Source organism: Podarcis filfolensis, assembly GCF_964270895.1.
Source record: "Podarcis filfolensis genome assembly, chromosome: 6".
Classification (NCBI taxonomy): Eukaryota; Metazoa; Chordata; class Lepidosauria; order Squamata; family Lacertidae; genus Podarcis; species Podarcis filfolensis.
Window position 1 is genome coordinate 24996866 of NC_139609.1, and position 143645 is coordinate 25140510.

The 143645-nt window shown below is 42.3% G+C and overlaps 4 protein-coding genes and 1 long non-coding RNA gene across 19 annotated transcripts; 3 read left to right on the top strand and 2 right to left on the bottom strand.

Annotated features, from left to right (window-relative positions):
• Nucleotides 1-5494: 5494 nt before the first annotated feature.
• ALG14 (ALG14 UDP-N-acetylglucosaminyltransferase subunit) lies at nt 5495-61182 on the bottom strand. 6 transcript variants are annotated; one of them, XR_014549638.1, is made up of 5 exons: nt 54589-54829; nt 48145-48296; nt 41639-41761; nt 19216-19732; nt 5495-7986 (listed from the first exon to the last, which is right to left on the bottom strand). XR_014549638.1 is itself a non-coding variant. In XM_083620765.1 (5 exons), the coding sequence occupies exons 2-5, from the start codon at nt 60820-60822 to the stop codon at nt 19502-19504; spliced, it is 561 nt and encodes a 186-aa protein (XP_083476891.1). In that variant the 5' UTR covers nt 60823-60843; nt 61063-61182; the 3' UTR covers nt 5495-19501. The 6 variants fall into 6 exon arrangements, 3 of the variants coding, with proteins under 3 accessions (XP_083476891.1, XP_083476890.1, XP_083476892.1); XR_014549639.1 differs by having other exon boundaries at nt 5495-9820; XR_014549640.1 differs by having other exon boundaries at nt 5495-17303.
• A 386-nt stretch (nt 61183-61568) lies between these two features.
• LOC310765575 (TLC domain-containing protein 4-B-like) lies at nt 61569-100437 on the top strand. 6 transcript variants are annotated; one of them, XM_083620758.1, is made up of 8 exons: nt 68019-68424; nt 68900-69104; nt 78149-78314; nt 80507-80596; nt 84267-84325; nt 86098-86192; nt 87400-87473; nt 91458-100437. In XM_083620758.1, exons 3-8 carry the CDS (start codon nt 78157-78159, stop codon nt 91771-91773), a joined length of 792 nt encoding a protein of 263 aa, XP_083476884.1. In that variant the 5' UTR covers nt 68019-68424; nt 68900-69104; nt 78149-78156; the 3' UTR covers nt 91774-100437. The 6 variants fall into 6 exon arrangements, with proteins under 6 accessions (XP_083476885.1, XP_083476881.1, XP_083476884.1 ...); XM_083620759.1 differs by lacking the exons at nt 68019-68424; nt 68900-69104 and adding an exon at nt 61569-61681; XM_083620755.1 differs by lacking the exon at nt 68900-69104 and having other exon boundaries at nt 68016-68424.
• On the bottom strand, nt 78304-102259 carry LOC310765592. Its single transcript, XR_014549651.1, has 6 exons — nt 101612-102259; nt 101090-101162; nt 91881-100386; nt 90909-91087; nt 87493-87683; nt 78304-79728 (listed from the first exon to the last, which is right to left on the bottom strand). It is a non-coding gene; the product is annotated as an uncharacterized lncRNA (long non-coding RNA).
• A 169-nt stretch (nt 102260-102428) lies between these two features.
• Nucleotides 102429-114332, top strand: HCCS (holocytochrome c synthase). Of its 2 annotated transcripts, none has more exons than XM_083620749.1 (7): nt 102429-102537; nt 104956-105100; nt 106950-107092; nt 108469-108617; nt 109762-109885; nt 112030-112112; nt 112326-114332. In XM_083620749.1, exons 2-7 carry the CDS (start codon nt 104995-104997, stop codon nt 112522-112524), a joined length of 804 nt encoding a protein of 267 aa, XP_083476875.1. In that variant the 5' UTR covers nt 102429-102537; nt 104956-104994; the 3' UTR covers nt 112525-114332. The 2 variants fall into 2 exon arrangements, with proteins under 2 accessions (XP_083476875.1, XP_083476876.1); XM_083620750.1 differs by lacking the exon at nt 102429-102537 and adding an exon at nt 102583-102962 and having other exon boundaries at nt 104958-105100.
• A 6317-nt stretch (nt 114333-120649) lies between these two features.
• On the top strand, nt 120650-137827 carry RWDD3 (RWD domain containing 3). Of its 4 annotated transcripts, none has more exons than XM_083620752.1 (4): nt 120650-120912; nt 134657-135144; nt 137172-137269; nt 137373-137827. In XM_083620752.1, exons 1-4 carry the CDS (start codon nt 120828-120830, stop codon nt 137485-137487), a joined length of 786 nt encoding a protein of 261 aa, XP_083476878.1. In that variant the 5' UTR covers nt 120650-120827; the 3' UTR covers nt 137488-137827. The 4 variants fall into 4 exon arrangements, with proteins under 4 accessions (XP_083476878.1, XP_083476877.1, XP_083476880.1 ...); XM_083620751.1 differs by having other exon boundaries at nt 120663-120912; nt 137154-137269; XM_083620754.1 differs by lacking the exon at nt 120650-120912 and adding an exon at nt 120931-121157.
• The last annotated feature ends 5818 nt before the right edge of the window (nt 137828-143645 follow it).

Consider the following 143645-nt stretch of genomic DNA (forward strand, 5'->3'; position numbering starts at 1 on the left):
AGAGGAAATGGGCAATATTTGGGGTAGAATTCAACAGAAAAAGCAAGAGAAGCTCCAAACACAGCAGGGCTGAATTAACACATTAATACTGTTAGCATCTAAAGAAGGAGCCCCATAAAACCATCACTCCAAAGTCTAAAGCAACTGCAGGAAACCTGTGACTCTCCAGATGTTGCTGGCCTACATCTCACATCATCCCTGGCCATTGCCCATGCTGGCTGAGGCTGATGGGTACTGCAGTCCAACAACATCTGGAGGGCATCATGTTCCCCACCATGGCCTAAAATTACCTAACTACATCATAGTCTCAACTTCACGATAAAATGGGATGGGGGTGGAGTCATGTACACCACCTTGAACCCCCTGGAAGAAGGGAAGACGAGATGCCAAAGTGATCGATAACAGCGACAAAATAAAAGGTGCTATGTGAAGGCTGCTCAGCTGATGAAGGCTCAGATGTGCATATCCATCAGCATCATTTTAGATCACAGGCAGCCCCCTAAGAGCCACTCAATAACAGAGACCAGTTATCAACACTGGATTGCCATTGTAACCCCTCTGGCATGCACAAAGCTTTGTACCTGCAGAAGAGGAGCTGCAGATTTATACTTTCAATCTGAACTGGATTTCCTTCATTTTTTATTAACACTGATGGATTTTATGCATGCAGAAAGCAGAGCAATGGGTGTTTCTCGCTGCCCACCCACCCCCACCTGAAATATGGAAGAGTTAAAAATCTGGTGAGGAGTTACCACGTCTCTACCACACATGGAGGGCTGTTGTACTGAGGTGTCAATTATTATTAATCTCACTGGAAAGACTCATATTCCCAGAATTGAGAGAACAGCCACGTCATTGTATGGCTAAGACTTTCTTTTCTTTTTAAAACAGAGAACCACAGCCCTGTCTTTCATATACTTAATGGCAGCATGCTGGTACAAACCCTTGGAGATAAATGTTTCTATACTCATGTAATTTCACTTTAAGTACTGTAGTGGACACAGTGTCTAGCAATAGCTACTCTCTTCTTTCTTTCCTTTTTGGTTTTTGTTACATTTGTTCTACTAGGTACAGACTTTCCCAGCTCTCATTCTGCAAACTATGTTGACAGATTTCTCTTTTCATCATTTTGTCCCAAAAGGGTTTCATCTGCTTTTTGAATGACTGTGGATGCTGCGAGGCACCTGTGTTTCTCTCATGCTTGCTTTGTAGCAAATAATAGATGATGACAGATTTTCTTGGCAGTCATCATTGGATCCTAAATTACGCTTATGGATATTTCAAAATCGATGTCTGGACAGACTTCTTCTTCTTCTTCTTCTTCTTCTTCTTCTTCTTCTTCTTCTTCTTAAAAAAGCTATGCTCACAAACCCCAGAATATAAATGTGAAGTTGGAAAGAAGCAAAACAAAAAATATAGGTTTTAATATAGATAAGAATTATAGTGGCTGATAATGGCTAAAATGAAATTTCATATTAAGGATCAGTTGCTTTCTGTATTGATAGCATCTGATCACAAATTCCCAATGTTTAAAATGAATTTGGGCTGTGGGTGACTTACAGAAAAGAACTAGAAATTAGCACAGTCTAGTAGTGGTTCTCTATAATTATGAACACTAGTCTTCATTTAAAACAAAACGTTCCAGCACTAAAGGATGTCTCCTCCCTGTGTGCCTTCTGCACACAGATGAGTACCATCTTTTAATTTGGTAAAATACTGGACTCTTTTTACAATTACAGTGTTCCATTAGAGTGGTAAGGTCACCATGCGTGCAATGGACGGCACAAAATTCAAATGTATATGCTTTGCATTTTTGTATCTTCTTTAACACTGAAATGCTTTGTAAAATATCAAGCACCAATCATATAATTGCCAAACATATGTTTCCTATTCCGCTTTATTCTATTACAGCCAGGTAGGTTTTGGATATTATTGCTGCTTCAAGAGCAGTATTCTTTTGAACATGCAAGCTGCTAAAAGGTCATTTACCCTTCACTTTCTCCCCCTACTTCCAGAATACTCCTCTTCTCTCCCTTCTTCTTTGCTCTTGTCATTCTCATTTCACTTTCAGGAAGCTCTCTTCAACATTATACTGAAAAACTTAATCGAACATCGCCCCACCCAAATACTGTATCTGTACTGAGATCCAGCAACTGAAAACTTCCAAATCTAGTATGCTTAAGTGTTGTACTCATTTTGTGCCACAAAGTATGGGTTTTGTGATACAATCCGTAAGTGTTTATTTACAGCTCATCGGGGTTTGCAGTTAATGCCCCCCCTCCGCAAAATAACATTGTCTGATCTCCTCCAGACCTGTACCAAAGTTTCATGTGGCTTTGTGCCTTGCTGGGAAGCTGAACAAACACTTATGACTAATGCCAGTCTCAGGAGGCTTGCCAAATTTTAAAGGTGAGAAATTCAAGTTCCACTTGCCAAGGCACAGTCAGAAGCGGACTTTTAGAGTCCCAACTGTGGCCTCAGACTTAAGTGTTCCACACCTGGGCAGGTTGGCATGCCTCGGAGAAAATGACCTGAAAAGGAAAGTACGGTACCTTTTTTCATATGTGGTGGACTTGTAAGATAGCAAAAGCTTTCTGGGAAATGATTTATAATGAATTGAAAAAAACACTGGAAACAACTTTTGTTAAAAAGCCAGCAGCTTTTCTTTTAACCTGGAGCTATGGTGGAATGCCCATGATACCTTGCCTTTCCCCTCTTCTTCCCAAGCTTAAATTTATTTATTTTACTTTGCTTTTAGGATGACTGGGCACACTGAAAAACACAAGTGCTGATGAGGTCCCAGCCACCCACCATTTTAATTTAAAACTGAGGCATACACAAATTGTCTGCAAATCTGTGTCATGGGTCTGTATCCTGAGTTCTTTAATCAGCTAGCAATGCTCCTGTCTGCCACCGACTACTGAAGTGCTGCCATCACTGAAAAATCCATTTTAGTGGCACATACTTCATGGCAACACATACATAGTTGATGCTCATCCCACTTCTCTGAGCGATGAGAAGTTCAAGGACACAACACTCACTTGGGGTTGGCTGCCTTTGAAAGGAGGTGACGTTGTAGTTGGGGGGGGTTGGGTTTTTTTTTGTAATACCTGGTTTTAAATTCTACCTCCCTCCCTAGGCTTGAACATAGAGGGAGACGCAGCTTAAACATTAAAACTGACACCAAAGCCCACTGCTCCCATATCATATCTCCAGGGTGATAGCCAGAGCCCCATGATGCATATGGAGCCCAAATTCAGCTTTCTGTGTGTGTCCCCGCCCCGCCTGTCTATGACTTAAAACTACATTCTGTCCTTTACACACAAAGATTTGGATCACCTCATCCTTAGCTGGGGGGGGGGGGAGGTTTGTCCCCTTCTATAATCAGTTTTCCATACTCAGAACATTCCCAGAATCGTCCTGCATCAAAAAGCAAACGTGTAACTATTTAGTTCCCATAGCTCTGTGTATCACCTTCAGTTTGCATCCACCAAAAGGATGTGCCTGGCCAGAGTGTTCCAAAAAATTTCATTGTTCTGCATGGGACAATGACAATAAAGATATCGTATATCGTAAAAAACGTTAAGCAGTTCTATTTCCCCATTAACCTTCCCATATCTAACCCCCAATATTACAATATCTCCTCCTTTCTAATCCAGTGGTTTTTCTTACTATACTCTGTAACAGGATATGTGGAGAAAAATGCATTTTTTAAAAAAAGCTTTGTATGTTTAAGGTTCAAGTCATATTTCAATGCTTTCCCCCATTAACCATGAGACCAAGACATTTCCTTTTATAGGCAATGAAATCTGAGATTAGTATATTTTCTGTGCTGAGGCCCTGACCAAAAAGAAAAAAAGTACTGAATGTTACAAAGCTAGTGATAATATCAAGAGAATTGGCACCAGTAGGAAAAGCAGGCATCCCACTGGTGATGTTTTGTCACTGGTAATAAATGCGAACGGAACACATTTTCTTCATTAGATCTAATCTGCTCCTGCTGGCTTTTACTAATGAATGAAACAATACGTTAAGAGAATGAAGGTCAAATGTGAGCTGTATAACATTGCTTACAACCTAGACAGAAGAGATAGTTTCCTATCTAAAAGCCACAAGGCAGGGGAGCCGTTTGCAGAAATTATTTGTGGCCGGGAACAGCGATGCAGCCAGGTGATTTTGGACACAGAACTTAATGGCCTTATGGGGGACCCCCTAAGAAAATCCACGTGTATTGCTTTAGTTACGAAGCACACGGTTGACATTATGCACCCACCCACCCAGAGCTGTGATTCCGTGCTCTACAACTGTGTGTCTGCATTCCTGAAACATGGGGGTGCGGTGAGGTGGATAAAGTTAAAAACCCGATTACAGTATAACCAAAATCAATACTTTGAGAATGTGCACTTTCAGATTTTAAACTCACTTAAATCTTAGTGCCATCATGACTTTGAGAATAAAACAGACTTTGGTTTATTGGGGGGTTAGGGGAGCACCATTTTCTGGTACAGAAGGTTGTTCTAAGTTTGTGAGGTGCCTGGACTCCCCTTCTAATTCTGAACCCCCCTCTTCTAATTCTGGGGAGCAGGACATTGAAGTTAGCATGTAAAAATATAAGCCAGGCTGGCTTCCTGATGAAGTAATGGCCAGGAGAGATGGATTAATAGAGCACAAAGAAATGGGTGATGTCCCATTTTGTTGTTGTTTAGTCGTTTAGTCGTGTCCGACTCTTCGTGACCCCATGGACCAGAGCATGTCCCATTAAAAAGGCCATTAACAGAGACTTTCTGGGTTGGACAGCAAATGGCAAAAGCCCTTCTCTAAGGAGATACGTTAGCAGAGACAAAAGGTCAGAGTTTTAGGAGGGAGGGACAGAACTGCAGTGGGCAATAAGGTAAATAAAAAGGAAAGAAGTGTCAGTTTTGCAAGGTGGAAGGGGGCAGAGCACAAAGTGCGCTGTCTGTTTTATGCTGCGGAGAGGGCCAGATACAATGTTTGGGGTCTCTTGGAATCTGAGGCTGCAGCAATGGAAGGAACAGGACCCTCTTGGGATGTGAATTGTCTGCACTCTCTCCATCTAGATTCTGGTTGTATATATGTGTAAATAAACCATATATCCTAAAGACACCACAGTCTCCGCTCTGCCCCATTGTCCGAAAGAAACCACAGACTCTGGGAAATGCATCTGGCACCCCTGGAATCGCTCACCGCTCAGAGATTGGGATGGAATGTAATAATATATTTAAAATAAAAACAATATGATAAGCCTCTGTAACAACATACATGCCTGTCTGGCCACCCCAAGTCTATAATGTTTTTAAGAAGGAGGAAGCATGCTTCCTTCAGGGGCCCTGGCTTGCCCATACTGGCCCAGGTGGTGATGCGGGGACTGTTTTCCATAGCTGCCACTCTTTGGATGGTCATGGGGGTGGGGGCTGGGTTGCAGGGTCCCGGACTATAGCCTTAAGGCCCATTCCTGGCTGCACCACTGACCAGGAACCAAAAAAATCCTCCAGAATGGAAGGGTATGATTTACCTTGGCATAACGACACTAGCTTACTGTATTTTGGATTGCTCTGCGAGTCACACTTTGAAATCAATGGAACTTAAGTAAACTATAACTAGATTCCTGCATTGCAGAGGGTTGGACTAGATGACTCAGGGTCCCTTCCAACTCTACAATTCTATGATTCCAACTGAAATCTCATGGATCGAGCTCAGTGGGTCTACTCTAAACATGATGACGTCTGGATCCAACCCTTAAATCAGTTTTGTTGCTTTCTGAGCTCTGCAAATTTTGGATTCTAAACTGTAAATAGCTCTGTTTCCTGTTATTCTATGTAATCTAGAGTCCTGTGTAATCAAATTAACCATTTTAAATATATAATGGTATGTGGTTTTTTTCTTTGTGAACTTGTGATAGTCAGGTTCTTGGGGAATCTTTCAACTGTGTAGGGATCCATAAAGAAATTTCAAGCCCTGGGGGATTGTGTTTCTCCAGAGTATTAGTCAACATTTGATATTCAGCTTGTACAAAGACCTAAGAAATCCATCCCTCATGACACAACAACATTGATACCAGCTGAATTTATTTACTTACGGTTGATTGGGGGGGGGACATCTATTGTGAACCTTGTATCCCTGATATTAAATTACCTGGTAATGGAACAGATTTGGGGCATTTCATTTTAGGGAGGATTTATAACAAAATATAATGGATGCTCACCTCTCATTTGTCAATTCACATTTAGACCAGGCAGCTGGAAACCACGTCACCCAAATCTCCAAGCAGTGCGAGACTCTGGGGTTACCATGCTCTACCAGTGTGGTGTAGTGGTTAAGAGCGGTGGACTCGTAATCTGGTGAACTGGGTTCGCTTCCCCGCTCCTCCATATGCAGCTGCTGGGCGACCTTGGGCTAGTCACATTTCTCTGAAGTCTCTCAACCCCACTCACCTCACAGAGTGTTTGTTGTGGGGGAGGAATGGAAAGGAGATTGTTAGCCGCTTTGAGACTCCTTAGGGTAGTGAGAAAGCGGGGTATCAAATCCAAACTCTTCTCTTCTTCTCTCTCTTATCCAGGGTTTGGTTTACTCGGAATGAGGAACGGCAGAGACTGTGGTGTCTTTATGATGTATGGTTTATTTATACCTATATACAACCTGAGCCTAGAGGCTCACAGCATTAACACCCCAATAGGGTCTTGCTTCTCCCATAGCCACAGCCTTGGGTTCAAGCAGAAATCAGGCATGGCTCTGTCTCTCAACTGCTCAGTCTGCAGGCAGCTTCCAGCTACTGGCTCACGCACCTCAACTCTCGCCTTTGTCTTTCTATCTAACAGACAGTTGAGGGAGGGGGTCCACCCATTTGTCCTCTGGCACAGAGTCACTTCCTTTTTTACCTTAATGACAGTAAGGTAACAAAAGGGCGGTACGGTTTCAACTGGGCCTCTCTCTTAGCTTCCCCCCATTTGCAATAATTCTGACGTACCTTGCAGGGTTGTAATGAGATAATGCATATATGAAGTGCTCTGAAAACTCTAAAAGGCACTATATAAACCCCAAGTATATTAAACGTGAAAAATAGCCACTTTTTATTATATGGCTTGTTCTAACCTCTGTGTCCTCACCGTGTGTCACAGTGAAGTTCTGATCATCAACCACTATCACTAACACATTCCAAAAGGAGAGAATGATTTGTCTTCAAATGAGATTCTGTTGAAGTCAGGGGCTTCAACAGCTAGTGATGAATGTGATCCAGAACACCTGAACAGCTGCCACACACCCTCTTTTACACTCCAGCTGTAGTGAATCATTTCCTTTTCCCATATCCCAACAGATAATTTAATTCTGCAGCACAGAATGCAGGCAAGATTAGGACATTTGCCCAGTTTAATTGCCAGTTCGGTTTGCAAGCAAGGTCACAATTCACAGTGCCAGACTTTAGTTGGACAGTGTTATGACAGAGCAGGAAACATTAATCACCAGAGCCAGCAGAAAATTACAGTTTAAAGCAATACTCATTAATCCTGTTTGCAGGGATTGCCCCTTTCCTTGTTTTTTTGTTTAAAGAAAAGGTATATTCAGCTGTACTGTCAGGTGAGGCATAGCTAGGAGGTGGCTGCAGACAGCAGACATTAGTGACTGACACGGAAGGATTACATCTTTAATTAAATTATTTTGTTTTCATCCGCTTTCCTTCAGCATGCAACTGGTTTGCTACAAGAGGAAATGTGAAACTCTTTGTGGTACACCACAGAAACCTCACTATGCTGATGCCCTCCACCACCACCCCCTACAGTGAAAATCACCCATGTCCTCTGTTCCCCTTGTCGCAGCAACTGATTGGTTGTGAAAACCAAAACGGTGTGGTGGCTTTTCTTAACATTTAACATACCTTCTTTGTGCATTGCTAAGGGAAGAAGAAAGTCAGAGACAGATCTCTTAGGACAACAGAACTGCAACCCTGTTTCAGTTCTTTCCCCTGCACCTCTGGAAGAGAATGTGGAGTCGGGGAATATCTGCACAAAATTTTGGTTGCAATCTAATGGGCCACGAGAAGCAGTAGCTTCCTATTCTGAATCCCACTATCAGGTTTGAGCCCATTGTGCATCTTGTTTGAGGTGGTGGCCCAAGGATTGTCATGACACCAGGAATCATCAGAGATTGAGTCCTCTGATGACAGCAGCCATGGGTGGTGGTGGTGAGATGCATTCATTCCCTCACCCATCCCATGTGGAGATGCTGTCACTGGAACCAGCATCTTCTCTCCTAAGTTCCAAGGAGACACTGTAGATCTGTGGAGGAGCTATCCCTGCAGTTTCAAATGCTAAGGTCTAGAACATCAGCTGCAGATGAAGGTGCTGCCCCTGGCTACATTCAGAGTTCAGGGGGTGGAGCCTCTAGTCAATGAGCAGCTAAGTCCAGGCTAGAAAGATCTGACAGCTGAGCCAGGACGCTGCTGAGACAACTTGCATCTCGTACCCCAGCTGCTGGATCACTGACCGTGGTCCTGAAACCCATACCTAGGTCCCTTCCTGCCTCACTTTCTTCTCTGCCTAGAATCCTGGGACTACTGACCTTTCCCTTGCTTGGGCCATTAACCAACTGTCAAGGTGGTCACTTCCATGGCTCAGGACAAGGGAGTCCTGCATGGAGTCAGCCTTTGTGGCAGCACACAATCCGGGCCAATGGAGGAAACTGCCAGGAGACCTGCTCTTGCTGTTTGCAGATCACTTTTGCTTCTTCCCCTTTGCCTTGGCATCTATCCTCAGTTCCCCGGGAAAAAGGAAGCAACTCCTCTGGTCACCATTGCGACTATCGGCGACTGCAGTCTAATTATGTAATCAGCACAGTACTAAGCATGCCTATTCTGAACGAAGTCCTACTGAATTCAGTGGTGTTTGCCCCCAAGTAAATGGGCAAATGATCAGAACTGCAATCACTTATCCCTACACTAATCTTTTATCTTCCTGGCTTAATCTTAATCTAAACCTACAACACATTTGGTGTTCATGGGTAAAACCCAGAATAAGGTAAAATATTACCGTGTTCCATGCAGCAAAGCATCACAATTTTTAATTCAATTTTTAACTCACACTTCTTCCAAGGAGCTCATAGTGTCAGTACAGTACCCAATTCCTATTTTAACTTCCACAACAACCCGGTGAGGGGTCAGTTAGGCTGCGAGAGAAAGGTTGGTCCAATGACACCCAGTGAGCTTTATGGCTTCGGAGCGTATGATATTGTTTTGACAGCTATAATATTTTTTCCTTTTATGTTTCTTAAAATTTAATAAAGGTTAATTTAAAACAGTTTTTGAAAAAGAAATAAAACAACTCAAGGATCCAGAATTATAGAGTACCTGTGATTGGGGAGTATTGTGTCAATTCAAAAACAGAAGGTAGGAGCCAAGAAAGGAGGACCTCAGGATTCTTCTTACTCAAGCCTTATTCAATACAAAAATTGCCCATAACATTTAAGAAAATTACTGGGCTAATGCTAATTCAGCTAAAGGCCATCATTATTATACACACATTGCAGGGGTGGGGCTGTGGCTGAGACAACTTGGGTTACATCAACTCTGCAAAGGAAGCCAGAGTTGTTATCCCCATTTTGCATGGGGTACCGAGGAGTTAAGAGTAGCATATTACAACCATGAAATACAGTCCACTGTTATTAGGTTGTTATGCTGGGCTGGGCATATTGTGAAGTTGACTGTAGCAACTGTGCAATTAGTTAAAGGTGGGAAGGGACGAAGGAAGCTAGGGAAAGGATTTGGGTTCCAGCGGCGAGTGGGAAGACAATGTCTGGGTTCCAGGTCTGCCTTTAGATAAGAGAGCAGATCTACGAACTGTGAAACAACTGAAGGGTAGACCAGGAAGACAAGTTTCTCAGAGGCCTTGGCAGTGCTTAGTTATAAAATCTACCAGAGATGATGGTCATGTTTGTAGTATTTACTTTGCTTCCCCTAGAAAAACACCTGAGGACACCTATGATGCTTCACACCCTCTGGGAAGCCCACCGGGCACCAACATTGCCATCTTTTTGATGCTAGGCCAAAACTTTCTGTCATTTGCAGGCATTTGATAGTTAACCTTTTCTTCTTCTGTTTGGCTTTTGTAAGTTCACTGTTTTAATGGTGATCAGATTAATACAGTTGGAGAAAAAGGAGTTTCAATTGTGGGAAATTAGTAGAGGACCACTTTTGGCTTTATCTTGCATGCACTTCTAAATTTGCTTTGAGACCTTTGTGGTATAAGGCAACAAACGAACAAAAATAATAATGGCAAAGCTGGATTCCATTGGAATTCCCCCCCCCCCACCATATACCCCTTTAGCTAAAATTTCAAGTGTTATGTATGAAGCTTCCACTCTCAGTCCTTGGTCTATTTCCCCCATCATAATGTTTATGAACTTTAATTTAGAATGAGAAATATCTATTTATATATACACACCACCAGAACAATACACAAAGCATATTTGCTGAAATTCCTGTCCTTCAGTTTACTTGACAGTTTAATTAGAGACTGACGGTGTTTCACAAGTTGGTAGAATGCATGTTGCTATAGTTCAGCTATCGTGTTTGTTTCTGTTGTTTTCATTTTAAAGGTTGGTCCTTGCCAAAACCGGATAATCCAGTGATTAACTTTGATTTATCTCACATACCAGCGTCAGCCACTAAGTGTATATCATCATTCCCTCTTAATTTATAGCAGAATGCAAATTCTGCTGTGTCGGCTTCTCTAAAAAAAATCCATTAACTAAAATAGAATCCGGCAATTTATCGTTACCAGTTCTCTAGGATGAAAGTGAAGATGGTTGACAAGGACGACTCCTGAACAGCATGTTTGTGGGTAGGCGACAAGAAAAGATGCACTACAGAAGGGACTTTGGTTTCCCCTTAAAAACCCCAAAAGGAGCACAATCTCTTCTCAGACTTGCCATACCTGCTTATGATGAACAGCTGCTTTAGACTCGACAAAATACGGAAAGCATCTGTCTCAAATGGTAACAGCTAAGATTATTTTTTTCACACCACTGGCAACTTATATGGAACAACATTGGTTTTGGAACAACTTTAGGCTATTGCTCCGGCCTACGGGCTTTTAACCACACATCTTTGCTTATTCTTTAATGCATATGGAAACAAAATATGGTTATGTACAAAGTAGAATGTGAACACTATTCCAATTAAAGAACTGTCAAAGCAGAGTCTTTTTTCCCCACTATCCCCCATGGGAGATAAATTAAATTAGGTTGCAGCTTATGGGTATAGAGAAATGGCTCTGCTGGGGAAAGGAATAAGCGCCTGAAATTGATTAAATGGGTTAATGATTGAACTAAATCAAGCTGCTGAAATGTTTCTTTAAAAATGCCCCTTCCAGCCGTCATTTAATCAATTGATTCTCTTAAGTGTCAGAAGCACAAAGCTAGCAATGGGTGCCTATGATACTGCCACAGGAATGCATCTATCACCTAAAAGGCATGCACTCCCTTCACAATTTTATTAGGACATTTAGAGTAGAGCAGGGAGGGGTGGGAGTTCACTCAGAATGTGTCAAAGGCAGTTTGAGAGGCAAGTGGGTCCAATATGCTACAATTCTCAAGCTTTTCCTGCCCTAGCTCAACCTAGTTTTGCTTCATTAGCAGTCCTGCTGTCTGTACACAAAGACTCCAGGCGCTTGTATATCACACACCCATCATTTAAGACTCCATTTTATGTCATGTAGATGCAGCAGCTAGCATGCAGAGGTTAGATAAAGAGACCTGGGTTCAAATTCTTACTTTAAGATCACTGGGTTATCTTGGGGCAGTCACTATTTCTCAGCCTAACCTACCCCATGGGGTTATTGGAGAGTAAAATGCGAAAATTCTATATTCACTGCCTTAAACTTGTCAGGCCAGTTTCTTCTGTGCTGTCCAAGATGGTCTGCATTTAAGAATGGTAGATCTTTCTAATGGTTACGATCAATGAACCAGTCTAACCTATAGGTTTTTATAGGGGTCAGGCAGCATCTTCGATTCTGCTTTCACCTGTTGATGAAAATAGTTTTGCTTGACTCACTTTCTGTAATTCTTTGCTTTGGTCAAATTTGATGGGGAATAAGCTATTTCTCCACCTAATAGCCTTCAGATTACCATTTCAATACTTTTGAAAGAGACCTTCTGAAATCAGGTTTCAGCCAGCATAAATCGTTAGTTTTAACAGAAATTTCCAGCACTGTCAGATCTGTAAACTCATAATTGTGTACATTGTTTTCATAATGTGAAGAGTCTTGGCGTGTCACATAGACAGATACTTGCAATTCAGGTAGGTAGCCATGTTGGTCTGATGCAGTCGAAATAAAAAAAATAAAAAATTGTCCAATAGCACCTTAGAGACCAACTAAGTTTATTCTGAATATAAGCTTTTGTGTGTATGCACACTTCTTCAGATACTTGCAAGTAAGAGTCATATTTGTGAAGAACTAAATTCAGTCCTTGGATGCAAATATTCTTAGCATTTATATTCCTCATTGACATGTTTTCAGTTTTTTATTTCATTAAATCCAGCAGAAAATTTATTTCATCATATTTTTGGAAGCTTCAAATGGGGGATATGGAAGAATTAATCTTGCATAAAGGAGAAATGTAAAAGAAAGAATGATTGTGCAAAGACTCGTGGCTAGTCCTGAATGAACAGACTAAAACAAAATACCCAAAATTTCTGGCATTTGTTGCATTAAGATGCCTTTACCAAACCATACTCTCTGAAACAACTTTTCAAGTTAGCAGAGGATTGGGTTGGGGGAATCCAATCTTGTTGGCACTTTTTGCTGGAACCTGCTCTATTACTTAGCTACGAACACAACAGGAATATCCTGAAGACAGAAGAATTGGTTTGAGATGACGTTTCATGATCCATTACTTTGAAGCATCTTTTCTCTATGGGGCTCTGAAGGAGCTATTATGTAAGACGAGAGATCTTTGCACATGTGAAGTTTCCATTAAGGAAAAGAAGAAGAGGCCCAGAATAAGCAACTTGTGTCTGCTGCATCATCAAAGTTTCTTTCAGTGCCTGCAAGTGAGGTCTCCTGGCGGTATCACTTCCTGAGTGCCGCTGCAAACAAGACCAGAACTGAGCAGCAGGTTCACGGGAGTGAGCATCCTGCTGGGAATGCTTTTTTCTTTTGCAAGTTGTTGCTGACGCTACATATCCTCTTTGATGAGCATGGCAGAGAAGAAAACTCCACAGTCAGGCCAGGTGGCATTTCCTGACTTGATCTGTACTCCCAAGGTGTGTTGCCTGTCGTGGGAGGTAAAGTGGGAGCCATACAGAGAACTAGGTGGGAGAAGGCCGCACATTTACTGTGTAAAATCATTCCAAACGTCCTGGCAGAAGGACAAAGCACTATAACACCCAGCTGGTCTGTTGGTAGACCTATGGTTCCCAATTTTTTGTAGCAATTGTATTGCGCTGTGACAGACACTGTATGATTTTTAAAAATTGCATTTTCATTGCTCCCCCTGCACTTACTTTGCATTTTATTGTATTACAATTTGCATTCCATTTGCACTCATTGTAATACAATGAAATGCAATGCAAGAGATGAAAGAAACAATAAATGAAATTTAAAATCAATATATTTCTTCTAATGTGCCAAGGCCTGAAGCCGACCTGTGCTTTGTTATGCAGGCAGTAACTGGGCTGTCTCGTCCATTGTTAACAATTTAGTGTTAGGTTAAGATCTTTCCTCTCTCAAGGTTATGGTCGATCGAGGCATTTGCACCAGATTTGACTTCAAAATGTGCTTTGGCCTTGGCTTTTGGTTGCTGTACGAAACAGCCTGTTCCACTAATGGATCTTCCTTGTTCCACTGGCGATGAGATGTTTTCCCAACTTTAGGCGAGATCCATCTGTTCCAGAGTCTGTTAATGTGTTGACACCAGATAACTTTTGAAAACAAGCTAAACAAGTCTAAACAAGCCAGGAGTGGCTTCCAAAAAACCCTGCAAAAAGGTTGCAGGCAGGGCAGCAGGGTTGACACCTGCCTATGAAACTGCAGTACAGATCAAAGTAAAGACTTTGACTTTGCAAATTAAAAAACTCAACAGAAACATGCATCTTGCCATGGGCAACCCTACTAGGGTTGCCTTTTAATATACCCAGACTGTCAGAACACCATTAAAGAAATTGCAAAACATATGCTGCAGCATTCTTTGTTGCTGCCCTACCCTAACTAAGGCATCTGGCACCTATATCAGCTTTATCTCTCTACCACCCTGCCTCAAAGTTGCTAAGGATGGCCTACGTGAGTTTTTAATGTCATGTCCCTCCCCACTTTGGAAAAACAACAACAACTATGTTATGCATTGAAAACTGATAGGGATTCCCAACTGATTGTTTGCTGACAACGAGGCACCAATGTGCAAAGCAAGGTGGGAAGCAGGGGAGTGGCATTTGCAGGGGGAAAGCTTTCATCGGTCCCAGCGTCTCCTCTGCAACCTCTCCACCTGGCTGCCTCCCTTTCCTGCCCTGCAAATGGAGAGAAAATAGAGGGCTGGAGAAGGGTGGAGTTGAAGAGGAAAAGCAGCAGGCAAGGAAAGGGTTAACTACCCAGCTCCTATTTTCTTGCCCACAAATGCTTCTGTACCACAGCCATTTCTTGCATTTTTAAGAGAAGACCCCGCTGGCCATACTATAGCCCCATGAATTGTCCTCTGGAAACATTGTGGAAATGGGCTTTTTTAGTTTTTGCACCCACCCTCTGGAAACCCTCAAGAGATTCAGGAAACTTCATTGCTTGGATGTTTTAGATGCTTGTTAAAAACCTAGGCTTGCTTATTTAGGCCTTTACTGATGTTTAAAAGGCTTATCCTGTTTAGCAGCTGTGGTTGTTCTTAACCAATGGATTTTTAAAAATCAAGTTAGTTAGTTAGTTAGGATACTTGAAAACCAATTAACTGATTTTTCCCCTTAAAAGGTGAGGATATATGATGATGATGATGATGATCTGCTTTAGTTGTATCTAGCATTAATGGACCAAATGGTCTGGTTTAGTAGATAGGTCTTTACTGTTAGAGCAAGTTTGTCTCGCCACTGTCTTGCTGAAATCCTTCAACTCAGGGATGGAGAATCTTTGGCCCTCCAGATCTTGTCAGCTTACAACTCTCATCATCAGCTGGTTGGGGCTGATGGGAATTAAGAGTCCAACAACATCTGGAGGACCACAGCTTCCCCATCCCTGCTTCAACTGGAAATGTGGGGGACCGATCCAGAGTCCCCCAACCACCTATGTTTTCTATTAACACTGAGCTATGGGAGTTGTTCCACAAATGCAGTGCAAATGCAGTGCAGCAGCATCTTTTAGACTACAGAACAAATTGAGTGTCACAAAAATCTATAAGGACCGTGCAATAAATATTCCCAGGGAACGAAAAGAGTTTTAGCCATAACAGGCAGTAAGTACATCTTCCTTTATTTACTGAAACAATTTGCAAGGCTGCAGGAAGTCCTGATAATATAACCCCCATTTGAGTTACTAGGCCAAAAGCTAGCACACATAAGTCGAAGCCAGGGTCAGGTCATTCCCAAGGATATTAAGTGCTGAGCCATACATTTTGCACAGAATTCTTCCCAAGAAAGCGTTTTATCCCTTTAGGTTCCATGTAGAAGCCATTAAACACATTAATGGCTCTGCAGCAGCTAAACCGGTACACAAGGTTACTTTTGGGTATTTGATTTATTTCACACCCAAGCCAAAGGATAAAAATGCACTAGAAGCCAAACACTGTTTTCCACAGTAAGGAAAGCTGAGGTCTATGTATTCACACTGGATGGGAATATTTGTTAATTTCTTTTAAAAATATATATTTCACATTTTTATATCCTGCCCTTCATCCTACAATGGAGCACAGAGTGGCTAACAGCATAAAACAATGCATTCTTCACAAAACCATTAAATGAACTAACAGGTTCTCATCAATAAAAACAGCAGCAGCCAAGAGCTCCATAACACCAGTTAAACCTCCAAGGCCTAGACAAATAGGTGAGCTTCCAAATTCTGCCTAGAGTGGAGGACAACCTGATCTCACCCAGGATGAGGTTCATAGAATCATAGAATTGTAGAGTTGGGAGGGATCCCAAGGGTCATCTAGTCCAACCCCCTGCAATGCAGGAATCTCTGCTTAAAAACCTCCAAGGAAGGAGAGTCCACAACCTTCCAAGGGAGACTGCTCCACTGTCAAATGGCTCTTACTGTCAGAAAGTTATTGATGTTTACTGAGAATCTCCTTTCTTGTAACTTGAAGCCATTGGTTCAAGTCCTACCTTCCAGAGCAGGAGCTTGTTCCATAGGCAGGTTGCTGCCCCTGAGAATGCCGTCTTGTGTGACCATCTTCCTTGCTGCCAACACTGATGGAACCATGAGCGGGGCCTTTCCCATTGATCATAACGTCCAGATTAGAAAGTACAGCGGTACCGTGGGTTAAGAACTTAATTCGTTCTGGAGGTCCGTTCTTAACCTGAGGTACCACTTTAGCTAATGGGGCCTCCCGCTGCCGCTGCGCCGTCATCGTGCGATTTCTGTTCTCATCCTGAAGCAAAGTTCTTAACCCAAGTTACTATTTCTGGGTTAGCGGAGTCTGTAACCTGAAGCGTCTGTAACCTGAGGTACCACTGTACTGAGGAAGGTGCTCCTTTGATTACTTGGGTGACAAATTGTTCATGGTTTCGTACACTAGCACTTTGAACTGTGTGTGGTAGTTCATTGGCAGCCAATGCAGTGAAGATCAGGCGATAACATTCCTTCTCACTGCTCTTTCAGTGGGATTTTGCATCAGCTGCAGCTTCTGGACTATTTTCAAGGATACCTGTAGTAGCCTGTACAGGTTATTAGAATATAGATATTCAAGGTTAGACTATCTTGGTCCAGGAACAGTGGTATCTGGTGAAACATCCAGAGCTGGGCATCAGCACTCCTTATCACCGTAGTCACTTTGGGCCCCAGTGACAGCTTGGAATTGATGAGAATTGCCAAGTTACATAGCTACTCTTTCAGTGGGAGTTTTACCCAACCCAGGGCAGGCCATCTTCCTAACTCCTGAACTTGGGAATGGCTGACCCATAACATCTCACTCTTCTCAGAATTCAGCATCAGTTTACTGGTCCTCATCTAGTCCATCAGACTCCAGACACAGGTCCAGCACCTGCACAGCCTTTCCAATGGAATGGAGATACGGAGCTGGGTGGACCTGCATGTTGGTGGCACCATGCTCCAAATCACCAGATGATGTCTTCCAGTAGCTTCATGTAGATGCCAGTTCCTCTGCCGAAATGAAAACAGAGTGTTCCCAAAATGTGAACCAGGCTTCATGGGATATTACTTGAAGCATACCTTTTGGCCAAACTGAAGAGCACCTTCTGATAAAGGTTATTTCCCGTATCAACATGGCAGCATCAAGATGAATACTTATAGAGAAGCAGGCTTTTAATTTTTTTTAAAAAAACCCTACACATCTCAACAGTTTGCAAACCACAGGCACCTTTGCTTCTTCGTATCAAAGCTATCCCTCTCCATATTTTAACATCCCTCTAGAAAAAATGATCAAAAGTCACAGTTACTATAGAAAGTAAAAACTATCACTCTTGCAGTAATGTATAGGATTATTGTTTGGCTTCCTCGTGTTTCGTTTGTGCACCATGTGGACCTTTCCCACTTTTCTGTTACTCTCTTCAATGTATATGTTTCTCCAGCCAAAATTTGTTCATCGATGTGACTCAGTATATGCAGATGACAGATGTGTTTACATTGCCTTATATACAGAACAACATATATAGTTATGATTTGCCAGATGGGTGAAAAAGGCTGCAACAGAAAGCAAAATCTAGTCTCCCACAATATCTATTTTCCAACAGTGTTTGATATCAAATGCCATTTCCCATTTAAGGGAGGGAATGGCTTCATGTGCTAACTAAACATGTCTTGAACTTTTAAACATACAAAACCTACATATACTTAAGTTCACTGAGAAAGTGACATTTTACCTTTTTTTGGCATCATTAACGCTCATTATCCACACATGGGGCTGCAAAGTGGGCTAAAGAGTCTCACTGCTTCCTAATGACAGTTTCCTCCCTGTAATTCAACACTGTTAAAAGATTTAACGCTCGGCTTGGAAAAAATCTGTCTCCCTCGTGCACATGCGGTTCATCTGCTTGTGACATCCGCTACCTCTTTATTTATCTTAACAATCAAACACAATGCTTTAGAAAGCTTACTTTAGAACACAGGGCCAACTTTTGAGAGGCCAAAAGGAAAAATGATACTGGATTTAATGCTGTGGGGTTTCTTTTTTGGAAAGGCTGCAGAACGAAAACTGTCCTCAGGCCAAGTTAATACGACCGCTTCCTTTATGCTCAAAATATTCACTAGGGATTTTGCTGCTTGCATACAGGAAACAAGCGCTGTGGTACCAGAACAAGATTCTGTTTCTTATAATTTAAGGGGCATGTTTAAGCAACCGTTCAGTGCAGCTATGGCTCTAAAGCCACTGCCCCCGAATGGCCTTTGAGGAGAGACCGCAGGATCCCAACACACCACATAGTCTTACACCAGAAGGCGGGTAACGGGTAGAGTGAACAGGTCAGGGAGAAACTGCATGCAAATAAATACAGCCCATTCCAGTTCTGACTTGTTCCACATGGAAAAGAGGGCAGAAGGAAATGTGGAATGTCAACATCTGACCAAGGCCAGTATCTTATCAGTTGGAATTCTCCATATAAAATCTCAACAGGATCTCATTGCAATAGACTAGAGCACCAGCCAACATCCTCGCCTTTAGTGACTGGGGAAAAACTTGTCACAGTAGGTGAATAAAACATTATTTTGTGATCGGGAATGAGATGATTGCGGGGAACCAGCCCTACTTCCATGATTCCTAGGTGGTACCTTAGGGATAAGCCAACATCAAACGTCAGTTTCATGTTTTATACGTATACGAAGCGTGTGTGTGTATGTGTGTGCATACAAAACATGAAGTAAAAAAGGAAAACCAAAACAAAGAAAATTGAAATAAATACTTATATCCAATGTAAACTGGGGAGGGGGGAGACTTTTCCCCCCTACTGTTTTTTACAGTGCCATGCACCTTGATGGAAACTGCATAAATAATCTGCTCCGCTGTGCAATTTCATCACAAACTAATATTCTTTCCCCCCTGCTATATTACTCCATTTACCTTATTCCCTGACTCGTCAGAAAGGGGATTTTTTAAGGGATGAGGATGGAGGACGGCAGTCCTGGAAACCAAAATGATGCAATAGAGGTAGAGTTGAGTTCCTGACGGCAACTGGAAAGAGAAGCATAATCTTGTGGCGTCCAGCTGGGTGGTACGCACATACGGTCCACTTTGGTTTTTAGAAATACACTAATGAGTCTTGCTTGACTTGTGTAAACTTATGAAGGACCGGATGGAAAAAAAAATCAGCGTTGGTACTAAAACACATTGAGCTTGTCCTTTCTTGTCACACAATTCGCCCAAGATAGAGAGACTTGGGATACTTTTCTTTCAGCCCAGGCCACTGGACGATGAAATAATCTGAAAAGTGGTAAAGGATCTTCCCGGACAATGACAGGTTTTCCACGCGGCAGATGCTCTCGACGTATACAATGGTTACGCTTTTTATCCCCAGCATCCTGAGCAGGAGGGCAGATGCGCATATGGGAATGCAAGTTCCTGGGCCATTGCACAAAACCTAAGAAGAAGAAGAAGAAGAAATGTCAGACAGAAAGTTAAATTTCAAAACCCCACCATTAATGGAGAGTGCAAGGATAAATCCCATCAGTCATACAGGACAATAAAAACAAAACTGAAAGGCTAATGCAATTTCAGTTCAAGACAAAATAAAAAATGATTATTGGGAAAAACAAAATCATTGCCTTCTCCATTGTCAAAATTTGCGGTTTTAAGGTGCAGAGAATCTATTATTATTCTGTAAACTGCAATCTATGGTGACGAATAAATGAAGATGGCTTCCATTGAGTCAAAACAGGGCTTAGATATCAATTCGCAGCAGTTCTCTAGGAAAAGGCCTTTCTGATCCCAGCCATCTGACATCCATTTTTATATAACAACAAAATGCCTTGTGGCACCTTAAAGGCCAACACATTTATTATGGCTTAGTTTTCACGAACCAGAGTCCTGCTTCATCAGATGCAGCTGATGTTGTTTTTGCTGCAACAGGCTAACACAGCTACCCTTCTGGAAACGGTTATGTTTTGCTATTTGTCCAGGCTTTCGCCAGCGGATAGGTGCATTTAGGAGTTTTAGGGCATTTTAATTATTGCAAACTGGATGTTGTTTTATTTCGGCTTTTTGTGCTGCTGACTGCCCTGGGTACCCTTCAGAGAGAAAGGGACAGGATACAAATGGAACAAATGAACACAAAACTTTTCTACAGATACTGAGGACCGAATCTTGACCCAAAAGTGTAACTCCCCACTTATGGCCTTTGAGAGTGAGTCCACATCTGCACCATACAATTAAAGCACTACTAAACCGCTTCTAACTGTTGTGGTCCGCCCCCCCCCCAAAAAAAATCCTGGGAAACTCTAGTTTGTTAAGGGGGCCAAGAGTTGTTGGGAGACCCCGATTCTCACAATTTCCAGAGTAGTTTAACAATCCATCTCTCCTCCCACGGAACTTGGGAATTGTAGTTATGTGAGGGGAATAGGGGTCTCCTAAAAACTCTCCACACCCTTAACTAACTATAGAATTCCCAGGATTCTTTTTTTTGGGGGGGGGGGAGTCATGATTGCTAAAGGGATTCAACAGCGCTGTAAAAATATGGTGTAGATGCAGCCTGAGAGAATGCATATTGCACACAGGTATGTAGAAATTCTCAAATAAATTCCCAGGGCAGGAGTGTCACTGGACCATTCCTTCCTTTGTTACTACCCTGCTCTTACTTCACTCAGGCAACAATCCCAATTCCACTCCTATCCTTGCGATGATCCTTTCAGTAACAAAGGGGCAAACCAATATGGTGCTGAAATGCTCGGGGGGGGGGCACCCATTCTTGTTGTCCTACTGTCCTTTCTAGGGCTAGGTGATTGGAATCCAACTGTGGAAATTAATTTGATTTTTTCCCCTTCATGGCTGCTGGGCTGACTTTGGGGGGGCTCTTCCAGCTGAGGTTCTGTTATACATATACCCTGCCTTGTTCACTGATTTTTTTTCAGAGGGCCCGGTTCTTAAATTGCTCCTGTTTTTAAAACAAGCTGTCATGCTTTGGATCAGGGTTTTTCCAAACTTGGGCCTCCAGCTGTTTCAGGACTACAATTCCCATCATCCCTGACCACTGGTCTTTCTAGCTAGAGATGATGGGAGTTGTAGTCCCAAAACAGCTGGAGAACCCAAACTTGGGAAACACTGCTTTAGATGGAGGCTGTCATTGTCTGTCATGTCACAAATTAAAAAGACAATTCCCCCCCCCCAAAAAAATGGGGTGGAGGAGACAGCAGAGGTAAAGCACAGCTCACAGGTGGCTGGGTACCCATTTGCCCCAGCCTGGCTACAGATCTGGGTGGGAAAGTGACGAAAAATTCCCCTAGAATGGAAAAGTAGCTTAGGGGGAGGGAATTGTTGGAGGGGACAGGAATGATGTGAGCATGTCTGTGTGAAAGATGGGAAGGTACATGAGAACCAACAACTTCAAAAGTGCTAAGAGCAACTGGGGCCCCCTGCCTTGAGGCCTACAATCTGTTAACAGCACCATGGCATAATTACAAATGGCAAGTGTGCTACCACATACTAGATTGAGGAGAAAGAGCTAAACATGGGAATGCTGTTTCTGCTAGTACCCTATCTCCCCTCACATGTAGTCCTGTTCGGCGTGTTGGATATTTGATGGGTTTTGGTTTTTTCGTCCTGCTTTTACTGCTAGCTGCCTAAAACTTCTAAATCAGATGGGGTTCTACAGAAATATTAAATCAAAATGTGTGCCTTAACGTGCGCCAAGGAAGCTTGCAGTTCTGAGAAAATTATCAGGGAAAATAATAATGTGCTGTGGGACTATCCAAGATTTCTGTGGGGAGAAGAGGAATTGCGAATGTGGTCAGCATGAGTCATCCACGAATTTATTATAATTAGGCTTCGGAGAACTCTTTTCGTAGGCTATTGTGGAGATGAACAGCTAATAAGAGAAAAAATAAACTGCAGGAGTCTGCTTTAAGAATTTCCTCCCCTCCCCCTTGGCTTATTCTCCCATTGAAATAAATAGTAACTGGTTCCCCCATTAGGGTAGAAAGGCATCTTAAAATCTGCAATAGCAATTTGGGCATAGTTGTTCTACAGTTCTTATTAACTGTTCAACAGTTTTAATTCAAGAGAGAATCACCTCACAAATTCTGTGTTGGCGGAACTGTAATGTGTCCCTTACCATGTTCCATTTTCACCCAGATACAACTTTCCATGAGATTAGTTCACAGCATTTTGACCACCTCTGTTTGAGGTATTCTTGAGGTGTCAACAATTGTCCACATCCAGCCCCCCCCCCGAGTACTAATTATCCACACACTTCCAACTGCCAGTCCACAAGGGAAAGAAAATATGGAAGAAGGAGAGGCCGTAGCCAATTGTTTTGCCAGAAATCCACTATGGTGTGTGGGACCAGTCTGCTCCCCTTTTTCGCCTCCAATAAGAGAATGTGTTGACCAGAGCTCTGTTCTTTTAATCAGGACTGTAACCTTTAATTAATTAATCAGCTGGTTCAAAAAAACTTTTGACTCATTGCGGAGAACACATGGCCTTCTAGATATTGTTGGTATCTAACTCCCATGAGACTGAGCTAGCATGGTGAACAGACAGGGATGCTAGAAATTATAGGTCAGCAACATCTGGGGGGCTACAAGTTCCCTGCCCCAGTTTTAAATCAACTGAAAAGACCTCCCCAACACATTTTAATATACAGTGGTACCTCGGGTTACATACGCTTCAGGTTACATACACTTCAGGTTACACACTCCACTAACCCAGAAATAGTGCTTCAGGTTAAGAACGTTGCTTCAGGATAAGAACAGAAATCGGGCTCCGGCGGCGCGGCGGCAGCAGGAGGCTCCATTGGCTAAAGTGGTGCTTCAGGTTAAGAACAGTTTCAGGTTAAGAACGGACCTCCGGAACGAATTAAGTACTTAACCCGAGGTACCACTGTACACACAGGCCCCACTATCCAAATGTTCATTCTATGAAAATTCACTTATCCAAACAAGAACAGTTAGTACCCAAACCTCGCTATACACACTGCAGATTCAGATATCCAAATAGCCAGACCTGCCTGTAGTACTGTAAACAAATAAGCAACCTTAAACAAGTCTCACTTTTTTGTGTTTTGCTGGTGTGTGCAGCTGTTTCACCAGAAATCATTGGGGAGAGAGGGAGTGAGACACTGGACATTCCTTGTTTCCCTTCTGCAAGGTTTCAGAGGGTTTTATTGAGTTTCTTCATCACTTTGGGGTCAAAATTCCATGGCCGGGAACACAGTAGAATTTTTACCATAGAAATTAATGGAAATTGTTGACTCATTCTGCGAACGCTTACCTAACAAACGATTTCCTGATAACGCATTGTGTTCAGATAGCAAAACCTGAGTCTACTTCCCTAAAATTGGCTAGGTCCACCTTAAAAGAGGTACTCTCCCTTCACTTTCACAAAGAAGGGAACATATAGCCTAAGATGGTGCCTCCAAAACCAAGCATGTATCCCCCCATAAAACAAGGTGATAAAAAGGTTTAAATCTTTAAAACAAATTGCCTGAGCAAATTTATACATTATTCAATTTGTTGAATCAATTGATTAAGTTTTCTTTAATTGGGTAGTAATTGTACTTTCATAGAACCGTTACGATCCAGTGTTCGCGTAGCAGAAGGTTTCCCTGTGCTGAAGAGATTTCCTCTGGGCTTCGTCTATATTATTTTCTTTCTCTGTTCCATTGCAGGGATTTCACTTGCCTTCCCCTTCACATTACAAAGAGTAACAGGCTGTTGTAACAAAATCTGCAGGTCTGCATTGAGCTTTTCTACCCTCCCTCACTCCCACAACTAGCTTAACCTACCCTGAGCCCTTCCATCATTTCAATGTGCTTTTAATTGGCTGCTGCTGGTGAAATGATTGAAATAGCATCAGGGTACAGAGCAAGTTGAACTAGACCCTACCAATGGAAAGAGCCTGACACAGGACTCCTGTTTTTTGCGGTATTTATGTTCTTTGCAATCTGCAGTGCTAACCACAGAACGTAACACTGAAAGTCCTAAATACTTGAGAGCATGCGCCATGGAACAGAGTGGGATTTCCTTTGGAATTAATATGCATAGGGACTGCACTGTATAAACACTCCCAGATTAACTGCAAGTAGCAACCCACAAACAGGACCGAAGTGCACAACTGTATATAGCAACACATAAACACACGCACCCCTTTCCTGTGAGCAAAGGAAAAAACAGATCCAGTTGATGTAGGCAAAATGTATGAAGACAGCAGAAACCATTCCTCGTCCCCCTCCCCCCAGACTTGGCATCCATTGAACTTTGACACTTTGCAGATGAAAGCTGCCTCAGTCTACTGAATGTGTAAATCTGTGCGAATGACATTTACTAGTTTCCAATGCAGAAACCAAGCTCCCAGCCTTGCATAGATTAAATGTCAGCCAAACTGGCCATAGAAGGGAGAAAGCCACTTTTGGGCCACTTGTTGAAACAAATGAACTCCTCTGTGTATTTTAATTCCACTTTGGAGATCTCAGGATGTTCCCAAGCTAAAAGAAACAAAATAGGACAATGATTCCAGACTCTTGGTGCAAACCCACACATTTTGAGCATGCAGCCGTTCTGCTGAAGAAAGGCTTAAGGACCTTATCAGAGCGGAAAGCTGCCGCAGACACTGGCCTTTGTAAGTCCAGCAGTGGTAGTGTAACACACTGTATTTCCATGTTCCTTGCCAAATCCTGCTTTGTGGCCAAATAACCGCCTGAACTTTGGCAGTGATTTGCGAAGGCACCTAACAGCATCTTTGTCCTCCCTCATTTGCCAGTGCCTTACAAAACAAAGAGCAATTATAAGGGCCTTTCCCACATGGAACAGTTGGCATGGCAGAACAGCTATGATGTTAAATTTGTATGTGTTTGAAATCCCTGCTTGGACACTTAAGGTGTAATCCTGCCATGTTATTCACACACAGTTTTAATGGGGCTTATACATGAGTGGCCCCTTTACAGAGTTCCAGCCAAGTGTTTCTAGGAAGCCTTAGGCAACCCACTATACATGTGTGTGTGCCTGTTTAATTAATTAACCCGCAGGAGAAGAGTGCTCTGGCGCTCAAATCCTGCAACTTGGTTATACTGAACTTTTGATGTGCCTAAGTAGCAAGAGGGTTAGCTCCAGCTAGCCAGACCTCTGCCTAAACTGCCTCTGCTGCAGCCACTGAGAAGCTTTGGAGAGCCCTGGCAGCTTTGTAGAGCAGGGTGAGAGAGAAGATAAGTTGCTTCCATTGTCTAGTTGGAATGCAAGCAGCACAGAGGTGGTTGCAACTGATTTATAATGACAAGGGGTGACTGTAGAGATAAGGAAGCCTCACCTCATTCACCACTCCTACTCTCCATACACCCTTTGCTAGGTGGGGCATGGAGGTGGAGTAGGTTTAGACTGCAGAATTAACTGGTTTTTCCATATGTGTCATGCAAGGATGCCTTGGAATCACAAAAATAGAGGGACACCCCCCCCCACACTTTTAAGATTCATGAAGGCAAAATGATTGACTGCCCAGACTGATAAAAAGGCTTATACTGTGGCATCCTCACATTGGAGACAAATAAAGAAGTGAAGGCAAGTTTTTATTGTTTGATGTTTTACTGTGGTTTTAGAATTGCTGGAAGCCACACAGAGTGGCTGGGGCAACCCAGTCAGATGGGCAGCATATAAATAATAGAAGTGTTGTTTTATTACTATTACTACTACTACTACTATTAACCTGGGCTATATAAAGTGATTGCATGAGCAATTACTTCTTGATACACAACATTCTACCTTTACACTTACAAGGAAATGGCGCAGGCAGGCAGGCAGAGCCTTACTTACTGGTTTTGCCAGAATCACAGGAGAGCTGCCCTATGTTACACAGCCACCCATTTTGTGCTCTTCTGTGGGGTACTTTATAGCCTCGCAGATATCCAATGGGCCCATATTACTCCGAAGTTTTGGGGCAGGTGTTGTGTTGTGGGGATAGATGTGGCAAAACTGAGGAAGCGGTCCACTGCTACATGAAATCCTAACGCTTCGAAAGAGTTTTTGCACGCTGGAGACCAGGAGACCACCACAGGACCTCTTTACTGCTCAGTGCTACATGGAGTCTTTCATGCTTTTTGACAGTCCACGATTCCGTGTGCCTGCTTCCCAACTTTTGTTCTCCTCTTAAGCTACTTGACGGGCCATGCAAACACCAGTGCAGCGTCTCCCTGAGCCGGTTACAATTAAGGAATGGACCATTAGTAGATGTATTCCCCTAACCAAGGTGGAGCACAAGAACTTAAGAAGCTGCCTTACACTGAGTTAGATCACTGGTCTATTTAGCTCAGGACCAACTACACTAGGAATGGGCAGCTGGATTCTTATCTCCCTCACCCACTGCAGACCAACTGATGGGTGGGAGGAGCCAACCACTTGTTGGTCACAGGGTGTCATGACATCAGGTGACTGACAAGAGGCAAAGTTCAAAGGAGGTTGCTGCAGATGCTGATTTGTCTGCTAGAGCAACCACATTGAAAGATAAGGATTTAGTGTGCCTTCAAAGAGGCTCCCTTTTAATGGACCATCAGCTGAAGATGTTTCTAAAACTGGAGCATTTGTCCCTCTGCAGAGAAAGCAGCTTGTATTCAAAGTGCTTGGGGAAGCACTCTGAATACAACCTGCTTCCTTCTGAGAGAGGAGTGCGCCACATAAAACACAGAACTTTTTTTTCTTTCCGAATGAAGCTTGCAGAGCCCCTTGTGCTGTGCTTCCCAAGTTCCTGACAATCAGCTGATTGTTGGGTGCTTGGGAAGCACTGCCCCAGAGGTTTTGGGTTTGCTGAGCACAGCACTTCAGCCAGCCGACTGTGCCTGCAAAGCCCCTTTCAACCAAGCCCCACCTTTACCTGCCCCTCATCTGACATCAGGTGTAGGTCACGTGGGCATGCATGGACAAAACAGCCTGGCAGGATAAATGGAGCTGCCTGATTTAGTTACTGAACAAGCAAGAAAGGATTTAAAGAAGAAATGTTCTGCCTTGGAACTGTGGTTTCACCACCGGATGACTCTGAACTGTTATTTTACTTTTCTTCTTAGGCAGGGAACTTTGAGGACAGAAGAGAGCATTGGGAAGCTGTCAGACGGATCAGACTCCTTTTGTTTGAGCTGCCACTTTTCCTCCTCAGAGGCATTTACAAGGGGTGCCGAAATTATCCTATCAGGACTGAAGCACATTCCCTTACTAGCTTTATGGCCCATGTTATGGGTCCCTAAGTCTCTAGGGAGTTAGGGACCCTTCTGATCATAGGTGCTTCCCATTCTGTGAACCAAACTTTCCTGTCCTTGACTCACCATACGACAGTGACCCCCCTTTCTTCCCTCTACTCTGCTCAGTGTTTTCTTAATTTCCTCAACTTGCACTGTTCTGTTTTCTTTTGCTTACTCTTTTGTTTCAGCTTTCCACTTATACCTGAAACGCACGGAGACAATTTGACCTCCTGGAGCATTTCCTCTGCTGTGCCTTCACTGTCAAAACAGTCACAAGGTTTTGGGGTCTAGCCACAATAATGCATTCTATGCATTTGCAAGTTACTTTTCAGCTAAGGCAGCTCCCAATGTGACTTAGGTCACATGTACACCATACCATTAAAGTGTTGCTACACCATTTTAACATTCACGGAGAATCCTAAGAAATATAGCTTGTAAAGGGTGCTGGGAACTGTAACTCTGTGACGTAAGCACTCTTAACAAGCTACAGATCCCAGGATCAGCTGCGTTTTCTTCCGCAGCCTCAGGTGGAACGGCTGGCTGTTACATCCATCTGGCTTCCCAAGAAGATTGCACAGCAATTATTTCTGGTCCAGCCTTGCAAGCAAGCCCGCGACAATTACCAACCCACAATTTCAAACAGCCTGTCTGCCTGCTCATATAGGTTTTTAAAATTAAATACAGCCCCTTACAAATTAAAACAAATCCTTTAATTTCATACCCTTACAAGTTGCTGGCAAAAGAACAGTTGCTCTGGGACTGGTGAGGAAAGAGATGTCTAGCACCTCTGCTTTGAGGTAACTTCAAATAAGAAATTCTCCCCCTACTTTCCTTTACAGCCTGAATGTAAAGCACACACCCCTTTTTACCCAAACTGACATAGGCAGCTCAATCCTAAATATGCTGACTTGAAAGACAGGTCCAGCTGTGCTCAACGAGGCTTGTCCCAGGCCTTTGGTTTACAGTGGAATAAGCCCTGTTCAACACAGCGGGGCTTATTTCAGAATAAACATGCATAGAGATAACACTGCAATTCTAATCACGTTTACTCAGAAATGAGCTCCACTGAACTCAGTAAGACTTACTTCCATGCAAACATGCTTAGGTTTGGGCGGCAATTCCCATTTTACTCCAAAGGACTGTTCGTAGCTGGGCTTTGCGGTGGAAGGTGGTCTTCTCTGTTCTCCATGCCTTCTTAATTTCGCAATGCTTGCTAAGCTCAGATCCGGAAGCCACTTTCAATTAATGGGGCCAAACCAGAGTAACCACAACACGTCTTGGAATAGGGAGCCTGGGAATAAACTTCTCCCTCCAGCATTTTTCAGTCTGCTTCCTCCCATAGCTCCTTCAACCTTCCAAATTCCAAGAAGAGGAGTTAAAACCAGAAAGCTGCTTTTCGTGATTATGGGGGAAGTATCTCAGCTGTGGAAAATAATTCAATGGCAGCTTCTGCAAGTATGAAGGTAAAAGTATGAACAGATTGATTCATGGTGAAATACTAAATGATCATAAGAGAACAGGATTGAATATGTGAAATGGATTTCTTGTATTTTTAAAAGGTTCATGCTGTAGAAAAGCTGCATGGATGTTTTAAAGAAAAAACTCTGGATTAACATTTGGTTGCCTAAGGAGAAATCCATACTTGGCACAGGTAAATGCCTATTTGCAGGTCTGTTTTAAGCACTTCCTGAGGCTTGTGGTTTCCCATTTTAGGCTTGGTGCCTCCTGTTTGCTAGAAACCTCCTCAGGTGGGTGAGAGTTGTCAGAATCACAGAAATTACCGTATTTTTCACTCCATAAGATGCACCTGACCATAAGATGCACCTAGTTTTTAGAGGAGGAAAACAAGGGGCGGGGGGAATTCTGAATCATACAGTGGATGTATGATTTTTGTGGTTCATGCTGTGGCTACAGACATGATATGTGATTTGACGGTGAGTTTGGGGTAGCCCAATGCAAAAATCCTGAGAATCCATGTGGATCCGTGCTTTGTAACCACGTTTTTGCGCCATTGCGGCCCACAAAACAGTAGATGCGTGATTTTTTGATGCAGGCCATAGCCATGGACATGCTATGTGATCTGATGGTGAATTTGGGGTGACCCAGTGCAAAAATCCTGAGGATCCATGTTCTGTTACCTCCCCCCTCCCAGGCAGCCTCCTTTATATCTAGAGTCCCTTATCCCTCCCGATTGCTTGCCGTTCAGCTGCTCAGAGGTTTTGTTTCAACACCCCCTTCCCTCTTTCTAAAAAAAAGGCATGATCTGCTTTTTGCCCCTGGGCAATTCAGCTCTAGGAACCACGCATTCACTCCATAAGACGCACAGACAGTTCCCCTTACTTTTTAGGAGGAAAAAAGTGCGTCTTACGGAGCAAAAAATACGGTATGTGCAAGTAGGCTGTTCAGATGAACAGTTGATTCAAGTGCTTGGTACTGACCCTCTTTGACTGTGCTGTTTTGGTAAGGTGGTTGCCCCAAATATTTGCACCAGCATGGTGGGAGGCTGTGCCACAAGACCCTATATTTTCTTTATGTTAAGATGCAAGAAAAGCCAAGTAGACTGCCTTTGGGAAAGAACAGCATGTCTTAATGATAAGGACAAAAGAGCTCTGTAAAAAGTTAACTTTAAAATATGATAATTTGCCAACAGAAAGGGGAGGTTCTGTTTGAAAAATGCACATAACCAAACATGTATTAGAAGCAACTCCAGAACTGGCCCTATTATATATTTTCCAAGCATATATATGAATGCAAGCAGCAGGTTTACAGTGAGTAAGACCACTGGTCCGTCAAACCCAACATGGGCTTTTCTGACTGGTGATTGATTGAACCTAGGGCCTTATCAGCTGCACCACTGAGTTATAGCCCTGCAAAACAAAGTTTGTTTGTTTTTTTTAAAAAAAAGATGGTGTGGAAAATAAATAAGTGGAGGATGCCAGATCCAAAAATCAAAACACAATGATGGAAAGACTGAAGGAGCTCAATTAAACACACACTTTCCCAGGAACAGTCTTCAGGTTCCTCAAGCACATATCTGAAATTGCAATCTGGAATCCTTCAGTCTTCAAAGAAGGCTTATCTAGGTACCAAATTCTGGAACAATGTTTTAAAGGGCAGGAGAGGAGGCAAATAATATTGTGTGTGTGTGATAACTGTCAACTTTTCCCTTTTCTTGCGAGGAATCCTATTCGGAATAAGGGAATTTCCCTTAAAAAAGGGGAAAGTTGACAGCTATGGTGTGTGTGTGTGTGTGTGTGTGTGTGTGTGTGTGTGTTGCCTTTCCTAAGTGGATTGTATTGCTTGTTTTCACTATTGCTCAAAAAAACGATGCCCTAACCCTATGCCACTAGGAACTATACATGAATGCTTACACACATAAAAGAAGGGGCAGGGCGGGCACATCCATTGCTAAAGCTACAATATGCAGTGCTAACAGAAACCAGTGTTAATTTTTCTTCCGGAGTGTTCATGCTCCAACTGTGAACTTTTTAGCAGAAGAAGGTTGCAAATAAATGGAATTCCCCATTGCATAAATACAGATATTGAATACAGGCCAAAGAACATTGGTCTGGCACCAGCAAGACCACACTCGGAATGCTACGTTTATCCATTCGTGTCATCCCCATTGTCAGGAGAACCAAGGAACAAGGGCATGGGTAGTAGAGAGGAACCAGAGAGATACAGGAATTCATGGGGTTTAAGGACTTTAAAATGGGGGCATTGCTGATCCGAATGCCCATTTGCAATCCAGACAAATATGCAGCAAGGGTCACTTAACTCTGAGGTCAGAATTCACATTACACATATGGAAAGAAGGATCCAGAGTGTCTCCTCAGAGGATTTTTGCCTCTGAGAACTCCTAGCAAATAAGCTGCAGAGGGAGGGTCATGTCTGTGGTTGCTCCTCCAATGCTTTTTTTTCCAGCACGAGGTGAAGAACATTTCATTTCCCCAGACTTTTCCATCGTAAAAAACAACAACCTTTCAGTGTTTTTCAATTGCTTTGTACTCATGTCATTCTCTGTTGGGGTTTTTTTAATTCTGTGGCTGGTTTAATTCTGTTTTAGATATCATGTTTACATGTTAATTTTTTTGTATCTTATGGTTTTAATTATTATTATTTTTTACTTCTCAACCACCTAGAGAACCTTTGCTACTGGGTGGTATAGAAATACTGCAAGTGAGTAGCCAGACTGTTCCTTCTTGGTCATGCACGTGGCAATGCAGTTCTTTGAAGCCAAGGTCCCCCTGCGCATCACATCATGGAGTCCCACACATACTTTGGCTTGGTGATGACTGGTGCCCATTAGAACTGACAGGGTGGAAGGCAGAGACGACAATGGCAGGTGGAGCCAGAACCAATGACACGCAATAGTCAGCCCCCCATCTCCCTCCCTGCCGAATTCTGCAAAGGCTCCTCCTTCAACTAAGGTGGAGGAAACTGACAGACAGAGCCACCTCCTAGACTGGATGCAAGTTAAGAGGGCAGGGAGTTACGGACTGGCTGAGAGGGTCCCCATCCTATTATCTACAGCTGCTCTGCATCCTGCCCTCTATGTGCATTGCGGGTGGGGAGGCAGATTGCAGGACTGTGACTAATGTGTGCACTTAAAGCCATGCTTAGGCAGTTTAAACTCAACTCTCTCTCTCCCCGCCCCCACCTCCAATTTCTCTAGCCAAAGAAGAGGCCTGACAGCTTGGATATTTCCAAAGCAGCTATCCAAAGGAATGCAACCTCCGTTATTGATGAAACAAAGAACACTCAGACCTCTCTCATGCTATCAGATATTATTGCTTAGGTAATTATCAGCCACACTGTGTTCTTTCTAAATACTGGAGATCGTATCGCAGCTTCCTCTCCTGTCCCCCTCCGGTACTCAGGAGGGCACTGAATAGAACCAGTTGAAACTGCATGTTCAACGCTATTAGAAGGTAATGGTCTGAAACCATACACAGAACTGCTGTACGCTGCATTTATTTCTGATGTCCTTAGTGCTGGAGGTGCGTTAACTGGTTTCAGGAGAGCTTCCCCGTTAACAGTAACAAAAGCAACCCTGGCTGCAGGCCTCCTTCCTAAAATACTAAAGCTGCACAAAAAATAATAGGGAATGGTGGTCCCAATCCAGAGTGAGTTAGTCCAAGTCCCATTTAAATCAGCGGGACAACTAAAGTTGTGCTGAACTTTTAAGTTCCCTTGAAATGGATGGGATTTAAGCATGACCGCCTCTGAATTGGGGTTTCATTTTTCTGCCTCTAATGTAGGAGCTTTGCCTTGTAGGTATGGAAGACTTCTGCTTATATTTTCCTACATTGGCCATTGTTGTTGTTGTTGTTTAGTCGTGTCTGACTCTTCGTGACCCCATGGACCAGAGCACGCCAGGCACTCCTGTCTTCCACTGCCTCCCGCAGTTTGGTCAAACATGCTGCTGGCTTCGAGAACACTGTCCAGCCATCTCGTCTTCTGTTGTCCCCTTCTCCTTGTGCCCTCCATCTTTCCCAACATCAGGGTCTTTTCCAGGGAGTCTTCTCTTCTCATGAGGTGGCCAAAGTATTGGAACCTCAGCTTCACGATCTGTCCTTCCAGTGAGCACTCAGGGCTGATTTCCTTCAGAATGGAGAGGTTTGATCTTCTTGCACTCCATGGGACTCTCAAGAGTCTCCTCCAGCACCATAATTCAAAAGCATCAATTCTTTGGCGATCAGCCTTCTTTATGGTCCAGCTCTCACTTCCATACATCACTACTGGGAAAACCATAGCTTTAACTATACGGACCTTTGTCGGCAAGATGATGTCTCTGCTTTTTAAGATGCTGTCTAGGTTTGTCATTGCTTTTCTCCCAAGAAGCAGGCGTTGTTTAATTTCGTGACTGCTGTCACCATCTGCAGTGATCATGGAGCCCAAGAAAGTAAAATCTCTCACTGCCTCCATTTCTTCCCCTTCTATTTGCCAGGAGGTGATGGGACCAGTGGCCATGATCTTACTTGGCCATTATATTTTCCAGGCCAGGGGTTGCTAACCTGTGGCCTTCCGGATGTTCTTGAATGGCACTTTCCACCAACTCCAACTATGGCCAGTGGTCAGGGAGGATGAGGACTATAGTTCAGAAACATCTGGAGGGTCACATCTTAACCAGCCCTGATATTGACTGAAATTAATATGGGCTGTATAAAGAATTCAAATTGTTGCTTTTTGGTTGTTGTTCAGAACAATTGTTATGATCCTGCCAACTTTAGATATGTTTAAGTGTAATTGATTTCAGCAGACAAATTGAACATGTTCTTAACTCTCTCATACCGAAACCAATGGGATTAAAAGTGCGCTCAGCTTAAGTTCTGTCATGCTCAATATTAACAAAATGAACATTACACAGATGCATCCACTGCAGCTTATAGGAATGTCTCATGTTAGCAATTTGCAATTCTTATTATTGGCACAAATATATTTCTAGTCGCCTTGAAGGCATTTCTCCCCCTTGAAATTATACGTGAAGGGCAAGAGACCAAACTTTTCACACTGGGTGTTCTGCTCTGGCCTTGCAAAGGAGCCCTGGGGTGATGTGGCAAGGGAAGGTCAGTTGTTGCAGGACCAAGGAGAGCTCCTAGTCATTAACAGATCTGGGGCAAACTGATGGATGACCAGCTCTATTTCTCTGTAATATCCGAACTGGAGAGGCTATGCTAGCCCTGGAGCAGTGCCTGAACTTGCTAGTGGGCTGGATGAGGACCAACAAACTGACTCTGAATCTGGTAAGCCGGAGGCACTCTGGGTGAGTGGTTCCCAAGTCTGGATAATTGATCAATTGCCTGTTTTGGACGGGGTTGCACTCTCCCTGAAAAAGCTGGGTCATAGTCTGGGGGGGTGCTCCGCCTTTGGCTGATATGAGAGCTGCAGCTGTTTCTTAACCGAGACAGCCCAACTGCTGTTGCCCATGTGCTGTAACTTCCAGATTGGATTGCTGCATTGTTCTCTATGTGGGGCTGCCCTTGAGAATGGCAGGTATGGTCTTCTCAGGAGGTCTAATCCATCCAATGTCAGAATCAGGTCTTTAGTGTGGCAGCACCTATCTTTACAAATCGGACAAAGTGTCATTGCTATTGTCTTTCTGGCAGGCCTGTCTGGGGTAGCTCAGTCAGTACAGAATGAGGCTCTTTGTGATGGCCTGGGATTCGGACTCGGAGGCTGACCCTGAGGAATCCCAGCCTGCACAGGAGTCCCCGCCTCCAGAACCAGCTGAGCCGGGGCTGGGGCTTGAGCCTGAAGGGTCCTCACCTGTGCTGGATCTTCAGGTGCAGGCACCAGCTGAGTCTGCTCTGGCTCCTGAGGTGATGGAGGACCCATTGCCTGCAGGTGCTCCACTCTCAGCCCTGGTAGGGGAAGCTGAGGTTGCCTCTGGGTCCAGTAACCCTCCAGCCTCTCCTGAGCTGCAGAGGCTCAGGGCAGAGAGGCGGAGGGAACTAAGTTCCCGCAGGAGGAGTGCTCGCCTCCAAGCCAGGAGAGGTGAGTCACCTGTGGATCGGGGCCGCCCTATGCCTCGGGGCAGATAAAAGCCAGCCAGCCCCAGTCCCAGGTTGCGGGAGCAACATTGTTGGTAGCCTGTTCCTGCCTGCACCCTGTCTTGCTCTTCGGCCAGAGTTCCTGACCTCACCTGACTCCCTGCCTTGGACCCAGCTTCAGCTTTGACGGACAGTCTCCATACCGCACTATCGACCTCAGACTGGACTCGGACCTTGCCACACGGTTAACCCTCGGGACCAGCACACTCTTAATTTCAGGGTCATGGATACGAGCCCCAAGTTGGCCTTCTTGCCTGCCGTGGACACCGTATCCAGCTATACCCATCTTTAGGTAGGTCTTCAAGGAACAGTGGTTGAGAACACAAGAGGAGCAAGACATCTAGCCCAGCATTCTGTTCCCACAGTGGCCAACTCTGAGAAATACTGACCTGCCCACAGTAGGACTTTACACATCAAGGGTGGTATCCAATGCCCTTGTTGTGTTAGCACAAGGATTTATGGTATCCTTCCCCCCCTGCACACCCCACATCTGTTCCAGAGGGTTGGGGAAAACCCTACAGATTTAGGAGGTGCATGGAGGGGACAGCAGGGAAAGAACATTCTGTTGTGCAAGGAGAAATCCTTTTGCAACATTCACCTAGCACTACTTTAGATACAACCCCAATATGTTTGTTCTCCGATTTAAAAAAGCACATGAGACAATACACACCCACACACCCGCACACCCACACATAGCAGTATTTTGTCAGACAAGTTATGGACGGAAAACCCCCACAAGGCAACTTAGCAAATTCTCTCTAACAGAAGAAATCTACTTTTTAGTAATAATAATAATAATAATAATAATAATAATAATAATAATCCATTTTTCTATGTGCTCTGTAAACTCCAGAGATCAGGATAGAAGAAACCAATAACATACTGGAAAGTAATCTAGGTTTGTACTCTCTCCTTTAATAAAAAGTAGGGGGAAAGCCCTAATGCAAATCATGCTACAAAGGAACAATACCTTATTATCCATTCTAGCATGCTACAGAAGCACTATGAACTTAAGACATTTTGAGAGCTGCGGAGAGAATGGAAAGTCTTAGCTAAGTGAAATAAAGATCGCCTTTCATCACTGTGTGAGCGTTTCTATAACAATTGTATCTGTTTGCTATGGTGGAACTTAGCAAGACGGTGAATCCGGCACCTTACACTGCTTGCTCATTTCCATAATGCTATATGTATGGACTGAGGGTACTCCCTACCCAATCCCACCTTAGGGTGTCTAGCTTGGCACCTTCGGGAGATACGGTAACCAAATGGTGTTGTAGTCAGCCTTAAGCGAGACAGCTGCCTCCAGCCTATCCAGCTGTAAAGAAACATGAAATCCATTAAGGAAGCCAGATGGAATCCTTGCCTTGTCACTCTCACACACAGAGCAGGAAGGAAAACACTGGAGTGCCTTAGGTCAGTTGGTAGAATCAAGAGGCAAAGCTTTTTCCTGGGCTTCGTCACTTCAGGCAATAGGATGCAGGGTTTGTGCATGTACAAGAATGCTGTCTTGGTGGAGAAAGCACTCTGTGCATATAGAAAAACAGCCTGTCATAGAGAAGGCTTTATCTAAATGGATAGATTCTTGCAGTGCTATTTTTTTATAGAAAAATTGGTGCCGGAACTCACTATGAACGCCTCCCTTGTTCTCTTATAATGGCAATGGCACCCACCTGAGAGGTGCGGAAGTGAGTTCCGGCTAAAAATAAAAAAAGCCCTGGAATATTGCTTTATTTGAATTTATAAACATTTAAGCATAGGAAGAGTGTCCCCCCCCCCGCTCCAGTTCAGATCTCAACTATGCCAAGCAGCCTTAAGAAAGGTATCTTATCTCAGGCATTAACACTGCCTTTACATCTCCCTACTGCAATTTAGGGATTACAACCCTAGGTAGGTTTCAGGGCTCTCATCCAGGTAATTTAGTCAATATATATGAAACTCAAATGGTGCTAAATGCCGGATATCAATATCACCATTGTGCAGTTTTCCCATGAGAGGTTACCATGGGATTGCTGCAGAACAAAACTTTTAAGCACATAACCTTTCTAGGGCAAAGGGATGGAGATGGAGGACTCCAGACCCAGGAGCACAATACAGTATGATGCTCCAGACATTTCTACCTGACCCCTTGGGACTCGGCCTAAGCCACACCTCCTCCCCAGGCCCCGCCCCTTCACTCTGGCCCAACTCCACCCCCTCCTTGTCTACCCCGAATGTTGTATTGAATGTGTGCTGAGTGGGGATAAATTCACTTTCCCAAAACGCCACCTGACGCCTAGGTTAGAAAATGTGACGAAAACCCTTTAAAAGAGAGGGGAGGATAAAACCTGAGGAAAATACCTTGCTCTGAAAAGGGATTGCAAGTTTGTCACTGGGAGAATACACAAGAGCAGTGATCGGATGGAGGGGCCCATTAAAAAGGAAATGAACGAAGCACTGAGGTAGCAGGTCCTCTCTCTCTTACACCCTCATGGCTAAATGCGGTTATACTGGGAGAGCGCAAGTTGGTAAAAATCTTCCTGTGGACTAGCAACTTGCGTAGACTTATTTGGCCAGTTGCTTTGCCGGCCCAACAACAAACTGCTACGCACAGGCAAACGACAGAATGGTAGAGTGGCGAGGATGTCAGACCCTGAAGCTCACTGGATAACCTTGGGCCAGTTACTATCTCTGCGCCTAACCTACCTCACAGGGTTGTTGTGAAGGGAAAAAAATGCAAGAGGCATGTATGCTACTTTGACCTCCTTGGAGGAAAAAACAAGCTTTAAATGTAATAAACAAACCTCTGCGTGTGATCTACTCGGAATGCTGTCTTCCAGAGCCTGCTGTGCTGTGCTGTGCTGTGCCTACAACCTTGTGCCATAGCCAATTGCTCTCGCCGCTTCTTACCACCAAAGCCCTACTTGCGGGCAAGGCTGCTTGACTGCCACTTATTCCCACAAAGTGATGTTGAGGGCAGCGCTTGCTGTATTTGCTTAATCTCGCATTCCTTGAGCTCCTCGGATTTCTTCTTGCAGTCGAGAGGAGTTTGGGAGGGCACAAGAATCTGCACAATCAGGTCTTGCTAGGCGCAAGTGACTTTTTGAAAGCATTCCGAAATCCCACTGCTTCCCCATTAGAAGTACAGTAGAAACAGGAGAACAGCAGCAACAACAACCTGCCTACGCTGATTAACGCCTAGTGTGTCTGCAGATTCCAGCCCGGCAACCGTGTCATTTGGGCCTCATTTGGTGCTTTTCTTGGTGTTTCCTATTTTTAACACTTTTGAAGTTGAGCTCCGTGGCAGATGCCTTTGACAGATGCTGTCAACTCGGAACGCCAACTTTTTGTTCCACCCCCTCTGAAGACTTTTTTAACCTTTGGGACCTGGTAGTCTGCCAAGGATGTGGTGCTCTGCGGCTCAGTAAACGCAGTCTCACCCAAGCAGAGTTAAATATATGTTGTTGTTGAGGCGGCTTTCAAGCTCAAAGCTAGATACTCTGCCTGATAAATGTCCGTGTAATAATATATTAAGCCACGCTGTACGATAAAGGGATTGTGCGCTGTTGCTCTTAAAAAAAGATGCAATACCTCAAAGTGTTCAGGGAGAACCTTATCAAACAATACACAGCTCTCCCTTTCAATTGTTATCAGATCCTCTTTCCCAAGACACTTTAAAAGAGGCGGCAGTTAACATCTCTAACGTCGGTTTTACGACAGAAAGCCGTTGGCACCGCCTCCCTGACGAATGGATTAATTTTTCTCCAGCTATTTACATTAGCTGGTTTTCACCTTCAAAGCCTTGGGTGATCAGAGTCAGAGTTATCTGAAGGACAACTTACACCTGTATTCACCTGCCCACACATAATGATAAAGAATGGAGGTCCTCTTGGTTTGCCTACCACTGCAGTTGGTGAAATACGACACAGGGCCTTCTCTGTGGTAGCCCCACGACTCTGAAATTTGTTGCCAGCTGACCTCTGGAAAGCTACCATACTCCAGGCCTTCAGAAGCACTTTGAATATGTATTTGTTTTGGGTGGACGATGCATCCTTTGGTGCTTTTCTATGGGTACCCCTTCTAGCTGAATTACAGTGGTGAACCCGTGACCCTCGGAGTGTTGTTGAACATCAGTTCCCATCACTCAGTAGGACCAATGGTCAGGGATAATGGGGTTTGTAGTTCAGCAGCTACAACTGCAGGTTCCCCACCACTAAACGAGATGATTTGACTCTGCATAAGGCAGCTGCATGTGTTCAGATGAGCGCTCAAAAGCATCTCGTATACATTATTTCAGCAATCCTAACCAAAACAGTCTTGCAAGCCCTATACCACAGGCATTAAGACAGGAGTGGGAGGAGAGAAAGAGCTGATTGCTTACAGCCACCTATAGAAAATCACAGATGAGGAGAGATTTGAACTGGGGACTTGTGGCCACACCCTTAGCCACAATGCACAGCACTTCACAAGCCAGTCTACAAGTCGCTCTAAATCAAAGCACCTGAGTGATGCTGCTGTGGCTGAGCACAGAGTGTATTCAGTTTCACTATGCACTGGCAAAACTCCATTCTCTTGCAACGAGAGTCCCTCTTTTTAAAACACACACCCACACCCTCAGAGGAGATTTCAGTGCAAAGTCCAGGAGGCCCTCTGGCACCAGCTCTGTATTTTTTGGCACTGCTATTTCAAGCGAAAAAGCTATACAGAAGTTAAACTATCGCTAAGTTACCCGCCGATACCCTTACTCCTTTGACTTTTTCCACATCGTCTCCTCCAGCAATGTAATGGTCTGTTTGATTTTCCAGACAATTTCCCTTATGATGGAAACTCAATACAATTGATGCTAATTAAACGGAGCCATCGCTGTAACAAGGCAATGTCCTAATGTACTCGTCGCATAAAGACGGTCTGTTTCATTTGAATTAAGGCATTTTGCTTCCTCTTTAATGAAAAGCAAAAATCAATGTATGGGGAAGAAACAGGGAACAGGGCTGGGTTCACTAAGGTCTCTCCTTTGTTTTCTTTCATACTCTGGTCAGCAACTAGCTTTACGGGAGAATCACTTTGAAGTCAGGAGAGTGTTCCACCCCCTATGACTTTGCAATGGACAGTCAACAAGCGCCACTCTGTTCCCGCATTGCTCTTCTGGGGGTGGGGGTGGCGCCAGATAGAAAGAAAAGTTAGACAGAAAGAAAAGTTACCTTGAAACTAACTTTTTAGAACCTTGTTATTACAACATGGCACAAGCTTCTCCTAGCAGACTATCGAACCTCATCTGAGGTCCAATTTAGCACTGTCTATAAGGAAGCGTGGGACACGTGTGGCGCTGTGGGTTAAACCACAGAGCCTAGGACTTGCCGATCAGAAGGTCGGCGGTTCGAATCCCCAACGCGGGGTGAGCTCCCGTTGCTCGGTCCCTGCTCCTGCCAACCTAGCAGTTCGAAAGCACATCAAAGTGCAAGTAGATAAATAGGTACCGCTCTGGCGGGAAGGTAAATGGCGTTTCCGTGCGCTGCTCTGGTTCGCCAGAAGCGGCTTAGTCATGCTGGCCACATGACCCGGAAGATGTACGCCGGCTCCCTCGGCCAATAAAGCGAGATGAGCGCCGCAACCCCAGAGTCGGTCACGACTGGACCTAATGGTCAGGGGTCCTTTTATGGAAGCTTTGCCATGTGCCAAAAAAAAAAAAAAGCTTCTAAAGATTTAGGGCAACAATCCCAACACCAAGGAAGCAGACTTCTGCTTGTGTGAGAGGAGTTTCCCTTCATCTTCTTTCCCCTACATGTCCTGTGGCCCTCCAAATCTGCGCTGCCTGGTCCCCAGCTGCCCAGAGCAGATTTGTTGGGTACCTTGAAGAGAGATAATCCATTATAAATAGGGTGCCTGCTCTGCTGGCAGGTGGGCGTTGTTGGATTTCACTTTTAGTCTCAAGGTACCATCAGAAACACTTCTTTCTCTTTATTACAGATGAATAGAAGACAATAAGAGTTTTCATACTGTATAAACAGGAATGTTGAGTCTACTTTGTTGTTCACTAGAACCCCGTGACCCTACCAAGCAAGGCACAAGGGACACCTATTTAGAATGAAAGAACAGGGTGCCTCTGAGCACATGGGATGAAGGAATTTGTTTTTAGTAGAAAAACTGAGGTGAGTTCACAGTCCTTTCAAAAACTTCACTCCTGGTTAGCCTTCTTATTGCAGCAGCCTAATAAAAAGTCACTTTGTTGTTGCTATTGTTAAAACAATTTGGAACCGGAAATCCTTGTTATCTGGCCGCAAATCACTGCAGTGTCTTCCACTAGATCCTGATCTAACTTCTGCCACCTTTGATATAAATCAGCTAGACAGACTGATAACACCCTGTTTTATGAGTACCCACTGCCACATTCAAACTAGCCTGAAAATGCTGCATTGCACAAGAGAGCTGCTTAAAGGTTGGAGGACTCAATCGAGGGAAGTAAACCCTGCAGGAACCAGTCCTAAATTTGTATGCATATTTAGAGGTTTGTTATCTCCAGATAGTTATTTCCTTTTGGGACAGACAAGGCATTTCTTCATTATTTGTCTGCAACAGTTGTTTTACATACCAAATCCGGCTTGAGTCTGAAGGTCAAAGGGAGAGAGTAAAACATGGAACGCAGAGTCGTCAGCACAGAGGAGCTCCACAACTGACGGACCTCCCGGCTTCTGGGAATGCGGTGGAGGGTGAACTTGGAAAACAAGGGAATAAATGGACAGATTTACACCAGATGACTCGTGACCGTTTGCACATAGTTCCATAAGGCGGCTGCTATCTTTGCTTGCTGCACACCTCCCATTCACAAAAAAAGGAACAGATACCAGAGATGGGGCTCTTGGGTTGGCCTCGTGGCTGTGGACTCCAGATTGCAACTTATTTCCCTGTTCCAAAGGAGCAAGTTCTCCATTTGCAAAAGAGAGCACACAGATGCCCTGACCTTTCACAGGATTTTCACCCCTCCCCTGCAAGCAGCATCCGGCACATGCTTTTAAACACATGATGAATATGAGTGCAAGACCCGGACATGGCAGCACAGATGCATAAAATCACTTGGAAAATGAAAGCAAATGTCTCTCTCCTTACTTTTCAAACAGTGCTCAAACTGTGCGGCTTAGGCAGCACAACAACAATTGGCTTATTGCTCCACCTAGTGGACAGTAAGATGAATTGCTAGCAACAGATGCTGTTGAACTGAAATCTTCTGAGCTTCCTATTAAAAGTGTTCTGCTCTAATCTTACCTTGCAAAGCATCCTCCCAATTTCCACAGCACTTTGTGTCATAAGTTAGGACACTGGTTCATACACCTTTTTGGCAAAGTTAGTACAAAACTAATCCCCAAGCTATGCTTGACTTCACAATGATTACTAAGGTGAAACAGCAACGGAAGTTGCAGCTCAGACGTAATGCTAACCATAATTTAGTGTTGCAGAAATGAGCCTCAGGAACCCTCATGCTTGCACACTCCTCCTTACACCCAACAAGGAAGACTTTAGAAGCTTTTGCTTTTGCTTAGTGTGTCTATCAAACTCTAACCTATAGTTACTCTTTTCTACGGTTGGTTGAAAAAAGCCAGCCTAAACTATGGTCTGAGCTAGCTTGCTTCAGCTAACCACAGCTAAGATTAACCAGTTTGTCCAGGCTTAAAAATTTCTATACCAAATGAAGAAAAACATAGGGCACAGAAAAAAGTAATAACAAAACTGCATCCATAAAAAAAATACATCGCAAATGGATAGATTAAATTAATACAGGAATGTAGCTGTGTGACCCCGTCAAGGAAGGCTTGGACAAACAGGTGAGATTTCAGCTGCCTCTTAAATGCCAATACTGTAGGTGCTGGCCTGATGTTCACCGGAGGAAGCCTGCAAAGGGCAGGTCCTGCCACACTAAAGGCTGTGGTCTTAGCGGACGTAAGACCAACCCTGGAAGCATATGGCACTACTTAGGGGTAGCTCTCTTGAGCTTCAAAGTGACCAAGCAGGACTGTAACAAGCAGGCGTTCCCAAAGGTCCCAAGTCATTCAGGGCTTGACATGCGAATAGCAAAACTTTAGAATTAAGTCTTGTAGCATACTGGCACCCAGGGCAACTATTTCAGCACAGGATTTATGTGCTGTTGATAGGGCGCCTCCTCCAACAGCCAGGCTGTAGCATTCTTCACTACCTGTAGCTTCCCGGACCAACCTTAAGGGGAGTCCTACATAGAGCGCACTGCCGTAATCCAATCAGGGGGTTACTAATGCCTAGACTACTATAGCTAAGGTATTTTGATCCAGGAATGGCTGCAGCTGTCACACCAGTTGATCTGGCAGAAGGTAGTGTGGCACACTGGTTAGGGTGCTGGACTAGGACCTGGGAGGCCAGGGTTCAAATCCCCACTTGGCCATGAAGCTCTCAGGGTGACCTTGGGCCGGTCACTGCCTCGTGGCCTAAGCTACCTCACAGGTAGGTTCCATCTTCAAAGAAACTGCCTTTTTTTTTAAGTCATCAAAAAATGGAAGATGCCTTGGCTGCTAGTGCTCATTCGCACCCGAAGCTGTTTTGTTCATCTTGCATGTGCTAAGAATGTTGAATCCTTCATCTTTGGAATGTCTTGTCCAAACAGAAAACACGAGCAGGAATTTTTAGTGACGTTGGTGAGAAAAATGCTGTGAAGCCCACAGCCATAAGGAGGCCATCCCAACCTGTTTTATGTGGGTGAGATGTGGTGGTGCGATTTACCCCAGTGGGTTTATTTTAGCTCATTTTTACATTTTTTTAAATATACTTTTTTTAATCCGTTGCCCACAACAGTTCCTTAAGAGAAGCAGCAGACCACATGCAAGGATCCACTCCCTGCCCTGAACAAATTACCAGCTTTATGGTTTTGTGTCAGCAATGGCTGGATTTGTGTGTGGCTCCCCCTCGTTGTGAACCTCTCCAGGAGGCAGCTTCTCAGCCTTGGGGATCCTGCCATTCCTCATCCATGCCTTGGGGATCCTGCCACTCCTGCTGACTACACGATTCCCCTGGAAAGGGTATAGGTAGGCATCTTGCTCCACTTAAGCCTTGTTCAAGCAACAAGGCTTGCCTATGCTCCAATGCCATCCTGTATTCTTGGATTCCTCAGAGAACCTCTCCTGGTGCCGACTTAAATAAATAACTTTATTTGAACTGAATTTTTATGCAGCTTAATCTTAAAAACTTCTAAGTAGACTTAGTCAGCTTTTCAGCACCAGGCTGAATGTTTCTATTCTCCCAGGCTATGGACAGAACTAATGGTCTGGCTGTTTGTTTGTTTGTTTGTTTGTTTGTTTTATGGTGCTCATTCTCATGTTAGGCTAAGTGGTTATGGACGCTTCTATTTTGTATGTTCTTGTTTTTGCAAATCGCTTTGGAACTTCTTTTTGGTTGTGTGAAGCAATGTGTAAATCAAACTGAAGAAACTAAACTGAGGAAGTCTCACTGTATTCCGTGGGGTTCATTCTTAATAATAATAATAAGATGAAGAAGAAGAAGAAGAAGAAGAGTTTGGATTTGATATCCTACTTTATCACTACCCTAAGGAATTTCAAAGCGGCTAACAACCTCCTTTCCCTTCCTCCCCCACAACAAACACTCTGTGAGGTGAGTGAGGCTAAGAGACTTCAGAGAAGTGTGACTAGCCCAAGGTCACCCAGCAGCTGTATGTGGAGGAGCAGAGAGGCGAATCCGGTTCACCACTGCTCTTAACCACTACACCACACGTGTGTAGGGTTGCAGTCTTACAGGGCAAGCCTATATATGTCTACTCAGATGAAAGTCCTATTGAGTTCAATGAGACTTACTCCCACATGAGTGTAATAGGATTGCATCCTTAACTGGTTGGTGGTGCAGTCCTGTACCTGCTTCCCTGGGAACAAAACCCACTGAACTCAATGGGACTTAACTTCAGTGTAGATGTGCACAGAAGTACACCATAAACCTCACAGAAGGGACCACAAGGGTCATCTAGCCCAACCCCCTGCAATGCAAGAATCTTTTGCCCAATGTGGAACTTAATCCCACGGCCCTGAGATCAAGAGTCTTCTGCTCTACCCACTGAGCTACTGGGTAGATATGTATAACCAATATGATTTCTTTAATCAAGTGGCAGACCTTATATAAATTCAGATGAACAACATTTTGAAATCTACTTTTTATTCCATTTCATCTTTTCCCCTGATAATATTGCTTGTTCTACAGAGATGGGGGCTAAATTCCTTCTTCCAGTTTCACGGAGGAGAGTACAAGCACTCAAATGAAAAAGAAAGAAAGAAAGAAAGAAAGAAAGAAAGAAAGAAAGAAATGTATGCCCTCCGAGTAGGAACAAAAATTCCGCCTCAGAGATCTGAGACAGAACAGTGATGTGGTTCAACGACTTGAGTTCTCAGCGGAGTCGTAACCCTTAGAACTTGATAGGTACTAGATCAGACGACAACACCCCCCCTGCAAAAAAAGCAATCTCATACTGTAATAAATGTTACAAAGTAAAAGACACTTTAGTGGAGATAAGCCCAACCCTGAAACCTCAACCCAAAACAAAACAAAACACGGCATAGAAGCATGTTAACAATAACAAAATTTAAAAGCTTCAGAAGCAGGTCCAACTGAAACAAAGTTTTCGTTTTCCTGAGTTTGGGTTACACAGAACTTGTTAAGATACTTAAAAGGAAACAGATGTATGTTGACATGCATTTATAAAAGATCCTATCAGATGCCACCTTTCTTTCTGGTACTTTTGTTAATAATTGCATGTAGCAAGAGATTAAAGAGAAATATTTCTTTGTGTTGTTTTCCCTGCCCCTCCCCCGCCCGCAGTTTGTCTTCATTGTGCAAGATGTGCTGGGAATTGGCTATTTCCCATGCTGAACTGATTATAACAGAGTTGCTGGCTAAGCTGTAGTGAGGAAAAGCTTGACCATGTTTCATACATGTGCTGAAGTCACATACAGAGCTAGGAAAGAGTGGTGCAGAACTAACAACTTGCTCATAAATACAAGGAAGACAAAGGAGCTTGTGGTGGACTTCAGGAGACAGAAGAGCAATGTCCAGCCACTTTTGATTGATGGGGTCTGTGTGGAGAGGGTAACAACGTTCAGATTTTTGGGCATTGAATTACAAGAGGATCTGTCCTGGAGTGTCAACACAAGGGGGCTTGTGAAGAAGGCGCAACAGAGACTGTACTTTTTGAGAATTTTAAGCAGAAACTGCTGCTTGCCTTCTATCACTGTGCCATTGAGAGCGTGCTCACTTATGGCTTATGTGTGTGGTACGGAAGCTGTACTACCCAGGACAGGATGGGGTTGTGCAGAGTTGTTAAGGCAGCAGAGAGCATTGTTGGCTGCCCACTTTCCACCTTAGAGCAGATCTATGCTACAAGGTGCCATAGGAAGGCACTGGACATAGTAAAAGATCCATCGCATCCTGGTCACTGTCTCTTCGAGCTCCTGCCGTCGGGACGGAGATACAGGACGATGAAGACAAGAATGAGCCGTCTTAAGAACAGCTTCTTCTCCAGAGCGATCTCGGCCCTGAATGGGAAGCCTGGACTTTGAAAGTCATCTAATCTTCCTTGCTGTACTATACTGTATTGTTTAATTAGTGTTTTTATGGAGCAGCCAAGTAATTTCGTTGTCCCCGAGAGGGGGCAATGACAATAAAGATATTATTATTATCATTATTATGTAACATCCCGAGCATCTTAAAAAGCAGAGACATCGCCTTGCCAACAAAGGTCCGTATAGTTAAAGCTATGGTTTTCCCAGTAGTGATGTATGGAAGTGAGAGCTGGACCATAAAGAAGGCTGATCGCCAAAGAATTGATGCTTTTGAATTATAGTGCTGGAGGAGACTCTTGAGAGTCCCATGGACTGCAAGAAGATCAAACCTCTCCATTCTTAAGGAAATCAGCCCTGAGTGCTCACTGGAAGGACAGATCCTGAAGCTGAGGCTCCAATACTTTGGCCACCTCATGAGAAGAGATGACTCCCTGGAAAAGACCCTGATGCTGGGAAAGATGGAGGGCACAAGGAGAAGGGGACAACAGAGGACGAGATGGTTGGACAGTGTTCTCGAAGCTACCAGCATGAGTTTGACCATGCTGCAGGAGGCAGTGGAAGACAGTAGTGACTGGCGTGCTCTGGTCCATGGGTCACGAAGAGTCGGACACGACTAAACGACTAAACAACAACAAACATCCCGAGCCTACTAGGGCTTGTTAGGCAAGCACACCAAGGGTTTAGGATGCGGCTACCAGCAGCTATGCCAGCACAAAGCATGACCTTGTCTGGTGCTGCAGCTGCATTGTAGTGGAACTGCAGGCAGATGTGCTTGTGCAAATGGCATTGGCAGATGTGCCACATTTTTCACTCTACTCAATGGACAGAAGACCCTTATTGATATAAAATCCTTCTCAGGTACAGGGAAACAGAGCTCATACGTTTAGATCACTTTTACCACTGGTTCTTAAACCTGCAGTCCACTGATGACCAATGACTCCTCATGCATTTTCAGGTGGCTCCTAAACTGTCAATGGAAAGAGAAGGAAAGGCTGGAGGTCTCTTTGAACTTTCTGCCACATCCTGAAGATAGGCAAGCCCTTTTTTCTGGGAAACGTACAAACTGAAAAATGAAAAGCAACTTGTCTTTTCAAGCAGACATTTTAAAAAGAAACCTCTGACTGTGCGCACATTTCTCCCTTGTGTACAGAATTATTATTATTATTAATGAGAACAAACAGTAATTGATTATAATCCCCAATTCTATACATGCTTATTTGGAAATGCCTTGCTGGTTTCAGCGAGGGCTTATCTTAAAAGCAGGGGTGGCTAATCTTTTTTGGCCTGAGTGAAAGCCACATTCACCCTTGGCTAACTTTTGGGTTTGTGAGTAAAAGGTAAGATTCAATAAAGATAAAAGCATAAAGAGGCAATTCAGCAGGATAAATTGAGAAGCAAAGTGCTCGGAGCTACAGATATGGAGCCCAATGAAAATCATGCTGATAAGCGATTTAAGTCACCATTTCGGCACGTGAAATATAAACAAACAGTTATCAATAAAGATGCCACAACTTACCAAGGAATTGGAGGCGGTTTCAGCTCTTTGCTGTTCAAAAGAACGGATTTTTTCTTCACTCATTTTGTCTGAATCAGCCAAAACATAATGTCTAGGAGAGTATGTCTGGGACAGGCTACTAAGTAACCTCAAGATTTCTGTAGTGTGCCCACCTGAAAAACACAAAAGCAAAGGTGGCTTGTGAGAGATCAGCGAACTGCAAGACTCTGATGACTGCAGCATCAACTGGAGACTGATGTGTGTTGATGACTGAGCCGGTATAGATCAAACCCCATAGAGATAACTTTCATGTCATATCAAAGCACAATACTTTTCATTTCAGACATTTCACATTTCCCCCTCTCAGTCAACTAATGTCTGAACTGCCAAATGTTTTCCATATGTATGTACTCCAACTCTAGTTCATTTCTGTTTCGTTAAAAGTTACGCTTACATGGCCAGTGGGCTTGGGCCTTCCTAAAAGAAAAATCATATACCGTATTTTTTGCCCCATAGGACGCACTTTTCCCCCTCCAAAAATGAAGGGGAAATGTGTGTGTGTCCTATGGGGCGAATGCAGGCTTTCGCTGAAGCCTGGAGAGCGAGGGGGGTCGGTGCGCACCGACCCCTCTCACTCTCCAGGCTTCAGGAAGCTATCCGCTAGCCGTGGGAGAGCTGCGTGAAGTCGCACACCCCAAGCTTTGGGCTTCACGCAGCCCTCCGCTAGCCGTGGGAGAGCTGCGCGAAGTCGCGCAGCTCTCCCACGGCTAGCGGAGAGCTTGCCGGCACCCAGAAGCTTGGGGTGCGCTGAGCTCAGCATGCCCCAGGCTTCGGGCTTTGCGCAGCTCTACGCTAGCCGTGGGAGAGCTGCGCGACTTCGTGCAGCTCTCCCACAGCTTGCGGATAGCAGCCTGTTCTGGGGGCTGGGGTCGGGGGAAGCTCGGGCTTCCCCCGCTCCAGCCCCGCACCTGGGGGGGAAATAATTTTTTTTTCTTTATTCCCCCCCCAAAAAACTAGGTGCGTCCTATGGGCCGGTGCATCCTATGGGGCGAAAAATACGGTATACAACATACTAGAAAATTGTTTTGAGGTTTGCAAACTTCGTTTTCCTACTACTACTACTAATAATAATTTTATTATTTGTACCCCACCCAACTGACTGGGTTTCCTGTGGCAAATTTACATTCTTTGTCTATATTTGCAAGAAGCATTCTACTAATGTGATGCTGCTGTTTGTTTTAGAAGGGAACCAATTATTGGGAATATATTAGGAACCTAAGAAGCTCCTTCATACCAAGTCAGAGAAACTTGGACGCCTTTAAAGGGGGTTGGACAAATTAATGAAGGAAGAGGCTGTCCATGCCTACTAGTTATGATGGCTGTGTACTTTCTCCAGTATCAGAGGTGTTTTGCCTCTGAACATTAGTTCAGAGTGGGGAGAGTCCTCTTGCACTCATGTCCAACATCTGGGCTTTCATAGCCATGTGGTTATGGCCACTGTGAGTACAGGATTCGGTACTAAATGAGCCTTTCATGTGATCCAGCAGGGCTTTCCTTATGCTCTTATGATCGATCCCACTCAGTATTCTCTATGCTGATTGACAGCTGCTCTTGGAGGGTTTCAGAAAGGTCTCTCCCGGTTGTGTCTGGAGGACACTGAGGATTAAATGTGGGACCTTCTGCGTGTAGAACATTGAGAAATACCCTTTACCCAGAGGCTGCTGCATTTAATAGTATAGTCATACTGTGCAACACTATTGAGACTAACCAATAGCTTACCCTGCTGCTACGCTGACTCCCTCCACAGAGCTAGTGCTGGGTGGTGGTGGTTAGGTGTCAGACTAGGACCTGGGAGACCAGGGTTCAAATCCTCACTCAGCCTGGGTGACCTAGGGCCAGTCAATGCCTCTCGGCCTAACCTACCTCACAGGGTTGTTGTGGGGATTAACTGAGGAGGACCCTTGTATGCTGTCTTGAGCTCTTTATGAGGAAAAAGGTGGGTGTAAAAGCAATAAATAAATAAATATTCCGTGAATAGATAAATGAAGCAGGATTCTCATGCTATTCGTAGTTATCTTGAAGGGAGAACTTCAGCAAGGTGCAGCTTTCTCCTCAAAGCCCTACGACAGCAGGAGACGCAAGTGGAAAAATATTCACCTATATAGCAATTAGATGAACCGCTGTGCATGGGTCTGGCTGCCCAATTTACATCCTTTAAACTCAAGACTCTGTAGTCACACGGTCCCTTCATCCTCTGGCACAGAGTAAGCCATGCCATGAGTTCACCCACCTTGGTGTAGGCTTGGCCCATGAGATTTTGCTGCCTGAGATGATGGACAAGGTGACACCTCCCCACCCCCACAGAAGCCATTCAGTTGGCTGTTCCACAGTATCCTCCACACCAGGCTAATTTGGGGAGCACAGGGCAAACTCTATGGTATACACAAATAAGAAGCTGCCTCATACACTTACTGGCAGCCAGACTCCAGGATTTTAGACTGGGTCTCTACCAGCCCTACCTGGAGATTCCAGGGATAGAACCTAGGACATGGGTAGGCAAACTAAGGCCCGGGGGTCGGATCCAGCCCAATCGCCTTCTAAATCCGGCCTGCGGACGGTCCAGGAATCAGCATGTTTTTACATGAGTAGAATGTGTCCTTTTATTTAAAATGCATCTCTGGGTTATTTGTGGGGCCTGCCTAGTGTTTTTACATGAGTAGAATGTGTGCTTTTATTTAAAATGCATCTCTGGGTTATTTGTGGGGCATAGGAATTTGCTCATTTATTTTTTTCAAAATATAGTCCGGCCCCCCACAAGGTCTGAGGAACAGTGGACTGCTGAAAAAGTTTGCTGACCCCTGATCTAGGACCTTCTTCATGTAAAGCAGATGCTGTACCATCAAGCTGTGGCCCTTCCCAAAAGCTCACACCTTGCTGCTGCACACTCACAATTCATTCATTTATTCCATAAAATATATACACTGCTTGTTTTTTGTTTTCAAAACCCACAAACAAACCTGAAAGTGATTTTTTAAAATAAAAAGCTGCTTCCTGATGTGGTCATCTCACGTGACATTTTGATTTGTAAATTAATTAGCATTTTAATTTTCTGTCATGGGCAACTATGTGCTTTGGACCATCTCTGTAGCACCTACTCTTTATATATGGAACAGGACACACTTTAAAAGCATATTATGACAGCTCCACGGGACATAAATAAACATCCCTATTTCAGAGCAGATATTATCGTATTGACTGAGATGAGCTTGCGCTTCCCCCGCAAGTGTTCACCTGTGCATCAAATGCAGCTGGGTGTCGACTTCCGGGGTGGCGCCATCAGCAATGGCGGACTCCCTCTGAACTGGAGGGACCAGCTCCGCACGAAACGGGTCGTTTCCGCTACGGCGAAGCGGGGACCCTTTAAAAAATCACAGGCGGATGAAGCCTGTGACCATGGGACTCGGCGGGCACCCTTAGCGCCCCCCCCAACCCGCAAAGGAACCCATTAACGGGCTCCGAAGCAAAGAGGGGGAAGTGGCGCGGTGCTGTGAGTCAATTGCTCTTTCCGTGGAGCGAAGCCGCATAGCCGTTGCCGGAGAGCGCTGCCTTTTTCCTGGGACAATTTGGCATTTAAAGAATCACCCGTGAGTACTTAAATCTTGAACAACTGGATTTTAAATAAGGACTGGCGAGTAGAGAGGAATTGGACTCAAAAATTTATTTCAATTTGGTACTGAAACGGGAAGGTCTAAACAGGAAGTCAGCCTTCTGTTTCTTTGTAGTCAGAATAAAGCAAAGACAACGTAAACTAGAGCTTAGAAAATCACTTTTAAAGGATTGGCTTTCATCATTTAAAATTGTTGAACCCCCCTTCGGTAGCAGGAGAAGAAGGGGGATCTCTTTTTTTTTTTTTGGACTGTTTAAACCTGCAGAAGTGAGTTTAAAGTAAAGTAACTTTCCACCGTCCTGATCCTGGAGCGGAGTGTCAGGACTGACGTTTGAAGCTCATTGACCAGAGACAAATGTTTTTGACAGACAGCTAAAGGAAAAGTAACATAGTGATTCCAATGTTTCCTTTCGCATTTTAAAGGAACAAATATTGACAGAATATCTCAAAAAAGAAACTTTGTTGCTATTGTCCTTAAAAGAAAAAATAAACAGAAGTTTTCCCCCTAGAGGGAGACTGTGAAACTGTAACTAATTCCAGGGAGCTTGCAGCTGTTACAGATTACAATCGTGGGAAAGGACTTGTGACCTTGTAGGACAATGTTTTCAGAAGCTCTGTTGGGTGCTCTTGGTAAAATAAATGCCCTATTGGATCAGTTAAGCCAGAAGGCGGATTTGATGACTAATGCGGCCAGAACTTTTGAACAGGTAGCAGGAAACTATATGGAGCCCACCCAGGAACTAAAACAGGAGTGTGCTATGATAGTACAGATGAGAGAAGAGGATGCTGATGAATTTTGGGTGCCAGAAATGGAGGGAGCTGCAGCCCTGCAGGAATATGAGCCTTTGGATTTGATAAATGAATTTGGAAAAAACCAGACTTGGAAAGATAAAGTTTGGACTGGCTTGGAAATGGGGGGTTGGATTGACCCTCCCATGCAGGGATGTTTGGACTTTCTGAGTCTGGCAACGGGCCGTCAGATGTTTGGAGCTGTGGGGGCTCTTAATTTTGGAGGGAATCTGAAACATGTGTTTAAATATCACATGGAGTTTAGTCTGGACTATGGAAATGGGGCTGATCTGCTGAAAAGGGTCAAAAACATTACCAAGCTGGAGTTCCCACGAGTGAAAGGAAAATATGAAGAAGAGCTGCGGAAGGGGCATGGAAGAGACTTGAGGGCCTTGGACATAAGGACACCAGGTTAATGCGCCAGATTAATGGGATAAAAAGGACTGACAAAATCCGGGACCAGGAGGAAGGGACGCTGGATGAAGATTGGATCGTTTTATTTTATTTTTCTTTTATCATTAGGACTGTTTTAAAATAATTGATGAATGTTAGAAAAATGTTGAAATGAAATTACTTTGTTCTAGTAAAAATGTTTAAAGAATTAGGTTAATGATATGGTTATGAGAAGTTGGTAAAAATAAGATTTAAGTTTTAAGCTTTAAGGTTTGCTATAAGATAAGATGAAAATAGTTTAAGGTAATGTAAGGACAGAATATTATGAACTATGGAAAGGATTTGCTGCGATAATTATTAACCAGGATACAAGAAAGGGGAGGGGGAGGAGGTCAAAGAAAGAAGGTAACGAAAGTTGAAAATTTGAGAATGATGGATTTATTTTTTCTTTTTCTTTTTCTGTTTTGTCTTTTTTTCCTTTTTATATATATTTTTAAAAAATCTTCAATAAATATTATTTAAAAAAACAAAACAAATGCAGCTGGGTGTCAGCCATCCACCACAAGGCTTATGCTACAGGGCAAAGGACTTCAAGGTGGTGGGACATCTGCATTCATAAACATGCAGCTGTCACAAATGCTGCACATTACAAATGCAGCATACAACTCCCGTGTTACAACAGCTAAGCTGGCTATTGGTCTGTTTCTGCGCACCCTTTAAAGTTCTGCTTATGACTTACAAAATCCTATATGGCTTAGGTCCAACTTAACTGAGACTGCACTCCCGCCTACAAACCTGCCCGAGTTCTGAGATATTCCGGGGAGGCCTTTCTCTCAGTCCCGCCACTCTCACAGGCGTGCTTGGTAGAGGTGCGGTATAAGGCCTTCTCTGTGCCTGCTCCAGGACAACTTTGGAACTCCCTGCCTAGAGAAGCTAGACTGGCTCCCTCCTTGTTATCCTTCTTCCAGCAGCTGAAGACCTTCTTATCCAAACAGGTTTTTGGGGACAGAGTGTTTTGAATTAAAGGGCTGGGGCTGTGCTGTTTTCACGGTAATTATCTGTATGTACTTAGTAAATTATATTTTATCATAACATAACATAACATAACATAACATAACAATATAATTAATATAATATAATATAATATAATAATAATGTTTGGTTGTTGTTTTTAATGTTTATTTCCGCTGTTCTTATTTTATCTGTAAGCTGCCTTGAGTCTCTGTCTGGGGAAAAGGCGGAATAAATAAATTAATAATAATATAGCCGCAATGCACGTGGCGCCAGCATTTGCTCTCAACAGCAGCGAGAAGGGTTCTGTAAGATGCTTTCCGGCTTAGCATCTCCCTCAGTTTATACTACAGTCATTTTAGCTAGGCGACTTATAAATTGATTCGAGGCTCCTCACGGTGGTTCCCCGAAACCAAATGAACCTCAGATCCATGCAAACCTCTGCCCGCTGTATGAACTACAGATCCCAGGATGCCTCGCGCCAAAGAACGCTGTGGGGGGGAAAGCTTGCTGCTGTGCTTGCTGGGTATTGTAGTTCGGGTGGACTAGGCCACACTTAGCTATGCAAAGCGCGGAGCGGGCAAACTCCGCCGTCTCTTTCTTACCAGAACCGGCCACCACCAGGAGGCTGACGGCGGCGTTACGCGGGACGTGCGGTCGCCTCGTTCGGAAGAACCGCGCGGCGAAGAGAAACGGCAAGAGGAAAAGGAAAGCTGCGATGCCCAGAGTCGCCCAGGAGGACTCCATGGGGAAGACAGTAACTAGGGCGGCGGACTACGGGAGCCGAAGCAGCTCAAAAATATTTAATCGTAGCCTTGCCACCCATCGCTTGCGAGTCGTCTACACCGCCGCCTGTTTTCTTTTGGTTTTTTTTCCAGGCAGCGCCTGTAGGTAGATGGAGATAGTGTTTATTTCAAAAGAGGAACGTTTCCTGGAACTAGCAAGCTTTTCCATTTTCGAAACAGGAATGTTTAGGAATGTGTAGGGTGAGAATTGTACTGTCCATAGTTATGTTGATAGTATGTGTTTTAATCACTGCTTTTTTTCCTAGGGGGAAACATACACCTAAACTTTTTGTGAATCTTTGTTCTTTTGTCCCGATTTGAACTATAAAATGGTGGAAACAAAATAAAATAAATAAAATTAAATTTAAAAATTCCTTCCAGTAGCACCTTAGAGACCATCTTAGTTATTGGTATGAGCTTTCGTGTGCATGCACACTTCATGCACACGAAAGCTCATATCAATAACTAACTTAGTTGGTCTCTAAGGTGCTACTGGAAGGAATTTTTAAGAATTTATTTTATTTTATTTCGTTTCGACTACGGCAGACCAACACGGCTACCTAACTGTAACTATAAAATGGTGGTTTTCTTGAGTCAAAATGAGAGTACCCCTAAACATTTTTTAAGGAAAAAAGCACTGGTTTTAAAACTTGTTCCTAAGTCCTTAAATCTGGAGAGGAAGTTCTGAGTTCAGCAAAAGATATTCTTACCTTTTTGGAAGGAAATTCAGTAAGGAGGACTAGAGAACCTGTGGCCCTCCAGCTGTTTATTTATTTTATTTTCTGTCTCACCTCTTTCTCACTTTTTGTCCTACTTTTTTCCCTCCAAGGCTCTCAAGATGCTGTGCATGGTTCTCTTCCTCCTCATTTAATCCTCACAAAAAATCCTGTGAGGCTGAGAGGCAATGACTGGCCCAAGGCCACCCAGTGAGCTTCATGGCCAAGTGGGGCTTTGAACTGTGGTCCTCCCGGTCCTAGTCTGACACTCTAACCACTGTTGGACTCCAACTCCCATCAGCCCCAGCCAACATGGCAAATTATTGGGAATGATGGGAGTGTGGTTCATCATAGGTTCCCCACAATTGACAAACACTGCTGCCTATCAATACACGTCTTTAATGTCTCACAGACCTGGTTAAAGTTTAACCTGTGCCCCTTTGCTGTCCTATATCCCCAATGTGTTTCTTTGCTATAGCCTTGTTCACCTTGAATAACAATAATTTCTCACCCTGCTTGTGTCCAAAGACAGCAGCCTTATTGCACCATGATCTTCTGCCTTAGGAGTTTACTTTCCTAGAGCCAGTTTCATGCCTCTGGTGAATTAACCTCTTGTCTCCCAAATTTCATGCCACAATAAAGCTTCAGTCCTAAACATACTATCTAGGAAGGGAGTAAAGGGAACAAAGTCCTACAGTACAGTAGAGCTTACTCCATTACAGTAGTTCTTACTCCATACTAAAAGTAAACAGCTTTGGAATTGAGCTGCATAGTCTCTTAAGATGCCACAAAATTCACTGTTTCTGTGATATCAGGTGATCACAGCTGTTTTCAGGAATTTATGTTTCCATATTGCTCACCTTTCCAAGTAGTGAGTCTAGGCCTTCAGATTGTGGGAGAAGAAGCTCTATTGCCTGCCAGGAATGCAAGTCTGAAAACCGGCCAGGTGACATGTGATGTGATTTTCACAGTCATGGTATTACAAAAGCCAGGAGGTATCACGTTGCAGAAAGCAAGCTGTACTTATTAATAATTATGTCAGTGTGCTGTACCTTGATGAAACCAAAGCATATAGTTAGTCTGGTCATGGCTCCAGAAATTACCTTTTCACCTTAATGTGGACTCTCAAGACTATTTTTTGTATATTAATTTGTTTTGGGCAAGGGCCCTAAAAATTTGGTTTGAACCTGAAACTTTCCCTTGTCACCATCTGACAAAAATCATACACTGCCAAAGCAGCAGCAGGAAGTTGCCTTTGAAGTACTTTTTCATGGCAAAAGAAACCACATTTTTGCATTATGGAACTTTTCAAAAGAAAGCAAAACTTTATATATTAAGTTCATTTTAGCTGTAGCATCCAGATTGGAGGAAAAGCTCTCCTAGAGTCAGTGCTGGATTTACGTATAAGCTAAACAAGCTATAGCTTAGGGCCCCACTCTCTTGGGGCCCCCCAAAAAATGTAAAGGAAAAAACCTGGATGTACATTTCTAAAATATAAGATAAAAAACAAATAAAATAAAACCTACATACAGCAACAGCGGCAACTGACTTTAGATATCTATTAGGTCCACAAATTACCATATAGGATATATTCAATTCAAGTGACAATTTGTTGTTGACAAAGGACAGCTGGACATATAAAGGGCCCCATTACCTTAAGTAGCTTAGGGCCTCATCAAACCTAAGTCCAGCCCTGCCTAGAGTGCATTAAATCAGGTGGAGAACCTTTTTCCTATGAAGGACCACTGAAGAGGAAACAGGGATTAGTGAGCTGGGAGAGTCGGTGGCAGAGAGAAGTTCAGAATCAGAGGCAGAGGCTGGAGCAGGAGAGTAGGAGGAGGGGGGCCAAGAGGCAGAGATGAGTCAGGCTGGTGAAGAGTCGTGGGTGTCTCCCCCTCCAGCTGCGACAAGCTCCCCTGCCCGCTGGTCTCCCAGAACCACAAGAGGCATGGAGAGTGCGGAGGATAAGTTAGCTTTACATAGGCACAGTCTCAGAGTGCTTGGGGGAAACCCTGGAGAAGAGGGGACTTAGGTAGCTGTGGGGAAACAAGGACCTTCAGTCTCAGCAACCACTTCATGGGGACAAGACCTTTTGGAGATAAGTTGCAGATCCTGTTTTTTCTAATAAAGAATCCAACTTGCTCAGTGTGATTTATAGCTGGCTCACTACTGTTGGGTAAAGTGGTTATATTGCACACTAGGATAGGGAAAAAGATTCCCTACCCCTCAACTAAGACTTTGGAATCCAGAATTCAAATCCTGATTCAGCCATGAAGCTTGCTGAATGACCTTGGGCCTGTCATTATTTCACTCTAACCTATGTCGCAGGATAAAAAGATGTTGAGCTATGTATGCCACCTTGCAGTACTTAGAGGAAAGGTAAAGGTAAAGGGACCCCTGAGCATTAGGTCCAGTCGCTGATGACTCTGGGGTTCGGCACTCATCTTGCTTTACTGGCCAAGGGAGCCGGTGTACAGCTTTCAGGTCATGTGGCCAGCATGACTAAGCCGCTTCTGGCGAACCAGAGCAGCGCACAGAAACGCCGTTTACCTTCCCACCGGAGCAGTACCTATTTATCTACTTGCACTTTGACATGCTTTTGAACTGCTAGGTTGGCAGGAGCAGGGACCGAGCAATGGGAGCTCACCCCATCATGGGGATTCAAACCGCCAACCTTCTGATCGGCAAGCCCTAGGCTCTGTGGTTTAGACCACAGTGCCACCCACATGGAGGTGCCCATTGGGGTGGTCCAAAGACCAGGGATGGAATCATAGCATCCAGAGGATCTTATGAAACAAGGTAGAAGGCCGCATGTTTCCCAACTCAGGATTAAATTAATACCCTTTGGAGGCCATGGTTTTGGAGTGGGGGAAATGGAAGAAACTCCTTGGGATAATGATTCTAGTACGCACTTACTAATAGCCTTTTGGAAGCTGGCATCAAGTGAGATCAGTTCAGCTGTTTCATTGCCAAATGCCTATGGATCTGACTGAGAAAAACTAGAAATAGAATGTGCTGAAAGAGCTTTCCATAACAGACAAGCTGAGTGGCACTGTCTATAGAAGAAAATGCTGCATATGTAGTAATTGAGAGGATTTGCTCATGAAAAAATTCTTTTGTTAGCAATCTGTAGAGTTTGCAAAATTCCATGGAAAAACAATTCTCAATTGCTTTTTAAAGCAGCCAAGAGAAGGGGAGAATCTTGTAGTACCTTAATTTTTTTAAATGAAAGTTCTTTTCTAAGGACTTCCCTCACAAATTTTACAAATGCCATTTCTTAACAACAACAGCAACAAAAAGCCCCCAGTTTTTTTAAAAAAGCACCTTTTCATAAATAAAATACGGTAAGTTTCTGTCTTAACTCACAATTTTGAAAGCTTGCAATATAATAGATAATAATCTTTATGGGGCGGCGGGGGGGAGAAAGCTTGCAATAAATGGGAACCAACTTAGTGCCCTCCATATGTTGTTAGATTCCGATTACCATCCACCCCAGCCATTATGGCCAGTGGTCAGATATTACGGGAGTTGTTGAAAACATGAAAAGCACCACATCGGAGAAGGTGGGGGTACTGATTTACTTCAATAGAGCTAAACCTATAATCCATGCTACCTAGCTCAAAATATTTGCATTTGTTTTAATCTTGCCTGAAGTGATGGGAGGGGTCCTGTTCTTTTCCCCACTGGATATTCCTGAAAAACAGGGTCTAGAAAACTACCGCTGAGTGTCTGACTTGGCTCGGAGTTCATTATGTTGCTACCTGTGCAGCATGCATTGGGTAGTGACCTGAGAAGGGAATACTTTTGCTTCCCTAAGTGGTCCTTACCTCACCTACTAGAAAGCAAAGGCCAATTGATTTAATATACAAAATTAATTGCAGATAACAGTTAATTATTTGAAAATGTAATGGTATTTTAATTTAGTAAACAGTTTGTGGAGACATGATGGAGTGTGTGTATTCTGTGGTCCCCAGGTGACATTGATCCTTGCTGACCATCAGCCATTCAGGCTGGGGTTGCAGGGGGTTGGGAGTTCAACAGCATTTGGTGGGCCACATGTTTCTCACTCCTGATTTAATAGGATGAGGATGATCCTAGATAAGCCTTGGGCTTGTGCCTCGCTCCTCCTCTGGTTCAGCCATTAGGAGGTTGGAAGCTTTTGCTTTTGTCATTAACCACAGCTTGCTGTGTCATCTGTATCTGAACAAACTCTGGCAGAAAGACACTTACTTCAAGGTATAGTTTAAGAAGCTGGCTTGTTTCAACATACTGTAGTTAAGATTAATCATAGTTTAGGGTTAATGTAATGTTAAACTGTGGTTAATGCAGAAACTCTCCCAGGAGGAGAGGCACAGCTTGTCCTCATTACATTAAATCATTTTTTTAACTTTATGTGCAAACTGGGCCAATGGATAGAGACAATATTTTTCTCTATCTTATAATACTATTTGGTAACACTGCTTTAAGTTAGTTAGTAGTAGGTTCAGGGTAGAGAAAAGGAAGTGCATCTTCTCAAGGTGGGAATTCTGTAGCACAATATGTGGGGGACTACTAGCTTAAATGACTTTTGATGGAAAATTTGATAAACTGATGAAGGATAGCTAATTAACATCTTTTAGCCATGGTAGTTAAGTGAAGACTCCATGTGCAGGCCAGACAGGATAGCTTATCACAAGAAAGTCCCTGACCTCTTACCCTGCTGCTAATATTGAGCACTATACAGCCTCAGAATTAAGAAGTCAAAGTTACATCAACGCTAGGCCATTTCTAGTGAATCTTCATTATAACCATGTGAAGTACAACAATTTAGGGCTTGATCACACTTCTGCTTGTCCAGTGTCTAGAAAGCATGGGTCAAAGCAATTTTCCACTGGTCCAGTGTATTCTAGGCACAAGTCTGAGCAGTTTTGCCTTTACCCCACTACTTTCCCCTTGAAAATCTGCTCTTTAGTGCTAAATCAGAACAAATGGCAATCCGCAGAAAGCCCAATTGCTGTTTGATCCAATTCAGCTCTACAGATTGGGTTTCCCAGAGGGAAAGCAGCAGGGAAAATGGAGGTGTGAATAAGCCCTTAGGTAAAATAGGTAAAGGTAAAGGAACCCTGGGCAGTTAAATCCAGTCAAGGGTAACTATGGGGTGTGGCACTCATCTCGCTTCCAGGCCGAGGGAGCCGGTGTTTGTCCACAGACAGCTTTCTAGGTCATGTGGTTGGCATGACTAAACTGCTTCTGTCACAACAGGACACCGCGACGAGTGCCAGAGTGCACGGAAATGCCATTTACCTTCACGGGTCCCAGCCCCCAAAACAGGAGAAAACAAGCTTGATCCATCTTGCATGTGGCGGCCCTTTGAAGATGGCTGTCATAAAGAACAAAGAAATGGAGGAACAATTACTACAAAACTCCAACATGGGGGAAAAAGGAAAACGTGTCAGTTGCCAATCTAATCTCTATGTTTACGCCAACTTTTTTTTTTTAAACCAACTTTTCGTAACATACTTGTGAAAACAAGTTAATGAATGAATCAATTTATTTCGGTCATTGACGAGAATGGAAAACAGTTAAAGAACTCACTCACCTGTTCCTAAACCAAAAAAGAAATTGCACTGGGCCCTGCAATATCAGGTCAATGCATGTCGTGGGTGGACCAAGCCTCATATCCAACTCCTGGTTCCAAAATTGGATTCACACTGTGTCCTTACATAGAGAACATACTGTATTACATATTCAACTGATAAGAACAGATACTTTGATATTAGCCAGAAGGCTGAGAAGCAATTATAAATTGCTATTTGATGTGGCATGAATTTTAATATCTGTTTGCTTGCGGAGTTTAAAAAGTGGTATGGATTTCTTGCACCATGTCTGGGACGGTGAGAGTAAAGCACAGGATGTTATGATAGCCTGGAAGCAGGTTGGGTGTGGCAGTTGAACAAAATACAAACAAAACATGTAAGGGTTTGTTAAATCCTCAGATTATGGCTATGTGATTATATATTACAGTGTGATGTAATTGCTAGGTTTCTGGGCCTGGCATGTTCTCTCTTGAGAAAAGCAACCTGACCTTATTTTTATTGGGAAGCAAGCAGAAGTGGCAGTGTTGCATTCTGAGAAGTACAGAATAACCACATATTCACAGCAAGGCTTCTGGGAGATTTTGGATACTCTTCAGACTGGAAAATCAGCCCATTATTGAGGTGAGTAGTCATAACTTGGGCTCTTGATGTTCAATTACATGGTTTTAAGCTGAAGTCTGCAAAAACCTGTGTACTTGGGAAGCACAATGTAAAGCTAGACCATAAAATGCTTGGGCAGAGATCGCTACAGTATCTGTAGGATTTTCTGACTTCTCTGAGCCTTTATGGAGAAACATAATGCAAAAGAAAAACAATGCAAATGTGTCAGGATGAGATGGTTAAATCAGCTATGATTAAATGGGCACAAGACATTGGTCATGACATTATGTTTGCTGACTGGGAACAGTTATGGACTACCGGTATAAAATTTACGGCATGTAATGCCCTAAGAGAGAACATTATGAAAATGATTTATAGGTGGTACATGACCCCAGTCAAGCTTGCAAAAATCTATCATACGCCCAATAATAAATGCTGGAAATGTAAGGAAACTGAAGGTACTTTCTACCACCTTTGGTGGACGTGCCCAAGGATCAAGGCCTTCTGGGAAATGATCTATAATGAAATCAAGAAGGTACTTAAGTGTACCTTTCATAAGAAACCAGAGGCCTTTCTCCTGGGCATGGTAGGCCAATTGGTGTCAAGGAAAGATAGGACGTTCTTTATGTATGCTAGAACAGCAGCAAGAGTTCTTTTAGCAAAGTATTGGAAGACACAAGAACTACCCACGCTGGAAGAGTGGCAGACGAAGGTGATAGACTATATGGGACTGGCTGAGATGACTGGCAGAATCCGTGACCAAGGAAAAGAGACGGTGGAAGAAGATTGGAAGAAATTCAAAACTTATCTTAAGAACTGTTGCAAAATTAATGAGTGCTAAAATGTTATGGGTAATGTAAAACAGAATTGCAGTGACAAATAATTGGGTAAGAGAAAAAGGATTAAAGAAAGTGATTTATAAGTAATTGAAATTAGGGGTTGCTGGAAAAGTTTAAAATAGGGATGCAGAAAAGGGAGGTATGGGGAAGTCGTTGAAATAAGGTTTAAGAAAAAGAGGTTATGAAATTATACGTGTTTGTATGTTTTGTTTGTTTGTGTACTGTTGTGTTGTGTTTTGATATATGTTGGAAAATTAATAAAAAATTTATTTAAAAAAAAGACAATGCAAATGTGTCATCAATTACCTGTCCCTATTATTTGCAGACTGAAAACAACACAGTGAATACCAGTTGAATTCACTGGATTGATTTTCTTTCCAGACATAAGATGAATATGTGGGCATTGGCAATTTCCACTGCCATTTCTGCTGGAATTCTTTGACATCTCTTTATATCATTGGCTGCCTTGATATTTATCCACTTCTCTATCTGCTGGGGTGTGTGTCTGAGCACCTGCCCATTATTGCATGCTCTTGTACAAAGCTGTTTATAAATGTATCGGTTGTGGAATTACCCAGGAGCGAGGGAATGAGGGAAATGAGGAAAACGTTGAGATTTCTTTTCAGTTTAGTGCCTTATTGTTTTTCTTCCCTGCTTTTTTTGTTTGTTTTAAACCATTGCAAATATATCTCAATTTCCCTTTTATCTAACCTATTTGTATCTGATGCCACTTGAATATGCAGAGGGTGCTGAGGCTTATAAAAAATGCACAAAGGCTTCACTCATCAATCCCCTTCCTGACCATAGCCTTCAAGAATAATTTATTTATCTAGGCTAGTCTATACCAAAAATGGTTTACAAAAGAACAAGCAGAAAACCAGCCACCCTGCTTCCAGTAAAAATGCAAACAATTCTAGCATATTATCAGCATTAATATACATATAATACTATATGTGTATGATACACCCCAGGTTCCCCAAAGTAACCAGCAAATATAAAGATACAACAGTGCTTATAAATGTACAAAAATACTTATTTATACTTTTGTATGTTTTAAGTTTTTAATTTTTCTTGACTTTATTCTCCATCTTTTTGTAAATCGTGGTGTACATCATGGTGTATAAATTTTATTTTATACACACACACACAGTGGAACCTCGGTTTTTGAGCATCTTGGAAACTCAACAATTCGGAAGCCAAATGCCGAAAACCCGGAATTGCTTCCGTTTTCAAACGCGCCTCTGAAGTCGAACAGCTTTCGAGGCGTGTTTCTCAATTTTTCCCATAAAACTTGCTGACAGCCCATTGCGCCTTGGTTGTCGGAAGTTAAACAGTCTTTCGGAATGGATTGCATTCGACAACCGAGGTTCCACTGTAAATATAATATATATAGGTACAGACGATGAGCTGTGTTATTGATAAGAATTACAGTATATGATGATGTAAGCAGGTTAACTTGATAAAATGTTTTCTTTATTGGTATGTTGGGTGTTTTTTGTGTTTACCAACACATGTATTTTCTAATTGATGTAATTCCAAACCTCATGAATGTGTAGAGTGCCAGAATACAGATGATTGGTGTATTGAGTCCAGATCAATAAATTTTTGGTTTGCATTGTCTTCCTTCTACCATTTTTTTATTCAGACAAACTCTTCAAGGTAGATGATAAGATATATTAAACATAAAATCATATAAAAGTTACATTTAAAAAACCCAAAATACCTCCTAAGAACTAATCAGTAGAAACATTGCTACATTAATCAGAAACATAAAAATTAGATACTAAGGGCAACTCAAAAGCTCTCCAGAAGATGGCCATCTTAGCATGGTGTCCAGAAACCTGGGAGGGAGTTGAACTCTCCTTAAGGCTATGGGATGTAGGCTTGAATAAAGATAGTTTCAGTGAAGTTTTGCCAAAGTTTCTTGTGCAAGGTTACCCTTTCCATTTAATAATTTTATACAATTTTCATTACCGAAAAAGTAATGCTGGCAGTATAGGTTATCTGTTTCTTTAAAAATTAATTTGATTTGTGATGTGTGTCTGTGTGTGTGCATGTGTATGCACCTAGAAACAAATTAAAATTCATTCACTATAGTGACACATTTCGAGTCTGAGAATATTCAAGGCAGGCAGATGCCCCTGTCTGAATCAAAAGGCAAACATCTTGTATGCTGCATTATTTCTAAAAGAGAATGGGGAGACAGCAGTTGTGCATGGAATGAAAAGTCACTCCAGTTCAACAAAGGTAACTCATAGTTAACAGTACAGTATTCAGCTATGATTGTGCAAAGTAGTGTATCTGCCGGGGGCAGGGCAGGGCAGGAAGCAGCAAATCTAGATCAGGCCATGTTTTCATTTGGAATTAAGTTATTTGAGTGTATAAACATTTAAAACTTGCCCTGCTAATTCCAATACAGTTCATTTTCCATATGTTACAGGAATGGACATACACCTATATATGTAGATAGATAGGAATGGACATACACCTATATATGTAGATAGATAGACAGACAGAGATGTATAAACAGGTATTATGCTCCATTTATTTTCATGCAGACATGTTGCATTTATTTTGAATTAAAATTACTTTAAAAAAACAAAAAAAAAAAGACCTAAACTGCAAGATCTCAGATCTTCATTACTATTGTTTGTATTTGGGCAATAATATAGACAAATAAAAGGTAAAGGGATGCCTGACTGTTAGGTCCAGTCGTGGACGACTCTGGGGTTGCGGCGCTCATCTCGCTTTACTGGCCGAGGGAGCCAGCATACAGTTTCTGGGTCATGGCCAGCATGAGTGAGCTGCTTCTGGCGAACCAGAGTAGTGCACGGAAATGCCGTTTACCTTCCTGCCGGAGCGGTACCACCTATTTATCTACTTGCACTTTGACGTGCACTGTGGTCTAAACCACAGAGCCTAGGGCTTGCCAATCAGAAGGTCGGCGGTTCAAATCCCAGCTACGGGGTGAACTCCCGTTGCTTGGTCCCTGCTCCTGCCAATATAGACAAATACACCCTCCAAATTACAGTTCTGCTAAAATCTTGGTTTCTCCGCTGTTTGCTACACGCAGCACACACTTCAGCCCCTAAACCAGAAGTTGCAGTTAAGCTCTGTGTGTGAATCTAGCCATTAAGGCTGTAATCCTGTACACACATCCAGATAAATGAACTTAATGGAAATTTATTCCAAGCAAGGGATGCCTAGGGTTGTGATACAAATCAATGTTAATAAAAGAGATAGATCTTCCCCTCTCAGCAAACTTACAAAATAGCAGATAGTGAGCTTTAAAATTGCCAAAATAGTTGCCCTAAGCAACATTCTTTACATATTTCACAGATCTGGAGTTCCCAACATGGTGCCCACAGGCACAGTGGCGTTCCAGACACCCTACTTGGTTCCCGTTGAAGTTCCTTCTTCTCCCAATGTTTAATTCGTTTTGGAATTTTACAAGTTTTTCTTCTTGGTGGTGCTGCTGCATTGGCTGGAAAACTAAGTACGGGCTTCCAGCCACCTCACCCACTTCCCTTCTTCAGAATGCCTTTTCTCAGCAAAGGCAAAGAGAGCAGGGTAGGTGGATGCTAATGCCTAACTATCCACCTGCTTGCCAATTTATTTATTTAAAAGGAAAGGAGACTCTATTGCTGCTTGGTAAGCAACGGAAGGAGTGTTTTGTCTCTTTGGTGGGAGGTGTCTGCTTGCTTTTTGATATGTGCATGCACACACATACTTGTTTGTGTAATGCCTGTTTTGCCTCTTGGGGGTGTTTTGCTTCTTTCTTTCTGTGTGGCTAGCATTTTGGGGTGGATTTTGCCTGTTATTTGTAATTTTCTGTGGTGGAATTTGCCTCTCTTTTGCAAGGGGGGCATTGTTGGTGGCTGGATTTTGTGTTTCTGGTGTGGTTTTGAGGGAGTGTGTGGTTGAGTTATTCCTGTACATTTCTTTTGTGATGGAGTTTGTATGGTTTTTGGACTGGATCTCGTTCTCTGAGCATCATCACTTTTCCTTTTGTTTTGTTGTCTTTTGCATAGCAAATATGTGGCTTGGGATTGGGATTCAATTCATAATTTTGTCTTGCACTTAGTTTCTTGGGAAGTTATTTGTGACAAGGCAGGTCTCCTTGGCAGCCGTTTTGTTACTAGGCAACCCCCCCCAACAGCCATTTATTGGTGGTGCCTATGACAGTTTCTCAGATTTCTAAATGTGCCCCTGATTCCGGAGCCAATTAATTTTGACCATATATTTGTATGAGATGTACTGCAGGTAAGGCTTCCAACCTACCAGTTGGCAACCAGTTCTTTTGGCCAAATCCACACCATACATTAAAACCACTCTTATTCATGGCTCCCCTCCTCACTAAAGCATCCTGGGAAATGTAGCTTCAGGGTCTCCGAACAACTTAGTTCCCTTAACAATCTATAATTCCCAAGATTCTTGGTGATGGTAGGGAAGCCATGACTCTTAAAAATGGAATAAGTGTGCTTTAAATGTGTGGTGTGGAAGTGACTTTAGTTTAGGTATGGGAACTTGTGGCCTTCCAGATGTTGTTTGACTACAACTATCACCATCCCCGTCCATTTTACCGAATGTATTGTTTCAGCAGCGATATCATAAAAGCCAATTTTTGTAAAGATGCGAATTTAAGCCACACTTTAACTTTTCACGGTTGGAATTTGGAAAAAAAGTGAGGCTTATATTCTGGCCAATACGGTATATAACCTTTAGATGACATCTGAAGGCAGCTCTGTATGGGGAAGCCTTTTAATGTGTAATGTTTTATTATATGTTGGAAGCCGCCCAGAGTGGCTGAGTCAAACCAGTTAGATGGGCAGGGTACAAACATTAATTTTTAATTATTATTATTATTAATAATAATAATAATAATAATAATTTATTATTATTATTATTATTATTATTATTATTATTATTTCTATCAGACTAGGACTAGTGAGGCTGAGAGTTCTCAGCCTAAGCTACCTCACCAGATTGTTGTGAAGATAAAATGGCAGGTGGTTGAAGGGAATACCATATACTTCAGGGGTGGGTGATGTGATGCCCTTCCGCCAGTGCTGGAATACAACTCCCATCAGCTCCAGATGGTCGGGATGATGGGAGTTGTAGTCCAGCAAAATCTGAAGGGTACCACATTAGCCACCCCTGATGCACACAGCCTTGTGGAGGAAATATGGGAATCTAAAATGTGGTGACAAATTGGCTTTGCCAAATGGGCATAAAACCCCGCCTATGAATCCCAGCTGGCTCTCAAACAACAGGGGCGATAAGGTTTTTTGTAAGGGTGGGAAACAAGCAGTGAAATTTGGGGTTGGGGCGCACGCATCCTCGACAGTATGGGGAGAGGGAAGCAAAAGGGTCGCCTTCTTTATAATACCTGTGAGAAATCTCCAGGCCCTCCCGGTCAATCCATAAGATGAAATATTTGGGCGGCGGCGGGGTGTGTGTGTGTGGATTTTTCTGAGTCCGTCTCCAACTCCCGCCTCCTGCCCCGTCTCCAAAGGGGGGGGGGTGCTTCCCACATCAACAACCCGCAAGCAAGTGCCTTTTGGAGCCGGCCGGCCGGCCGGCGAGGCGGGCTTGCTTCTTGCTTCTCGCCGCGGGCGGCCAGGGGGCGGCGGTGAGAGCGGCTGGCTGGCCGGCTTCCCCCTTCCCGCCCTGCGGCAACTGGGAACGTCGAGGCGGCGGCGGTTCGGCGGCCCCTTTAAGGCTGAGGCCGGCGTAACGCGATCCCGCAGTGGGCGCCTGTCGCGGCTGCCGCAGTAGCAGCAGCAGCAGCAGCAGCAGCGGAGGAGGAGGCCGTTTCCGCCGGAGAAGCCGCGCCGCGTGGGCGTGTGAGGGGCTTTTCCCCCGCCGCAGGGACCCGCCAGGAGGGATGGCAGGGCCGCCCGGCCGGCCGCGGTGAGACTTCAGGTGAGCAGCGGGGGAGGGGGAATGCTTCTCCCATCTACAAACGGGAGAAGAGGGGTCTGGGCACCGGGTCGTGTGTCGGGCGCGTAGGCCCCTTGCGCGGCGTGTCCGGGGATGCCGCCTTTCTCTCGGCGCGGCTGCAGACACTGGTGCGCGGCGCGCGCTTCTGGGCGAGTGCTGTAGGGCTTATTAAAGGCAGAGGGGAGCTTTCGGGGCGCAGGTGAGGATGCGCGCCAGTCGCGCAGCGCCGCCGGAGAGGGAGGTGAAATGCCGTAGCAACCTTTCCTTTCCGCGCACGACACACATACACACCGCCCCGCTCCCCAGTGCGTTGCGTGGCTAAGGGAAGGAGGAGAACCTGCAATTGCTGGATCGGGGGCGCGCGGGTGAAAAGGTGAGGGAGTCTTGGGGTGGGTGGGGGAGCGGGGAGTCTGCAAGGAGATCCGGCTTCTTCAGGCCCCCCTTTTCCTATTCCCAGCACCATGCCTGACTTTAGTTTCCCCCCTCTTCTGGGAACTGAAAATGGGGCGCTGCTGGAGAAGAAATGAGAAAAGGGCAGGACCAGGAATCTGGCTGAATTAATAAGCACAAAGATAACTGACGCATAGGAGCCAGCGCTTAGGGGACAAGGTCCCTTCTGCAGCCCCAATAAAATATTTGAGGGGGCTGCCCCCTCAAAAAAGGTGATGGGCATTGCCATTCAAATGGTGTGTATGTGTGCCGTGTCATGCCATCAGTTGTGTGTGGTGGGGCCTACTTGCCACTCCCCCATATTTTATTAAAGTTGGCACCCCTGTAAACAGAGAGGGCCCAGGTACCAGCCACAAATTGAGTGTTAACTGTAGCTTAGGCTGTGCTGCTGTTTCCCTGCTGTGAAAGTGGCCTGTCCGCTTTGAAACAATGCAGCAAAGATTCGGCCCAGACTTCTTACACTTTTAGACTTCAATGCTTTTAAGTACCGCACAGATTTATTTACATCAGGGGGACACCGCTTCCTGGGCACTCCAAGTAGTAGCGGATAATGTTGATTACTTGGATCCATTCCAGACACATTTCTGACCTGATACGGGGACAGAAACAGCCTCGTCACACTGGTGGATGATGCTAGGAACGGACCAGGTTTTCACGCAATGCTGTTAGTTCTCCTGGATCGCTCAATAGCCTTGGATTCCATTGGCAATGGTTTCCTTCTGGAATTGGGAGCCATTTCTAGAAGGGGAAGCCCAGAAAGTAGGGCTGAGAGACACCTGCTCCACCCTGTTGCCTTTTGGCTGCTTCAGGATTCCATCTTATTTCCTGTGCTTTTCAGCGTCCAATGAAGCCGTTGACAGAACTGATCCAGAGATTTGAACTTGTTTATATCATGCCTTTCCTCTGAAGAGCTCCTGGTTCTCCTCACTCACATTTTGTACTTGCAGTGTAAAGTAGCTTAGGGTTGAGAGTTGATGGGTGGCCTGAGGTCATTCAGCCTGCTCCTCACTTAATGGGGATTTGAACCTCAGCCCTCACTGCTCTTCATCCAGCACTAAGACTACTACACTACACGCTAAAAATGAGAGAAGGCACATTCTCCCACTTCCTGCTGGTGTTGCTCAAACTACTGTTTACTGCTTCCCAAGTTTGTGCCAAAGGCTGCTGTGTCATCACCTGCTTGTCCCAGAGAAGCTGCGGAAGTCTTGAACAGTGTCTGGAGGTAGCATGAGATGGCTGAGGGCAAACAAGCTGGCATTTAGATCAGATAAGACAGGTGTAACGTGGGTGGAGAAATGTGATCTGGGTGAAGGTGTGTGTCACTGGTGTTGTATTGGGTTGCACTTCTTTTGAAGAGCCAGGTGCATACCTTGAGAGTGTGACAAGAGGTGTGAAGGCCATGTGATAAGAGCCTGCAACACCAATCCTGCACCAGCTGCACTGGCTCCTAATGCACTTCCAAGCTCAATTTCAAATGCTAGATGTTACCTTTTTAAAAGCCTAAACAGCTTGGGGTCAGGTTATTTAAGGGACTATCTGCAGCAGCCTTTAAGATTGGCTGTGGAGGCCCTGCTCTTGGATTTTCCCGTAAGATTTGTCAGGTTGTCAAGCCTTGTGGCTCCACAGGAACTGTTTCTGTTTCCCTCATTACCTGCTTTTAAGTACAGTGGTACCTCGGGTTACTGACGCTTCAGGTTACAGACTCCGCTAACCCAGAAATAGTACCCCGGGTTAAGAACTTTGCTTCAGGATGAGAACAGAAATCACAAGGCAGCGGCAGCGGGAGGCCCCGCTAAAGTGGTACCTCAGGTTAAGAACAGTTTCAGGTTAAGAACAGACCTCCAGAACGAATTAAGTTCTTAACCCGAGGTACCACTGTACCCTTTAATAATCTGGTTGTTTACACCAATTTGTTACTGATTCATAATGCCCTTGTAATTTTAATCTTTGCTGTCATTTTATTTCTGGTGTTTATGTGGTTATTACTATGCATTTTATTTTTGAATCTTTATTATGAGTGTTATTTTGAACTGCCTCGAGAGAATGCCATAGTTCTCAAAGGTAGTATTTAAATCCTTATCTATTATGTGGTATAATTTAGTGGAGCTGTAGAATACTTAGTGTCTGGTCAGTCAAGCCACACTAGTATTATTGTAGCCTATTTACGTTTCTGTGTCAAGCCTGTTACTGAAGTGCTGCCTTCAAGTTTCAGTTTTCCAAGTGAGAAAATATTTTCTATCACTGCTGCCATGATTGAGTATTGCCTTGCTGCTTTCTATATACTAATTCCACATGGGTCTTTTGATGCTAATCTCTTACTAGTTTTATATTTGTTTGAATCAATTCGAGGGGGGGGACCCTTCTATTTCTGTTTCTTTGTTAATATCATTCTCCTTTGCTCTTCTTATGTAAAAGTCCAGTACAGCTATCTATGTCTATATATGGTTACTTAGGAATAATTCCTACTGGGGCTTACTCTCAGGGAAGTGTGCGCATAGGCTGCTTTAAGGTTTAAAATATATGTGAATTTCTTCAGGAATTATATTGCTTCTAATCCGCAGTACATATGGAGTTCCCCATAATTAAGGCATCTTTGGGAACCTGAAATGCTGACGATAAGCAGGTGCTAGGAGATAATGTAAACAAAAATGAATGCAGTGATTATAAGGCAAAATGTCTTTTGAATATGGACAGTTTTGGATTGGAGCTGTTGGGATGAATGCCTTTATTTAATTCCTTTGCATGAGGCATAATTATGTTTGGAGAGGAGGTGATGGTGCAAAGAAATGATATTTGGGTAGTTTCCTATTTTCTTTGAAACCTGTTTGGTAGGGTACTTCCATTTGACTGGGCAGCGTGTCATGGAATTTTTTCTTGTCCTTTGAACTTTTCGCTCTTGTAATTTTATCCACAGGATATTGCTTCTCTTGATGCCGTTATCAGTTTGCATTGATGTCTTTGGTTTGGTCATAGCTTATTTGGTTGCCTTTTTCTTAAAAGCTGTGGTATCTCGGAGGGCCTTAGCAGTTTTGGACCAACCAGTTGCGTTCTAAGGGAGATTTGGAATTCAAGTTCTAACGTCCATGAGTAAGACTTGTTATTTTTTTTTATTTCAACAAATTTCTATATTGCAGTGGCTAGGCAGTATTTCAGGGCGATTTACACAAAAAATAGTAGAAAGCAGTCCTCCCCTCCCCTTATTAAAGGGCAACACTGATTGACCACACCAGAAACTTTGGTGAAGAGATACAGCTTCAATTGCCATTAAAAAGTGTATAGTAGCATTTTGGATGGGAAGGGAGTTCCATCACTGGGGTGCCACCACAGAGAAGGAGTCATGATATATCAACTATGATGGGCCCCCGGAAGTATCGTTCCTACAGATCTCTGGGCCCAGGCAGGTTGATACTGGGACAGGTGTTCCTTCAAGTATTTTGTTCAGGGTTTTGATATGTCAACAGCAACACCTTGAGTTGGGCATAGCAGCAGTAGCAACCAGTACTACTCTCATAAAACTACTGTTGTATGGTTACAATAAGCCACCCCACTTGGCTCTTGGGCTGCCACATTCTGTACTAGTTGTAGCTTCTGAACAGTCTTCAAGAGTAGCCCCATGTAGATCACAGGATAATAAACGAAACTGGAGATGATCAGAGGGTAGGTTACTTTGGTGAAGTTGTGTCAGTTGAGAAATGGCCACAGCTGGTGAACCAGGAGTAGCTGGGCAGGAAATAACTTAATGCCACTCATGCTTTCTGGGCATCAAGTGGCAATCCTGTTTCTAGGAGTATCCCCAGACTATGAACCTGCTCTTTCACAGGTAGTGCAGTCCTGTCTAAAACAGGTTGTTTACCACCTACTCATAGCATAGTTCTGCCTTACCAGGATTCATTCTCAGTTTATGTATACACTTAACAGTTTATGTATATATAATCTATGCAAGGACCTTGGGATGGAAACACCTGATTACTGATTATCATTGAATTAGGGTCGGTATAGAAGATGTGTGTATGAGAGATGTTGTATCTATTACTACGAAAAGCAGTGGCAAAACTTGAAACGGTATTTTGAAATGGCTGAGTTTGACAATTTCCTATTATCTTTTGTGTTTTGTTGCCCCAGAGGAAGTGCATGTTGAGAGGTCCAGAAGTCATTTATAGGAGAATGGCCATGGACTATTTCAGTACATAAGTCAGGAGTGACAACCTTTACCCACCTAATACTGAATGACAATTATGAGGCCTTGCCAGTTGGTGAAAATGTACTGTCCAGAATCAGATTTATATCTCTGTATTGAGCTGTTTCAGTCTTAGAAGATACGTGTTGTGGTTCCTTGTTGCCAAGACCTGTTTCTTGAGTTACATTATGGTGATGAAATGCATGCTCAAATGTTCAGCTAGATGGCTGTTTTGTAAAAACTTATTAGCAAGGCTTGGCCAATTGTTAGCTGTTCGGGTTGCATGAAAGTAGCTCAAAATAATTGTACGATGATAGGGAGTTGAAATATTAGGTATAGGTTTAACATTGCCTTTGATTTTTGTGTAACTTTTACAGCCTAATCCTACTCATATTTATTTGGAAGTAAATTTGTCCACCACTACTAGACTCTTTTTGAAACTTAAGTGCAATCCTATACATATCTACTCAGAAGTAAGCCTCAGTAAATTCAATAGGACATGCACTCAGGTAAGTATATATACGACTGCATCCTAATTATGCATAGGGTTACAGTGTAACAGTTCATTCATAAGCACTCTGGAACAAAAATATGGCTGCTTTTGGTAGATACCCTATTTTTCACCCCATAGGACGCACCGCCCCATAGGACGCACCTAGTTTTTTTGGGGGGAAATAAAGAAAAAAAAATTATTTCCCCCCCAGGCACGGGGCTGGTGCGGGGGAAACCTGAGCTTCCCCCGACCCCAGCCCCCAGAACAGCCTGCTATCCGCAAGCCTAGGGAGCCGCGCCGGTCTCCCCAGGCTTGCGTAGAGCTGCGCGAAGCCCAGGCGCGCTCTTCAGTGCGCCCCAGGCTTCGGAATGCAGGCAGCTCTGCGCAACCTTCGGGAGCCCGGCGCGGCTTCGCACCGGGCTCCGGAGGGTTGCGCAGAGCTGCGCCAAGCCCGGGAGTGCAGGCAGCCCTGCGCAACCTTCGGGAACCTGGCGCGGCTTCGTGCCGGGCTTCCTAGGGTTGCGCAGAGCTTCCTGAAGGCTGGAGAGCGAGAGGGGTCGGTGCGCACCGACCCCTCTCGCTCTCCAGGCTTCAGTGAAAGCCTGTATTCACCCCATAGGACGCACACACATTTCCCCTTCATTTTTGGAGGGGAAAAAGTGCGTCCTATAGGGCGAAAAATATGGTACTTAAAAATCTGTGCTTACTAGAGGTTCTAAGTGTTAATAATATTTAAAGGTATTACTGTAGTCTATAGTTTAAAAATGGTACATGTCTAATGTTATTGGTGTAGTGTTGCTCAATAGGATTGGAAATAAGCATTTGTTCAAAGAAACAGAACTGGTTCACAGTAAAGGTGCACAGGGCACTAACAAAATAAACTGCCTGTATAACATCATTTTGCATTTGGGAGAAACAATTCAGAAGTGAAAAAATGTACAGAAGGCTGCTTCTGTACATATATTTCAGCTTCTGGTTTTATGGATCAACAGGAAGCCATTAGCTTAGGGAGAATATTGGTGACATTAAGAATTTTGCTACTGATTATAGTTGGATAGACCATGACTTTATAATTACTAAATCAGCCCTTAGTTTTAAAAAGCAGTCTGGATCCACTCAGTGACAATTCATGCTAGATCTATTAATTATTTTCAGTTCAGTCTTGCCATCAGGTTTGCATGGGGAATTGGCAAAATGGTAAAAACAGAGATAGCTAAAAAGTGGTGCTCTTAGCACAGAATTGATAAGCATACGTCCCATATAAGGATATGTGCTCCAAACTTTGTTTTATGGTTTTGAATCATATACTTTGAACACAAGCTAAACACAATCATGTGTGTTCCAGATTTTGTTTGCTTTGCCTAGCAGATTAAATCAATGCACCTTGAAAAAACATTATCTCATTTGTCAACACTCTTTGGAAATTGTTTCTTAATAAGGTCTGTAAATTGCCCCCCCAAAGAACCTCATTTGATTTCCTGCTGAAATTAGAAATTGTCTACAGGGTTGTGATCTAGTCTCTTGGGGTTATGGCTAATTAATACAACACTGTTTTGCTAGGCTGCACAAACCATGTCTGTTAAACATATTTAATGTAAAGCATAGATACTCTTCCAAGTTATAGACTCTGTTTTTTATAGGTCTAAGGCTGGTTCTTATGAAGGGCTTTTAATCTGCACCAGGGATTTTCAAAGTGTTATAGGGAACCTTGGGCTTTTCTGGAGGTTTATTAAGCTTCACCAATAAGATCAGTACTGGAGGTTCCTTCACATCACTATTGATCTTACCCTGTAATTTACAACCACTTGAGAGTGTTGGGTGTATCCTAGGATGCACTTTCGGTTCATGCAGGACAACATTTAGCTGTATGAAATGTAGTTAACACTCTGTACCTCTAGAACAAATAAGCTTAGAAACTCGGATATATAAGTTAGACACCAAATGGCACCTTAAACCTAGGTTACGGTCGCCACAACGGAATGTCTACTCACCAGAGAGTTGGACTCGCTGACCCTTGGGGTCCCTTCCAACACTACAGTTCTATGATTCTATGATCTCAACAACATCGCTTGCTCTTACAGCAGTTCACTTGTCCTAGCATGCAAGGAGGAGGAAAAACACACAGTGGAAATTGAAAATGGTATTAACAATGGACTAAGGCAGAGGTTTTTTAAACCATGGTCGCCAACCTGGTGTCCAGTAATCGCCACGTGGTCACAATTGGACCTGTGCCAGTAGTAAAACGTGCCTGGCACTTGGGGAATTTCGAACAATGAGTCGAACAATGTGTCTCACTTCTCTTCGTTTTACTCAGTGTGCCTTGTTTCATATTCTGCAAGGAAAAATGAGTTACGAGTGTGAGGTGGTCACCAATGGCATTTGGGGAATTCCACTTGTATTTTCCTTGTCCAAACTACATGGGGACAGAGTGATGTGGCTGTAGGCTGTAGGTCTTGGTTTGTGAGCTCTGCTTCTCTCCTAGTTTATGTTCCTGGGAAAGTCTTGTGATTGGCTACTTAGCTAGTATTTTGTCTTCTGTGGCTTTGGGGTTTGTTGCCTTGAATCATTGATGGCCAAACTTGGCCCTCCAGCTGTTTTGGGACTACAGTTCCCATCATCCCTAACCATTGGTCCTGTTAGCTAGGAATGATGGGAGTTGTAGTCCCCAAACAGCAAGTTTGGCCATCACTACCTTGAATTCTTCTTTTTGTGTGTGTATTTTGCTGCCGTTAATTCACATCAGTATTGTGGGGAGACTGGACCTAGCCCTGGAGAAGGATAAGTTTCCAACTAGGGTTGCCATATTTTGAAAAGCAAAAGAGAGGACGCTATGGCGGCCATTCAAAGCAAATAAATGCAATTTGTCTCAAATTTTACCCCCGGAAAAGAAGGCGTGTTCTGGGAAAAAGAGGACACATGGCAACCCTAGTTCTTACTTACCTGGGCACTCCTCTTCAACTCCCTTCCTTTCCCTCCCTTATGCTGTCACAGTTACAACCGTGTAGCTGGCTGACTTAAAGTTATGATGGCACAATGATGACACTGCACTGTCATAACTATTACTTTTGAGTTATCCTGGTGTAGAGGATGTAGTGAAAATCATATCCCTCGCCCAGCTGGCATAACTTGAGAGGTCAGGGCCAATCTATTTAGTGTGTGTGTTGGTATTAGAAAGGTTTTAAAACTATAGTTGCAATTCAAGAAAGCTGGACTGTGAGCAGGGGACAAACGTGTATGCAGCAAAAGGTGTTTTTCTTTAGGGGGGCCACTAGGTGGCGCATCGGAAGATGGCTGACAATAACATCTCTCCGACCCACACGAGGTAATTTGGAGGCTATGATGGGGTAATTAGCCTCCTTAACCCCCCCAGGATTGTGGGGGGGACGGCCCTTGCCTGCTGTGCCCTATACCACCCCCGAATTTGTGGGGGTGGGGGCACTAGGCACAAAGCCCTCCTGTGGGATTCCGGCACTCCTGGACGCCGTCCCTGATTCGTGCCGCTAGTTGCAAGCATATTCAAAAGAAACAATTTGGACGAGATAAATTGCACATGCTTCAAGGAAAAAGGGGAGTAAAGACTGCTGACAGAAGAGATCTCTGATAACAAGACAAGAATAAAATATGAGAAGATATGTCAAGATACGGTATGACTGAGGGGGGAGGGGGGAAAAAACCTGCCTTCCTTTTTCTTATGTGATTTAACAAGAATCCCCTCCCCTAATGAGTCAGAAACTAAGGACTTAAGCTGTGGATTTAAGGCTGTGTGGAGATAAACTTTCGAACCAAAGCAATGTTTCAAGATGAAGCTGGAAAGCTAAGAGTTTTGGAATGACGCAGTTAAAAATGCCGTCGCCATTTTGGGAGGCATTGTTGGAGCTCTTGGGTCTGGGAGGAGAAAGAGAGAAATAGAGTTGTTTACATATCGTGGATCAACTTCTCGGTGGGACTTAAGAGCGACAAATGCCAAATTTATGATGGAAAGAGCGATGTTATCTACGAAGGAGATATATGGAAACCATCTGGACTTAGTGGAGGAACGGGAAATCCACACAGGATTATTATTTTGCTTATCGGCTTAAGGAGACTAACAGAAGAGATCGTAAAGGAAAAATAGAAATTATATGAACAAGATATGATGTGGAAACACCAAGATAAGACTGGATAGAATTATGAATTTTGTTTGGACTGATTGGGACTGATTTGGACATTAACGCAGTAATAAGAAGATGATCTGAATCCCCCTTTGGATCTTGAAGTATGGGTTCCCCCAACAAAATTTAAAAATTTGGCTTTGTAATTTGGAATTTATGTGATGTGATTCAATTTGATGTGATTGGCCAGTTAATAAAAATTATTAAAAAAAAGAAAAAGGTGTTTTTCTTTAATAGAGCCCAATCACCCTGCTGGACACCTCCAGGTTTATGCATGCTTGCTTCGCTTCTACCCATGGCTGTTGAGAGTTGTAGCTTCTGTGTTTCATGTTGTTATTTAAATTGACATGATTGTTGCTTTGCTTATACTCCATTGACAATCCATGCCTGAATTAAGGAACTCTCCCCCCCCCCTTCTTCTTCTTCTCTTAACAGGCTGAAGAATGATGTCTGCCTTCAGTAAACTCAATTTGGGTGTTGCTGTTAGCAGTTTTGCTATATCTCAACTTCTCTTCCACGTGCTAAGTTCTTGGATTTCTGCACGTGTAACTTCTGGTTTTACCAGTCTTGACCAAAAGAAGAAGATCGAATGGAATTCAAGGTAAAGTTTATAAACAATGGGATACAACTATTAATAGATTTTCAAAAACTTGTAATAATTCAGTTGTGCTTCCTAGCACGCTTGCCAAAAGAACATATCTCCAAAACTTGATTGATCTTAGTTCCATTTTTTTGGTACCATAAAAAGACTTATTTTATTTACAGAAAAGCTGCTTTAGATGTTATATGTTGAAAAGTGAGATATAAATTTAAATAATAAATAAGTACTGATAAATTTGAAATTAAAGTGACTTGAGTTAGAATTTAAAAATATAAATGAACTTTGGTTGCCATTTTGACAGTGTCTGTAACTTTGTTTACATAGTGTGCATATTACTGAGTTGTAGAAAAATATATGTGGTTACTTAGGGATGCCATCTTATTTACTGGCCCTGCTTCTGTGCTTTTAAGAGCATTCAGGTTGCATATAAACTAATGTAAGCTTTCTCTGTTACTTCAGCTCCGTACTAGAAAACTTCATCTGCTGAGTGTTTACCGTTAAATGCACAAAAATGGGCAAAGCGGAAGCAGTGTTGTCTTGTCCTAAATAAACTCATAAGAGCACAAGAAGTACTTTTTATGGAATTTAGTAGGAGACTTATAAGAAATATTGGATGGTATCCTGTTTGCTGATTGCTTGCCTTCCATGAATTGACCACTGAGATGCAGTATACTTTCGTTCTTAAATATGAAAATATACACACCAACTGATTTGTGATATGCACATCTTGCCTGCAATCCTTCCCCCCCACTGCAGATATGCATTGCATTTTGTTGCCTAAGTGATATTTTGCAGTACTCTTGTGGGAGAAACCATTAATCTCATACAAAAATATTGCTTCATCAGTTCGCACGGCACTTTACAGAGTTCAAGAGGACAGGTCCCTGCTCTGAGGAATTTCTGTTTCAAAATTTGACACGGGGAAAATGAACTACTTAGCAATTTATAAAATAGTTAGTGCTCTAAATGCATCTTTCACATTGAAAGTATTGCAGTTGAATGTGAGATCTACTTGTGGTGTAAGGAAAAATACTACTCCATATTTCTAAGAGAACATACTTAGTGGTGCGCATCTTTCTCTGTTGGAGTGGTACCAAATGAATGGATATTGGAAGACTGTTTACCAACTGCGTTAAAGGAGTGGCATTATGACAGGCAAAGTTTGTGTTAGGCGTTTCTTAACTGAAGCCCCAAAGTGAGTGTATTATGTATTAGTTTATGTATTAGAGTTATGTGTCATGGTGTTGGAGCTCCTGAATGTGCTGTCATTCTTAAGTGAAGCTTAAACAACATCAATTCAAGTTTCATATACCTGATGGGACGCAAATGACAATGGCCAGAGATGGACTTCAGTCTTTCAAATTTCAGCAGCACCCTGTGAGACCAAAATTTTGTGCCTCCCACCTCTGGTCTTCTGTTCTGCTCAATTCTCTACGGTCATAGTTGTGACGCCCTGTGGTACTCCCTAGACTTGGTGCCCAGTATGTTAGAACTATAGCTTTGCCCTAAATCTGCTTCTGCAATGGCCTTTTGAAAATGAATAGTACAGTGGCACCTTACATACGCTTCAGGTTACAGATGCTTCAGGTTATAGACTCCGCTAACCCAGAAATATTACCTCGGGTTAAGAACTTTGCTTCAGGATGAGAACAGAAATTGTGCAGCGGGGGCGCAGCGGCAGTGGGAGGCCCCATTAGCTAAAGTGGTGCTTCAGGTTAAGAACAGTTTCAGATTAAGAACAGACCTCCAGAACGAATTAAGTTCTTAACCCGAGGTACCACTGTATATAATAACGGGGAACCCCCTTTTTGGTGTTATCCTACTCTTGTTTGTAGGGAGCCTGGTAGCTGAGGTCTCCCTCTCTCACTATGAACTAAACTAGATAATGGCTTGCAATGGGTGAGTTCTTTGTAACTCATATCTGCCCAGCTTTTGGATGGCATTGCCGTATAATAATAATACAGTTTCCTACATGCAGAACAAGCACTTTGAAACATTCTAGTGTAGGTGACTCCCAACTCAAAACTATTTTCCTTGGATACTATTTTGCAATCTGTATTAATGGCAGGCTTTTCTGACTGAGGTTTAAATATTTTGAGAATTTCTAGAAGCATATAATTGTTGCACCCAGCTCCCCCAATTTTAAATCCAGTTCATTCCTAATTGGGTTGTGTTTTTTCTTTTCTTTTTAGGACGGTATCATCATTCCATGCCTTGTTGGTTGGAGTATTTTGTTTGTATATTTTATTGTACGATGAAGCTGTAAATGCTGACCATGTTTGGTAAGGAACATTCTTGCTTGTAAATCTCCTCTCCCCTTTTCCTTGCCCCACTCGACTGTTCCATTGCTCTTCACTCTGCTAGTCAAATTATTTCCAGGCTTAATTTAAAGCATAAGACATTTACCTCTACCAATTGTACAAAAGTTCTGAAGTGTTGTTTCTTATTTGTGTTGGCTATAATGTGGAGAAGAATTCTGAGGCTCTGGATTATCAGAGCTGCTTATTGAAGTTGCCTTTACAGTGATAAAATTCCTGTAAGCTTCCTCACTGATATCATCATCACCACCTTCTGCCTAAATAAATACTGTTTACCGCTATAGCCATTGTTTACCCAGGTATTTGATGGCTGAAGGATGCTGCTCCTGGCAACCATGAGACCGCTGGATAAGAGAATGTTACAATGCCTTTTTTGTGTGTTTTGCTTGTGGATGTGTTTGCTGCCCTGGGCTCCTTCAAGAGGAAGAACGGGATATAAATTTAATAAGTAAATAATAGTAACATGAGATACTACAAATAAAACGTGTGGATGAGAACTCTGTGGCAGCATTAAGAATTAGACAGCCAATACTGTGCCTACTTTTTCTTAATAAGGTGCTGATGCAGGTAGCTGAGGTTCGGCATGGTTTGCTGGTATAAACTCCGCATGAAATTATAGATCCCTTTTTCAGAATCTCTGTTTGAGGCCACTTTGCTTCCTAAAATGTTTTGTAAAGATGACACAAAGCATTGCAAAACGAGGGTGGTCTTTCTAGAAAATGAATGTTGGTATTGAGCTTGCATTTTCACTGAAAAGCAGCACAAGAGAAATGCGGCTAGTTGCTATTGGAAGCAACTCATTGGATTGTGTCCTTTGTGTTCCCTTTACCTGCTCCTAATTCCACCTGGGGAGCACTACAATAATAATGGGTTAGATTTCTGTACAGGAGATGGGGGGAGGACTTACCAGATTTTAAATCTATTGAGTAAGAAACTGACATAAATCTACTGACATAAACTTTTTTAAATGCCTGATTATTCAGGGAGAGAACTAGTTTCCTTCGTTAGACTAGGAGTTCTTTGGATGAGCTTTGAAATAGTTTCAGTCTTCAGTTGGCTGTGATTTAGCTAGCATGTTGGGCATTAAGAAGAATGTTTAAAGGCTATATTAAGTTCTTTCAGCAGCATCTACTTGTCTAATGCAGTAAAAAGTGCCTGATTCTTTCCTACCACCGCTACTAAGTTTTTAATAGCAAATAAAATGTAGGATTCCACTTCAGTTGCTGAAGATCAAATTGGAGAATCTCATTAATTTTGAAGTTTCAAGTTTTTGTTGCTGGTTTTGAGGCGTACATATTTTCAGCTAATTTGTGGAGTGGGACAGTAGTTCTTGGCACTGCAGTTTGTATGCCTTATCTGCATATGTCTGCTGGGTTTCAGTTTGTTCTCATACTTTCCTTTTTTAAAAAAAATAATCAAGCAACAATTGCCAGAAATTTGTGCAAACATCTTCACGAGAAAATTCAGCTACAACTTGTTGTTGGCTCGCTATCATGAGAATCAAGGTGAAATGTAATTCATGATGGGCAGAGCAAATCTAAGCCCTTCCTCTTTATACCGGGCTTGGGGGAGAGAGTTGAAATGAATGGAGGTATCCCTCTGTCCAGCTTTCCCAGGTAAGCTGGTTACTGCTGGAGTAACACTAGCGTCACTTTGTGCTCACTTCCTCCTTCTCCACAATGTGTGTGTGTGTTGGGGGAAGACTGCCTGTAAGATCTATGCTGGCAGCAGCCTGTAGAAAATGAGGTGTTGTGAAAGTGATGAGGGAATGAACCATCCTGTATATTTTGGTTCCCAATCCAGGCCTATTCATTGCTCTTGGTTGTGCACAGCTCTGTACATCCCTGCTGTGGGTGTTGGATTGCAACTGAAACCTAGGATCGCTTTATTTTAAGTGAGCACATTGTTTTAAGTGGAAACAAACTTGCTTCTATTTATTAGGCCTAAATAGTTTTATTTTTTACAATTTACATTGATGCAACGTTTATACACTGTATAGAACCTGGACGCATGTGGTCTATCTACGATTGGAATGCCGTTTGCACACTCCTGTTGATGTTTAGTACAGCAAGAGTTTGCTTTCCATTTTTTGATTAGTCCGCCATGGTTTGATTTTAGTTGACGTTATGACTGATGATAAACACTGAAAGAAACGCTGATGAAATTGAAATGATATTGTATGATCATTGTTTAAAATTTGTCTTCTCCCTAGAGAAGGCAGACCTAAGCTCCAAAGTCAGTTTATGAAAGATTTTCTTTTTTAATTAGGAACTCTTTCTTGCCATTTGAGAATTGGAACAATTAGAGGCAAATATAATTAAGTCTGGGAAATTGCAATTTAAATGTAGGTGAAAATTACAGGGGAATGACAAGCATGCCACAGCCACTTTTCTTCCTTTTATGTTGGCTGCATTCTTCAGGTAAAAGGTTGTGATGAAGATTCACAAAACTTAGATTTATTTAAGGCTCAAATATAGGTCTTACATTAATTTGAAGCCTAATCCTCTGTCTTGTCTATCAAGTTCATATGTTGCATCACTGGGGATCATTGTGTACATGTGAGATATATCTGCAGTGGGTCTCTCCTCATAAACTCCTCATCATTCTCAATTGCTTTTGCCTGGCTAGAATGTGTCCTTGAAATGTGATAATGCCTTTTGCTTGCCAGGATGAAGGATGGAGATATTTGCAGGAGGATGTATGTCCAGCCTCAGACTTTTGTGAGGCTGGAATGTGACTCTGCATCTATTGCTCCACCCATTTTTACCTCTGGCCCCTATTCCTGGCATGTAGCCCCTAGAATGGTAGCCCATTTGTTGCAGATTTGTGTTTTATTGTTTATGCAAGTGAAGATGAACTACAAAGACAGGATAAAATAGCTTTTGCCTCCCTGTGTCTCTTCTGTGAGACAAGCAGAAGATTGTTTTGTACTATCAAACTGTATTAACAAAAAATGTTTCAAAATTTAGGGGAAAAAACAAAAAAATTCAAATGTTTGCCCATGCAGATAAATGACTCTTGGGCTGAAAAAGCTTCTCCATCTCCATTTTCATGTATACATCTAGCCTAATCAGTGAAGGTTAGGAAGCAGAAGACAGAGGACAATCTACCATTTCCTGCGCACAGAGTCACAACCCATCCCACCCGCATAAAGGGTGAAGGTGATGGCAGAAAGATTAACAAACTGGTTTGGCCATCAGTCAGTAATGGATTAGCATGTTGCTTGTCGGCCCCATAAAAACTAGCAAAGCAGCAGAAAGGAAGAGAAAAAATGTCACAGAATGGCTCTGAAAATCATTGGTATAATGAACAAGACTAGAGAGGCCCAAGTAGTTTTACTTTTTCAGTGAAGAGTGAAGAGTTTCTCCATCTTCCATAGTCCATACTCTTAATAAGCTATTTGTTGAAGAGCTGCTACTTTACCTTTTTGTCATACGTCACGGTTAGTTAAACATTTCTTATTCCCTACACCATCCCAAATTGTGTGAGAGGGTAGAAAAGTGGGCACGAGGGCAGGCAGGGTGTTTTTCTGGGGCATGGAGGCAAATATTTCCATATGTGTTAACTAGTATACATATATGTAGTTGTCATGCACGTGTTATAACTTTTGCATCCTTTGTGTCATTGTTTATAGGGGTGAGCCTTCTACAGTGCAACTAAACCTTGCTATTACTTCAGGCTACCTCATTTCTGGTAAAGTATACAACGTTATTTGTAAAGTTTGTTGTAACTTGCACCATGCACAACTTAACTTTTTACAATAAAAATATTTACCAAGGTATTAGCCTTTAGGAAACCCTGTTTCTTAGAAAGCAGAATTCACCTTCCTTGCCTTTTGTGTTGGCGGGGGGGGGGGCATGCTGGTGGGAAATACGATTATATGCTTACCGACAATATTGTAATGTTGTAAGCTTATAGTTCCTCTGCCAGCTTCTAATACTCCAAGGCTGAATACAGCCAGTCATTCCTCTGAAGCAACAGGAATTACTCTCCCCTCCCCCCTGCCCCACTGCAGTAACCCTGATCTGGCACCAGTAATTTGATAACTGTAGCAATGCAACGAAGTGGAAGAGAAGCTAACTAAACCAGATGGCAAGCATCTTCTGGTCGGTTCAGTTTTGTTCCTGTGAAAGTTGAACCTCTCCCCCCTTGCTCCCCGCCCCATCTTAAAGGGCCGCAAAAAATGCATACGTGAATATGCACCTTTTCTTTTGGGCCCTAAAACTTATGGCAAAACCAAAAATAATTTTCAAAAGTGCTTTCGGCATTGTGGGGTGGGATTTATTATTAACTGTGGATGCTGTGCAGGGGTAATGGATAGCAACATTTAAACAACCATATGGAATTTGAAACAACTTTAAAATTGGCTTGATTATTTATACCTGAGGTTCATATTAGTGAGAAGCAGCACTGTCATATGATTAGGTGCCACAATCCAGGCTTGGGGCTCCATTTCCTGATGATACGCTGGAAACTATAACCTTGATACCATGAAAAAGGGTTGCTGTCTATTTTATAGCTGCCCTTTGCCAATCCTTCACTTTTCTGATTGTCAGTAGTTTGACTGGTGTGCCCTCTCTCTGGAGGTGCCACTGCAGTGGGATGTTTGGACTTGGTTTTTTTTAATAGATTGCATTATTATTATTTTATTATTTTAATTGATTTATACCAATATCTATCTAGTGGCTCTGTTCATGGGTGCTTTCAATTTTATTCTGTGAAAGGAGGAAAGCTCAGCACGTTCGCTAAAAATGTCAGCAGCACATGAAGCATTTCCCCCAGCATAAGATTGAAATCCCCTGTACACTTTATATTGCAAGTCCTCAGTTTCAGTGCTATGACCTCCTAAGATTTCTTAAGGGAAACTACTATTGTATTCAATTTCTGCAACAAAATTATTCAACTCTCTGGTGCAGAAGTGCTAAACTTGAACAGCCTACCCGATAATTTGCATGTGCGCGTTTTGAGAGAAAATGGTGAACAACATAAATGCCTTCCAAGGCTGGTCCTATCCACACATGCACAAAATCTACCTGAAACAGTGGACACCTGCATTCAAGTCAGCACATGGCAGCAACATGGGAGTCATGGGAAAGCTTTGACAGGCGAAGTATTGTATAATGGCTACTCATGGAGAAAGGGTTTTATATAGCGTTGCTTAGGATGAGGTGCCGCATTGCTGTGTCACCATGCTATAGCTTGGCACTGGCTGGTGTGTATTGCAGACAGAGACACCCAACACTGTGTTTATATTTCTGCTCTCAGCTTTCACTTCAGGAATTATTACAGATTGTTTGTAGCATAGATTAGGAGAAGAATTGTCACTTGCTGAGTATTTGCATGATTTGATACCTATTTTAATTCTTCTTCCTTGCCCCCAAATGATTGTCTATTAAATGCTTTAAGATGAAATACAATGATTGAAGAAAATTACTGAGCCTTTCATTTTTCTCTCTTTCTTTTAGATTTGTTGCTTATTATTTTCTACTGGAATGCGATTGGGGATATATATTTTGTAATTCACCATTTAGTAGCTCTGTATGCTTACTACTTTGTACTGGTGAGTGCTGTATTGTTTTTGTAATAGCAGAGCAAGGAGCCATGTGGGATTCATAATTTGAACATTTATAGAGTGCCATCCATGTGCATGGTGCTTTCTAAAGAATGAAAGGAGAGGTCCCTGCCCTAATGACAGAAGAAAGGGGTGGCAATGGGGGTGGAGTAAAAAGGTGAGGGATATTAAAATATTTGGGCCACACATACTTAGTTATAGGAAAATTTGGGGTCTAGGGGAATCATAGCAATGTCTTCACAGAAATATAATTTTTAACAAATTTAAAACTTGCACATTACATAGCGTCTAACTGTTCCAGCAGCCAGTGTAAATATTTAAGCAGAGTTGTAATATGCTGATGGAACCTCACTCCTGTCAGCAGTTGTGTTGCAGCTTCCTATTTTTCAGGTGGCACCAGGGACCCAGTTACTTGGATTGGCTCCTCTTTGGTTCAAATGCCAGTGCAGAGAGCCTTTATAAGAGGCATTGATGAGGTTCAGATTTGGTAGTTCTACTCTGTTATTTGTGTACCTTTTTTTTTTTTACTTGTTTGTAACTAACTAACTAATTTCCCTCATGATTCAAAACTTCTTTTCTACAGAGCACAGTCTTATTTGGGACGATGTGCTGACAGTTTAAAAAAATTATGAGGAACTGGAATGTTTGTAAGCATTACATAAGAGCTTAGCAGCAGAGCCAATGGCAAAGGAAGGCTCATCTCCATTAGCTGAAGCCAGAGCTCTTGCAAACAAGGCTACAGAGGTCTCTGATAATGCAACTTGTTTCTGTTGAGTATGTGGTTTTGTGGGTTAATGGGTAAAACAACAATTTGGTCAGCAGAGCTTAATTTCATATCTCATCTGATCTTTCTTGAACCATTTCAAGTACCCTAAAAGGTCACCAACCTGGGTTTGACCTTGCTAGAAGATATAATTCAATTTTGAACATTATACAATTTTAACAACAGAATGCAAGGTGCATTAAGTACTTGATGTACATAGGTGGTGTAGGGAAACAAACTGAGGGACTTTAAGCACTTTTCTAAAGTGTATTCTGTTTAATTATGTACAATTGGCATTTTGTACAAATATATACAGTATATTTCAATTTAGTTTATTTCATCTCATAATTTTTTTTACTTCTTTTCTGGGACTGACTCTCTCTCTCTCTCTATATATATATATCTGATTGTGATAATGCTTATTTTATCTAGGAAAGAGGACTGTTGGCATACTTTGCTAATTTTCGTCTGCTTGCAGAAATATCTACCCCTTTTGTGAATCAGCGGTAGGTGACATTTTCTTACATTAATAAGCTGTTCTTAACTTGCCTGTTGCCAAGAGTATGTATTTTAGGGACTACACAGCAAGACCTGTGTTCAGGTCTTTGCTCCGATACGGTTCATTCAGTAGGTAGTATTCCAATCCATATCAAAGTATATTAGAAATGGCAGTAGTCCACTTCAAAGGGTTGTTGTGAAGGCAAGCATGTTAAAGACTGTAAAAGAAAACAAACTTTGGGGAGGCATCCAAGTAAGTTATACTCAGAGTATGTCCATTGAAATTAATATTATTATTCAGGCTATTGTTTTTATTCAATCTTGTCTTACTAGTTTCCAAACACAAATGTTAACGGTAGTAGCCATTTTATATACTTCCAGCATTCCTAAGTTTATTTTATATTTATTCCACCTTTCCTCCCAAAATTGCACAGGGAGGAAAGCAACAAAAGAGCAAAACTACACCCACAATGTTTTAAAAACATGTGAAAACATTTTAAAACAGTCCCATACCCTCACAGTTAATAATTTCAAGGTACAGTATATTTCAGCCATCAAATGCTGGGGTGAACAGGTATGTTTTTAAATTCTTCCTGAATGTTGATAATAAAGAGAGCCAGCCACAAGGACGAGAATTTCATAAATGGGAACTACTTCCAATAAGGCCCTGTCATGGCACCACCAACAGGGCCTCTGCAGCTGTTTGTAGTGCTGAAGATGGTTGATAGTGGGAGAGACACTCTTTTACATACAGATAAATTATTTTTGTTAGCCTATCAGAGCAATGAGGAACATTTTTTAATAGTGGAGTATTAACTTTCTTAATAAAATTTTGCTTTGTATCATTAAATTTCCCCCTTTTTGTAACTGGCATAAATCCTCTCAAAGCTGCTACGCAAAATAATGTTAGCAATTACCAATTTTAAGCCAGTTTTCATTTCTAAGCAAGACTACTTTTAGTCACATAAACTGAGGAATCTTTACATACAAGATTGGAATTCCCTTATACAAGGATACTTGAAATCTACTCAGTAAACTGATACAATTTTGGCACTTGTATTCATTGTCAGGTATTATGTATGTGCATCCTAATCTTTTGCAAGGTATAGCCTAATTTTTTCTTTCCTGGTGGTGCTTTTTGTTAAACCGTCACTTTAATAAATTTTGGCATACATCAAAGGTTTCAGTCAAAATCTATCACAAAACATGAGCAGCCTGAGCATTAACATGGCTGCATTTACACATTCCTGGTCAGCCGTAGTTTGGCTTACTGTGTCGATGTAAAGAGTGTATTCCACACTACCATACTTTGCTATCACAGCATTAATTAACTAACTAGTGTTCTGTTTAATACTGTTCCTGTACTTAAACAGGCAGCTTTATACATAAAAAAAAAATAAAAATCAAGGTTCAACCTTACTGCTTAGAATTTGTGGGTGCCAATTCATTATATTGTATTAGTCATACAGTCACCCTCATTTGCTTCTCTGGGTATTTTTAGGTACAGTACAGCAGCCCTTGTGTTTCTTTCTAAGTCTTTTAAAATCTGGTTCTTGTAGTATTCCCTGATGCCATTGTCTTCCCACAGTCTGTGGCTTAGACAGCAAACTGTGCAGTGTCTTTACATCCTCTGGAATGAAGGGCAAATAGGCTTCCCCTTTCTGCTATGTTAGAACTGTTCCCACACATTTTTTCTGGCTTTCTCTGCCATGTCCTTAAGAGATAATGGGCTCAAATAATTTAATTGTTTCTATTAGAAGTCTGCTGAGGCTCTCTGCAGACAATTGAGGGCCCCTTCTGTCATTACCATTGCACTGTAAGGAGGAATCATGTGACAGCTACTCCCATGCCACAATGTAATGTCTGAATCCTCAAACTGTACTTGATGAACTATCACCATGGCTACTTCCCATGCTGCTCCCAGATGTGGCGGCAACACTGGTGTGGGAAGAAGCTGTGGAGCTGACATTTCTCATGTGGTGCTGATGGTGGCGTTTTGTAACTAATACAGTGCTTGAAGAAGCGAAAGCTCCCATGCAGAGAACTTAATATCAGAAGGGGGCCTTATTATAGGCTAAACTTAAAATTTAATGCAACAGCTAACCGGATAAATACTGCACCCTGTTGGCAGTTGCTTCTTTGAAATGAGGAATTGCTATATTTATCAATATAAAAGAACCTCCAGGACTTCCACTTAAGTACAAGAACAGTCAACGAATGCACAGCCTTTTGTACGAAAAGATCTTGAAAGGAAAGTTCAGCTGTGATCTTGCTAATGTACTGAATACAAAATGCCTATCTGCCTGAGAGATTCATACTGAGACTTTGGAGATTGTGAAGCCTTATCAGTGAAAAAGGACATATTCCTCTTTTGAAGCAGTGTTCTAAAAATAAAACTAACTTGCTACTTTATTTGATAAATGTTTGCAGAAGGTAGCGAGAGAGAGTGAAGCGTTTGCTATCCCATCGGCATTCATATATAGATTTATTAAATTTGAGAAGAACCAGATGGTAAATAATGTAAATTGTTGACACTAGCTCAGATATACATGTTTGTATCATTAACAAAAATGAAGTAGTCAAGTAATGCTACTCTGTCATATTTTTAACTTTTGAACTCAGTGACCTTTGCAAACAACCCAAGTATCCTTCGAAAATTGTCAACAAAAAGTTTTAAAAGCCTGATATGTCAAGCTAGTGTGTACAGTATTAACCAGATACTGTTCTGAAATTGGAAGCAACATATTTGATTAATGTGTTGGAGAGTATTTCTCAGCCAAACCAAATCCAAGCTTCCTTCCTTCCTTCCTATTTGGTAGTTCTAGCTTGTGGATCATTTTGCAGGAGCCTTTGTAGTTTGAACAAATGACATGCTTATGTGCATAAAAAATAGAATCATAGGTCTTTTCCACTTGCACTTTGCGAACCCTGACCATCTGTAAGTCAGGCTTTGTTTAAATAAACTTGTGGCAAAGATCAAGACCCTGCTAGAAACCCTGGTACCATCCTGCTTATGTTTGGGCCAATATGTAACCCTGTGGGATAGCTCAGTCAATAGAGCATGAGACTCTTAATTTCAGGGTTGTGGGTTCAAGCCCCATGTTGAGCCAAAAATTCCTGCATTGCAGGGGGTTGGAGTTGATGACCTTCGTGGTCCCTTCCAACTCTACAATTCTATGATTCTATGTACACTGTGGAGTAGCATCTTTTGTACTCCCATGTCATGTAGCTCTCGTTAAGGAAAAATGCAAAAACTATTTGGGAGCATGGGATAGTGTAGGGAAAAGTATGCCATTGTAAGAAAACTAGATTGGGGAGAGGTATTGGCAGAGAAATATAATCCTACTTTAACAGAGTGATGTGGAAATCAGCCAGTGGAGTATAGTAACAATGCTAACTGCTGTAACATAAGCATCTGCCCTAAATATGTTTTGTCTGCTCACATGTGGAGAGGGAGAGGCAAAGCTTTGATATTGTCTAGGATTTGGCAAGATGTGACTTTCACTTTTCCAGCACATGCCCTTTCTTGCAGGCCAAAATGGAGTAGTGCTGAACTCTTTGTACTCTGCTTCTAGAGCTTTCATGGATTTCATTTCAGTACCAAGGTTCCATTCGTTTGGATCTGCCAGGAAGATAAAGGACATTGTGTTACAATAATGAAGGAACCACTTAGATCTGGAACAGAGTATTTCACAAAATGCAGCACTGTGGGGAAAAATATCAAAGTACACTAACATTGTATCTGGTTACAATTTGGTATATATAGATATATAAAAAAAGATTCATAACATTAGCAATTCTGAATATCTTTACAGATATCTTTGCAGCTTTCTAGCTGCATGAAAGTGATGAGAAATGAAACTATGATAAAAGTCAGAAATTCAGAATGCTTGTAGAGCTGATGGAATCTTTATATCCAAATCTGAGTCTGTATTCAGAGGTTGAACTCACAAAATTTTATTTAATTTCTGTTAATATTTTTTCTCTTGCAGATGGTTCTATGAAGTACTGGGGTATTCCAAGGCATCAAAATCTAACATCATCAATGGACTACTAATGACAATCACATTTTTCCTGGGGAGGATCATAGTCATCCCAATTTATTATGCCAAGGTTGCTGCTGAGGTAGGAACAGAAGCTTTCGACAGATTAGGACTTGCAGCTCAAAGCGCCTGGTTTATCTCCAGCATTATCTTGGACATCATGAACTTAAAGTGGATGGTCAAAATCACAAAGGGATGTTACAAAGTTATTTGTCTTATTGGACATGGAGAAGCCAAAGCTAATAAGAATGGCAAACATAACTAGAAGATTTTTAATGCAACAACCATCTATAATGGGAACTTTGGTTTCTTCGAAAGAACAATGCACACTTTTGCCATAAAAAACTCCTGTTAAGGAAAAAAAGGTATTACCTCTGTTCAATGTAGCCTTCCTCTTGGCGCACTGCCTGGGCACCCAGGGCCACTTCATTTGAAGACTTGTAGTACATGAAATGGGAAACAGTAACATGCTGCATATACAACCTTGGTAGTGTGTTCTAAGCACTTAATAGACAAACGAACCTGTAAAGGAACAAACTTTTCTAGCAGTACGTTCCTATGAATTCTCACTCAGGTTTCTTAGACTAATGTGTTTTTAATGCCTGTGAATGTCAGGATCTTTGGTTTACATTCTGCTAATATGGCAACTTTCCTGGCATGTTTCTCTGCTTTCTTAATGTATGGTGTTCATAACTGAGGTTTCATCTTTTGACAACTTTTTTACATTTTTGCGAGAATTTTGCTTTGAATCTATAATCTTTTACTACGTTTTCTGCTGCCTTGTATGCATGCACATGATCTTTTCTAATTTATAGAACAGTTTTACATAAACACATACCATAGAGTTTAGGGGTTCTTTTTCTTTAAAATCAATTACTTGTATTGATTCTTTCTGTACATAAAGGAAAACTGCAGGTCCCCCCCCCCCCGGTTTTTGTTTTTTTTTTAAATATATGTGAATTCTAGCACATGCTTGCATGGTAAACAGTATGGACATAAGCAAATTCTTGCACCAGTGTTCCTTATCTATCATGGCTATTGGAACCTATCTATGTTTTTAGTGTAGTGTCATATAACAAAAGGATTTTTGTGGGGTGTGAACTACAGCACTGAAGCAGGAAAAAACTAATGAATCTAGAACATGTGAATCTGTCACAAGAACTACTGTGCTTGTTAAGAAAAGTTTAAATTGTAGCTAATGCATTCATTTTCACTGACATTCTTATCGCTCTCTTTTTTCTTTAAAGCAAGTTAAAAAAACATTGCTTTACTAAGTTGGAAAACCCTATTTAAAAATATATTTACAGTAAATGCATTTTATTCTTATCAACTTCGGAGCAGCTCTACAAAACTGAGAGGTTGATAGTTTCTCTCTAATGATAGAAACTTCTTTCTTCAAGTGGCTTAGCTCTCAACATATTTGCAAGAGCATGTTGCTGATGAATACTATGTAAAAAGGAAACACAAGAACAGATAATAGTAATCTACTTGTTTGCATTAATTTTACAAATGTTCTCTGCTATAGTGGCCTCCACTTTTATGGTGTATTATATTCTTGTGTTGATCAACTATTCAGTTGACAGGTCTTTGTCTGATTGTTATGAATACCATGTGTCATAATTTGCTAATAAGGTTGTGTTCATTTTCATGTTTGTGATGCAAATATGCAGGAGTATTGTAGAGAACAAGCTGTTTTCCTGTCCCTTTGTTTGTCCCTTTCATGGTCCCTAAAGTGTTAGTTCTTCCAGTATTTATTTGTGAACAAAGCCTGGTGCAAAAGGTTATTTGTCTTACATAACAAATAATAGCCTGTGGTTACTAGTTAGTATAGGTTTTTAAAAGTGAGTTATTACAACATGCAAATCCCCCTTTTCTTAGAGTGCTTCTAACTCCTTATAGCTTGCTAAATGTTGTTGGATTCATAAGATTATAATGACTGCTCTCAAAGGTCTTTTAAATTGCATTTTAAGTGTCATGACAATCAAGACAGTTTGGATCTGTTCTTCATATTAGTGTTATAATATTTTGTATATTTAATATAAACACAGAGGCCCTGTTCAGATACTCATGTTCATCCCTTGATAACTGTAACTTAAGTGTTGACTTGCATTTGTGAAAGATCATTGTAGACACCGTGAATAAGAGGGATATAAATTTCCTGTCACCTCAAATGTAATGTTTGTCCATGGTGGCACTTTACATATTTAGCCTAGGCTCCAAATTATGAGAGATCAAGTGATATTCATGCATGTGTCATTCTCTTTCCTAGAGGCTTTTTTGAGTGTCTGGATAAGAAGCCTAGAAATTCAAATCATAAATATATTCAATTTTTCCTGGTAGAAACAGAAAGTTGCTAACAAACATATTTTTATAGTTTAGACTCATCTTTTATGAAAAGACAGCTGTTAAGTGCAAGCAGTAACAATATTGGGTGCTGTTTAATCCTTCTAATTTGATTTGCCTCTTTTGATTGTAAACTGCCTTCTTTTAACACATTTGTTAACCATTACTTAGCTACTTTGGGTTATCCCTGAAACAAAATTGAACACATTTTAACTTTCTAAATTAAAAACTTTTGAAATAGCAATCCAATAGTATGTGTTAGAAGAAATCATCCACTTATGCAGAATAATGGAAGTAGCTTTGAAAGCTCTTCTTGCTTGTAGACAAACTTATCCTCAGATTGCTGGTTCAATGAAGTGTTACCCACTAAACTTTTCAAGGAACTACACATACTCTACTTACTCATTTTAAATGTAGCTATTAAGCTGGACCCAGCAACTTCTTAAGCCAGGTTGGTATGCTTTCCATCCCCCACCCAGCAGCCATAGCAGAGTGGTATCTCCACAGTGCTACAATCACCTGGAAATAGTGACGGTGCTCGTCTTCATGTCCTTATCCCACATTTCTCTGGAATTGAGAAAATAACCCAGTTACAAATTGAAGCACAGTTGCTTATAGGGAAGTAGCAAGATCCTACTGAACTGCAAAGATCCATGTCCTTGACCTTGGCAGCTGGCTGACCACTGTCCCTTAACCAGACTCAGGATTTTTAAATATATCTATTCTTGCCCAATGAGTAGGCTAGCCCTAATTTGCTGTTGATTTTTCTGAGTTACAGATACAGATGGGTAGCTGTGTTGGTCTGCCGTAGTCAAAACAAAATAAATAAAAAATCCTTCCAGTAGCACCTTAGAGACCAACTTAAGTTTGTTATTGGTATGAGCTTTCGTGTGCATGCACACTTCTTCAGATTTTTCTGGGGGTAGGGGAAGGAATTTCAGTAGTTGCCCAAACAGTGTCATGTAGCAGATTGTGCTTGCAGAAGACCACTATTTATATATGTTGCAAATCACTTCAAAGAACACTTGCTTTGGGCTGGAAATATTTTATCAGTATTGTTTGCAATTACTCTGTAATAGTGAATCACAATTGTGCGTATGCATAGTTTCTTTTCCGTTAAAGTTGCAATCCTGTATTTACATATACAGTAGGTTCCACTGAACTAAGTGGCCCTTGCTTCTAAGTAGACATACATAGAATTGCACTTTCGTATATTTTGGCTGTGTTGTGCTTTACATATTTTGGAATTTAAAATAACTTGATTTTTCTGGGCAGATGTGGTATTGTGGTATCTTATCAGAAAGTACAAGATGCATAATTGGAGAGTCCTCTTAATTTCACTACTTATTTATTACAGTTATACATAAATCTTTTAAGCTGCTTTTTGATCCAGATATGCAATCATTGTATAGTCTTATTTCTTTGTTTGGATTTAAGCTTCCTTATACAGTATATGCTTAGTATGAAGGAGTTGGAAAACTGAGGCATTGAGCAGCTTCTGTCATTATCCATTATTATATATAGATCACTCTATAATGCCATCTTCCTTTCCTAATGTTGAAATATGTATCTTGGATCAAATGGGTTGGATCCAGAAGAAATCAGTTGTTACTGATTTGAGACTGAAGTTTAACTCACTTAACCTGGATTCAACTCATTGTGTTTTACAACACTGTCATGTACAGCTGGGAAACTTTTACACTCTCAGAAAGGGAGTGGGGGGGGGGAGAGGGGGAGTAATACTGTAGATCAGGGCCAAATAATGATTATTGAGTTGTATTTGTCCTTCAACATTATTTATTTTTCTCTAACATTATGATAATTCTTATGGAGAAAGTTGGTTTTCCTGACTGCACATATATTTGATGAATGCAAGAGAGAAAGATGGCATGAGGACAAAAGAGGATGGCAAAGCCAGGTTCAGTGGAAGCAAGTGCCTCCTTTATTACTTTTCCATCTACCCTAAGCCTGGTGGCTTGCATCTGTGTACTTAGGACATTCCTTTATCCTCTGAGATAACAGCCAGGAATATTCCAGCAACTCCATATGTGTTGCTTGATGGATGGTGAGAGTGGAGGTATGGCTTTCCAGGCTTAGAAAGCTGACTTTCCCTGCTGTGGGTAAAGGTAAAAAATGCCCTACTGCCTCTTTTAAAATATGCTAGCATTTATAAATCACATTTTAAAGTCTAGCAAGTAACTTACTCAAACATTGATGTGGCCTAATGTACTGTAACTTAAAGGTTGTTGGTTTTTTTTAGTCATTATTTCCTTGTTTAAAATATGGGTTAGACGTTAAACCCAATTTCTTTTTTAAGGTTATCATCTCCATTTATCTTGGGAGACATATGAGTAGAAAAAGGCACCTATACACCCTATAGCTGCTCTAGGAGAAGAATTACTAGCAGGAAGCCAAGATCACAGCACCCTCTTATGTGAGGGTCCTCCTATTAAATAAGCTTTGGATTCAAGCCCTTTATTATCTAATACAGATTCTTTTGAACCTTACTATTAATGCATTCTGATATTGTCCCCCAAAATATTTGGAGAAATAATACTGTGAGCGTTAATGCACCGTGTAATGAAAATAGTAGTTCAGTATGCAGAAATAATGAAATGTAATGTTCCAGAAGCAAGGGAAGATTTTTTTGCTACACAGCAGAAACTTTTAATCAAGGCCAGTTGATTAAACATCCAAAGAACATGTGTGGGGTAGGGGCTTTGCATTTGTTTCTGGGACTGGGGACCCCATGCCACACTGCTGCTTTTAAAACTCAGTTGAGTTTTTAAAAAGTTATTTGTGAACATTTTGCTTGCCATTTTGAAAAAAGAAAAATGAAACTTCATACATGTGTGCAAATCCTAAAGTAAATTGTTTGGATCTTGGTGAATTAGGCTGCAATCCTATACTCACTTACTTTGGCATAAGTTCCATTGAAATCAATGGGACTTGCCTTTGAGCAGGCATGTATAGGGTTGTGCTGCTAACTGCTTTGAAAATCCTTTGAAATACTTACTTAAAATATGCCCTTTTGATGTCCTGCTTGAACAATTTTAAACCCCAAGATGGAATAATAAATATATTCTCTCATACCTGGTTGAAGGTGAGTTTTGTTATTTTGTACTATAATTAAAATCATGTATGCTAGCAGCACCATCTTCTTTAACCCTGCAATGCAAATGAGCCTGATGGGAAAACAGAGATCATTTTATATTCATACTACTAATCCAGTAATAGCCTACAAATCATGCCTGGGGTAACACTGGCATTATGAAGTAGACCCTTATGCTAGTGAATTCCAAAATACAGAAAGTGAGAATATATGTAATGTATACCTATGCTTTTGACTGCCTAATATTGTGGTCCCCCCTTTCATTAGACATATCTCTGAGTAATCAAACTGGGTCAAATTAGGCATAATATAAAAGCTCCATGACTTTAATTCCTGACATTTTCTTTTTTTAAAAAAAGGCAGAAGCAGAAACACTGATCAGGATTGAGCAAGGCAGGGGAGTTAACCTGTTTTGCCTGTCCAAATTTCTGCTGAATATGATCTCACACACGCCCCACAACTGTTTGCCCCAGCATATGGGAAAAAACACATGGGGTGATGTTTCTGAAAGTTCTTTATTTTTAAGTTGCAGCAAATATGTTCAGAGCCAGTGATTTCCAGCAGGGAAATACCATGAGGGCAGGTTATAACACCACCACCACTGTCTATTTTGGATCAGCCCCCCCCCCCCCCCCGGCCACAGCTGATTTTTTAAAGAAACAGATTTTTGAAGTTCTAGCCATAGAACTCCAGCATCTCACCTAGTTTGACCCTCTTCCTGACAGGAACATGTTTGTGGGATTGTGTCTGTCAGTTATGAAATCTTAAGAGTTGTATCAAATTGTGTCTTGGAACAGTCTTTGATCCAGCAAAGTTTCTTTGAGAACAAAAAGTGGTGGAGGAGAGGTGATTTTTGCAAATTACGACATTCTCCTGCGGCTCAGCTTTAGGGACTGCAACAGGGAACTCCAAGAGGAAATGGAAAAAAATGCCCCACCCCTATTCTGATCCTAGAAGCATCCTCTGGATCAAAGAGCCTTCTTGCAGCGGAGGGACACAATCTGATACAATCTGTAAATATTTACTACAAACTGAAGCAGATGTATAGTTAATGTAGTGTGTACTGCAGAATATATTTTTTAAAAAGCAGTTGCTACTGGTGCCCAAATTCTTAAGGAAAGTGTTCAGAAATCTGGTTCAAATAAATAGGTCACATTATTTTTAAGTTCATTTAAATGCTGTTTAAAAATAGTTTTCACAGATGTTTTTCCCAATCACACTACTGAAATAAGTATAATGAGATGCATTGCTGAGTTGTAAATCCATGCTGGAAAAGGGGTGCAATAGAATCTATGATATGGGGCCTTATTAAATCATAGCACAATGTTTGATAAAGGCAGCACTGAAAAGTCTCTTACAGGGATGGAATAAAGATGATGGGCTATGAATCCTATTGCACTACATTGAAAGCCTGCAATATTCTTGATTTGATAGCCCCATAATGATAATGGCACAAAAGAGTGAGATAGCACTATTGACTTTATAGGACGGTCAAACAATTTGTGAACGTTAACATTTGCTTAAATATTTTTAAATGTTGCTTGTGATAGGCGTATAAATGGGTTTGCTCTTCAGTGGTATTTGAAAGCCTTGCTGTTTGTGTAAATTTGTGTAGGCTGCTCATGTTTGAGGTATATGCAATAATGTCTAAGCAATAAGTTGCATGTGTATTCAAGGCACTGGTAAATAAGAATAAAGGAAGAGAATGCAGTATTTCTTGGAATTTCTTCATTCAAATTGTGTGTACTATGTTAAGTAAAACACTCTACTCCTGTTATGACGAACAGGAATGACTTGGCACTCATTGCCAGCTTCTGAATATGGCTACTTTATAAAAAGGCTTATTTCCTGTGGGAAAGGAGTAGCCAGAATTTTCTTCTGCGAACAACTTTTTCAATTATTGTATATACAAGCCTAACACACTGTGAGGTAGAATGAGATGGCTGCCTCGTGTGGCAGAATTAAGACACTATAAAAAAGTAATAGCGATCAGCTAAGTAGATTTTTTATAGTGAAGTGTGAAAAGTTATCTTCTATATTGTGATATGCTCTTACAACCAAATATAATACTTTTGGTTACATAAACATGATCATTGTGGACCCACAACAAGAGTTGCTGTGTATCAATGCCCCTCCAACAAATCTGGAACAGGAATCTTGTAGTGCTGCTTGGAACATGGGGGTGGGGGTGAGGAGTGAGGAAAGGGTGAAATGGGTCATTTTCTGTATATTTCTCCTGAAATGTTTTTCTGCTGTACTATAGCACTAAAGTGGTCTGGTTTGCTGTATAGTGGTAATGAGAAGATTTCTGAAAAGTGAAAATGATTTCCATTCCCATTCCTCTCCTGTGAAACCTCACTATACTGTGTGAGACCTTTTTCCTTATAGCAGTGATTAAGTGTGTCATCAGATATCCTTTCTTCCTGCTGATTTTGTGAAAAATGAGAGGTCTGGGATGTGTGTCCAAAGGCTCTGGAAAGAAGATCTTTAATATCAAACAAGTTGTTTTGGGGTTTGTTTGTTTTTTAATGTGATGTTATGCCCATAGTGTGCACAACCTCAGAATTGCACATGTATGGTACTTTTTTGTCTCAATAAGTCGCCAATTTGATTTTGTGTGTGTGCCATTTTGAGTTCAAAGTCAGAATATATTGAATACTCAACAGTTGTTTCCTCCCATCTATTAAGAAGGGCTTATATATATATATATAATTGTATGTGAAGCATTTTTATCCTGCTTTTCAGGATGGTTTCCATTGCATCTAACAATAAAGAATATAACAGCAACAACAAATTAAAATCCATTCATGGAACTAAAATAATTACAACAAAACAGCAACACTGAAAGCAGAGAGCTTCAGTAAGGGCATTGAAGTTATAAGCAGAAATCCAGGTTAAAACGTCATTCATTAAAAGTGCTTGCAAAAAACGAAGCAGAGTCATCCAAGTGTCCTTTAGGAACTAATTTCACAACTAAGAAAGTTGCATCTGCTGACTTCAGAAGGCAGGACACCTTGTGCAGGCCTGACCTAAGTGGTTGTTCCCTCAGTGTGCAGTGTTCATAATTTTTATATCATTTCTGCTTGTTGAGCCACTCCATTATTCTAGATCTGTGGATTTCAAATGTTTGCAGAACCTTCTTCCACATTTACTTGTTTGGTGATGAATTGTTGTGTGACTTCCACACAACCCCTGTGCCTCTTGTAATCAGTTCCTGGGAATGTTTGAGCCACATACATTGTTCATGTGGGATGCTAGTCAAGCCTGTTGAGTATCATTAACATACCTTGCATGAACTGAGGATGTATGTAATTCAGTAGGCAGAGCCATTATTCCCTCTGCAGCTGCTTCTACTTGCAAAGTTAGTAGCAGTAGGCAATCTTGTCATTTTGTCTACTCATTTGAACATTCTTAATAGCAGCACTATAGTTCCATGTGGACATAATAAAGCAATACAATAATATGACTGTGTAACTACTGGCGTTTGTTTCTCTATGAGCCACTTAGTTCATTCTTTTTCTGTTCTCACTTGCTATTCTAGAATTTAGATCTGTATAGCAGCATTGAATAAACTGATAATTCTTTTTCATAGTCTCCAATTGTAGAAACATTAGGAGAAATGGATAAACGATTTCTACAGATGTTTAAAGCTACTGGACTATAAAGCTTAATTGTTTTGTGAATCCGAGAACTTAACGTGCCAAAGCAATAAGAGATGTGATACAATTAAATATTGCTTTACTGTAGAAAGCAACATTGTAAGTGCTTTTGTAAACAATATTATTGATTATACATATACTGACTAATTTCTGTGCACTTAATGAAATTCACTGCAGTCTACACAAGCTAATGGCAGTTTTATTACCTGCCATAGTATTAAACTTGTTGCTGCTGCAAACTAACAGCACTATTTTACAATGAATAAAGGACACACACACAATAATAAATAAAATGCTAGTAATACTCTGAATTAAGTAGCTGAATTTTTCAGGGTTGTCAGATAGTTACATTTTTTAACAGTTGGAAAAATAATGTGTTGGGTACCCTATCTGTTCCCCAATTCATTCAGTGCCACTTGTAAAGCTAAGTTCCGATTAAAGGCCTGAGGTGGTGTTTTTTTCTTTACCTGCCAGAATGGTGGTTCTTCCAGAACGGATCATAGTTTTAATTGATATGTCCACAGCACCGGTGTTGAGCTGCTAGTGGAATATTTGACATCAATATGTATTTTTGTCTGTTCAGTTTTGCTTTCCTTTTTTTAAAAAAAAGTTAATTACTTTGGTGCAAGGTTCTGCATACTTTAGGAAAGGCTTCCTCAACCTCCTCTCGCCAGATGTTTTTGGCCTACAACTCCCATGATCCCTAGCTAGCAGGACCAGTGGTCAGGGATGATGGGAATTGTAGTCTCAAAAAACATCTAGAGGGCCAAGGTTGAAGAAGCCTGCTTTAGAATTTCACAGCCTTTCCATTACTGGTGGAAAAACTTCACAGGTGGGCAACCTGCGGGCACCTGCAAACGACCTGTTGTTGCAAGGAGGATCTGTTCTTCCTGCCTTCCGCTGGGCAGGGAGGGAGAAAGAAAGGGGGTGGCAACAGAAAGAGAGCAAAAGGAAGAAAGGAGGTTTTAGAGGGAGAAGGGTGACCTCACCTACTCTCTGTTCTGTCCTTAGCCATCACGGGGAACGCTGTGGTCGAAAGTTTTCAAATCCTGGCAGCTTCAGCACCAACAGGTGTCACACTGGAACAAATAAAATAGCCACTCTTTTCGGTTTTGCATTTCTTAGGATTCAGCAGAGCTAAGGCGCAATTTGTTCCACCAGGGACGAGCTGCTGTTTAGATTTCAGCCACGTCTGGGGAAATCTGAAGAAAGGGGTGGGGGTTCGCATGTGAGGATCCAATAAATCCAAGATGTGTGTGCTTGTGATCCAGTATAAATAGGGGACGGCGTGGTTATCCACAGTCAGCATCGACTAGTAAATGAAGAGGACCCTATGGATTAAATGACTGACACGATAAAGCACCTTTTGCCCCATTGGTCACCACCATGCCTTAATTTCCTCACGTGAAAAGGGACAATGATCGAGCTTACTCGCCTTGAACCCTTTTTGACATGGGAAGCTAAGCGCCATTGGCTAAGCTGCGAGGTTTATAGTTACTCCATGGAGAAGGAAAGGCACTCTTAGCATGCTCTGTGCTATTATTTACACTTTCCCCCCTTTCAAGACGAAGCCTGAAGGCGGGAAGAGAAACTGTTCTCCTCACGCCCGGAGCTCGCGACGGGAGAGAAGCGGCCTCTGCGGTTACCGTGGAAACGAGGAACCTAACGTCTCCCGCATTCCCCCCACCCTCGCGCCCTCGCCTTTTTGAATTCGCGGAGCGCTGCGTTCCAGGCCCCGCCCCCTTCCCCACCCCACCTCACCTCCCGCACGCGCGCGCACAAACCATTCTCCCCACACGCTTCTTAGTTCAGTCCCGTTGGCCCTTTGAGCTCCGCCCTGATTTCGCAGCGTCGGCTCTCGCGAGAAGTGGGCCGCATCTCGTGACTGGGGCCCCCGAGGAGGTCGAGGAAACAGGTAAGCGGCACTTGTCCTCCCCCCGCCACCGGTGAAATTCGGGTGGGTGTGTAGTGGCGTGTCACGAGCATTGCGTGACAGGCACCCGGGCTTCGCTGCGCGTTGTGGGAGGCGAGGCCTTCCATCTGAGGGAGAAGCGCCCTTCAGGCTTTCCCCACTGAACGTATGAGCTGGTTTTGGTGACCAAGGAGACACCCCCCCCCCACCTTACACAAGTCCAGCTCCCCATCTCATGGCCTCGCCTGCTCAGGTCGCCCTGATCTGCCCGTGTTGTTGTGTGAAGGCTCGGATGTGGCTGGTGATGTGTGTGCTGCCCCACGTCCCTGCGCATACAGCTCCCCCTAATGCATTGCATTGGTCTTATAACCGTCAAGGACCCCTGCAAGGTGACCCTGGGCAGATCCTCCTAAAAGCCGGAAATCCAGGTTCTCATTCTGCGCTTCCCCCCCTCCCATCTCCTTTCCTACTAAAATACAGTGGTACCTCGGGTTACATACGCTTCAGGTCACAGACTCCGCTAACCCAGAAATATTACCTCGGGTTAAGAACTTTGCTTCAGGATGAGAACAGAAATCGTGAAGTGGTGGCGCAGCGGCAGCAGGAGGCCCCATTAGCTAAAGTGGTGCTTCAGGTTAAGAACAGTTTCAGGTTAAGAACAGATCTCCAGAACGAATTAAGTACTTAACCTGAGGTACCACTGTACTAAAATTAGCTAAATCATTGATCCTTTGCCTGCCTTCACATGGCATCTCCAAATGCTGTCGGGCTGCCTCATCTTGGAAGCAGCAGGATAGAAAAAAAGTCATAGAATCACACAATTGTAGAGTCGGAAGGGACCACGAGGATTATCTAGTCCAACCCCCTGCAGTGCAGGGATCTTTTGGCCAACGTGGGGCTCGAACCCATGGCCCTGAGATTCAGAGTCTCATGCTCCACTGACTCAGGTATCCCAGGTATGCAGTAGTTGTATCCTGGTTTTGACCTTTTAAACTGCAAGGTGCTGGACTGGATAAGAAGAAGAAGAGGAGTTTGGATTTGATATCCCGCTTTACCACTACCCGAAGGAGTCTCAAAGCGGCTAACATTCTCCTTTCCCTTCTTCCCCCACAACAAACACTCTGTGAGGTGAGTGGGGCTGAGAGACTTCAGAGAAGTGTGACTAGCCCAAGGTCACCCAGCAGCTGCATGTGGAGGAGCGGAGACGCGAACCCAGTTCACCAGTTTACGAGTTCACCGCTCTTAACCGCTACACCACACTGGCTCTAAAGAACCTTGTTACTTTTTTTCAGCTCCCGTTCTCTATTTAGAGTGAGAAAAAGAAAACCCCTAAGAGTTATCCTGTTTCTCCCCTCCTTTTTGAGGCCTTCAGGTCTGTGTGGTGGCTAGCGCCCACAGGAGATGGAAGCTTGAAAGGCAGGGAGAACAATGGTAAGTGGAGCTAGAGCCAATGATAAGCGGAACCAACCAGTTCTAGTTTTGTTCCCATCCTCCTTGATAAGTTCAAGGGCAACACAGACTAAGGCGGAGGAAGCTGACAGCCACTGTCACCCATAAGACTGGTTGTAAGAAGGCAGGCAGGTGGGGGCAGGCTGAGGCTGGTGGAACAGTGCCCCTTTTCCCCTAATCGACCAGTCTCCACTGCTTCAAGAACTATAGTTGTTCATGTATTTCAGGTAGCTTCCTCTGTTTCTGTACGTTTGACGCACAGAAAATTCTCACCATCCAGGTGAATGGTGGCTGTGACTACCTGAAAGCACTTGGACATGGACAGGTGTGCATGTTACCAAATTCCTTTCTGATGTGGAAAATCAAGTCTGTGTAGTCACTGCATGAAATGCTCTGAGAGTGTCTTGCCATTGAATCCTTTGGCGAAGCCCCCCTCCGAGTAAGAATATTAGTAAGATTTGAAGTACCCCAGACATTTCCCCCCCTGTAAATTTCAAAGATGGGTGTGGAAAGTAGGCAGAAGTGCAGTTGATAGTTCCTGGTTTATATTTACAAGCATCTCCCCACTTACACAGGGGTTATGTTCCAGCCCCCCATGTGCATAACTGAAATCACGTAAAATGGGGAGCACCCCACTTTAATAAGGGGGCATGTGGTGAGGAGGAGAGAGAGAGAGACTCATGTGTGCTGCCAAGGCTGCTGCCCAATGCACCTTCCCTTGTTCGAAGCTGCTGCCTGGAAGTCACTCAGGGTCTCTGTCTGTCCTATTCCGAGCCTTCTCTAACTTGGGGCCACTGTCCCGAGCCTTCCCTCCAGTATTTAATAGCCGTCACGGCCATGCTTCATACCTGACCATAACTACTCACTTTCAGTCTCTGAAATTATTATTCTTAGCAAGTCACCTTTCTGGTTTTATTTCTCCATTTTTCTAGTAAATAATACACTGTATTAATATGCTTGACTTTGCATTTCAGATGCCCTGTCAAATCTGGTTTTAAGGACGAGGTTGTCATGGGTTCATCTGCATCTTCTCCATCAATTGCACTCCAAGCAAATGTATCAGAACAGCCTCAGGCTGTGCCTTCACAATGTCCAATGCACCAGAAGAACATGGAAGGTAATTGCTCACTCAACTAAACAAGCTAAGCATGTGAAAAATGATTCTAAAATCGCTTCAAAGAGGCTTATTTAACAATAAGAATAGGTTTCCACATTTTTGTTGGCCTGGTAAATATGAGAACTCCCAGCAGCCATGCTGCTACAGAGGTGGGTGAAGTTTGCAAAGTTTCTATGTAGTTCTTCCCTTCTCCTACACAAAGGTTAGTAGAGTGAAGGGTGGTGATTGTTTAGCCTCTGAGGTGGCTGAAATGCCTCAGCTATACCAGGCCAAATCAGCAAGGCTCTGCCAGTCTTTTCAGCTTGAGTAAGAAAAGGTGGGGTGGACAAGGGTAGTGTCTTGGAGTCAAGGTGTCTGGACCATGCTAGAAGTGTAGGACCAAACCAACAAGCTTGGAGCTGGAAAGGGAAGCAGTGGGGTATCTCTTACCTTGTGTGAGGTTTGCGACAAAGGGAAACGGGGTCCCAGCAATCACAACCGTTTGGCTTGGCTTCCAAGGCCAGCCAGTATTTGTGGACCCAGAGCTAATATGGCTGGTTCTTTAAGCCCTAAATGTGTGGATGTTAAAGCAAGAGAGTTTTTTTCTGTTGGGATTTTTGTTTTCTCATTAAGAAGCTTCTGAATTCAGGCTAGACACTCTTATTAGCCAACATTAGAATTCTTATTCAATCTTCTCATGATGATAACTCATTTATTTATAAGGTTGCCTACCCACCTCTTCATCTTAAGTTTACAGCATTACAATATGCAATTATAAAACATGTAATACCGTTTCAGATGAAGAGAATGATATAAATTCAACAAAAGAGGCAGGTCCCATAAAACAAAGGTCCTAATATCCAAAGTAAAGAGATGCCTCTTCAGCATGCCTTGAAAGCTGCATAATGAAGATGCTAGACACACAATTGTGGAGAGGGAGTTCCACAATTTAGGGGAGAAAGCTCTCTCTTGGACTGCCATTCCTCACAATTCTGAGGGTGAGGCAATTACCAAGAGAGCCCACTCCTAACACCCAAGAATAGTGATGGAGATGATCCTTCAGATATTTTGGGCCCAATCATTAGGACATTAAACATGTTGCCTGGCAGCTATTGCAGCTGTTGTAAAACACAAGTTATATGAATTCTAAATGGAACCCTAGCTAGTAATCTAATGAGAAAAAACAATCTTCATGAATGACTTTTCCATTGCAGCTACAGAAGAGAAATACAGGACATTTATTTTCATAAATCAAAATGCGAACCAAGGTCCCAATCCTAACTCTGGCTGGGCTTCAGCAGGACTTAACAGAATAGTGAAACAACCAACACAATCCTACCACTTGTGCTTGATAGGAAAAGGAGGTTGTTTTGGTATATCAGTGGCAGGGGATGTGCAGAAACAAGGGCTGGATCTTACGGCTTGTTGAACTGGCTTAGGATCTATTTTGATCCTCCTCCTTCTTTGGCGATCATTCGTAGCCGAGTAAGATTGTCTTCCATGGGTTCCCTAGCTCTGGAACACCCTGTTACAGGACTTTACATTGGCTGCTGCCAGTGGCAACTTCCACCTATTCATGCTTTCAGTAGGTCGGGACCTCTAGCAGAACAGCCTTCCTGCCAGTGAAGCCTGGCATAGCCAGGCAAAGCTGTGCAGAGAGACATGCTTGTTTCATTCACCTGTCCCTGTGCCTCAGGGTATATTGTGCTGCAGTATAAATATTGACTTACAAAATACATTTCCAGTCACACTACATCAAACTGTATAAATAGAAGCATGAATAAAGTTCAAATTAAGGGCACAGTGAACTAGATCATTTGCCATTAAATTCATATTCTGCTGCACAAACTTATGGTTTGTTTTGTTTCAGGTTGTCCAATGAATATGCAGTCAGCTGGCAGTCTTAGTGAGAACCAGAGCTATCCTGTTCCTGCGCATCAAGAAAGAGCATACGAATATGTGGAGTGCCCTGTGAAATCTCAAATGCATGAGAAGATTGATCCTAGCAATATGGTAGCCTCAAAAGTTTTTTCCCTACTGTGCTGCTATCAAATATAAAAGTGATATTTTAACATTATTACGAGGCCAACAAGAATTCTAATATGTTTCTGCTGCAACTTTTAAGAGTAGTGCCTAAAAACTTGGTATTTCATGTTGCAGACATCTGTTAACGTAACTGAACTGAGATTACTTTGAGCTGTTTATCCTGTAGTGCAGAGTATCACCCTGTCTTCAGATTGAAAAGGCAGTCACCCTGAATATTGCTTTTTAATATTGTAGCATTGCATTTGGCTGCTCTCAACAATAGACAGTAGCTATCAAAATATAATTTTCTCTATATCTGCTGTTTATGAAATTGTCAGGCTGATATCGTTATTTCTGTTCAGTTTATCATTTTTGCAAGCAAGTTAGAACATTTGTGACAGGCACAGTATTGTCTCTGTATTAATTTAAGGCCATTCTGGCTGCAAATATAGTAATCTTGACTAACACCTGTAGAAAGTGAAAGCTTCAGCCTTTCAGATCCTGCCTTCCTTTGTTCTTCTTCCAGTAATACTTATTAAAACTAATACCATCTCTTCTGTTATCATTCCCCTTTGGACACCCTTTCCTTTCCTACCAGGGACATGTCTGTCAATATCCTTAGAGATTTGATGAGTTGTTTTTAAAATGCTAATCATCTGCTCAGTTTACTTACGTGCATTAACTTAGTTCCTTTTTAGTTTGAAACATCATACGAATTGAATGCAGGGTGGTATAGAAATGTTTAAAAGAATTTTTTATAATTAGTAAAGGGCATCCACCCTCCTGCTTTCAGAGCCTTTGAATCTCTGCATCCTAAGGCTCAAAAAAGAAGGTAGTGTGAAAAGCCAACCTCAGACGTATAAAGCATGAATAAAATAATTTATTTATAAATAAATGTATAGGGTGGAATTCAGCAATCCTCTCTTCCAATTGCTCTGTCTGTGCAACTGTTCCAGACAGAACAACCTGCCCCTTCCCCTTCTCTCCTTTTTGGATAGCAGGTTGGGAAGAGGAAGGAAGCCTGTTGTGCAATGGAAGTCCTTGCACAGGGCTTCTGCTGCCAGGGCTGGTTTACTGAATCTTTCCCATAAAGTCTATTTTTTAACAGTGCAGAATTCTTGCTTCCAAATGTTAAGTAACTCCTGAGTTGAACAGCAAGTAACCAATGTGTTGGGTCATTCAGAGTACTCTGGACAAAACACTCTTCTTTGAAATGTTTGACCACATGAAACTTGCTCTTGTTAAAGGATGTCTTAAGTAGAGTAGGTGAGAAGCATACCTGGAGTGAGGGAAGTTATCACTGAAGATAGGGTTCTTTACCGCAGAATATCCACTGTTCTTATTTCCTGCTCCTCCTTATTTAGATGCCAGCACCTAATCAGCTACCAGCCCCCGATCAACCATTTCCATTGTCTACAGTGCGAGAAGAGTCTACTATTCCTAGAGCGGCTTCTGAACAAAAATGGGTTTATCCCTCAGAGCAGATGTTTTGGAATGCAATGCTTAGGAAAGGGTAAGTGAATTATAAATTAAGTACAGCATCAGTTTGCTGACTAGCCTGCTGATGCAGGTACAACAAAAAGTGCATTGAAATCACCCTGCTCGTGCTTCTCATCCTCTCAGATTAACTGTAACCTGTCTCAGCACACCTGGGATTTAAGGTGGATTTATAAACATCCAGGTGTTCATCCGTTGCCTCTCCCATTGCTCTCTTCATTTTATTCATCACCCCTGAAATATATTTGAGGCTGTGCCTGTGCTGGCTCATTTATTTATTTGAGTAACCACTTGATGTTGCTTTCATTAAATATTAACATACAGGTGTGAACGGGGCCTAGTTAAGTTTACAAAGTCCTGTGTACACTTATCTGTGAGTAACCCTGCTGAACACAGGGACATAAGTCTGAGTAAATATACATAGGATTATGCTGTCAGTCAGTCTGCCTGGAAGCTATGCTTAAGCTCTCAACTTGCCTTTTTTTAACCATGGTGTATGAGCATTTGATTCTAGACATGACTATAATGCAGACCTTCTAAACTACTGGCAGTTGTGTGATTGAGCAAAAATGTCTTCAAGCTTTTTAGAAGTTAGGCAACTATGGTAAAAGACTAAAATGTGCAGGTGGTATAGCATGCATCTTTCAGCCCCCTGAAAATCTGCTCTGGAGGGTTTTGGGTACCCTTGGGAGCAGTGTGAGTTGGGGCTGTAGGGGAAATCACACCTTCTGCCGGTGGGGATGATGTCCATTTAGCAGAGCAGGAGGTTCCTCTGGATTAGAGTCTGCAAACAGAAGGAGTTGATGGAACCAACCCATTAAACTTATGCTTTTTGACTGTGCTTTGAAGAAAAGGCCCACAGTCTGTTATGCAAACACCAAGTTTAGCTGAAAAATGAAGAAGCCTACAAAGATTTACCATCACAGCAAAAAACAGGCAAGTAGTATATTACTGAAACTTAGTGCTGTTGGCGTATTTGAGCTTTGTGCCAGCTTGGTAAATAACACCTCTACTTAGTTATTTCTTTGTTCAGTGGAGGAAGGGCAGAGAGATGAGGAACTTGATTTCAGTCAAGTAGTTCCCCCTCGCACAATAAAATAAAGACTTGGAACTCCACAGTTCCCCTCTGAGACCTCCTTTTTCAATATTGCTTTCTGTAGATGGAGATGGAAAGATGATGACATAAAACCTGAAGATATGAATAATATAATCAAGATTCATAATCAGAATAATGAACAGGCGTGGAAGGAAATTTTAAAATGGGAAGCACTTCATGCGAGGCAAGTACAGCAACAATTTATATTCACAGTTTGATACGGTATCTTGTAATAAAAGATATACAGGTGAGTTTTTGTTTTCTCATAGTAATTCTAGGTTTTGTGCATTTTCGTGTTGAAAGGAAATACATATGGAAATGAGGAGTTGGTGCAGGTCTTTCATGATTAGGCTTTTTTTTACTTTCAGAACCAATTTGTTCCTCTTTAACTTTCTGAATCATAGAGGTCAACTCACAGAGACAGTTGAAAGATGCTTTGGGGTTCTGCAGTTAGCATCTAAGGGTCACACTAGATGAGGTAGTTTTGTGAGTTCAATTAATATGACAATTTTTTTGTTACATAAATAGTAGCCATGCAAAGCCTGCCACAGCTCTGACAAAAATTGCTTCTCTGAAGCTGTTTACAATTAAAGGGAAAGGGAAGGTGTGATCTCCACAGAATAAATGTCATTTTATAATTTCATTTTGCTGTTGTGAAATTGAAGTTAAGAAATGTACCGTATTTTTCGCTCTATAACACGCACCTGACCATAACACGCACGTAGTTTTTAGAGGAAGAAAACAAGAAAAAAATATTCTAAACAAAACAGTGGATGTATGATTTTTGTGGTTCATGCTGTGGCCACAGACGTGATCTGACGGTGAGTTTGGGGTAGCCCAATGCAAAAATCCTGAGGATCCATGTGGATCCATGCTTTGTAACCACGTTTTTGCGCCATTGCAGCCCCATGAAACAGTGGGTGCGTGTGTGTTTTTTGGTGCAGGCTGTAGCCATGGATATGCTATGTGATCTGATGGTGAACTTGGGGTGACCCAGTGCAAAAATCCTGAGGATCCATCTGGATCCGTGCTTTGTAACCACACTTTAAGTGGGGAGGGAAGGAAAAGCATTCAAGGGACAAGGAGCACGTGTGGGATGTGTGGAGAAGGATGCTGCTAATAATGCAGAAGAGGGGTTTAAGGGAAGAAGGAACACGCGTGGGGTGTGTGGAGAAGGATGCTGCTAATGATGCAGAAGAGGGGTTTAAGGGGAGAAGGAACACGCGTGGGGTGTGTGGAGAAGGATGTGGCTAATAATGCAGGCGAGGGGTCTAAGGGGAGAAGGAACACGAATGGGGTGTGTAGAGAACGATGCTGCTAATAATGCAGGAGAGGGGTTTAAGGGGAGAAGGAACACGCATGGGGTGTGTAGAGAAGGATGCTGCTAATGATGCAGGAGAGGGGTTTAAGGGGAGAAGGAACACGCGTGGGGTGGGTGGAGAAGGATGCTGCTAATGATGCAGGAGAGGGGTTTAAGGGGAGAAAGAGCTCGAGTGGGGTGTGTGGAAAAGGAGCTTTTCGGCGAGCTGAGCGGGGAGGGGGGAGGGAAAGAGCACTGTTGCTTTAAAGGAGCCAACCGGACAGCAGCCACTTACAGCAGTGTAAGCAGCTCCTTTTCTCTCCCGCTTTGCTCCTTCTCTCCCTCTTTGCTGCTTTACGCAGCTAATGGCGAATCCCCTGCAACCCAAGTCCTGCTCAGCAGATCAGCTGAGACGCTGGGAGAATCGTAATTTCCCCCTCTCCCTCATCCCGTGCCCTCCTGTCCCCAGCAGCCTTTTTAAAAAGTTTTTTACTGGTTTTCACTGCGCTCGTGGCTCAGAGCCCTCCTGTGCCCTGCCGTCCCTCTGCAGCCTCATTGCTCCGTTTAGAGAGCACACGGACCTTTGCTAGCTGAGGCTGCAGCAGCTGTTGCTGGCTACGGGGCGCTTTTTCCAGCTCGCTATGGCTCCCGTCTGTCCCTCCTCGCGTGTAAGCGGCTGCTGCCCGCTTTGCTGCCATGGCTCTCCTTCCCTCTCTCCTCCTTGGCTCCCCCCCTCCTCCTGGCTGTAAAGCAAGCAAAGCTAGAGCCGTGCAAAGCCCTGCAAGTGGCTCCCGCTTTGCTTGACTGACGGCAGCCATGGCTCCGGTCAAGTGCATTCGCTCTGTAACACGCACAGGCATTTTCCCTTACTTTCTAGGAGCAAAAAAGTGCGTGTTTTGGAGCGAAAATTACGGTATCTATAGTTGTATGGTGGACAAATTTAAGTCACAAACAAATACTTCTTAGTCCTTTTGACTGCAATTGTTTAGCCTTGATTGCTGATTATGTGTTTCTAAAATTGCCTTTAGGGAGTGTCCATGTGGACCAGCACTTATTCGGTTTGGTGGTAAAGCGAAGGAGTACTCGCCAAGAGCCAGAATAAGGTCTTGGATGGGGTAAGCTGTATAGAGCAGATTGCTTTCTATTTTAAAAACAAAAAGTCTTAAAATTTGGAATCTTTGTGTTTAACAGAATGGGACTTGAATGAGGCAGGTCTTTGTTAGGTACCTTAACTTTAATGTTTGCTGCATGTGACACATCTAATGATTGATATACAGTTGGACTACTTTTTAAAATTCAACAACATTAAGACTTTTATTTCTTTCTAGCTATGAACTACCTTTTGATAGACACGATTGGATTGTTGATCGCTGTGGAAAGGAAGTTCGATATGTAATTGACTATTATGATGGAGGAGAAGTAGATAAGAACTATCAGTTCACCATTTTGGATGTCCGTCCGGCTTTTGATTCCCTAACTGCAGTATGGGACAGGATGAAAGTGGCTTGGTGGCGCTGGACTTCATAATTAAATTTGCACGGTATGAACAGTTACACTATTTGGGCAAAGTGGTGCTGCCTTAACTTTGGACTTTAATAAAAGTTTATGGTGACTTAAGTCAACAGCATTCTACTTTCCATTGGAGGAGAAATTACATTTATTTAAACAAGCCTCTCATTAAATAATACAGTGTGTGTGTTGTCCAACGGTGTTGACCTTTCAGAAAAACTATGGAAACATGCTCAATAAGGAATACGGAAGGCACTCAACTAGTGAATGTAGTATATCAGTGCTATGAAATGGGAGTAGCTGTAATCTTAGTGGACAAGCAATTACAACCTTTTAACAGCGATAACATAAAACCTGAAAGATGAGTGCATAAACTGTTTTGAAATTATACCTTCTGCTATAAAAAATAAAATGACATTTAGTCTTTTAAAATCCACAAAATCCTTTTTGAGTAACTTACATACTAAAATGTCCATAGATTTTATATTATACTGAGTGTATACGCTCTCAAGGCAACCATGATTCATGCACAACCATATGTGTAACTGACTCAGTTTAAAAGCAATCAGAAGTCATCTGAATCAACAGCATTCATATCCTGCCTTTTATATTAAGCTGAAATTAAGGTGGCGCTTGGCTAATTAAGTTGCTCTTCTGGGAAAAAAAAATGCACTTACGTCGGAGTGTGGTTCTGTATTTACCCTTTTAAGAAGAAAGGTGTCTTAAAACATATCAATGCCAAAGTTAGTTATGCAGTGCAAAAATGTATTGTTAATGGAACCGCCTTTAAAACATTTCATTTAGTTTGATGAATGTAGGCAAAAATATTGCTTTCCAGAGATGACAGCATTTGCCACTAAATCCAAACTTACACATAAATAAGTCTTTCAGCTTGTGTTGGAAATGTAACAACTGCTCCCAGGTTAAAACCTGAGTGTACCATTTCCCTGTTCAGATGGCTGCAGACAAGTCACTTGGCCAATCGTAGGTGCAGTTGAGTTGATAACCATTCTATACCAGTGCTGCTGGTTGTATCTAGGAAAACACAATAAATTTATGAGGATTGCACACTCAGTTTGTCCTTCTCACCTCCACTCCTTTTGGCTTTAAAAGGACAGAGCACAAGGACAAGCAAGGTGAGTGAAGACAGAGTTGGGTGATTCACTCTTGTATAATTGTTTGCAAGGCTGTTGTACACATCCCTTGCAAGAATATTCTTCAAGAGCCTTTGAATAAAGAAGGAATCATTCTCACAAAAAATAAAGATATAATAATAAGAACATTTGCAAACAGGAATTTTTTTGGGGGGGGGATGCTGCTAGGGAGAAAACCATTGATAGAATATTATTATTATTATTAATTGAATTTATATACCGCACTATACATGGGGGTCTCAGGGTGGTTCACAGAATAAAATCAAGACATAAAACCACAACACACACACATAGGCACAAATATTGATTATTAGGATATCAAATAATGTTTTTGTTGAAGGATCTATATACTCAACATTATTCACAATTGATTTGCTAAATTAAATCATCTTGGAATTGTGTTTGAAAAAGCATACAGGGTAGGTATAAAACAGCAATGAGTATCTATATAGATATGTAGATGCAATAATTCTACCTCTTGACATGCTGAATGTTGCATCTTAATTGATGTTGTTTAAGGAATATTGGCATGTCTACAAGGTACACTTGCTGTCCAATTATCCATTGTTCTAGTGTGTGTACATTTATCTTCGTTGTATATAGATGAATTCAGTTACATGTCAACTGCTTCATAGGTGTGTCTTTGGTTTTAATAAACTATTTTTTACTTTATTGCTTGTCTGATTTTATTTTCTTGGGGTAAACACTTCAGTGATTTGGTGATACCTTAGCAATGCACAAAACATTCAAAGCCTTGGAGTTCCTTAAATGTTTCCATGCCTGTGGGCTTTTTGACTAAGTCAGTAAGGCTGGAACAAAGCATGATACATGTGTGCAGAAGCCTTCTTTAATTGCACATTGCTCTTGCTGGGTTGGGGAGATTTTGTGCAGCCTGAAAAGTCCCCTCCAGGATTGCCAGGATACAAAACCAAACTGCCCTCAAGGTTATGTGGCTTCCCCCATCATCTGTATGGTAGGCGTGGATGTCTTCAAGGACAAAAACCTATATATGGGTTCCAGTATGAAATATATTGGGCCAAATGCACAGACACTTTGAAACTGAAAATACATGCATCTGAATTCATCAGTATGGGCCATTTAAGCACAGAAATGTAACATCAAAATTTCCAGGAATGCTTGCTCTATACAGAATATGTATTTACTGAGTACCCATTTGGCAGAGTTCATAAAAAATACATTAAGCCAAACTTTCGGATTTGCCTCCTTTGCATTTTGTGAGGAGAAGCTGTTTCATGGCATGAATATTACCAGGAAAGACATTCTTTCAAATGAAAATAAGTTTCTTAAATTGCATTTTGTTTTGTTTTTAATTCATCATTTTACTCAGAATTTTCTGTGCCTTTTCTGTTCCTTTAAAAGGAGACACATGGATCATACTTTGCTTGCTTGTATTGGAACAAAAAATGCAGTGTTCTTGTTTTGGGCCTCTAGTCAGGTTTTTTTTTAACACTTTTAAGTTCATTCAGGAATATGTTAGCACCTGTGAGCCATTTGCTCAGATCTAAATGATTAACTCTACCTTGCAAAAATAAGGGACTTGATTTCCCCCCTCTGAAAATGACAGCTATGTTTCCTTTTGTGATGAAATAAAACCTGTAGTTAAGAATTTATGAAGATGCAGATGGTCTCCACTTAATCTGACCTTTCTCAAATTGTAGGTATGAATTAATTGCACAGGATGATGCTATTGTGACTGCATTAACACCACAAATGTCATGGTAGGCCATCAGATACTTGCAAAGTTGAGGAGTCATAATAAAAAGATTAAAACTCTGTTTACAACATTTAAATCTGCTCTGACCTTTATAAAGTACAGTTTACTTTCCAAAGAAATATGCTGCCTGACTGTATAATAGCAATTAAGCATTCAAATAAAACTTTTTCTTTAACGGTTTGTCTAACAGACTTTTGCATAGTTTTTAAATTCCTCAGACAAAACCCTCACAGTTTCAAGTTTCTGTGAAATGCAGAATTTTGTGGTTTAAAAATGCCCGTCTCCTTTATTTTACATCATGCAGGTTAGGGTATACATATTTCAAAAACACCATGTAGGTCATGACTTCTGGGCATACAATATTGAGCTCTTATTACTATCATCTCAGTACTACTGCCCGTCTGTTCTTGTTGCAAATAAACCTACCCCTCTGATCCTTTTGATTTCACAAGCAGTTTGGGTTGTTTGAGCAGTTAGATAAAGGTCATTTAAAAAGAAAAAAAGTCACTCAAAAGAAAATGTTCGAAAGGAACTGAAATTCTGGAGGTTTGAAAGTTTGCGTGTGGAAAGTCTGAGTGATACATTCCCCAGGTGGGAAGGATTAAGTAACAAGTGTGTTATCCTTGCAGCTAAAGTTACGAACACATTATATCTTTACCATATGGTCCCTGACATTGCCCCTGCAGACCCACATTAACATTTTACATTACATGGTGGTAAAAAGTGAATGTATTAAGTACCCTTCTGCTAAAATTGCTGCCTATGACACAACTATAAACAGTATTATAAAACAGTGGTTCCCCAATTCCACCCAAATGCAAGACAACTTGAGGGTCTTGCCAGACTACTTAATTTTTTCCCCTGCCTGCTGTAGCAAATGTGATGCACTGGTGCTAGATGTACTCTCTGCTTTTTAATTGTGCTGTTATTGCTTCTTTTACTTCTTACTGAATTTATTGTATAGAACTCAAATTATATTGTATTTTATGGTAAGAATTCAAAGAATCCATAGAATTCAAATTGCAAGACAACAAAATACAATATAAGAAATAAAAGAAGCAATTCAAATGCAATTAAAAATTAAGAACATTTAATGTGATGGAGGGGCCATCGCCCGTCTTCAACCATAAATCCATACACACACCACAGACCACCTGAATGAAGCTTGGTTCGCAGACCAGTTTAGGAAGCCCTGTTCTAAAACACAGCCATGTTTGGCAGAAAGTGTTATTCTCTCAGTCTGCCGATGAACTTAATGGCTGCATTTTTATATGCAATGAGTGCAGTGTATTAAATGACTTTGTTCAATCCTCTCAGAAGTATGGCATCTACAGATGAGTTGGATACCAGTTAAATACTTTGAAAAGGATGGATTTTTCTCCACATATATATATAATGTTTGAACAACCAAAGCAGACAATATACACAAAGAGAACAATTACCGTACAACATAATAATATAGGTTCAACACAATGAGCTTTGTAATAAAGTATTCAGGAGTGAATGAAATGGTTACAATTATTATAAATGAGTTGTAAAAACACAAGTTGCATACTTCAATAGGGAAGACCTCCCCCCCCCATCACTGTAAGATTTATTTCTGAACCTTGTGTTATTCACTAATACATCTTTAATCAGTCATTCTGACTACTGGGGATCAATATCGTTTCTGTTTGGGTCCTGAGACCTTGACAACCTTGGTTGGTGAGTTTTAAAGTGATAAAATTTGTGTAGAAGAAAGCAGAAAAGAATATTTGCCCAATAATAGAAACCTGTGCTTGCATAGTGCAACTGTGGATGTGCAAATATACTCTCCTCCCTAGCTGTGGGACATGCGTGTTTACTGCACCCTTTCAATTAAGCATCAGTACATCCCTGGTAAAGGTAAAGGTGAGGTACCTCTGACCATTAGGTCCAGTCGTGTCCGACTCTGGGGTTGCGGCACTCATCTCGCTTTATTGACCAAGGGAACCGGCGTACAGCTTCCAGGTCATGTGGCCAGCATGACAAAGCCGCTTCTGGCGAACCAGAGCAGTGCACGTAAATGCCGTTTACCTTCCCGCCAGAGCGGTACCTATTTATCTACTTGCACTTTGACATGCTTTTGAACTGCTAGGTCGGCAGGAGCTGGGACCGAGCAACGGGAGCTCACCCCGTTGTGGGGATTTGAACCGCCAACCTTCTGATCAGCAAGTCCTAGGCTCTGCGGTTTAACCCACAGCGCCACCCGCGTCCCACATCCCTGGTACCTCACGCCAATTAAATTGTCAAAGATGTATAAAACAGGAAATAAGAACTGTTGGAAGTGTGGGGTGAAAGAAGGCAGTTTCTTCCACATGTGGTGGATATGTGACATAGTGAAAACGTATTGGGAAAATATATATAAAGAATTAAAGAAGATTTTTAGGTATACGTTTTTGAAAAAACCAGAGTCATTCCTGTTGGGAATGATGGGAGAGGATATTGACAAGAATGACCAGAAACTGTTCTTATATCCAACAACAGTGGCGAGGTTATTGCTGGCTCAGGTGTGTAAACAGCAAAAATTGCCTACAATAGAAGACTGGCAGTACAAGGTTATGGAGTATGCAGAAATAGCCAAACTAACAGCAAAAATTTGACATCAGGGTGACAAAACATATAAAAAAGAATGGGGAAGATTTATGTTATATATAGAGAAGATTATGTGAAATAGGGAAACCAGTAGAACTAAAATAAACCTCATAACGGGAAAACACAAGAAATTTATTGGATAATAATATCAAAATGAATTAAAAATGTATATTACGACTATAGTTGAACAACATTTGTAAATGAATATAGACAGACAACAATAATTGTATATATAGAAAGATTTATTTGTTTACAGACATTTTATGGAAAAAAATTTGAAGAAGAACAATTATATATAAAATGGACAAAGAAAATGCGAAAAGTTAAAGATGACATTAAAAAGCCGGAAGAAGGAAGGAGGGAAGTCAGCTTGGGAGAGCAAGAACAAATGTGAAACATTATGTATGTGTATGTATAGTATGTAACTAAAAATTCAATAAAGATCATCTGAAAAAAAATAAAAATAAGCATCAGTACATCCCAACAGTATGGCAATAACAAGCCATATTCTCATGGCAGTGCCATTTATCCACACATATATTTTATATGTGAGTTAAGTCTGCAAAGGGCTAAGTTATAAGTGTTCGCATACCAGGAATTGGTAGGCCACACTAATTAGCTGGTGTGCTAATAATAAGAACAGCTAATAATATTAGTTTTTTGTGAGCCACACAACTGGATTTTTTTTTAAATAGAAAAGAGTTCCTACACAGTAATAATGCAACAGAAGGCCAAGAATAGACATTCATCTTGAATTTAAATATTTAGCATTTTCACAAGCCTGTGACTACAAGAGAATGTATTACGTTTAGATTGGATTTAGATCTTTGACATGAAGCGGATATTTGCATAGTGTGACAAATATCAAACTGACATTATGCTGTCTCATTTGATGACTTCCAAATGTCAGAGTGCAAGAACTTGTGTGCGGGGACCTCAGTGACTTTAGATAGTGTCAGTTTAAAAGACATTTACATTGACTTATTATTTTTTTTTAAATTATTTAAATGTATAAAATGTATTAAACAAAGCATTGTTAAGAAAGGAAGATGGTTGCTGGGGGAGTGCGAAGGGAGGAAAAGATTGTCATAAAAGAAGAAGGTGGTAAGTTTCAGCTAATTTTCATAGACGCCTTCCTGACAGGAGCAAGCAATACTTTGCTGCACTTTTGACAGCCTCTCTTCAACTGTTTCTGTCACCTGCCGCTCATTCTCCTATTAGTTTGTAAATATTTCATACTTACAGGTATGAAATATGTAGACTGCTGAAACATGGCCACATTGCTGTTTTTAATTGTATTGTTTTGTTGCCTTAGTATTTGTAAGTGAATTTTTTGTGGGCCTGCTGCTTTACGTGCAATTATCTTTGCACAGCTGCAGCAGCAAGGAAACTGTGGTTTTGTTAAGCACCCTTTCACTTGGGCAGCTGCGGCCATGGTACCTTGGAAAATGCTTGTTCGGATATATTTCCCACCTGACCCTAAGGGCTCATGGCCTGCCACAGCAACTATGAAGGCGGCATGTGGGCCTGTGTACTTTTAAGCACCCATAATAAAATACAAATATGATTTGAGGGAGCCTTGGGAGAAGGTGCCGCTGATGGTTCCCTCCTCTGCCAGCGGACCCTGGCCATGAGCTTTTCCTGGCAGGTGGCTGTGTATAACCACCCATTTATTTTCCCACAATGCCCCAGGATGACACTAGCTGAAAGCAGTGGTGGTCGTGAGGGTTTTGCGCTGCCTTCAACCTGACTGCCGTACAAAGTGTGTCCTTTATTTCCCCCTGCCCACACTCTTGTCAATAAGGCACAATCCTGGGCCCTGCCCTGCCCACATATAAATCACAGCCACAGCATGTCTTGGAGCACCTAATTCCCCATGAACTCTCCTTGCTATGAATAACTTCACAGGAAGCCTTGTCTCTATTTAGCTGACAGAGGCTTTTGGTGGAGACTTTCGAGATACGTTCCATATAAGGCTTTTTCTTTTGTAGGTAATTGTTTTGAGCCACCTCACATGATGTTACTACATGGGTTGGGTTGCCCTGTCTATTTTTGCCATGGATTGCTTTTTTTTATAGTTGCCACCTTTTATTTCTCTTTTTATCCAGCCTTTTGTCAAAGGAGCTCAAACAGCTCTTTTCACAACAACCTTGTGAGGTAGCTTAGGCCGATACAAGATGACTGGGCCCAAACACCACACCATTTGAACTCTGTGATGGAGGTGGGGGCAGGATTCGGACTCGGGTCTCACCCTGTTTTACGTGCAGTGCTCTAACCACTATGCCGTGTTTAGGACTGAACTACTTTTAGCATTTCTTGGAATTGTTCAAGATTACTTATCTGTGAATTAAAGATTGCCTATTCAACAGAATTCAGTGCCGACAGCGGGCCAGGAAGGTTTCAGATACCTGAGAAGAATGACAAAGTACCATATAACCATAATTTTCCAATTTGCGCACTTTCAGTTTATGTTGTTTCCTATGCACAAGTTTTGTTTAAAGATCCTTTGTTAAAAATAGTAATTCTAAAAGCAATCAAACTTCACACTTTAGGAATGCAGAGCCTCTGGCTGTTCATATTGTTAAATTTACAGTGCTTTGTCCCGAAGGAACGGGCTTCTTTTCATCACAAAGTACACAACCTTAGTTATTGAGACAATCAGAGGTAACCAGGAATCAGCTGTCAGCGGCAGAAGCCGCATCCTTTGCCTTTGCCTTAATGAGCGAAGGAGGCGGAGCGCCCCCTTGTGGACACGGGACTCCTTTTCAAGCCCGTCCCCGTTTTCAATCCGGGCGGAAGGGGCGGCGCGTCTCTCTGCCATGTCGGACCTGGCTTTAGAGGAGCTCTCTGCGATTGCCGCGATTTACTGCGGGGAAAATGAATGCGAAGTGCTGGAGGTGTCAGGTGACTGTTTCTCAATCCTAGTACCGCTGGCTTAGTGACCCATAACCGGGAGTTTTTGCTGAGAACCTCCTAATCACGACAGATGGGAGCAGCTTTTAGCACACCTGCTTTCAACAACAACAACACGGGGAGGGAAAAAGACCCGTTTGAAAAACAGGGGTTCCCATAAAAATGAGGAGGGGGAAATTCTGGGCGGCTCCTGGAGGGCAGAGAAGAAGCTATGAAGGCCACAAAAGCAGCAAGCGGTAGATGAATGCAGCTTTATCAGCCCATCAAAATCAGAATTACTTTTGATTCTCGTTAGCGAAGATGAACTTCCCCCTTTCACTAACCCCCTAGTTTCCCCTCCCCTTTGAAATCGTTGCACAGTTTTAAAAAGATAATAATAGGAATGCTTAATCTGTTGTCCAGGTGCCCGTGGTGGCTGCTGCATCAGTTTTTATCCCTACTCTTTCCCTTTAAGAGTACAGTGGTTGAAATATACTCAGAGTCGCAAAGTGATTTCATGCTCTTTATTCAGCTCATAGTGGTGAGGAGGAATGAATGAAAGTCCCCTCAAAGTATCTGCTTTATATACATTATTTACACAATGGGCTGCACATGATTGGCTAATTCCGGAATTCTACTGTAAGCCAATCAGGTTGTGGATTCACTTTTATATGGAGCATGATTGGGTGGTTCCTGCCAACCAATCATACTGCTGCATTGTTCTAGGACCAATCAGACTGCTGCATTCTGAATCCTATTGTTCTAGGACCAATCAGACTGCTGCAGTTTGGATCCTATTCAACTCAGTACATAACACCGGTACCTCTGGTTACGTACTTAATTCGTTCCGGAGGTCCGTTCTTAACCTGAAACTGTTCTTAACCTGAAGCACCACTTTAGCTAATGGGGCCTCCTGCTGCTGCCGCACCGCCAGAGCACGATTTCTGTTCTCATCCTGAAGCAAAGTGCTTAACCTGAAGCACTATTGCTGGGTTAGCAGAGTCTGTAACCTGAAGCGTATGTAAACTGAAGCATATGTAACCCGAGGTACCACTGTATCCTTAAGCATGTGCAGAGCTTGGTTGCTGATTTTTCCTGCTGTTTTGTACGCAGCCATGGATAAAGGGGGAACGGGTTGCATTTGAGAAGGGTGTGAGCATAATTCAGAGAAAACCCTGTCGGAAGCCCTGGAGAGCAGCTGCCTGACAGTGTAGACAGTACCAAGCTTAATGGATCCATTGGTGGCACTTAGTATATTGTAGCTTCCTATGTTCCAACAAGCGGGAGACGCAGACTAGCTTGAGACTTTCTGGCCCATGGTCATCCTGTGAGTTTCATGGCTGAGTTTGGGTTTGAGCCCTAATCTCCCAGGTCCAAATTCGATAAGTCAAGCTACTGCATTACGGGGCCTAAGTTCTTGAGTGCATGGTGGTTTTTAATAGCATAAATAAGCACCAGTGCAAAAAATAAATAAATCCAGGGGTAGATACACTAGGTAACTCTTGTTCCTGCTTGCTTACGGTTCTTTTTTTAAAGAAAGAATAAAATCAGTGGTTTGATTTCAGCTAGGGCACCTGAGACATTCACGGCCTAGGACCCTCGTACCTACGGGACCGCCTGTCCCGGTATGCCCCACGGAGGACCTTAAGGTCCATAAATAACAACACCCTAGTGGTCCCGGGCCCTAAGGAAGTTAGATTGGCTTCAACCAGAGCCAGGGCCTTTTCAACACTGGCTCCGGCCTGGTGGAACGCTCTGCCTCATGAGACCAGGGCCCTGCAGGATCTGATTTCTTTCCGCAGGGCCTGTAAGACAGAGTTCCTTCTGCCCTTTGGCTTGGAGCCAATTTGATTCCCCCCCTTCTTTTTCCTTTCTCCTCCTGTGATGAGGCTGCATTTTAATGTTTCAACATTTTAATGTTGTATTTTAATCTTGTTTTTAAGTTGTATTCATTCAACTTGTTTTTATTATTGCTTGTTAGCTGCCCTGAGCCCGGCCTTGGCTGGGAAGGGCGGGGTATAAATAAAAAATATTTTTATTAGAAGAACTTTTTTTTCCTGATTCACTGCCACTTTCCTGAATAGGCCCACAAACAAGATGCAGTGCGAAACAGAGGCTCAAAAACTAAGTTTGTTGTTTGTTGTGTGTGTTATGTGTGTGCAGGCGCTGCCCTTTTTCTTCAAGTTATGCAGTGTTTCTAAAAACATTTTAAGCAACGTGCTGAGACATTCCCTTGCCTTTCTCTCCCCCCATATAAGTTCCTATTCCTTCCCAGAGACACCCCTTTAAATAACAGACAGCAGCTGCAGAGGAGCAGCAAGTCGTCTGACTGCTCACATAGGCAACATTCATGATCCCAGAACTCCAGTTTTCAGAGCCAAGCGGATGTTGCCTTCCTGTGTGTTTTATTGACAGAGAGTGGCTTGATGGCGATATATTTTGGCTTAGATGTGTGCAGTGAGATGTAAGCTGATGCCCACATCCAAAATAAAATACCCGTGAGACTTCTCTTGCATTCCTTTATCTGTACTTTCTTGTACAAAAGGGCGATTGTCCGGGATCAATCAGGTGTTCAGGAAAGATCAATCGCTTTCTGAGTGAGCCCATTAAAAAATAGCGCTGAGCAGCTAACTAACTTGAGCTGTGTACACACCATACATTTAAAACACCTCCCCCCAAAATCCTGGGAGCTGTAGTTCCCAGCACCTTTAAACTACAACTCCCAGGATTGTTGTTGGTTTTTTGGCCAGGAGGCGGGGAATGTGCTTTATATGTATGGTGGATACACAGCTCTGTTGATGATATTTGAGAGTCCCTTCCCTCTCTGCCATCTTTTCCCCGCTCTCCATCAACTGATACTTTCTTCCTTTTATGTCAAGCGGGGGAAGGAAATCCCAATTTCCTACTGGATATGTTTTCTCTCAGGCGTTTTTTGAATCTTAGCACGGGGGGAAAAAAATAAAATGATGTAAGTTTTATTTATTTTATTTTTCTCCTCCCAGCTCAAATGTCTGTAAACATGCAAAGTGTTCCCATTCTGTTCCCATCTCTCTTGTAAGCATTGCCCTTGTACCCCTGCTTTTCTGTCAACACCTGCTGGCAAGCTGAACCAAACGTTCTCCACTGCTGCCAGTCGCCTCCGAAGACCCCAAGGCTGCTTTGCATGAGTTTACTGTCGGACTGCTAAACATCACAAATGCACATTAAATATGCATCTGAGTATGTTCCAAAAACAGATCAGCTGTTTCCCCCACTGCGGTGTGCTACAAATGTGTGGCAATTTCTCTGCTAAAACTCAGCATCCCCCGCCCGCCCCCCACAGCATTGTAGCTTTTCAAACAGCCTTCCGGGGGACGTTGAGTTCTTCTGAAACCTACGAGGCATTTTTGAATGAGATCAGTAATGGTAGGCAGACTTTTCCTTTAAAAAAGAGCTGGCCCATCTTTGCCACCTCTGTCTCCAGTGTGCAGCCATAGTGTGGTGGGTGCATTCTATGCTGGTCTGTGCTTTGCATGAACTGACCTTAGAAACCTCTGCAACAGACAGAGTGTTCCTTGGGAGAAAAGCGCATGTGAAGAAAGGGATCCCCGGAGATCGAAAATTTGAAAACCACTGCTCTGAGATACTTAGCCAGATTGGATGATCATGCCTCAAACGGCCATTGGATCAATCCACACAGAACACTTTCACCCCTCCCTTCACTCAAACTGTGGTTAAGCCAGGAATCTCCTGATTAACCATAGTTTCCCATTACATCCAGTTTGAGAAACTATGGTTAACTAGAGACTTCCTGGTTTGTTTACTTACACCAAGAAGTGGTTGCACATGCCCTCTAAAGAACTTGTTCATATTTTGACTTAATAAGCCACTATATCACCATCTGAATGTGGCCCATTGTGACAGTTTATTTTTCCTTGCTTCTGCATTACATGCATACCTAAAAGTTACCCTAAATAATTAATCCCAGACTCTCTTATAATTAATGGTAGCATATCCAGCTTAGCTTCTCCCCCCCCCTTGTCAGATTTTTGATATAAAAAAGTTACACATCTTTACTGTTTCTAACTTTTGACATAGCAGAGAGTCTAATGGGTGTCAATTTTCTGTCACAATTTTTTATATATATCGTATATATATAACAAATTGTGATGAGTAAATGAATGACAGTAGCCAGAATTTGCTTGACTTGCTAAAGGGAATAGAAGAAACTGGAGATTTTTGTTCTGTTTTCCAAGAGTAAGTTCTCCAGGTTTAAAGAGGGGATGGGGAGCTGCCTTTGTCTGGTGGGCTAGATCCTTATCTCTCCTTATCTCCTTATCTCTCATTGTCAGCCATTTTGACAAGTGATCTGGGTCACAGTGTAGCCATCTCTGCTCAATGAACAGGAGAAGCTTGCTGTCTTTCTCAAACCGATTGTCATAGGCTGCAAACAAATGCACATTTGATTTATTAACGCATTAATCAGCGAAGGTTTTGTTAATCAGGTGTCAAACCCTATCTTTGGTCTGGTAAGAATATATATTTTTAAAACACAATAAATAACTGTCAAAAGAGGATTATAAAAATTAGACGATAATATGCTTTGGGAATGCAGGCAAGACATTTTATTTCCAGCATCAAGCTGGAGATCTTTTGTGCCTCCTAGTCCTGCAAAATGTTCCAGTATGAGATATGTATCAGTTTTGCAAAACAAAACTAGTTTTGCTGCTGTGGATCCCAGGAGTGTCTTTGTAGCATCCAAATTAGATTGAATAATTTATGAAAATGCTTACTGTTAAAATACAAATCGGCTGTAATGTTGCTTACCCATGTTTAGGGTTGGAAAAAATCCCATACGCCTGATCACCAAGGCACTAGGCCTGGGCGATATATCAATATATCTCCCAGGACCGGTATGAGGAGCGGACCGCGATGTCGGCTTCACTCAGCAGTATATCACTGGTGAAACCACCATCGCTCCTGAGTCCCTCTGCTAGTGACTTTCTATAGTGAGTGCTGCACGAGCATCTAATAATTGTTTGCTAACAGGCATATCTTTCTATCTAGGTTTTCTCTGACGCTTAAGATTGGACCCTGCTATTGCTCGATTGTTGCTTTTATCTCCATTTTGTATTTTGCACACTGCCTAGATGTTTCAAATATATTCAGCAGTTTGGAAATGCTAATCAACTGAAAACAAATTATGCCCGTTATTGGAGATGGTTGTGTTAAAATCAAGGGACGTGAATGGGTCAGAGTAGAGATTTCTTGAGGTTTGGTGGGTATGGCGTGTTCTCCCTCCACTCGGTCTGAGTTTTCTGAAGCTTAGGAGCGACCCGCTCAACATGCACCAGGCGTTTTATTGAAAATGATGTGTGAATGAATTTAAATCAGCTAATTAACTAAGGTCTGCTTTACTTTTTCTTGTCTGGCCTCAAAGATTAGTGTTGCCGATAGACCGACATAATTTACTTGTTAATCCACTCTCTCGTCCTCCTCTATGGTTTGCTCAGCTATCTTGCCATAAAACATATATTTGTTCATCAAAATTTGGATTTCTGCAGGTAACGCTCAGAAATGCACAATGAGTGGGTGACACAGAAAGCCGGCAAAAAGGAAAAAAAGGAGGGGTAGAGAGGGAGCCCTTTCTAGCTGACACCAAACACAGAAAACAATTTGAAGTATGCCAGCACTAAATTTACTGATGATAAGCATGCAGCTGGGGGAAATGAGTGAGAATGTGCTGGGTTTCCAACTTATTAGCACAATAAATGTCAACAGAATGGTAATTTACTGCTCTCTATTTCAGATAGCACCTCTTGTGAAAGAGTCAGGCAAATAGAAGGTGCTATTACAGGTAGGTAGGGAGACTTATTGTAATCCGCCAACTTCAGCTGCCAGCGGCCCTTCTGAGTCAGGGCTGTTATCATGTTCAGCCTGATATGTCAGTATTATTTTGAAATGTGCAAGAAAAATAACCCCAAAGCAAACTCGAGGCACAAAGGTGGCCGGCTGGTTTTGCATTGCAGGCTGGGGCGCACGAGGGAGGACAAGGATGATAATAAGATAAAGGACATTGGTTTTGGGTTAAAATAGGCCTCCACTTTATTGATTGCAGGTGTAAGTAGGCTTTGGCGAAGGCATTGGGTATGTATCTCATTCCTTTTTTTTAAATTTGCATTTTACTTATTTGTTAACATTCTTATATTACATCAGTAAACGATGCCATATTACATTACAGGACTTACTATAATATAATTTCTAACATGTGTACGAAAATTATATACAAATTTTATATACCTAGAAAGAAAATGAAACAAAAAAAGAAGAAGAAAGAACAAAGAGAAAAAACAAAAACAAAGTCATCTCCTCCTAATGGATTAATTGGCCGGGTCGACCCTGGATTTTGGCATACATTGAATCAGTCCTACCAGGAGTGTCATATTGGAAGGATGCTGTAGCCTATAAGCCCCTGTGTGGGCTCCCGGACAGAGACACCCCCTCGTGGACCCCTTTAGCGGGGTACCCAAAAGGCTAAGAACCCAGCCCAACGCCTTATCCACCATCAAGTTATGATGATTGCTGGCAAAAACCTCCCAACTGGCCCAATTTTTCTGCAGGAAAAACTACTGTATCCCTCCCTGGCTTCCAATACAGCAACTCTACAATTCTGTTCTTCAGGGAGTATTCCACATGGACCCACCCACTCACCTTTGGGCAGGACCAAATCTGATGCTCAGGGTGAAGGATCCAGTGCCAAACCCACATGGATGGCTCAGGCGTGGCCTCTTTATATAAGAAATAGGTGGACCTTACCTGGAACCTGGGTCAGTCAGGTCCGCTGCTGCCGCCATGCCTTCCCCCAGCCTACTTGAAACTGGTCTGTTCAAATGGGGGATGCCCTGTCAGTTTGCATTTCTTAGTACAGAAAGTATTGATCTGATGTGTGGAGATCTTTCCTATTCTACTTAGTTCAAGAGTGTTCTGGAAGGTTTCTTTCTATGTGAAAGAAACAGGCAGAAGGTTTCGGATGTTTGGGTTATTCCTTCTGGGAAGCTGAGTACAGCTGGTTTAAACTGGTTCTGTTATCCTTTCTATCAAGGTCATGCTGACTATAATAGTCAGGCCAGGAGGAGCCTAGGTTTCACACTTTCTCTTTCTGTCACTTTGTTCTGGTGTGGTATTCTGTTCTGTATGCTATAGTGTTAAGGTTCAGTCTTATTATAAGCTATAAGTAAGCTTAAGTTAAGTGTGCTGCAACTAGATTGCTTATGGACTGTGCCTACCCTGAATTTATTGGATTTGTGACCATTATGCTCATTTGCCTTCAGTAGCGGTAAAGCTCTGCTGGGTGAAGTACAATTGCCTCTGGTCTATTTTTTGGGAACTCTGCAATGTGTTTAAGTTTCTTCCTCCGCACATGATGTCCGCAGCACTCTGTGCGGCTGTGGGGTGAGGCGCTGACATCTCCCAGTGGCTGCATGGGGTGGGAAAATGGCGTCAGCAAGTGAAACGGGAGACTAGGGTTGCAGTTTGATATGCTGTAGGCCAGGGTTGGGAAATCTCTTGACAGCAGTCCAGATCATGAGACCTTGAGGCCTCATGATTTAGACAATGGTAGTCTCTCCAAGATCAAACCGATCCATTCTTAAGGAAATCAGCCCTGAGTGCTCACTCGAAGGGCAGATCCTGAAGCTGAGGCTCCAATACTTTGGTCACCTCATGAGAAGAGAAGACTCCCTGGAAAAGACCCTGGTGCTGGGAAAGATGGAGGGCACAAGGAGAAAGGGATGACAGAGGACGAGATGGTTGGACAGTGTTCTCGAATCTACCAGCATGAGTTTGACCAAACTGCGGGAGGCGGTGGAAGACAGGAGTACCTGGCGTGCTCTGGTCCATAGGCTTACGATGAATTGGACACAACTAAACAACAACAACAAAAGTCTCTCCAAGCTAGGGGGGCCACTAGGTGGCGCATCGGAAGATGGCTGACAATAACATCTCTCCGACCCACACGAGGTAATTTGGAGGCTATGATGGGGGTAATTAGCCTCCTTAACCCCCCCAGGATTATGGGGGGGACGGCCCTTGCCTGCTGTGCCCTATACCACCCCCGAATTTGTGGGGGTGGGGGCACTAGGCACAAAGCCCTCCTGTGGGATTCCGGCACTCCTTGACGCCGTCTCTGATCCGCGCCTCTAGTTTGCAAGAATCTTCAAAAGAAACAATTTGGACGAGATAAATTGCACATACTTCAAGGAAAAAGGGGGAGTAAAGACTGCTGACAGAAGAGATCACTGATAACAAGGCAAGAATAAAATATGAGAAGATACGACAAGATACGGTATTGCAAATGACTGAGGGGGGAGGGGGGAAAAACCTTCCATTCCTTTTTACGTGACTTAACAAGAATCCCCTCCCCTAATAAGTCAGAACTTTAAGGACTTACGCTGTGATTTAAGGCTGTGTGGAGATAAACTTTCGAACCAAAGCAATGTTTCAAGACGAAGCTGGAAAGTTAAGAGTTTTGGAATGACGCAGTTAAAAATGCCGTCGCCATCTTGGGAGGCATTGTTGGAGCTCTTGGGTCTGGGAGGAGAAAGAGAGAAATAGTGCTGTTTACATATCGTGGATAAACTCCTCTGTGGGATTTAAGAGCGAAAAAAATGCCTGATTTATGATGGAAAGAGTGATGTTATCTACGAAGGAGATATATGGAAACCATCTGGACTTAGATTGGAAGAACGGGAAATTCACACAGGATTATTATATTTGCTTATCGGCTTAAGGAGACTAACAGAAGAGATCGTAAAAGAAAAAGAGAAATTTTATGAACAAGATATGATGTGGAAACACCAAGATAAGACTGGATAGAATTATGAACTTTGTCTGGACTGATTGGGACTGATTTGGACACTAACGCAGTAATAAGAAGATGATTTGAATCCCCCTTTGGATCTTGAAGTATGGGTTCCCCCAACAAAATTTAAAAATTTGGCTTTGTAATTTGGAATTTATGTGATGTGATTTAATTTGATGTGATTGGTCAGTTAATAAAAATTATTAAAAAAAAAACAAAACAAAAGTCTCTCCAAGCTGTTTCCCCTTCCTGATGCTGCTCTGTGGTTGGCTTTTCTGTATTTGCCTGTCAGTCAGGGCCTCTGTGTCCCTCTTGTTTCATTGAGAGTGCCCATGGAAGACAGGAGCACTGTCTTCCTCTTAGGGCAGCGCACTCTACTGAGAAGGAGACTCCATTTCTCGGCATGCTGTTCATAGTGCTCAGGGTTGTCTGAACCATTTCAGCTCATGTCACTCACTAAACCGTCTTCGTCTGTTGTTTGGCAGAGGGCACTGAAGCTTGCGAAGCCGTGTCAGCCGTGAGGAAGGGGCGGGAGGAAGGAATCAGACATAGCTCCATTGCCCATCCCATGAAGCCGAGGTAGATCTTGGGAGGTAGGGAAGAGACAAGCCACTTCAAAAGAACTCATCTGAAACTTGGGACTGCTTCGCTGCGTCTTTCAGATCTGTCTCTCCCAACCCCTTCAGAATGAATCAAGTTGACATTTTAGCAACTTTTTGAAGGAATGGGGTGAAGTGGTTGGAACACATCAAAGAAACGATGTAGTGAAGATCTGAAAAAAGAGCACCTTTCATCTTACACCCTAACTTTTTTCGGTTTTAGTAGAAGCAGATGAGATCCTTGTCCACTCTTAATTTAGCAAAAGTGCCGCTATTGTTTCACGCTGGCTGCATTGCTGTTGGAAAACAGCACAGTACAAAAAAACCACGTGCCGTTCTACTCCTTTTTCCCATTGCCTTTGATTCAGGCGATTAGTCTGATGACAATAATGAAACTCAGCATTTTTATAGCACGTTCCAAGTGTTCAAAGCCTTTCGTGTTGCAGTAATTCTTTCAGCAGCTCTCTAGAAAATAGGGCTGTAATGGCAGCATTGCCAGTTTAGTGGCTATGGCTGAGGGAAGATTTCAAATGGGAGCTTCCTGGCTCACAGTTTTAGTCATACAGTACCATATACACTTAAGATAGAAGAAAAAATTATGGTACCACTTGCAGGTTGGTCGTTTCTGTTGGCTTGGAAGTTACGTATTTTCAAGCAAGTTTTGTGCATAACTAGGGTTTCAGTGGATAGTCTGGGATCTTGTGGTCTGGGATCTCTCTGACTTTATTCTGTACTGCCAAAATGCCTGTTGTTATGACAAGTGTGGTACGTGTAAAGCAAAGGTTCATAAATTTCAGGGGTCTCCTGTAAAGGGTACTGTGAACTCTAAAGACATAACTTAGCTGGGATAGCTCAGTCAGTAGAGCATGAGACTCTGAATCTCAGAGTCATGGGGTTCGAGCCCCCCGTTGGGCAAAATATTCTTGCGTTGCAGGGGGTTGGACTAGATGACCCTCGCGGTCCCTTCCAACTCTATGATTCTATGATTCTCTAAGAAGAACTGTACTAGACCATATCCAGAGTCCATCTAGTCCAGTCAGATGGTTCAGAAAGGTCCACAAGTAAGTCATGAAGTCAACAGTGCTTCCTTGTAGTATATTTGTACCCATAGCAACTGGTATTCAATTAGGGGTACCCTGTCTCTCAACAGTATTATTCATTTATTTTATTTTATTTTTTAAAAAATATGCTGGTCTACTTCCCAGTTGGGAAACCAGAGTGATGCACAATATAATGAAAACCACCAATGCAAAATAGTTTACACCATCATTATCATTACCTTCTTTTTTTAAAAAAAAAACCCCTCACAATCTTCTAATAGCCGTTGAAAGACAAATTCGTGGGGCTAGGCTTAAAGCCATTCACATTTGATAGTAGCCAGTTCCACAAGCTGATTATGGGTGTTTGTGAAGAAATTTGTTCTGGCTTGAACCTCTTGGCAGTTAGTCAGTTTCATTTGATGACCCCCAAGTGGTCTCTGTCTCTGTCTCTCACACACTCTCTCTCTGGATATTAGAAACTTTATCTTTCTTTATGTTCGCCAGCATCCAGGCCGGTTGGCAGGTGTTGGCTCTGCTTTTGCAAAGGCAAAAATTCAATTCCAAACCCCCACACCAAACGACTGGCTTCTGAGGGAGAAAATTGGGGACACCCCCAAAGGGGGAAAACACCTTACCCTCTTGAAGCAGGCGACTAGTTAGGGGATACGTTTTATTTCACTCCTGTCCCAAATCCACAGCTCATAAACAGTCAGCCAGTGTTTGCCATTTGCCTACCCTTGGTTCTGTTTCAATGGCTGGAAACTGGCTCTTATATAAATATAATATCAGATAATTCTCCATCAAACCAAACCTTACAATCTTCTAAGTGAGAGTCATCTTAATAGATTTTTCGTTGTCTCCTGAAAATCTGTCTTCCTGTAATGTCTGAACACTAGCTGTAAGTTTTTCCTTCTTCTGTGGGACTGGGTTTTATCTTGCCAAAGACTTGTGAACTTTCCCCCTTTCTGAAGCATTAACAAGAATTGTGCAGCATTTGACAACGTTTAAAGCAAAAATTAAACGTTATTGTAAAGCCATCATTTTTTGCTCAAACTGCAAGTTAATGTTAAGCATGCACTTCAAATTGCCCTCTTACCATTCTTTTTTTGTTTTGTAGAAAGCAGCTTCAGGCAACTGTGATCTAGATATAGGGGGATTAATACCCCCAACATAGGAAGTTGGGGATATTAATCCTTCTTTCTTTGCACTGTTTTCTCTTGAAAAATCGTCCTGCCCCATCTGTGTCTGAGGGTCTGTTTGCTGTAAATAGTTTGACACTTAAGCAACATGACTTTCCTCGCATGAGAAAAAAGAATCAAAGTCTTGCTAGTTAACCCTCAAAGAGTCCTGGTTTATCTTAACTAATAGTTCTTGATTAGATGGAATCCATATTTGTATTCCCAAGACTTATATTGAATTTCACTAACACTTAAGCAGGCCCTTCCACATTGCTTTCCATTCAAGATCTATTGCTATGAATTCAGGTCCTGGATTAAATTCTTACAGGTGTGTTAAAGCATTAATCTCTTCTTTAATCCCTAAACTAAAATGCTTATTGTAACAATTGGCTGTGTGACTTCCCTGTTAAGCACAAAGGACAGAGAAGTACCAAAGGCAGAAATCAGGAACCTTAGTAAGCGTAATATCATTTAGACACTCTTTTTCCCCTTTCCTTTCTTAAAGTTGTTTTGAGCACTCTCCAGTGTGACTTGAAAATGATAGGCTTGGCCTGATTACTGATTTTCCTTCGCCTCTTTTGTGAAGCAGCCTATCCAGTTCGTAATTCACATAACAACGTGCCACAATACATTTATATATTGGTTTTTGATTGTCCAAAATGCTTCACTTAATGTTTTATTTACAGTACATAATTTATAACTTGTACCTTCATCATATTTCAGGTTGGGAAACCATGCTAAGAAATATTTGTTTTATTTGTTAAATGTATATATCATCTTTTCCTGCAAGGAGCTGAAGGCGATACTCATGGTTTTCTCTTCCCCATGTTAGAGACAGTGATTGGCCCAAGGTCACTCAGTGAACTTCATAGCCAAGTGGGGGGTTTGAACCCTGCTCTCCCAGGTTACACCACCCAACAAATTCATGGTGGATGCAATATCTTAGTTTCTCAAAAACAGCTCAGTGTGTAATCTTATACTTGTTTTGTTGTTTTTGTTTTAACTATCTATTTGTGCCTTTACCTTGTATTTTTATCCTGTGAACCCTAAGATCTTATGATGAAGGGTGGTATTGTCAGTCTAATAAATAAAATAAGTAATGGAAACGAATGTAAATGGATGTAAATGTAATGCAAATGTAAATGTAATGTAAATGAATGTAAATGTAAATGTAAATGTAAATGTAAATGTAAATGGAAGGAAGTAAATCCTATTGATTTAATATGGATTACTCCCAGGTAAGTAGATACTGCATTACAATCTTAGTATCTTAGCCACTGCATCAAGGGTGGTAAACCTCAGGCCCAGGATCTAAATGTGGCCCCCCAGGCCATTTTACCTGGCCCTCAGGCTTCTACCCAAATCCTTCTCTCTCAGGCTGCACCGCTAACTGGCCCTGATATTTCCGCTGGTGATATTTCCTGGTTGGACTGTGTTCATGAACTGGGATTTTATGTTAATGAACTGCGATTATTTGAGTGGTATCTGACCACATCTACTTTAGCTGTACAAAGCTGCCCACAAATGAATGTGACCCTCAGGCAGAAGCAGGTTATCCACCTCTGCGCTGCATGGTACACTTCACATTTGATGTGTGGATTTTGTACTTGGTGGTGCTGTGGCGCTGTGGGTTAAACCACAGAGCCTAGGACTTGCAGATCAGAAGGTCAGCGGTTTGAATCCCCACGACGGGGTGAGCTCCCGTTGTTCGGTCCCTGCTTCTGCAAACCTAGCAGTTCAAAAGCATATCAAAGCGCAAGTAGATACATAGGTACCACTCTGGCGGGAAGGTAAACGCTGTTTCCATGCGCTGCTGTACACCGGCTGCCTTGGCCAATAAAGCGAGATGAGTGCTGCAACCCCAGAGTCGGTCACGAGTGGACTCAATGGTCAGGGGTCCCTTTACCTTTATCCCTCCGCAGTACAAAAATAATCTCACACCAGACATTTTATAGTTATATGAAATATTAATAGATCATTCAGGCCCCCCCCCAGGAGTAAGTAAAGCTTTTTTCTGAGGCTAAAAACAAACCATAAAACATCTGTTGCAAATATGTTAGTTGACTCTCAGTTGATCATTGCTTTTGGATGCTTTTTCAGAGACGGAAGGAATCTCGTTTAGGATTCAGACCAGCGCAAAAGGACCTTTGGGCGCAGATATATTGTTGAAGCTGTTGTTTCATTTGCCGATTGGTTACCCATCAAGCCTGCCGAATATCTCTGTTAGCTCTGAGCAGCTTACAAGGATGCAGTGTGCGGCCGTGAAAGGGAGATTACTCGAGGAAGCAAAGAGGCATTTTTCACAGCCCATGGTACACGAGCTGATTCTCTGGATACAGCATAATCTTAAGCATGCTGTCGAGCAAGCTGAAACTTCAGTCTGCAGCGGGGAAAGTACTCTATCAACAGACGGACCTGAGGAGGATGGTGTCTGGATTGCCCTTCTGCGTTTAGATCATATGAGAGCAAAGGGAAAATATGTCAAAACAGTAGAAAAGTGGTGTGCAGATCTAAAGCTGACTGGAAGACTGATGTTCATGGGCAAGATGATTCTGATTCTTCTTCAAGGAGACAGAAGGAGCATTAAGGTGCAGACATTGCTCTGATTTGCTGGTTCGGTTGCTGATAGCTCAGAGAACTATGCCAGTTCAAATACATTCAGGTGGTTTTTTTTGTATGTTTGTTAGGCGTTTTGTGAAACTGGCTGTTTTATTAACAGCAATGTCTTTTTAAAGTTTAAGCTCTGTGTCCCGTCCGCCGCCCTTTGTATTTAGAGCAGGGTTTCCCGAACATGTGTCTTCCGCTGTTTCTGGATTACATCTCCCATCATCCATAGCTAGCAGGACCAGTCGTCAGGGATAATGGGAATTGTAGTCCACAACCATCTGGAAACCCAAGTTTGGGGAATCCTGATTTATAACAAGATTTAGCATTGGGTTAAGAGGGTCTGGTCAGCCGCTAACTTCAACAGGGAGCTTATTTCTGAATTGAAGAAGAGCCAGCAATATTAGCCCCACGCACTGATCCCCCCCCCCGGGCAAAGGGATCTTTTAATCCTCATTTCTCCAGAGGAAACAGCAACACTGGGTTAGCCAAGAGCTGTATCTCGGCTGGCATTTGCCTGCATTTTGCTCACACATGGAAGAAATCTGCTGAAGTCCATGTTGGGAAAACTTTGTTCCGAACTTCTTTGGCATTTTGCACAGGATCTTTGCTTGGGAGGAAAAAAGCTGGTTTTCAGACAGGAAGCTGGTGGGAGTCTGAGGCCTGCTGTGGCCTATTCCTATTTTAGGAACAGATGCAACCAAATGCTAGCCAAACAGACTTCTGGTAAATAGTGACCATTGCACTTCCACATCCCTTAGAGACTAATGCATGTGATTATGGCTGCACTAGGGAGAATATGGTTTTCTGTCTTCCTGCAACAAGTTTCTTCATAGTCAGTGTAGCAGAATTGTGGTGGAAGCCTGTTTTCTAAAATAGATTACATAATTTGGATCAGGATAAGCTGACTGCAAACCTAGACATAACTAGGATTTTTTTTTAAAAAAGGGGATAAGTACATGTAACATAACCATAGAGGTAGGAAGGTCGAATGACCCTGTAGACTACTCATAAATGTTTGCTCTTTCAGAATGCAACTTCCTATATGTCTTATTCATTTAGGGATTTCTATACCACAATTTAGGGACATGGGTGGCGCTGTGGGTTAAACCACAGAGCCTAGGACTTGCAGATCAGAAGGTTGGCAGTTCAAATCCCCACGACGGGGTGAGCTCCCGTTGCTCGGTCCCTGCTCCTGCCAACCTAGCAGTTTGAAAGCATGTCAAAGTGCAAGTAGATAAATAGGTACCGCTCTGGTGGGAAGGTAAAACGGCGTTTCCGTGCGCTGCTCTGGTTCGCCAGAAGCGGCTTAGTCATGCTGGCCACATGACCCGGAAGCTGTACACCGGCTCCCTCGGCCAGTAAAGCGAGATGAGCGCCGCAACCCCAGAGTCGGTCACAAGTGGACCTAATGGTCAGGGGTCCCTCTACCTTTACCTTTATACCACCATTTACCAAATGGTCACAGGTTGGTTTGTAAGTCATGAAGATCGTAAGTGCAGAATGTGAAACATTAAAACAGCAAACTAAAATAATAGCAACAATGGGTTGTTATCCAAAGTAGCGCTAATTACATCCCTGATGGTTTTAAGAAGTTTGTGGGTAGCTCTAGTTAAGAACACTGGAAGACTTGGTGCATCAAGTAGTAGTAGTAATAATAATAATAATAATAATAATAATAATAATAATAATAATTGGCCAACACAACTGAAGCATGTCACCAGCGTTCCCTCATGTATCCCATCATGGGTGTATATTTTCCATGCTTTACAAGGAAACACAAGTGTAACACTGGTCTTGCAACTTCAGGCTTCACCTGGTCTTTCACTTTTAGTCTTAAGAACCTTGAGATTTTGACCAGGGCAATGCTAAGGACGGGCCTCCTTCCCCTTTTTATTTTTCAGCAATAAAGTTTAATCAACAGGCTCTTACAGTTGACGTTTCATGTTCTGATGTTGTGTGGGTTGTTTTTTTGTGTGTGTGTGTGATTTAGGAATATCTTCTTCTTCAGAAAACCAGCAAGGTGGATGTGGATTCGAGCGGAAAGAAGTGTAAAGAGAAAATGATTAGCGTTCTTTCAGAAACAAAAGCCCAGGCAGCACACAGAAGGTATAATTTAGCACTGTTTCGGCTAGAAAAGCAGCTTTGAATTGATAATTACATTCTGACACGGAAGCAGGCATATTCATGAAGTCTTTCTTGTACAACATAGGTTTCAGGCATTTGAAGTCAAAGAGTACTCAACGCTGGGTGAGCTGCAAAATGAATTCAAGGCTGCGGGCCTGGCAGAACTGTTCAGCGAGTTTGTGCTGGCTCGCTTGAAGTAATTCTGAAGCAGGCACATGTGGCTGAGACTAAAACTGTCATTGAACGTATCAAATGGATGCCGAGAGAAGGTAAAATGAAAGGTTTTGCTGGAGGACAGCTCTGAAGTGTCTCTTGCAAAGTGTCAGGGAAAAGCTGTCTCCTTGGTAAGTTCTCCTCATGCTCAGAACGGGTGATGTTTTTGATTGTGACAACTCTTTGCTGGAACACTTTGCGTATTAATGATATTTAAGAACCGTAGGTCAGATGGGAAGCATGGGTGGCACAGAAATCACCCTATTCTTTGGGATCAGGGTGGATTGTTCCTCTTCTCTCCTATAATTAAATGATCTTTTAGAATAATTTGTTTCCAGTGTGACATTTTTTGGGTATGTTTATGCTACTTGGAAAGCTGTACAAGAACCACCACCCTTCCTTTCCACCATATTGTAAATGAACTCTGTTGGGAATAAAGGAAAATGGTAATTGCTTATACCTCATCTCTAGCCTGCTTTTCTGCTCTAGGAGGTTCCTAAAGCAGCTTAGGCTGCAGCCCTGTGCACAAACTCCTGGAAATAAGCCCGACTGAACTCAACAGGACGATTTTCCCAAATAGACATGTGTACGATGGCACTGTTAATATGTGAATAAGATGTTACATATACAAGACTGCAGCCATTTTAAGTTTTATTTGCTCTTGTTTAGATTTGGGGAAATGAGGGGAAATAACTTTGCAGAGATGACTTCTTGGTCAAACCCTTTCACGCTCAGGTTTTCATCTACCACCATTCTAATTATGATTTTTTTTTTTTAAAAAGCCTGTATTTCCCCAACAACTTATTAGCTCAGAGGTGGGGAACCTGTAGCCCTCTGAATGTTGTTGGACTCCAACTCCCATGAGCCCTCTGAGCAGCGGACAGGGATGCTGGGAGTTGTAGTCTTGCATTCTCTCGAGGGCCATTTTATAGCTAGTCAGATCCTTATAGATGACTGTAGCATTCCTATGTCAGATGTACCACCGCCTCCAACAACATCTGGAAGGCTACAAATTAACTTCCTTTCTCTAGAAACCTGCATCTGGCTGTGGGTAGCCCTTAACAAATTGGGGTGCATCTCTCCCCCACCCTCTGCTTTCGTGATACAAAATGGTGCTCAAACACATACAGAAGGTGGTTGACCTTCTTTGGAGTTCATCAAGCTGTAATGAGCTTTGTGATTTTTTTCTTCATTTCAAAGCATATGGTCGATGTCATTTCAATCCACACTTGCTTATTTACTGCGACAATAGTAAAAAAGAGAGTGGGGAAAAGAGTGTGTGTGTGGGGAACCTCTTTCAGTTTTCTGTGGTAGATACTTAAGCATTTCATCTAAAGATGAAATGGGTTTGAAATGGCTCTTTGACATCAGATTTATAGCTCGTGTGTTTCAGATGGCAGCATCTGCCTTTGTGACATTTAGGAAAGAACCATAAAACATGGATGTTTAAAAGAAAGGAGGGGTTGAACATAGCACAACCTTGGCTGGATCAGACTAAGGCAGTGTTTCTAAAACCTTTGATACAAGGGGCCCATTGCACCTCTGACTATGTGGTATGCTTCGCCTTCACACTTCAGGTGCTATCCTAATACTTTCATCCCTCCATCTCTCTGGCCTCATCTAAAACCCATTATCAGCCAGTACAAGTTAAATGTATCTAAGGCTTTTAAAAGATGCCCTTTCAAGAGATACCAAGAAGGTGCCACTGTAATTGCAGGCGAGATGTCTGGTACATGACACCAGTTGAAGATGTGCGAGGGAATCTTTGACCCTCCAGATATTGTTGAATGACAACTTCCATCATCCTTGGCCAGGCGTGAGGAGTTGAGGTTCGGCAACATTGGAGGGCTGCGGGTTCCCCATACCTGGTCCAAGGAACTACTTTTCTCCCCCGATGTTTCCAGATGAAGAACTGTGAGGGGAGAGAGGCTTTGTGCTGGCCCTCAGGCAATGGCTTTTTCCACCCGCCTTGCCCCACCCTCTAGGAGCCCTTCTTCCCAGACCATGACTTTGAAAACAGCAGAAGCAGCTGGGAAGAGAGGAGAGGAGTTCAGGGATATTCAATTTTTAAAAATATATAAATTGTGCATCCTTGTTTCTCAACTTGACCCTTTTACATGGTTTTGTATGTTTTTTTGGTATTTTATTCATTGTGACTTGCTGTTATTTTTATTGATTACGGTTTAGGAATTCTTTATTGTAAATGGCTAAATGTAAACTGTTTAATAATTATTTGCTGATATTTTATTATACTGTTTACTATTCTAATGGATTATTGAATATTGCTTTATTTTATATAAGTTGATTATTCTAAAGATGTTTTCGTTACGACTTTTTTTTGTATGGGATCAGATTGTTATTAGGCGTGCGATCTTTCCTGTCATTTTTGGTTGCTTCTTCAGCTTGTCACCTGCCTTGCATATTAATATAGAAAGGCGGTATGCAATTTCAAAGTGAAATGAAATTAAATGTTGCCAAACGAGCTGCTTCTGTGCTCCACATGAACCAAGCCCTTTTATATACGTACACCTATGTGATCTACCACTCTTCTAACCATACTGTTTAACCATTGCACAATTTGTTTGCTCCATGGTGATAGTGAGCTTTAACATGGGTGATGCCTAAACACTGTTATCATTGTTCCACTACATCGCTAGTAGTAAGAAGCAATATCTGTCAGCGCCATCTCTCCAACCTAGTGAATTCAGCACTTGGTGGTGGCTAGGGAACATAGTCAATGCTTTAATCACCTACCATCACAAGCCGTTCCTCCCCACCCTGTTTTGCTACAAACACAGTGTGCGTGTGAGTTCGTTCTTTCTCTCTCACACAGTTATGCACATGCTACAAATGCAGGGACAACACATGCAATCATTTGGTGTATCTAAGGAAATGTGTCCTTGCAATTCTTTGACGAAGTTCTTGACTAAGTGGCAGGTTCCTGCATTGTTATTTCAGGCTTATTGAGTGGAAGTCATGATGACTGAACCTATTTAGCTTTGTAGTGTTCACATTCTACCTATTTTAATAAGCATCCTTATGGTCATAAAGCTTTTACGCATACATGCATGTGGTCCACAGACGCTGCACAGTTCACTACTTTACTAGACAGAGGTTGTCGCCTCTCACTTATGTTTGTTCCATATGTGCGGATGTTATTGCAAAGTTTGTGGGTTTACGAAAAGAACCCGAAGAAGCTAGCATTGAGTGACTTCCATGGCCACTCGTGCCGGGAAATATCCCGTGGCAGAATGGATTGCTCAGATCCTTGCTCCGAAAACTTTGCTGTGACATTTCAGGAAAGCTTTAGCCTCTGCGAAAAGCTGACAACGACCCAAGTCCGGTCATTCAAATGCTTTGCATTAAAAGCAGCAATTGCATATGGTAGTTAAAAGAAAAATATAAACTCTGTTGCCAAAGCTGATGGTATAGTAAGTCACCCAGGCAGCGCTGAAGCCTCATTCATATTCAAACCCTATCGCTATAAATGGTGTTCTTGATGGTGATCCTTGCTGACTTGCTCTATTATTAAGGCTGGAGATGGAAATGCAGCTTAAACTCTTCAGCACATTTGGCGCAGCATTTGTACATTCAGAAATGAGCCACAACGCAGTGATCCTGGGATCCTGTTGCAACCACCTTAAAACATCTCCTCGTTCACCAGGCAAGAAGGGTTGATTACCTGTTCAACAGAGCTTGATTATCTGTCAGGTCCAGAGATAATAACAGATGCTTTGTGCATCGATCTTCTATCACCTGCTTAATTTGTTACTCACTGTTCTTAAATTGTCTAAATCGACATATCAATTCAGCATAAGAAATGACTTGAGTTTTTCTGCTTAATTTGACATACTTTAAAAGAACATGCTGCTGCTCAGGCACCTGGAGAACATCAAAGTAGACGTCAACCTGATTCCATCAAAGCAAATACTCTTGCTTCCTCATCTATCAGCCATTGACAGTAAAGAGCATGCAGGTATCTTGCGTTCGGGCAAGTAACTGGCATCTTTAAGGGGGTGGTGGTCCCCTGTTGAAGGCTAATTTGCATGTGATACAGGCATCTTCCTAAAAGAAGAGTTTGGATTTGATATCCCACTTTATCACTACCCTAAGGAGTCTCAAAGTTCCCTTCCTCTCCCACAACAAATTCTGTGACTAGCCCAGGGTCACCCAGCAGCTGCATGTGGAGGAGCGGGGACGCGAGCCCGGTTCACCAGATTACGAGTCCACCGCTCTTAACCACTACACCACACTGGAGAAATGGGTAAGGTCCATTGGCATCATGGGGCAGAAGAACTGAGAAACAATGTACCAGGGTATCGAGCATTTCTTACCCAAATTGAGCAGATGGAAAGGGCCAGTTTTCCATCTTCCTTCACTATTAGCCAAGTTGCCTGAGGTTATGAGAGTTATAGTCCAAAACGTTTGGAGGGCACCAATTCCAGGAAGGCTGCTGTAGGCTACTTTTTCGTTTCGAAAGGTAGGAGGAAGCAGTTGGTGTGAGGCGCAGCTGATTATCAATGCCCCAGTGAAACCTGTGCGGGAGAAGACAAGGTGATGGTTTGGAAGACAAGAAAAAGTTATGTGGATTCCAGATGTATGAGGTAAACTGCACCTGAGTTTTTAAAGGGCTCCCCAATTTAGTCCTGAATGGTGCTTGGGTAACAGTGTCATCAGTTTGTAGGGCTAGGATTCAGTGGGATGGTGAAAATGCAATGGAAGCTTTGTGTTGTTGTTTTTAAAATCGATATGCTGATAGGGAAAATGTCTGAAGTGCTTGGTCATAGATTATACCCCCAATAAGCTAAGTAATGGAGAAACATTGCTGCTTTAAACATTATTTTCTATATCTGAACTGGACAAAATTATAAAAGAGGCTACAGGGCGCCCTAATACCGAGATAAGTCAGATTTCGAAACTAACCATTTGTAAATGTGAAGAGTAAAGTTTTCTGAAGAGCAGAAAACTCAAAACGACATAAAAGCAAAAAATCACTACCCTCGTGGTGAGGGTGGGTGAGGAATGTTATTTATAAGAAGCCGTTTCTTGGGACTGTTGGGTAAATTAAAATAACACAACAATGCTGATGTTCGTGAGATTGATAGATCGTTGTAAGTTCTATGTTTGTCTTTGAACTTAAGCCGGTAATTGTCTTTATGACAATAAACTGTAATTATTGGAATAATCTCATACATTTTGTAATATTGGGATGTATTTTATATCTTTTTAATGTTTCACATTAGTTGCATTGTTGCCAATTTGCAGTCCGTATATTTATGCTTAATTTTGTCTTATCTTATTCGGGAAATATGTATTGTGTAACTTAATTATGGGATTTATAGACGTAAATGGAACTTGAAATGAAAATATGCTAATAGCATTTTAGAGTTATTGTTCTGAGCTGTTCTCAGATATGTGCTCTTGAATCAATATTAGTTTGGCTGTCTAGCCTCGTTAATGGCAATATCCTCCAGCAAGAAAATGTGTGTTTTTTTCAGAGAGAGAAGGAAAGGAGCGGGAGGGGCGAACTAAACAATTTGCCTGTAAAATAAGGCAGCATTGCATATTAATTTCTTTGTACTTTAAGAATAAAATCCTTTAATACTTTGGGTGTGGAACAATTATGTATTCATTGGCTTTAACCTTATGCTAATAAGGGAACAAAGCTTTAATTTCTTCCCTTTTTCTTGTTTGTATTTCTTGTGCATAATTTAATGCAAACAATCAGTTCATACATGGCATTAGCTTTCTGGTGATCAGTTCCACTGATCATGGTTTGTAAGCATTTCAGTTGCAAACCTTCCTTGATTATCTATGGTTTATAATTCAGAGGACGAAAATGAATTGTGGGACCTGATTAAACATACCTTGAAGGTGTGTTAATGGCTCCTTCTTTGCCCACTTCCCCCTCTTAATAGATACTGTGTTTATGGTGGGAAAACCAAGGTTTGCACAGATCCAGAATTTCATGTGTAGACCTTTCCATTCATTTGAATGTGTGCTAATTGTCCATTCAGCTGAATGGGAAATCAAAGTGTTTCCTACCATGCATAGGAAATAATGCATTACCGGTTTGGTGGGGAGGATAGCAAAGGTACAGTGGTACCTTGGTTCTCAAACTTAATCTGTTCTGGAAGTCCGTTCC

Bases quoted from the DNA above. Each gene is read 5' to 3' on its own strand.
- ALG14 (XM_083620764.1), bottom strand. From the start codon at position 54,730: ATGGAGTCCTCCTGGGCGACTCTGGGCATCGCAGCTTTCCTTTTCCTC. The intron at 48,297-54,588 runs GTAAGAAAGAGA...TGTGTTTTTCAG, and splicing joins CCTGGTGGTGGCCGGTTCTG to GTGGGCACACTACAGAAATC. The intron at 19,733-41,638 runs GTATGTAAAACA...TCTTCTTCTTAG, and splicing joins TCAGACTCAAGCCGGATTTG to GTTTTGTGCAATGGCCCAGG.
- LOC310765575 (XM_083620759.1), top strand. From the start codon at position 78,157: ATGATGTCTGCCTTCAGTAAACTCAATTTGGGTGTTGCTGTTAGCAGT. The intron at 80,597-84,266 runs GTAAGGAACATT...CATTGTTTATAG, and splicing joins GTAAATGCTGACCATGTTTG to GGGTGAGCCTTCTACAGTGC. The intron at 86,193-87,399 runs GTGAGTGCTGTA...TATTTTATCTAG, and splicing joins ATGCTTACTACTTTGTACTG to GAAAGAGGACTGTTGGCATA.
- HCCS (XM_083620749.1), top strand. From the start codon at position 104,995: ATGGGTTCATCTGCATCTTCTCCATCAATTGCACTCCAAGCAAATGTA. The intron at 107,093-108,468 runs GTAGCCTCAAAA...CTCCTTATTTAG, and splicing joins AGATTGATCCTAGCAATATG to ATGCCAGCACCTAATCAGCT. The intron at 109,886-112,029 runs GTACAGCAACAA...GCCTTTAGGGAG, and splicing joins AAGCACTTCATGCGAGGCAA to TGTCCATGTGGACCAGCACT.
- RWDD3 (XM_083620751.1), top strand. From the start codon at position 120,828: ATGTCGGACCTGGCTTTAGAGGAGCTCTCTGCGATTGCCGCGATTTAC. The intron at 120,913-134,656 runs GTGACTGTTTCT...ATGCTTTTTCAG, and splicing joins CGAAGTGCTGGAGGTGTCAG to AGACGGAAGGAATCTCGTTT. The intron at 135,145-137,153 runs GTGCAGACATTG...TGTGTGATTTAG, and splicing joins GAGACAGAAGGAGCATTAAG to GAATATCTTCTTCTTCAGAA.